The sequence below is a fragment of the Coregonus clupeaformis genome, chromosome 26, assembly GCF_020615455.1.
Source record: "Coregonus clupeaformis isolate EN_2021a chromosome 26, ASM2061545v1, whole genome shotgun sequence".
Classification (NCBI taxonomy): domain Eukaryota; kingdom Metazoa; phylum Chordata; class Actinopteri; order Salmoniformes; family Salmonidae; genus Coregonus; species Coregonus clupeaformis.
This window is the reverse complement of record NC_059217.1, coordinates 42,197,295-42,341,473: the sequence shown is the minus strand read 5'-3', so window position 1 is coordinate 42,341,473 and position 144,179 is coordinate 42,197,295. Positions and strand designations below refer to the sequence as shown.

General features: G+C 42.7%; 3 protein-coding genes and 1 pseudogene across 6 annotated transcripts in view; all 4 read left to right on the top strand.

The window, feature by feature from the left end:
- The window catches only part of LOC121540354 (RNA polymerase II elongation factor ELL), a 43,916-nt gene extending 9,724 nt beyond the window's left edge, over positions 1-34,192 (top strand). For both annotated transcript variants that reach the window (XM_041849170.2, XM_041849171.1), the window contains exons 2-12: positions 9,295-9,339; positions 14,052-14,173; positions 15,254-15,417; positions 15,899-16,149; positions 19,625-19,749; positions 28,660-28,786; positions 29,893-30,517; positions 30,915-30,981; positions 31,124-31,295; positions 31,443-31,487; positions 31,577-34,192. In XM_041849170.2, the coding sequence (XP_041705104.1) occupies positions 9,295-9,339; positions 14,052-14,173; positions 15,254-15,417; positions 15,899-16,149; positions 19,625-19,749; positions 28,660-28,786; positions 29,893-30,517; positions 30,915-30,981; positions 31,124-31,295; positions 31,443-31,487; positions 31,577-31,693 (1,860 nt within the window). In that variant the 3' untranslated portion in view covers positions 31,694-34,192. The remainder of the gene's footprint in view (positions 1-9,294; positions 9,340-14,051; positions 14,174-15,253; positions 15,418-15,898; positions 16,150-19,624; positions 19,750-28,659; positions 28,787-29,892; positions 30,518-30,914; positions 30,982-31,123; positions 31,296-31,442; positions 31,488-31,576) is intronic.
- Positions 34,193-54,667: 20,475 nt separating this feature from the next.
- Positions 54,668-97,726, top strand: LOC121540357 (histone-lysine N-methyltransferase, H3 lysine-79 specific-like). Of its 3 annotated transcripts, none has more exons than XM_041849174.2 (28): positions 54,668-54,996; positions 79,273-79,316; positions 79,434-79,508; positions 79,951-80,014; positions 80,217-80,445; positions 80,582-80,676; positions 80,770-80,832; positions 80,933-80,988; positions 81,141-81,223; positions 81,689-81,757; positions 81,857-81,963; positions 85,306-85,347; positions 85,516-85,593; positions 85,750-85,972; positions 86,107-86,220; positions 86,329-86,420; positions 86,666-86,767; positions 86,875-87,012; positions 87,201-87,326; positions 88,521-88,969; positions 89,071-89,173; positions 89,313-89,462; positions 89,584-89,626; positions 89,764-90,326; positions 90,516-90,718; positions 90,813-90,886; positions 93,019-93,705; positions 96,927-97,726. In XM_041849174.2, exons 1-28 carry the CDS (start codon positions 54,916-54,918, stop codon positions 96,932-96,934), a joined length of 4,161 nt encoding a protein of 1,386 aa, XP_041705108.1. In that variant the 5' UTR covers positions 54,668-54,915; the 3' UTR covers positions 96,935-97,726. The 3 variants fall into 3 exon arrangements, with proteins under 3 accessions (XP_041705108.1, XP_041705107.2, XP_041705106.2); XM_041849173.2 differs by lacking the exon at positions 96,927-97,726 and adding an exon at positions 96,024-96,638 and having other exon boundaries at positions 81,144-81,223; XM_041849172.2 differs by lacking the exon at positions 96,927-97,726 and adding an exon at positions 96,024-96,638.
- An 8,570-nt stretch (positions 97,727-106,296) lies between these two features.
- LOC121539832 lies at positions 106,297-111,041 on the top strand (annotated as a pseudogene).
- A 10,643-nt stretch (positions 111,042-121,684) lies between these two features.
- Positions 121,685-134,179, top strand: oaz1a (ornithine decarboxylase antizyme 1a). Its single transcript, XM_041849176.2, is given in 6 exon segments — positions 121,685-121,881; positions 130,258-130,324; positions 130,326-130,412; positions 130,520-130,695; positions 133,391-133,476; positions 133,580-134,179. Coding segments are annotated over 6 exon segments (666 nt in total). The 5' UTR covers positions 121,685-121,762; the 3' UTR covers positions 133,711-134,179.
- The last annotated feature ends 10,000 nt before the right edge of the window (positions 134,180-144,179 follow it).

Genomic DNA, 144,179 nt, shown 5'->3' with positions numbered 1-144,179 from the left:
CCTGTAGTGTGTTGATTTAGTGTTACACAGATCTTCCCAAGGATTGGAAATATGGTGCTACGTCACTGACATTTCTAAAACACATTTCCATGTGGAAACTGAGCCTCATCTGCAGTCAATCATAATTTTTGCTGTTTTAATGTGGTTTGATACATTTAGCAATTTTATATAGCCTAACTTGATTTCCATTTAAAAACATGTTTATTTCAAAGACATGTGCCAAGATTCAAAAAGTCTTTGGAGACTCCTTTGACGTGATTCAAAGCCAACACAACGATCCTCATTGATTTTTGTGAGCATTGATGTTACATTAAATGTAGTATTTATAGTAGTGCAAGTTGTCTCCCTGGAGAGGTAATGAGGGAAACACATCACTGCACTGTTGAGATTATCTATAGGCATGTTGATTTGATGCAAAATGCACAGTGAAAATTGAGGCCTGCAGTGTTTTAGGAGTAGCCCTCCTAACGACCCCGTGACATTTTAGTCCTAGGATGGTCTGGTTACCGGCAGGTCCTGTGGATGGTCTGGTTACCGGCAGGTCCTGTGGATGGTCTGGTTACCGGCAGGTCCTGTGGATGGTCTGGTTACCGGCAGGTCCTGTGGATGGTCTGGTTACCGGCAGGTCCTGTGGATAGTCTGGTTACGGCAGGTCCTGTGGATGGTCTGGTTACCGGCAGGTCCTGTGGATGGTCTGGTTACGGCAGGTCCTGTGGATGGTCTGGTTACCGGCAGGTCCTGTGGATGGTCTGGTTACCGGCAGGTCCTGTGGATGGTCTGGTTACCGGCGGGTCCTGTGGATGGTCTGGTTACCGGCAGGTCCTGTGGATGGTCTGGTTACCGGCAGGTCCTGTGGATGGTCTGGTTACCGGCAGGTCCTGTGGATGGTCTGGTTACCGGCAGGTCCTGTGGATGGTCTGGTTACCGGCAGGTCCTGTGGATGGTCTGGTTACGGCAGGTCCTGTGGATGGTCTGGTTACCGGCAGGTCCTGTGGATGGTCTGGTTACCGGCAGGTCCTGTGGATGGTCTGGTTACCGGCAGGTCCTGTGGATGGTCTGGTTACCGGCAGGTCCTGTGGATGGTCTGGTTACCGGCAGGTCCTGTGGATGGTCTGGTTACCGGCAGGTCCTGTGGATGGTCTGGTTACCGGCAGGTCCTGTGGATGGTCTGGTTACCGGCAGGTCCTGTGGATGGTCTGGTTACCGGCAGGTCCTGTGGATGGTCTGGTTACCGGCAGGTCCTGTGGATGGTCTGGTTACCGGCAGGTCCTGTGGATGGTCTGGTTACGGCCGGGTCCTGTGGATGGTCTGGTTACCGGCAGGTCCTGTGGATGGTCTGGTTACCGGCAGGTCCTGTGGATGGTCTGGTTACCGGCAGGTCCTGTGGATGGTCTGGTTACCGGCAGGTCCTGTGGATGGTCTGGTTACCGGCAGGTCCTGTGGATGGTCTGGTTACCGGCAGGTCCTGTGGATGGTCTGGTTACCGGCAGGTCCTGTGGATGGTCTGGTTACCGGCAGGTCCTGTGGATGGTCTGGTTACCGGCAGGTCCTGTGGATGGTCTGGTTACCGGCAGGTCCTGTGGATGGTCTGGTTACCGGCAGGTCCTGTGGATGGTCTGGTTACCGGCAGGTCCTGTGGATGGTCTGGTTACCGGCAGGTCCTGTGGATGGGGATTAGAACTCGCTATTCTTGTCTATTCTATTGCAGGACTGTAATCCAACTAGAATCTAGGGCTAACTTTAAAAGGGGAAGGCACCGGTGAAAACATTGTGCTGTGTCTTTGCTTTGGCACGGTCTGTATATGTAATCTGCCATATCTCTTCGCATGCAGATAACCTGAGACTGTTGATATTTTGCCAACTAGTCTGCACATCAAGAACTTCCCAGTGTCCAAACCACTCATTAAACTGCCAACAACAGGTGAATGTTGAAGGATCACCATCCCTCAATCAATAAGTATTCAACCCCTTTATGGCAAGCGTAAAAAATAAATTCAGAAGTAAAAATGTGTTCAAGTCACAAGTTTCATGGACTCACTCTGTGCAACAATAGTGTTTTTAACATGAATTTTGAATAACTACCTCATCTCTGTACACCACAGATACAATTATCTGTAAGGTCCATCATATGAGCAGTGAATTTCAAACAAAGACCAGGGAGGTTTTCCAATGCCTCGCAAAGGGCACCTATTGATAGATGGGTATAAAAAAAAACGGACATTTTAATATCCCTTTGAGCATGGTGATGTTATTTACACTTTGGATGGTGTATCAATACACCCAGTCACTACAAAGATACATGCATGCTTCCTAACTCAGTTGCCGGAGAGGAAGGAGAAAAACTCAGGGATTTCACCGAGGCCAATGGTGAATTTAACACAGTTACAAAGTTTAATGGCTGTGATAGGAAAGAACTGAGGATGGATCAACAACATTGTAGTTACTCCACAATACTAACCTAATTGACAGAGGGAAAAGAAGGAAGCCTGTACAGAATACAAATATTCTAAAACATGCATTCTGTTTGCAATAAGGCACTAAAGTAAAACTGCAAAAAATGTGGCAAAGAAATTAACTTTATGTCCTGAATACAAAGCGTTATGTTTGTGTCAAATTCAACAAGCATGGTGGTGGCTGCATCATGTTATGGGTTTGCTTGTCATCGGCAAGGACTACAAAGTTCTTTAGGATAAAAATAAACGGAATAGAGCTAAGCACAGGTAAAATCCTGTAGGAAAACCTGGTGGTCTGCTTTTCAACAGACACTGGGATACAAATTCACCTTTCAACAGGACAATAGCCTAAAACAAGGCCAAATATTCACTGGAGTTGTTTACCAAGACAACATTGAATGTTCCTGAGTGGTCTAGTTACAGTTTTGACTTAAATTGGCTTGAAAATCAATGGCAGGACTTGAAAATGGCTGTCTAGCAATGATCAACAACCAACTTGACAGAGGTTAAAACATTTTTTAAAGAATAATGTGCAATTATTGTACAGTCCAGGTGTGCAAAGCTCATAGCGACTTACCCAGAAAGACTTGCAGCTGTAATCGCTTTCAAAGGTGATTATAATATGTATTGACTCTGTGTTTTAGTACTTACAGTTGAAGTCGGAAGTTTACATGCGCTTAGGTTGGAGTCATTAAAACTCGTTTTTCAACCACTCCACACATTTCTTGTTAACAAACTATAGTTTGGGCAAGTCTGTTAGGACATCTACTTTGTGCATGACACAAGTAATTTTTTCCGCTATTGTTTACAGACAGATTATTTCACTTATAAGTCACTATCACATTTCCAGTGGGAAGTTTACATACACTAAGTTGCCTGTGCCTTTAAACAGCGTGGAAAATTCCAGAAAATGATGTCGTGGTTTAGAAGCTTCTGATAGGCTAATTGACATAATTTGAGTCGATTGGCTGTGTACCTGTGGATGTATTTCAAGGCCTACCTTCAAACTCAGTGCCTCTTTGCTTGACATCATGGGAAAATGAAAAGAAATCAGCCAAGACCTCAGAAAATAAATTCTAGACCTCCACATGTCTGGTTCATCCTTGGGAGCAATTTCCAAATGCCTGAAGGTACCACGTTCATCTGTACAAACAATAGTACGCAAGTATAAACACCATGGGACCACACAGCCGTCATACCGCTCAGGAAGGAGACTCATTCTGTCTCCTAGAGATGAACGTACTTTGGTGCGAAAAGTGCAAATCAATCCCAGAACAACAGTAAAGGACCTTGTGAAGATCCTGGAGGAAACAGGTACAAAAGTATCTATATCCACAGTAAAACAAGTCCTATATCGACATAACCTGAAAGGCCGCTCAGCAAGGAAGAAGCCACTGCTCCAGAACCGCCATAAAAAAGCCAGACTACGGTTTGCAACTGCACATGGGGACAAAGATCATACTTTTTGGAGAAATGTCCTCTGGTCTGATGAAACAGAAATAGAACTGTTTGGCCATAATGACCATCGTTATGTTTGGAGGAAAAAGGGGGTTGCTTGCAAGCCGAAGAACACCATCCCAACCGTGAAGCACGGGGGTGGCAGCATCATGCTGTGTGGGTGCTTTGTTGCAGGAGGGACTGGTCCACTTCACAAAATAGATGGCATCATGAGGAAGGAAAATTATGTGGATATATTTAAGCAACATCTCAAGACATCAGTCAGGAAGTTAAAGCTTGGTCGCAAATGGGTCTTCCAAATGGACAATGACCCCAAGCATACTTCCAAAGTTGTGGCAAAATGGCTTAAGGACAACAAAGTCAAGGTATTGGAGTTGCCATCACAAAGCCCTGACCTCAAACCTATAGAAAATGTGTGGGCAGAACTGAAAAAGCGTGTGCGAGCAAGGAGGCCTTCAAACCTGACTCAGTTACACCAGTTCTGTCAGGAGGAATGGACCAAAAGTCACCCAACGTATTGTGGGAAGCTTGTGGAAGGCTACCCAAAACGTTTGACCCAAGTTAAACAATTTAAAGGTAATGCTACCAAATACTAATTGAGTATATGTAAACTTCTGACCCACTGGGAATGTGATGAAAGAAATAAAAGCTGAAATAAATAATTCTCTCTACTATTATTCTGACATTTCACATTCTTAAAATAAAGTGGTGATCCTAACTGACCTAAGACAGGTAATTTTTACTAGGATTAAATGTCAGGAATTGTTTTAAAACTGAGTTGAAATGTATTTGGCTAAGGTGTATGTAAACTTCCGACTTCAACTGTATATAATCAATCAATTATTGTTTTATACATACATTTATTCACATTTCAGAGTATTTTGTGTAGATCCTTGAAGAATTTAAAATAGTAATGTGGAAATATTGTACAATCCAGGTGTGCAAAGCTCTTAGACTTTTCACTTTGTCATTATGTGGTATTGCGTGTAGATGGGTGAGGAAAAACATCAATTTAATCCAGTTTAAATTCAAGCTGTAACACAACAAAATGTGGAATCAGTCAAGGGGTATGAATACTTTCTGAACGCACTGTAAGTCTTCCACAACCCACTAACAATTCCCTCTAACAATTCATTATTTTATCAAAATAGTTTTACCTGCTTTTTTGCAATTACTGATCTGGCTTTCAAAGTAAGTCTATTAAAAATGCATTTATGTTTTTACAAATTTCACCAGAACCATGCATAATGCACATTCACAAATAATTGCTAACTTCTTGTAGCAGACATTATAAAAAATGTACACGTCTCATAAACAATCTGTCAAGGACAAGCCCACGTGCTAGTGAGTAGCCAGCTAATCTTTATATTTCAAGTTTAGCCAATTTGGATCTATTTGCTATCTAATAAGGCAAAACAGTTGAATTATTATGAACACACCCTTCTCCAACTGTTTGAACAGCATGTTAGCCTGTCCACCTTTTTCAGATGTTGAAATCAAGTGGCCTATCTTATTTCTCAGAATGAGAACGAGTTTATAAAACAGACTAGACAGTAAACGTTTTTTGGTTAAAATGCTGCTTGCGGGATGTGGGCGCGCGACAAACTGCGAGCATTAATTTTCCAGAATTAAATGTTCATTGATAATCCTGTTTTAGTAGTGTCTGCTCTGTGCGCAATTTGAACAGTTGAGACATATAAAAAGGGTATCGTTAGCCTTTCTAACTTCTCCTCTATTACAGTAAAATAATGTCTCAATGTGTTTGTGTCCGTATGACCAATTATTTTGGATCAAACCTGCAACGCAAATACCGAGTTGAAACCACTTGTCATCTTTGTTGTTTTGAGTGACGGGTAGGGGCTTGGTGTGTGTGTGTCTCGCCAGAATGTGTCCAAAATAAGCCCAATGTGTTTCTATGGTCTTATTTTGGACCTAAGCTTGTTGCCTGCCTTCCCGCCTTTAGGAAAACGACTCCCATTGTTAGGGCGGAGACGTGAGCATCTCGTCATTTATATACAGATCACTGGTTTAAATAGGAAGGTGCACACAGCACAGAGGGCGCGAAGGAGACGAGTTCAAAAAGACATGAGAACAAGCGGACATAAACGCTCATATAAAACATCAAACTTGATTCTTGCGATACAGGCATTTGGAATATCGCGCATAAACATACGTTTGAATGAATCTAATTAATTAGATATATCGCCCAGCCCTACCCCAACTCTCTGTTCTAGCTTTGTCTTCGTCATGCAAAGGTACGCCCCAGAGAGTAATCTTGGGCCTAGACTCGTTGAGATTTCTCTTATTTGTGTGACACCAGCTGGTGGCCGTTCTCCAGTGTTGTGAACGTCCATGGCCTGGTCAGGAGCCACACTCTGTCCTAAGGTTAGCTCTGGAACATTCTTGGCTCTAGTCCCAGAGAATAGTGACATGTCAGCAGCCCATTCAAATGAACAGGGTGAGTGTTGCACTCTGTCAGTGGATGGGGGAGCTCTGTTTTACGTTGCAGCGGTGGGGTTAACAGAACGTGCATGCTCCATTAAAGGGCAGGTCTGGCTGGCTGGTTGGTTCAGACTGAGCACAGGTCTAGGTAAAACTAGATCTCAGGAAATAGTCTCTCTAGACAGACTGGTTGCCTCCCACAATGCACCAATATTCCAGGTTACATGTCTGTAGAAGTTCCGGCGTCAGTTGGAAATGGGACGCACGTCACCAGTGACTTTACTGCTGTATCCACTTGTTGCCCTAGCTAAACATGAGCACAATTCCCGCCTGCATTTTAAGCCCTGTATACCCAAACTCATGATTTGTTGGGAGAGTTGCTGTCTGAAGAAGACCCTCCCTGGATAAAAAAAACATGTCCCCTTTCCAAATGTCCTAGAGAATCTGACATCCTCCCCATACCTAGTGCTCTGGCTCCTAGTTCTGGGTTTTAGACTAGCCAGTAAAGGCAAGAGTTGTATTTTTATGCGTTTTGATTGACGCACAACCACACAAACTTGACAGAGAAAAGAAAGGTAAATTAACGATGTAATGGAATGATGCAAAATGTAAGGAAACTAAGGATAAAGTTATAAATGTATGTTGGTGTAACTGACGGTCGACCTTATTCATTGTGTGTAAAGGTGGTGGAATTATGAGGGGAATTAAGTCAAGGTCAGAATACGGTGTATCTGTAGACACCTCCGCCACACCTTCATTTCTTTGATCTCCACCCAAAACGAATAGCGGGTGAAAAGCATGCTAATCTCATGCTTAAGTTTAAGGTCAGAATACGCGTGGAGAAAAAGGTACATAAAAAGGGAATTGTGTTCCGTTTATGTGCACTTAACTCTGGTCGGAATCAGCCCTATAATACGGATGTGGCAATGGGGGAATCTGAACACACAGATGTGTGTCAAGAAAATGAAGAAGAAATTCATAGAACTACAACCTGTATTTCACAGTGAGTAATGGGAAAGTCCACAGACCAGGGGCTACCCTGTTCAAGAAGTGCCATGTCCACAGCTACCAGTGTGAGTGAGTTCTGTGGCTCAGTGTTAGTCGTTGGATGTTCTGCAGTGCCACCATCCCCTCAATGGCAGCATCACCCTACTCTTTCCAAAGGCCCCTCTGTGCTCCAGGCAGGCTGGCCTCTTCCTGGTTCTCATGTGATCTCCAGAAGTGTCAATGAGGAAGGAAACCAGAGGGACTTCCTCTATTGCTTGTCAGAGTTGTCAGGCATATTCCCTCAGAATATAGTTCCTTTATTCAGTCCATTTATGTCTGGTGATGGGCAGGCTATCTTACTGAGGCTTGGCCATGATTAGTGGAAAACATTTTGTGCTTTGTCTCCTATCAAGCAAATCATGTTATGCTCCTGTATAGTCTCCTATCATACAACCAATGGTTTCCTCAGTAGTGGTATGTTTATGGCTAGGTCTGCTTGACTTGATAGAGTAAGCTATACGCTGACGTGCCCAGCGGTCTGCTGTGCTGCAGACCGTTGCTTCTTTAGCAGTGTAACCCATTGTGTAATAGGTTTAAAGGTTTACTTTAGGTGAAAGGGGACACTTGTTTTGAGTTCAACACCAGCGTCTGTTCTTAAACCATCTTCTTTTTCTCCCACACATTCGGACACGGTCAGGCTTGTAGATTAAATGGATGATTACACTGTGATGGCGTTCCAGAACCTCACGTGCTATGGATAGAAGTTTGTGTAGAAGTTGTTGTTTACCAAAGTTATTTTGCTCACAACTAACTTTTTTGTTAGGCTTTTGATGAGGTAATTCACATGGCTATTCACACAACTGATTTCACTTTCTCTAGTCTACCTATGTCATTATGCAAATCATATGATTGGCTGTGCTGTTGAGTACATTGTGATCAGGCAAGTCTTATGCTCATTGCTCATCTGCTTTTATGCATGTGGTTTGCAAACATCTAGGGAGTTTTGATTGATTTACTGTTTGTCCCCCATAATTTCACCATATTTATCTGAGCCTCATCTGGTGGCTGCTAACAGTGGAAAATATCAACAACAAAAAATGGCAGCACCAGGAACACCATTCTGATTGGCTGGCAGTGTACCAACTGCTGGCTGTTGCACTGAATAGCCTGAGTGATGAAAAACAAATGAGGACACCACACATTTTATTTTACTGCAGAGCAACAAGCAAGCTGCTTCTTATGTGTACAGATTATTTTGCAGGATATGCCTGTGTGTGTAATTGTGTTTGTCTGCCCATGTGCCTAATGTAGGTGAAATATGAAAACGTGGATGGCCTGCTGCTTGCTTTGCATTTAAATCCTGTCACCCTCTAGAGGCATGGTATACTGGGTTGAGCGATGTCAAGGCCACAACATTTAGAAAGAGAGAGGAGGCTAGTTGGAGCAGCACAGCGAGGCAATTCTGAAAAAAAAAAAAAAAAAACTCTAAACTGAGTGCTTCATGTGTAATACAAAAGGTTTTTACCTCATCCAGAAATGACCATTTTTAAAAGTTCCATGCTAGCAGTGGTCCGCTGTGAGTAGTACGCATATGGGAGAAAGACTACTTCCTCACCTGTTGTTGCTGTGGGAAAAGTGACGCTGCTTGACAGATTAGTCCCATCATAAAGGACAGCTGAACTAGATTATCAAGATTACTCATATGGTTTCTGTATGCTTAGACTAGTTAAAGATTCATAATGGTAATACGGTGGTAATTTGGATGTAGTTAGATTTCTCTTGTAGTGCACAGTGTTTATACTGTTTTAATGTGCCTGTCTCCTGAATGGGCTTTACTGAACAGTCCACTTTTTTGCCCACCAAGCAGGATCTATGAAGTTTGACTGACTAAATCCATTTGTTCAGTAGGATCAGTTTTCATTGTGACTGTTTATTTGTCCTCTATCTCTCTCAGGGCCTGTCTTCACAACCGCTGATCCGATTTACTGGAAACCAAGGGGTAAGTGCATTTCAAGTTTAAAAAAACCCTATTTTGTATCTATCGGAGTAAAATTATGTGATCACTGTCTGCAAATGATGAGTTTGCACCACAGAATTTTTCTATTGGTAAATAATTAACTCAGGGACTGTGTTCTGTGTGTGTATAATCAAGTACTGACTAGACTGCCTCTGTAGCTGCAGTGAGCTGTATTTGTTGTCTGCGAGTGACTGGCAGGATTAGATTTCCTGTCATATTTTGGCAGCGACATGCGTGGCTGCAATTACATCTGCGGCTATACTAGCCAGCCTAGATATTCCCCTCACAGGGTAGACAGACAGAAAGAAGTTCTCCTTTGTGAGAGACAAGGAACTCGTCTGGATACACTATCCAGACCCAGACAAGCCCCATCACATGCTCTTCTAGTATGAGCAGCATCAGCCTGTACAAATTAGCCCCGTAGAAATAAATAGATTTTCTCTAAGGCGAGCATTGTCATTCTCCGTATGAGCAGTACTGTATGCATTCCAGACATTTAGCGCTGCTGGTCCAAAATCTCTCCATCAAACAAACCCTCACTAATGTGAGTCACAGTGGAGCAGCCACATTCTAATAGTCACACAATACTGTTTGAAAAGTATTACCGTCTTGCCTCATTGTTAGTGACATTTACACTGTTTACAGTATAGATTAGATTTAATGTATTTGTTTTCATTTCAGACATCAGAACATAAACTGGAGCGGTGCCACAGATGTTGCTAACTTGTCTAATTTATATTGTTTGGATAATCAGTACTGTTTAGGCCTAGATAAGCTAAAGCTAGGTGGGGTGTCTGAACAGTACCATGTACAGAAGGTAGGTGGGTCCTAGCAATCCAGTGAGAGTCACATGCAATCCAGAGTCTAACGTGGTTACAGAGTCAAAGGTTTCAGTGTCCATTGGATTGTGCTTTAAATATCTTGAACAGTCTTTGCTCTCATTTGAAGAAATGCACGACCATGTCTTTGTCTTTAATTAACCATTGTAAATATGGTATTGGAACTGACCCTGTATATAGCTTACTTCTCGTGTTCTTATTTTTGTGTTTTTTGTTCTCCCTTATGTTATTTTTAGTACTACATTGATATTGATTTCTGTATGGTTGGGTTTAGCGCTTACCATAAAGGCACTACTTGTGCACGTGACATTCACTTGAAACCCTCAGTCTAATATTTGATAAAGCTGGAGTGTGTTGAAGCTTCTGCGTTCTTCATATGGTAGTTATATCTCCATCAGATGCCTGTCTTCCCCTCCTGACTCATATGCTTCTAGTGGGAGCGGGAGGGATCAGTAATTGCTCCCGTCAACTTGAGAGATCAGATGGTTAGAAAATATGGTGTTTTTACTGGGTGTTTGAAGTGCTGAATTATGCATGTGTTTAATGGCTGAATCATGACTGGGCGGGATGTGAACCTGTTCTATTAGTTTACTGGAATGCTAATGAGAGCGGGGGAGTGAAGGGGAAAGCTGCTAAATGATGTGTTGGCTGCTCAGTGTGACCATAGCATTTACATTCATTCATATTGGCAGAGCTTTCATTCACAGCCACTTCCAGGGTCAAGGTGGCATAATAGAACCAGCTCAAAAAAATATTCAGGGAAGGTAAACAGGCCAGGGAAGGTAAATTCCTGTGTGTGTGGACGACAGAGTGTGTGTCAGTGTTCCTCAGGCTGTGTGTCTGGCTGTATTTGGCAAGGAGGACAGGCCTGTGCCAGCGATGAATGCCCCCTGCTTTGCACGGCCTCTCCCTCAGCTGTTTCATTAATTACAGCGCTGAGGAGGACACCAGAGGAGCCGCTGTGAAGGGCCAGTCTTCTCGAGTGCCCCCGGCCTGAAAAGAGCCTTTGTTTGCAGGACTGTGCAAAATGAGAGGGGATGAGGGGAGCTGGAGGCAGAGAGAGAAGGGGATTGGAAATGGCTGTTAAAATCCATTCGCTTTTCAGATGGGAGAGGGGGTAGGGTGGGTGACCGTGTCTGTCTGGTGGAGAGGGTGCACTGGAGTGTGCTGTTCATTCGGCTTTTTGTTGAGGATGAACTACCCCTCTTTCCATGCTCCCTGTTTTTCATTTGAGTGCATGTTTTGGTAATAAAATGCATCCTTTTGGCTTGGCATTTCCTCTGAGAGAAGGCTGCTTCCAAACCGACTGTTTGATTATGGCTAGATGCTGTGTGGGTTTGAGGCTCGCTGGTTTTTATGTGGATAAATAAGTATTTTTAAGAGGGTAGTAATTCACCACCTGACTGTAATGTCTGTGTGAAGTTCCAGTGTCCATAGATAACTGCCAGTAGGCTCAGGCAGTAGCCCATTGCTGCAGCAGTACTGTTGGTTGGTTGGCCCCGGCCTGCCTGCATTGGGATCAGGGCATGTGGAGCCTCAGTCAGCCCACAGCCACAGCCAGGCCTGACTCTGTCATCCTTTACTGTATCAGACTGACTCACCCCTCCTTGGCCTTCCAGTGATTCCCACTGCCTCTTAATCATCGCAGGTTACACACACACACGCACTACCCTTGTAAATTGTGTGTGTGTGAGATCAACTTACTCTTACTGCTGAGAGGAGTGTCTGTGGTGTGCACATCTGCAGTCACCGCAGTTATCAGGAAGTGGTGAATTGATGATATTCAGCTGAACGTTTGAATGTTTTCTTCTTATAAAGTAAGATTATTGTAATATCCAGGCTGCTTCAGTTGGACATTACGAAAATGGGTCTAATCCCATTCAGAGTTTCGTATAAACACACAAGGCAATGGGTTGAAAACTCTGCACTATGAAAGGCTAGTTCTCTTCATGTGGAGTATAAAAGGCAGGTTTGTACTGGAGCTGAGGCTGAGCGTCTCACGTAACCGAGACCCCAGTGTTTATTTATAGTTGGCCACCTGCAGGCTCCACACGTGTTAGGACCTTGGGAAACCGAGCTAGGCTGCTAGCGAGAGGGAGCGAGACCGAGATAGCAGCCTTTGAGTATATCAACTGCAGGGAGCCAACAGACCAGGCCAGGGGTCAGCCTGCTCAGCCAGCCAGCCTGCCAGAACTCCCAACAACACAGCCCTCTCCCCTGGCCCTGTCTCGCTCTACCCCAGCCAGCACTCTGCCCTTCTCTCAAGCTCGGAGCTCCACTCCTGTTAGACGAGTCAGGCTTGCTCACATACCCAGCTACCAGCTACCCCATCAGGCATTGGTTTAGCATTTCCTTCCTCTCATGGGAGTCCAAGCCCAAATTCTAGCATTTGTTTTCCAATGTAGGACAGGGAGGCGTATGGCTTTAAAATCGGTCTTCATTTCTCGATCCTCTCACTGCCAGTTTAGCCTACTCACTGTTGCTCGAAGAAGATTACGGGGTGTTTTACTGAAAACTGAACTCTGAAAGCTCAACAACACCTGTCTAGGGATATTGGAATCGGGCCCCTGTGATTGAGGCCTTTGGGCCTCAGCGCTGGGCAGTAGTCTAGGCTGTAATTTCACTCATTCCCAAGTTTGCCTAGAAGCAACACCTGTAACGTGGGAGCAGTAGAGCAATTATGGCTAAGGAGGCGTGACTACTTCATAAATACCTATGGGTAACAATTAGCTACCTGTGTTACATTTACTTACATTACCAGTTAAACCAGCAGAATGTGACGGAACAGGGGGGACTTGTGGGCTAGCCTAGCTCAGTCATGCAGTCTGTCTCTTAGCCTCAAGCCTCACCCTGTTACTCATCATCCTCCCACATCGCCACCATGCAGGCCTGATAGACAACTACCTATACTGTACATTTTGTTTTTACAGTACACATACAGGTAACTGCCAAAATAAAGGAAACACTTGAGTAATTGAGGGATACAAAGTATATTGAAAGCAGGTGGTTCCACACAGGTGTGGTTCCTGAGTTAATTAAGTACTTAACATCCCATCATGCTTAGGGTGATGTATAAAAATGCCCAGTTGCCCATAGAAGAAGAGATCTCAGTGACTTTGAAATAGGGGTCTTCAAAGGAGCATAGGGGGTTTAAAGAGTGTGTGTGTCTCAGTCACCTGATCTGGAGCGGCGCCTGAGACAGCGTTTTCCACCACCATCAACAAAACACCAAATGATGGAATTTGTTGTGGAAGAATGGTGTCGCATCCCTCCAATAGAGTTTCAGACAGAGTAGAATCTATGCCAAGGCGCAATGAAGCTGTTCTCACTTGTGGTGGCCCAACGCCCTACTGACACTTTGTTGGTTTCCTTTATTTTCTGGCAGTTACATGTATGTTGCTCATTAGTTACAGGGTGGTGAGGTAGGTTTACTGTTGTAATGCTGTTGTTGGCTATACAACTTTATTCACTGTCAGAACACCTGATGGGCCTGGGGCATGCTCCGAGGGATTCAAACAACATTGTAGATTTGAGGTTTAATTTCTAGAGCTTACATGAATCCCTATTCTACTAATAGAGGCCTAGTATTCCTCACCGACATGTTAGTGTGCACAGTCCACTATATTGCTAATAAATTACAGGGTGGCGGTGAGTGGTTTTACTGTATCTGGAAGGGCACCCGAGTGACATGTTCAGCAGACAACACTGTTAGATCTGTTCTCTAAATCTGTCACATCAGCTGCTGGACGTATTGAATGGAACAGATTATGGATGACCTTTCCTATATTGATCATTTAAATGCACTCTCGGGAAGAATGTCGGCCATTGATTTATAAATTTCTCCTCCGTCCACAGAAAATCTCAATACCACGGTCGGAAAATCCGAATGAGCTGCGGACGTTTACTTTCTACTTGTCCAATGTGGGTAGAGACAACCCACAGGGCAGCTTCGACTGCATTCAGCAGTACATCACCAGGTGAGTGAGCACAGAGGCACTGTCCTCATCCTCTCTTTGACATACGACACATGCATCACTCACATACGCGCATAATAAGCATTAATGCATGCAAACACAGTTGACACTGTTTATTTCATATGAATTCTGTTTTGGAATTAAGCTACCATGATTCCACTCTGTCAGTAGGTTTGAAAAATGTATATTTGGACAGGCTAAATTTATGAGTGACTGTTTGTTTGCAAACGGAGGAGTTTGTTAACATGGTTAAGAGCTGAACTGGATTAGGAGAGTTCTGAAAGATGTTTTGGAGGAGGACTTCCTGATCACAGGCTTTGGTGCAGAGTGAGTGCCATCTGCTCTCAAGTGTGCTCTCTGTCCTATTTGCCTCCCAGTCTGATCAAAGACAAATGTTGAGCAAATTAATTGAATTGGGCCAGATGTCTGCGTATTGAGGTGGAAGAAGAGGAACTGAGTCCCGGCTCTGACTATCTCGTTTTTTAACACCCATCATGTCCTCAACCATTTCTAATGAGAGACTGGGTCGGCTGGAGTTCACTCATCGCCCTGGATCCTCATGAGCCTCTAATTCCACTATAAACCAGAGGCAGAGCCACTGAGAGCTGCCAACTCCATTTCATCCCCTGCCAAACCGTCATCAAAGTGAGGAGGAATCAAAGGCAGGGAAAACCAGGAAAGAATAGGATTTGATGCAACATTGGTTTGATAATGTGGGAATCCACAGTTGACTAGACAATCAAATGATCGTGCCCTCAAGGCAGTGGTATGTCATGAGTATTAGCACGGGAAGGTGCTTTGGGCAGCATGAGGCAAGGCTAAGGCAGAAAATTGTTACATTAAAAAAATTATACTGAATGGACTTCCTCACTAGTCTTTTTTATAGGCAATAAAAGCAATGATTAAGTGTGTTTTCGTTACATGTTCCTCAAACTGTCAGCTAATGTCATTTGGATGCAGCTACTATAAAGTTGAAGGTTTGTACTTTTTTTAGGGAAGCTAAGAGAATCTCCCAAAGCGTGGGAGTGAGTTGACCTGTTAGTCTCTGTTTCTGTGTAACCGTCTCTTCCTCTGTTGTCCCAGTGAAGGGAGCATTCAGCTGGACTGCCTGGGTGGGATCCAGGACAAGATCACTGTGTGTGCCACGGACGACTCCTACCAGAAGGCCAGGCAAAGCATGGCTCAGGCAGAGGAGGAGACCCGCAGCAGGGGTGCTATCGTCATCAAGCCTGGGGGGAGATACGTGGGTAAGGCCCTTCAACATTACTGTTTACACATTACCTTAATTCTGGTGAAAATGGCTGAGCTCACAGCGTAGGGATAATTGCATGCTCATGGTTCCCTGTGTGAGGCCCTATGGGCTGGCCGGATGGTTAGGTGCTCAGAGCTTCACACAGTTATGTCTCTGACTCAGAACCAAACCAAAGAACCAACTAACTGCCCAGTCACCACAGAAACACCATCACAGGTTCACAGGTGTCTGATTTACAAGGAAGCAGCTTGTTCAAATATTTGTACTGTGGTGACTTTAAAGACAACTGGTTCATTCATGAAGTTCACCCTGATAGGAGTGTGTTTGCTTTTCTCTGTTAGGGGGGTGTTTGCTTTTCTCTGTTGAAGAGAACTTCACACGGCCCTAGAACTCCTCATTACAACCCCAACCTCTCATGGTTATAAGTCACAAAGGCTCAACACACAACAATGTTGCTTTAAAAAAAAAATTCTCAGGTAAGAAGGTGCAGATCCGGAAACCAGCGCCTGGACTGTCTGACATCGCTCCGTCGCGGCGGACTTCGCGGCCAGTCATCATCTCCAGCAGCACGGGGAAGAAGAGCACGGCGCAGCAGAGGCCCCTGAGGGAGCGCCTCACCCACCTGCTGGCCCTCAAGCCCTACAGGAAGCCAGAGCTCATCCTACGCCTGCAGAAGGACGGCCTCTTGCCCTTCGACAAAGACTCTCTTGACAGCCTCCTGCAACAGGTTAGTCACACTCGTAGGCAGGGGCGTTTCTAGGATTTGTTTTTATGGGGTGGCCAAGGGGGGACCAAGAACCAGTCATGGGTGGCCATGGGAAATCAGCAAATTGTATCACAAATAGCGTTGAAAATTGGCTTAAACTACGATGTATTGTTAATTTGTATCTGCCCTAATTTATTCAAATAAATCCATTTGAAAATGAACAGGGAAAATATTGAAGTTAGGTACATGTTCAGTGGTAACTCCCCCTCCAAGGATCCCCCCCTGAAGCTGATATACTGCATTTCTATACAATTTAAACGTTTTAAAGCTAGAATCCGCAGTTGAAACAATAACAAAGTGGTCTCCCCGCCGTTTGGTTTGCTAAAAAGCTGATGGATGGGCCTGGAGAAATGTAACCACTCTCAAATTCATAGACAGAGCTATGGATGCAAGGACTGCCCATTCATGAAATCAAAATGATAGTTTTAACCATGTTTTGAGGCTATACAGTGTTTGTTTACATTTACGTTTATAAACATTGGGGTTAAAATAAGCTTATATTTTGTGTTCTGATTGGGTACGACAGTTGAACTAAGCTCATATTCATCAAGAGTCAAGGGGTGTATCTATAATTCATTTATACGTTTGAAAAAATCAGCCCTCGCAGAGAAGAACGCGATTGAACTTCACTCATTTTTCCACGTTAGTAAACAGTACTATCAACGTTTCCCTCTGTGGGAATTGTAATCTAATCAATTTAAAAGTATCCACTTTCAATGCAACATACCGAAACAAAACAAACTATGTAAGATGGTTTTTTCACCATGCTAAGATTATTTAATGAGAATGCCACTACATTGTAAATAAGCACAACAATTGCCTGTCTGGAATGATCTAGTCATTAACGGCGCAAAACGATGATATCGCAATATTTGGTGTAGCATATCGTAGAGGTCTCCCCAATTTTCACCCAACCCTAATGCAAGACTTCGTATGCAAAACTAACTATGCAGGAGATTTTGCAGAGCGCATCGGAGTAGGATTCTATTGCATTGACAGGCACGAGCGGTCAGGAGTAGATGCACTTGTTTTGAGATCCTTGCGAGAGCTCCATGTAGCCACGTGTGCACATTTGTTCATATTCTTTGCTAGTTAGGGAGTTATTAGCCCAGTTATAGCTCATTTATGGTCAGCAATGCAGGAGTGGAACCTTCCAACGAGCACATTTCTAGACATCTTTGAAAAGCGAGTCAGGTAAAGAGCTTTTTTATGTCTTAAAGGGGCAGTGTTGTATTTTCAGACAGGCTTGAATAAACTAAGTAGCCAATACGCGGAGGGTAGCATACATTTTTGTCTGATTCTCTGTAGTAGTGGTGATGATGATGATATGTGAATAAAGTGTTTTCTTGCATCAAACGCAATACAATATTTTCAGTCACCTCCTTGTCTGAAGGACAAGTGGATGAACAGGTTAATGTCAAACCCTGCATGTTTTTTCAAAAGTCTCTTGGAATGCAGGCCTACATTGAACACTATTAATGTAGGCTGAAGGATAGAACACCTATTTCCATGTTAAAATGTTATGGGATAGATTTTCTCAGTTTTTTATGGTAGGCCACTCTGGTAGGCCTACATTATGATCCATTTAGTCGATTATTTGGTCGATAGGCTGTTGGTCGACCGAGATTTCTTTAGTCGAGCAAGTAGCAAAAAGTAGCTTAGTATAGCAGCCTTGTATAACCACCATCAAGCTGTAGGCCTAAGAGCGCATCCTGTTTAGTCTTAATACCGTAACTTACTTACCCTATATTTCAATACTTATATAGGCTACTGTATCAATCAATCATTTATTAGTTAATTCTTGATTCATTCATGATTAGAAATGCAATCAAGCGTTTGTTTTAAAATAAAATGACAAAGCGACCATTGAATAATTAGTGAATAATAAATAGGCCTAAACCGTTCCATTTCGGAAATTGCATTCACGAATTAATGTGACTGTTTTTAGTCTTTGCTGTAATAAAGTTCTTACAAAAAAAAACTAAAAAATGTTACAACGGACTCTGGTACGCTTAGTTTTTACATTGTTCTGACCGGTCTGAAAAGTTGTATTGTAATCTAACAGCACCTGTTTGGCACACATAATATGACACAGCACTTGCTCCTCCTTTGTCTTGATCTCCATTATTTTCCACAACTAGTCAAATTTATTCCACACATCTGACTTCCCGTTTACCTCCTGAGCAACCAGTAAACATTCCCCAGTTTCGAGTTTATTTGTTACGTCCTATGCATCCGATTTGCTGTTATGTGTTCAGAGTTTGTTATAATCCATTTATTAATTGTGATTATGATATGCTATTGGCCTAGGTCAGGCCCTATTGGTCACATGCATGTGATGCATACCTGTGTCACGTAAAGAGCGCAAGGGTTGAGGGAATAGGGAATGTTTTTCCTAAACAAATGAGGGATTTCGGTAACAACTTTTCAGTCAGAAATGGCTGTAATTATGTTGCAGCTTCAGCAACACAGACAGCGCGATACACAATGTGATGTTCTGTGGTGGTTGCTGCAGCAAGGAGGAGAGAGAGTGCTAGTCAGTCACTCGCTGTCTTCTTTTTTTTTTTAACACAGCGCTGCAAGTCTGAGCCAGGCCCGGCACAATCAAGTCAATTGCGGTCGGACTCCCTCTAGTCATTTTTGTGTCTTAATTATTTCATTGAACAGTTCGCTTAAAATGTCAGACAAGCTCAGTGCATATAGTTGATTTGATTTAAACACATAGGATGTGTTTATATATGGAAAAATACACGTTTGAAAATTTAGACCAATCGATTTTTAGTCGGGGACAGCCTTAGTTAAAACTAACAGAGTGGGTACATCCTCTGTGTTCACAGTGAACACACGATTGAAGTTCCACTGAATTTTCACAACGTACAAGTTTGCGCTCAGCAGACCTGAAATTTGCTCGGTGCCGAAAATAATTAGAGAGAACATTGGTCCCAAAGCCAGCCCACTAAACTGCCAGAACAAACATGCTGTATTTTCTCTCCAATCTGAGCCAGATTGACAGCGCTCTGACCCAATGAGAATGGGGGGGGCACAAAGGGTGGCCAATCATCTTTCAGGCCGGTGCCACCCCTCTTATAACACCCATGCTCATAAGGTATAATGCCTCTCACAGCAGGTTGGGTATATTGGGTCTTGGCAGACCGAGGGTCCTTCTGAGCTCAGTGTCCTACAACAGATAAATTAGTCACAGGACCCAAGCCTCCTACAGGACCCAAGCCTCCAAGACACTTAGAGCCAGGGCTTAGCCTGTGGTTACAGGTAAGTCCTAGCCAGCACTGAAGCCCACTGCAAACAGGTCAGTCACTGCCAGTGGTGCAGGGTATTAATGGTGCATTTTTTGAGAATAGGCTTAGGAAATGCATTCTTCTAGAATACTGCATCATGGCATTAATGTAATGCACTGATTGCTGTCACTTGTCTCTAGGTGGCTAACCTAAATGGGAGAGACAACACCTTCACATTGAAGGACTCTTTGTTTAAGGACATTCAGAAGGACTGGCCAGGCTACACTGAGGGAGACCAGCAACTTCTGAAGAGGATCCTTGTTCGGTATGTGCTAGGTGGTGCTTTATTACTATATCACATCACATATTAAACCAATGCTTTTGTGTGTAGCGCCACGTCAACAACTGCCAGCGGCATAAACCAGCAATAATGGTACTCCTGAGTGGCGCAGTGGTCTAACTGTGCCACTAGAGATCCTGGTTCGAATCCAGGCTCTGTCGCAGCCGGCCGCGACCGGGAGACTCATGGGCGGCGCACAATTGGCCCAGCGTCGTCCAGGGTAGGGGAGGGAATGGCCGGCAGGGATGTAGCTCAGTTGATAGAGCATGGCGTTTGCAACGCCAGGGTTGTGGGTTCGATTCCCACGGGGGGCCAGTATAAAAAAAAAAAAAAAAGATGTATTCACTAACTGTAAGTCGCTCTGGATAAGAGCGTCTGCTAAATGACTAAAATGTAAATGTAAATAATGGAATCATCCCCACATTGGTTTCTGAAGTTTATCACCTCAGCTTTGTGTGTTGGTTTAAACAAACTTCCATAGAATTCCAAATATGCTCAGGAATAGTAGATTGTAGTCTGAAACCAGGCACTGCTCTCTCTGTGTGGATCCCTGCCCTCAGTTTTCCCTCGGCCCTGTTTTTTTGACAGGACTAGCTGTCTTTTTTTCTTGGTGGGACCCAGTGGAAAAAGCTGGTTTCTCAAGATCTGGGGCAGTAAGGAAATGCACATCCCAGCTAAATTTAGAACAGGCGCTTAGCTGGGTTTACTGAGTTGACCCAAAGTTGTTGGACTCAGTATAGCAGGGAATATTTCACACTCTCAATTATTAAATGTTTCTGTGGAAGTTATCCCAAAATAATATATTTATACCGATTTCTGGACTGGACTTTGAGCTTGGCTACCTTATGAGCTGACCACCCTCCCTCCCCTAAAGTTTAAACACCAGCCGTAGTCACGCAAGAGTAGTGCAGCAAAATGATCTGAAGGCCTGTGATGCAACACTGTTCCAGCACATGCTGATCCATGTTTGAGGTGGCACTGGTCCAAGGTCCAGGCCTGGGCTTGTTAGGCTTCAGTTGCGACTTGACCACAGCACAGCAGCCAGCCTTTCCCCTAGTCTGCTCTAACCATATCTCTCTGTCTCTCCTTCTCTCTCTCTCTCTCGGGGGTTTGGAGATTTCCCCGGTGTATCCCACTGCCCCCTACTGTCAACACTCCTCTACCAACATACACAAATAATATTCTGTTTATGTACACATTACACACCCTTTGTATACTCTTTTTATTCAGCTGCAACTTAGCATCTCACCCAAGGCTTTGTCAGAGATCTGTTTATGATGTCTGACTTGTGTTAAACCAGGTCTGTTTTATTTGCATCTGTCTGAGACTAAATGGCATTGAGATTAGGGAAATAACAGAATGTAGTGCAAGGCCACCTTAATGCGGTCATGTGCCAATATGTCACAGGTCCATTGGAACAGGGAATAGAGTTAAACTTGGAGTTGGCGCTATGCATTAAGACAACCACCTAGCACTAGTTTCATTGCAGACTTGCCAACTAAATGGGGCTCTACTTGTGAACATTAGAGAAGGTTTGTTTAAACTTTTTCTACATCTCAAAATGCGCATCAGCCAATTAAAACCGTCAAAGTAGTTGCTCGTGATCACACGCTATATGTTAGCTGTTCCCCTCAGATAACCTGGCAGACTTAGCTCTGTGCTAACCTGCACAGCTGGCAGTGATTATATCTGATTCAAATTCCATATCAGCCAATTAAACTCGTTGACGTACTTGGATGTGATCCAACACTTGTTCAAATAGCTCTCTGTGTAGTGCCTATCTCCACGTAATTGTCGCAGATTATGGCAAGGGTTTGAATATCACATTAATTTTCCCCCCCTTTAAAATGTAGAATTACATTTATTGTGTTGAGAAGAGAAGTGGAGCCAAAATATTGTAAATGAAGGTTACGAATACATTTAATGAGGATGTTCTTGTTGAACTCCCTCTTGCAGGCTGACACATTGGCTACTGGCACTGTTACATAAATAATAATCGCTGCTATAGTACATAAACATGTAGGCAACACTTACATGTACAATATTTAATATGCGTAATTATAATCATCCACTTCGTCTCATATGCGCTGTTTGAATCGAGGACCAGCAGTGAACAGTGTTTTCCTTAACAAAAATGTTTTGACGTGAGGGTAGGGTTCAAACCCACGGATAAAGGAAAGGTTCACCCATTTTGAATGTTGTTTTTGTGCATCTCTGATGTATCGATTCCCTGGGTCATTTAATGTTTTCATGTGTATCTGCGTTATTGGCGTTCAAGCAGGCACAAATCCGTCCGGATGTAGCACTGTGATGAAGTCTCTTTCACAACACTGAAAGTTGTAGATCGCGAAAACGTCTATCATGCATGTCAAATTTCAATACTGGCCGATGCCATAATTTTCGAATGAGCCATTGATCATATTTTTGCGATATTCCTACCTCTGGAAATGTGAAATGTAACGCAGGATCTAGCATGTTTTTCCTATGTGTCTGCCTCTTTATTCCAAGGTGCATTGCATGGTGCCGTTGCCAGAGATATTATAGAAAGGAGATAGGAATTCAATGAATGAAGGAACGTATAACGCCCCACCCAGCAGACTGTCGACCAATCGCGTTCACGTTGTCATTATGGAGACACCTATTTCCCAACACATTTCCATAAAACCATATTAACACTCTAGAACTGATGCACATCAAGAAATAAGTCGACAAAGCACAGGAAAACGACTTTAGGCGCTCTAGAACGCATTCAAAAATTTCGCTAAATTCAGTTCATTCTAATGTCGACTTTGCTTATGGAAAACAATATAAAGCGAAGGGTTTTACGCATCCTCAATTCTTGGGTCTCGGGTGCTGCCCGAGTAGAAATGTGCCTCTGTTGGCCATCAAGTAGCCTATTAATTTATATGCCATTGTGGGCTACCATTTGATACAATAAATATATTGAAATGACGATATCACTGGAGTCATTGCAAATCAATTTGTGCCACTTGTGTAGCCTACCTGAAGCTGGCAAAACAATTTAATAAATAGCCTATAACTTCAGTTTATTGTTGTTGTAGCCTTGTCTTATGATGCAATTATTCGTGGACATGTTTAGTTAATTAAATTGGAAGCTATCAAAGCTCTATCGCAATTGCCGATCAGTTGTTAGAACACATTAGATTGACGTAACATTAGTCAGATTAGGCTACAAGTTAAAACATTTAAATACTGGCTGTTGTTGACAAGCTTTTTCACTTCATATATATATATTATTAATATTTAATTCACAGATTTTTAAATTAAGAGCCCATTCTCAGTAGCCTATTCCAGCAGGGTATTGGGGGAAACAAGCACTTCCTACCTCAATCGCCTCGCTATTAATGTTGAATAAATGTGTCTGTTAATTTGAACTAAGCAAGCTGCTAAATCGTTCAGTTTACATCTTGCCTACATCTTGTCTAGGCTACTGTAGACTATCTGAAATTAGATGTAGGCCTATCAGGGGCTGTAGGCTACCTGCCTTTATCCAAGCAAACAATGGCAAAGTTGAATTACAATCATAAACCCAGATTTTAGTCTGTAGCCTATGCCTATTGAAATGACAAGTCAATCTTGCAAATGGGCCATTTTATAATGGTTTGTAGTCTTAACATCTGGCATGTAATAACAGCACAATTGCCAGAAAATCGCCTAGCATTAGTTTTTTTTCATGTTCATCAAGTGTTTCTTGCTCAGAGATTTCAAGATCCTCTGTCCAACTTTCATCACTCAAACTCTCTTGTCGGCTTTATCTATAGTTATGCATATGCGCAAAGGGAATTTATTTACAATTATAAATCTGGTTTGAGCCCTGAATGCTGATTGGCTGAAAGCCGTGGTATATCAGACCATATACCACAGGTATGACAAAACATTACTTTTTACTGTTCTAATTATGTTGGTAACCAGTTTATAATAGCAATAAGGCACCCCAGGGGTTTGTGGTAACGGATAACGGCTGTATCCATGCACTCTGTGTTGCGTCATGCTTAAGAACAGCCCATGGCCATGGTATATTGGCCATATACCATACCCCCTTGTGCCTTATTGCTTAAACATAGCAGTCAAACGAGTTAAAGCGACATCCATTGATGGAAAATGATCTGGCGAGTTTAATAAGGGCAAATTATTTTCTTCTGCGACATATTCAAATTCCTTTATTACTTAATGTCATAGCTCGCAGTAATTATTCTTTTGAGAAAAACTATATTTTGCTTTTCTAACGTCGTTACAAGTTACGATATTTTTTAATTGGCTTGGTAACGTTGTCAAAAAAGGGTTTATTGTATTCATATGGCAACTCCTCTCTTGCTGGGAAAAACAAATGGGCTAGTTTTCAGGCCGGTTGGGCAGGTTCTGAGTGGAAATTGTAGCAGACATAATTTTTTGCCAACCCTGCGTAGCATGGGCAACATTTCCCATCTCTTCAAAAGTATATCTGCTGTTGCGAATGTTGGACTCCACTCTGTGAGGCACATCTATCTGCAGGTTAAACATGGTGAGAGTGTGGACTTCTAAATTGATAGCTGTACAATCGCCTAAACAAATTGCACTAACTAGCTACTTTACATGCTGATATTGTCTTTGGTATTATTGTGTGTAGCTACATTTGCTAGCTAGCTACCTAACTAGCCAGCCAGCCCATAGAGAGAGCATTGCATTGTGGATTGTTTTGTAATCGACTTGAGCTGCAATAGGTTTCCACAACGATTTTCCATGTTGCTACCAACTTTATTATAATGCCAAAATGAAACATTTGTTCACCAAACATATTGTTCTTACATATTAGTGTTATTTAACCACACATTCCTTTAATGTACAGTGTTTTTGTTGGATTTTTCCTTTTAATGTGTACTGTCTTTTTAGTCAACCTCTTTGGCAGTGTGTATCACCAGGATGCGATGATGATGGTACAGTGGCTTGCAAAAGTATTCACCCCCTTGGCATTTTTCCTATTTTGTTGCCTTACAACCTAGAATTCAAATGGATTTTTGGGTGTTTGTATCATTTGATTTACACAACATGCCTACGACTTTGAAGATGCAAAATCTTTTTTTGTGTGAAACAAACAAGAGATAAGACAAAGGATAACCCCCCCCCCCCCAATACTTTGTAGAGCCACCTTTTGCAGCAATTACAGCTGCAAGTTTCTTGGGGTATGTCTCTAAGCTTGGCACATCTAGCCACTGGGACTTTTGCCCATTCTTCAAGGCAAAACCGCTCCAGATCCTTCAAGTTGGATGGGTTCCGCTGGAGTACAGCAATCTTTAAGTCATACCACAGATTCTCAATTGGATTAAGGTCTTGGCTTTGACTAGGCCATTCCAAGACATTTAAATGTTTCACCTTAAACCACTCAAGTGTTGCTTTAGCAGTATGCTTAGGGTCATTGTCCTGCTGGAAGGTGAACCTCTGTCCCAGTCTCAAATCTCTGGAAGACTGAAACAGGTTTCCCTCAAGAATTTCCCTGTATTTAGCGCCATCCATCATTCCTTCAATTCTGACCAGTTTCCCATTCCCTGGGAAAAACATCCCCACAGCATGATGCTGCCACCACCATGCTTCACTGTGGGGATGGTGTTCTTGGGGTGATGAGAGGTGTTGGGTTTGCTCCAGACATAGCGTTTTCCTTGATGGCCAAAACGCTCAATTTTAGTCTCATCTGACCAGAGTACCTTCTTCCATATGTATGGGGAGTCTCCCACGTGCCTTTTGGCGAATACCAAACATGTTTGCTTATTTTCTTCTTTAAGCAATGGCTTTTTTCTGGCCACTCTTCCGTAAAGCCTAGCTCTGTGGAGTGTACTGCTTAAAGTGGTCCTATGGACAGATACTCCAATCTCCGCTGTGGAGCTTTGCAGCTCCTTCGGGGTTATCTTTGGTCTCTTTGTTGCCTCTCTGATTAATGTTGCCTCGTCCGTGAGTTTTGGTGGGCGGCCCTCTCTTGGCAGGTTTGTTGTGGTGCCATATTATTTCCATTTTTAATAATGGATTTAATGGTACTCCGTGGGATGTTCAAAGTTTCTGATATTTTTTATAACCCAACCCTGATCTGTACTTCTCCACAACTTGGTCTTCATGGTGCCCCTTGCTTGGTGGTGCCCCTTGCTTGGTGGTGCCCCTTGCTTAGTGGTTCCCCTTGTTTAGTGGTTCCCCTTGCTAAGTGGTGCCCCTTGCTTAGTGGTGCCCCTTGCTTAGTGGTGTTGCAGACTCTGGGGTCTTTCAGAACAGGTGTGTGTGTGTATATATACACTGCTCAAAAAAATAAAGGGAACACTTAAACAACACATCCTAGATCTGAATGAATGAAATAATCTTATTAAATACTTTTATCTTTACATAGTTGAATGTGCTGACAACAAAATCACACAAAAATGTATCAACCTATGGAGGTCTGGATTTGGAGTCACCCTCAAAATTAAAGTGGAAAACCACACTACAGGCTGATCCAATTTTGATGTAATGTCCGTAAAACAAGTCAAAATGAGGCTCAGTAGTGTGTGTGTGGCCTCCACGTGCCTGTATGACCTCCCTACAACGCCTGGGCATGCTCCTGATGAGGTGGCGGATGGTCTCTTGAGGGATCTCCTCCCAGACCTGGACTAAAGCATCCGCCAACTCCTGGACAGTCTGTGGTGCAACGTGGCGTTGGTGGATGGAGCGAGACATGATGTCCCAGATGTGCTCAATTGGATTCAGGTCTGGGGAACGGCCGGGCCAGTCCATAGCATCAATGCCTTCCTCTTGCAGGAACTGCTGACACACTCCAGCCACATGAGGTCTAGCATTGTCTTGTATTAGGAGGAACCCAGGGCCAACCGCACCAGCATATGGTCTCACAAGGGATCTGAGGATCTCATCTCGGTACCTAATGGCAGTCAGGCTACCTCTGGCGAGCACATGGAGGGCTGTGCGGCCCCCAAAGAAATGCCACCCCACACCATGACTGACCCACCGCCAAACCGGTCATGCTGGAGGATGTTGCAGGCAGCAGAACGTTCTCCACCGCGTCTCCAGACTGTCACGTCTGTCACATGTGCTCAGTGTGAACCTGCTTTCATCTGTGAAGAGCACAGGGGCCAGTGGCGAATTTGCCAATCTTGGTGTTCTCTGGAAAATGCCAAACGTCCTGCACGGTGTTGGGCTGTAAGCACAACCCCCACCTGTGGACGTCGGGCCCTCATACCACCCTCATGGAGTCTGTTTCTGACCGTTTGAGCAGACACATGCACATTTGTGGCCTGCTGGAGGTCATTTTGCAGGGCTCTGGCAGTGCTCCTCCTTGCACAAAGGCGGAGGTAGCGGTCCTGCTGCTGGGTTGTTGCCCTCCTACGGCCTCCTCCACGTCTCCTGGTGTACTGGCCTGTCTCCTGGTAGCGCCTCCATGCTCTGGACACTACGCTGACAGACACAGCAAACCTTCTTGCCACAGCTCGCATTGATGTGCCATCCTGGATGAGCTGCACTACCTGAGCCACTTGTGTGGGTTGTAGACTCCGTCTCATGCTACCACTAGAGTGAAAGCACCGCCAGCATTCAAAAGTGACCAAAACATCAGCCAGGAAGCATAGGAACTGAGAAGTGGTCTGTGGTCACCACCTGCAGAACCACTTCTTTATTGGGGGTGTCTTGCTAATTGCCTATAATTTCCACCTGTTGTCTATTCCATTTGCACAACAGCATGTGAAATGTATTGTCAATCAGTGTTGCTTCCTAAGTGGACAGTTTGATTTCACAGAAGTGATTGACTTGGAGTTACATTGTGTTGTTTAAGTGTTCCCTTTATTTTTTTGAGCAGTGTATGTGTGTATATATATATATATATATATATATATATATATATATTATATATGAGATCATGTGACACTTATATTGCACACAGGTAGACTTTATTTAACTAATTATGTGACTTCTGAAGGTAATTGGTTGCACCATATCTTATTTAGGGTCTTCATAGTAAAGGGGGTGAATACATATGCACGCACCACTTTTCCGGTATTTTAATTTTTTAATTTTTTGAAGCAAGTTTTTCACTTCACCAATTTGGACTATGTTGTTTATGTCCATTACATGAAATCAAAAAAATTCAATTTAAATTACAGGTTGTAATGCAACAAAATAGGAAAAACGCCAAGGGGGATGAATACTTTTGCAAGGCACTGTACATGACAGCTATTTGAAAAGGCCGTAAGGCTCTTCTACTTTTTTTTTCTTCCGATGTGCAGTAAACTTAAATGTTGTATAGACCTTTATCTTTTTTCTGCAAAAGCACATGGATGTGTGTTAAACGGATTAGCAAAAACATGGGATTTTGTCATAGGCCTATATGTGAAAACTTGCCTTTTTAATTTTGTTTAACGTTAGTAGCTAGTAGCCTAGTTAAGAATGCATCATGCTATATTGTCACTCTACACTTTAATCTGGAGGTTTAAAATATCCTGCTGGTGGTCAATTTGACCTATTTTAAGAAATGCCATTGGTTGGTGATAAAATATAAGATCTTTAATAGGCTGATGGAGAATTTGTTACAGGAAATAATCACTGCCACCTGCTCAGGTTAGCATAGGGTTAATTAAATGTGCCAGGTTATGTAATGGGAACAGTTAACATGTAGCGTTTGATCAAGTCCAACTATGTTGATGATTTTAATTGATTGATGCGCATTTTGAGACGGAGAAAGTTTTAACTTAACATTTTTCTAATGTTCGCAAGTATGGCCCAATGTGCCTCGACCTACTTCAGCAGTAGATTTAACCCAAACTCTGGACGTTTTTCCCCAAATAATGAATGTCTGAATTTTGTGCTCTCAGCAATGTATTATTTATGTCTCTCTGTATGGTGACTCGGCTTCTGTGACCTGCTTTGTTTTAGGAAAATGAGTCAGGCCCAAAGTCAGACTCCGAGCATGACCACCACCACAGTGGCTCCGCCACCTCCAGCTGAGGTCCCACTCCCAGTGAGCCCTCCCAAAGAGCTGGCCAGCAGCTCCCCGTTGCAGGTGAGCCTCCTCTTCTTCCTCCTCTTCTTCCTCCACTTTCTTCTCCTCTTACATTTCAGTCATTTAGCAGATGCTCTTATCCAGAGCGACTTACAGTAGTGAGTGTATACATTTTCATACTTTTTTCTCATACTGGTCCCCCGTGGGAATCGAACCCACAACCCTGGCGTTGCAAGCGTCGTGCTCTACCAACTGAGCTACACGCGCCTCCGCCCCCTTATTCTTCTCCACCTCCTCCTCACAAAGCGTCCTCACAGGGCCTTCCACTGTTTGTGGGCCCATTAGGAGGAGTTGCCAAAGATGTTTATAACTAAACCAAGATGGACCACAGCTTGTCATTTCCAATGGGAACAAATTAGTCATAGTGGGCAGAACAAGCAAGGAGCATTTATACATCCAGTGAAATATCTATCTCATTGTTCTATCTGTGGAGTTACTGTAGATTTTATTATTAGCTCCTTCCCCTCTGGGTTTTCACCTCAGACACCTCATGTCCTTTCCCTTACACATTAGAAAATACACACTCCAGTCTCCCCCTCCTTCGTACACACACAAACGCGCAGTGGTGTTGAAAATAGGAAGTTTTGGAACACTAGCTGTAAACAGAAACCCACAGCGGAGCAGTTGTGTATGTGGCCAGTCTGGCTTAGTGAGAGACGTTCGAGGAGTTCTGCCAAACTAAACAGGTTAAGGAGCCGTGCAGGTCCACAGGGCTTCAAACTGGGCCTAGTGTTATTTCAGAACCAAGGACCTCCTGCTCCACTGTGATTAGGTCAGCCACTTCTAAAGTTGTTAGTGTATGCAGGGTCAATTGAAGTCTGCTAGTAATACAATACCATGCATTGTGTGGAAAGGACACAGTCATCATACACCCAGTGTAGCTGAGTTCCCTTTCACTCTGACCTTCTCTGCTTCACACCAGCACAACACATTAACTTCATTTTTGCTCATTTCCATAAGTTAATTCTCAGGATTTTTGTATATATTCTTTATCTTGATGTGTCATTAATAGAAACTATAGCTCATAGTTTTTCTCAGAATCCTTAGAGGGGAAATGAGTCCACATTCCCAGTTTTATTTTGTGCCTCAAACTCTGTTTCTGCCAGAAACGGCCGGCTGCGGATTTCATCGATCCACTGGCCAACAAAAAGCCCAGGATATCACACCTTGCCAACAAGGCAGCAGGACCAATAAATGGCAAGCTGAGTTCCTCTAATGGGAAGGAGGTGAGCGGGGCCGTGGTTGGGTCAGTGGGAGACGGTGTGACGTCCAGCTCCCAGCTCCCCCTGCTGGACATCCCCCGGCCTTTCGACCCACTCTCCGACGTCAGCAACGACTCCAGCCACAATGGCCGGGACTGTGAGGGCCAGGAGGCAGCCGTGGCCGAGAGGCTGAGCCAGCCACCCGTCTTCTCTGGGCCTGCAGCACTGTCCGTACCAAGCCTGGGCCCCTCGTCCCCCAGACACACGGGCCTCGACGGTCCCCGAGGCAAGAGCTCCTCGCCCTCCCTGCACGGCAAGAGCTCCTCGCCCTCCCTGCACGGCAAGTCCAAGAAGAAGTCCAAAAAACACAAAGACAAGGAAAAGTCCAAGGAGAGAGGAAGGGAGAGGGAAAGAGAAAAGGAGAGGAAGGTAGTCGAGGAGCGAGTTCCTGAACCAAGAAAGGCCTGTGACATCATCACCTCCTGCCCTGACAACCTGAAGAGCAGCAGTATTCCACACAGGAGCACAGGTGAGTTGTCATAGTATAGAGATCTATAGTCATTGTTTGTAGTCATCACATTGGTACTCAGTTAAATTAGGTGACCGATTGGAAAAATTGGGGACCTCTACTGCTAAGCATGATTTCAGCTCATGAATTTTAAACCAGGTAATTCATCAGACATTTTGCACAATGGAAAGACAACACATACTCATCCTTATATTTCACACATCTGATTTGTCCCAATTGAAATGAATTGATAAAATGTATGTATGAACGCTATACCTAGATTACTGCAGTCTGCGTTCTTGTGATTGGAAGCTCTGACTGATGTAAGTGATAATGAATAGTGAGTCTTCATGGATCGGCTTCAATGGAGAAAGGTTTTCAAGGCTATCTTACAAAGTCACCTTGTGCTTCCTTTCAGATCTCAATGGAATGTGCAACAACACCAGTGTTCCTTCGTCATCGACTGAGATGGCAGACTATTTATCGTAAGCGCTTCCTTCCTCTTACAAAACCACAAACATGTATAATGAAATGACTTTGTTTCCAGTAACCAATTCTGACGACATGGAAAGTGCGCAATTGAATCACTCCTCTTTCTTAGTTCTGTGTTCTTTTTCCTCTGAACAGGAAGTATACTGTGATTGGGTCTTCCGAGCAGCGTCAGACCTACAAGAATGACTTTAATACTGAGTACAGTGAGTACCGGGGCCTCCACGCTCGGATAGAGGGCATCACTCGACAGTTCACTGTGCTGGACACTGAGCTCAAGCAGCTCCAACAAGGCACAGACCAGTACAAGGTACGCCCCCTGGAGCATGCTGACTACTGTTCTGCCTAAGCACTTCAGCTGCGCTATGGTGCTGTCCTGAGTTCTTTTTGTTCTAATGTTCAGCTTCAGGATAAAAATGTTGTTAATTGTTTTGTCATTTTGACTTTTCTTTTACAGACAATCCACAATCAGATACTCCAAGAGTATCGTAAAATAAAAAAGGTAAGCTTTGCATCTGGGATCATATTTTTCTCATAAAGCTGCTCAGGTCATTTTTCAACAAATACTGATTGTTTTTCTTTCCCTCACAGACGAATCGAAACTATAGCCAAGAGAAGAACCGCTGTGAATATCTACACAACAAACTGGCACATATAAAGAAACTTATAGCAGAGTATGATCATCAGCAACTTCATAACTGGCACTAGTTTGACATTGTTTTCTCTTTCTCTCTGGAAACCAGACAGAGAAAGAGAAACTGGATTCTGCTTGCTCTAAAAGTACTTGTTAAAGATGCCATGAAGGGAGTATTCCCCTCATTGGGGCCAAAAGCACTAGTGAGGACAAAGCAGACCACATTATATTTTTTCTTTTTTTAAGACTGTGGCATGTTTGGCCAGATCTCTGTGTAGCTACACTGCATCCGGAAAAGCTTTGTGGGGTGTTTCTCATACTCTCAGTCCCACGTTAGTGCACAGAGATTTCTCAGAGTAGAAATGGAAAATCCACATTCTTTGGAGATCTCCAAACAGCCTTTCCTGGTTTGTAGACTGGGGGGTGGTGGTAACACTGAAATGGAGTCGGCAGATCTTAAGCCAAATGCAAATAGTTTGAGAGAAAAAAAAATGGATTATGTGATATCACGTTTTTTCCCATATATTGAAATGGAAGGTTCTGATGTTGAACTATTTTACTATGTTTTCTTTTTTAATTTATTTTTTTCTTTTTGGACTTACATAGGGGTAACAAGTTATGTTATAATTTTACACTCCTCAATCAGTACTACACAGCAGTGTCTCTTGTTTTTGTCTTCATCTTGAATGTCAGCCAGTATTTTATGCAAAAGCTGCCATCAAATTGTCCATCTGTTGCTGTTCATAATTTGTTTCTTTTTAAAGAGATACAACTATCCCCATCAATTAATAAAGACAACGCTATAAAATCTCCAGTCAGGCTCAGGTGCCTCTGTTTGGCTTTTCTTACATCTTGTTCAGAAGGACATCATGCAAGAGCAGCTGCAGCCTCAGATGATAGGAGCTTAATGATATAAAGGGTTAACACAAGCTGGGAAAGTATTTTTGTGGAAAACTGTAATTATAGTTTTTTCGTATAGTTAGTGATGGTACTTGGCTATGCCCATCTGCTGTGGGGCAAGGTTGTTTTCAGCTTCCCTACGCAATTGTTGAGAAGCCAGTTCACTGTCAGTAATTTGCAAGACCCACTCTCCTCCTAAATTGTATCACCTAATGCAAACAGGGAAGATGGAATAATCAGCTTCTTTGACATAATGTAGTCTGTTTAATCATAAATTGGAAGATATTGGTATACCCCACGCAGCAACATTTACTATTGTAACTTTTCTCTCTGTTCAGTGTAGTGGAATATATTGGTAGTTTAAATTCCCTTTTAATCCATGTAAACTATTTGCTCTTAAACAAGCGTTTTTTATTTCCAACCTCTAGTGTTTGTTCATCAACGTGATTGTCAAGATGAATGTTAACCCAGGACCAGCCTCACATCTTCCAAGTGGAGTGGATGACTAAATTCTTCTTCTTGTGTATCTGCCAGGCTAAAGTATTACAGCTCTTTAACGTGTCCTGAAAACACCTGAAATGATCAGAAAAGCTGTAATGTTTTGGAAACTGTTTGTCACTGAGCTCTCAATCACTTAAGTCAAGTTTGGTCTAGTCATCTAATGCATTTCTGATATTGACCATTTTATGTGAATATGAAAAATCTGCACTTTTTTTGCAAATATTACTCTTACCTGGGTTTTGTCCAAATGAGACTTTCACTTTGTCCATCAGTGCATGCTTTATGAATGTCTTACAATGACCAGTATTTGTATCTTTACTTGAAACAGCTGCCGAAGGACATGCAAAGCCCCGATTTAAACCTCAATATGGAAACTGTAAGACCAGCATTAATACCAAAACAAGATGCTCTCCCAGGAATTGACCAAATGGCATAATCCGTTTCACAGTAATTGTTGATTTATTTTGAACATGTCATTTTCAACAGTATTGCCCTATAAAATGTAATCAAGCCTTTGGTTAGGATCAGAGTGGGGCTCTTATTCACTTCAAAGGGGATCTACATGCCTCTGCTCAGATGTTTCCATGTAAGTTTACTGTATCATCACACATGAAATCCAAACACTACACATCATGGCTGACGCTCAGAGATTCATTCGTCACAATGCTGATTACTGGGGCTGACAGATTGCCTCTGGAAAGAGAATGTTGGGGTCTTGTGAATGTTTTGTGACCAGAATCCATTCTTGGCATCGCCCAGTAATGTGGAGCTCTTTAAATAAGAAGCAACTTATCACTGGTCTCATACTCTCATTGTGAGTTGTTTTATAGAGACATTCTGATATGATTACTGTATACTTTTCTCTTGCGGTCAAATCACCTTTGACTCCATTCTCTTCATCAATGAAGATGTTAAATGCATTTGCTCAGATATGGAGCTAGTTGTGTTTAAGTATGAATTGCCAGAACAGAACACCATGGTATGAATTGAATGTGCCAAATGACCTGTTGTATACGTTTTCATATGATTACAAATGCTGCTGTTTTGTTAAAGAGATGGCTTTGGAGAAGAGTCGGGATGTTGGCGCTTAAACCCAAAGCCCACTTTTTGAAACCATAAGGGACTGGTACTGAAATTGATCTTTATTTCAATAAAATTATTTAAAATCCTTATTTTGGGTCATTCTGAGCCAGTTGTTGCACATTGTTATTGTATAGAATTTCAAACCCACATACCACAGATACATTAATTAAGCGGAATTGAGTTTTGGGGACAATTTGTGAAAAATTACAAATGTTAAATACAGAGGCCAAACATCATGATTTCTCCCCCTGATCAGTCCTGACCTGAGATTTTACTGAATACACAGAAAACATAAAGGTCATGTTCTATAGCTGTTCCCATATAGCTCTAAATTACACATCATTCCTGGTACTTTAATTTCCCAATGTCATAATTTGTTTTACTGGTGAATGTAGTGCGTTTCCTGCCCCATTACTAAATATGATTTTCCCATAATAATTGTGCAGGAAGTTTATATTTAGCCTGTAGACATGAATCATTGGAGCATATTTTCTAGATAGAAAAGTCAAATGTATGTGGAATGTATGTTTTCTTTCCATTGTATCTTGTCGCACCTGTCCTTGATCAATATTATGTGCTTACTTACCATTGTAAAGAAGCAACATCATGGCATGTAGAGATGACAGCAGTACAGTAGTTAACACAGAATCCTCTAGGGGGAAGCAGTACTTCATTTATAGACTTCAGTTTGTCTCCAATACTTTTTCAACCTGGAGAAGGCTTGTATGTGCAGCATCAAGACCATTGGATTTGGAGCTAACACTGAGGTGTAGTGTGAGAGGTTACATTATCAAATCAATCTTTATTTATACAGCACATTTCAGACATGGAATGCTTCACAGGAAAAAACTAATAAAAATCTATGAAAAGAAAAACTGAAATATTTACTACACAACAAACAAGAGGATAAAAAATAAAAGAATAACACAAACTGAATGACTAAAAAGCACCCTAAGGAAAAGCAAAGCTGAAAAGGTGTGTTTTAAGATCTCTTTTAAATATCTCTACAGTTTCGGCCCCCTCAGGTTCTCTGGCAGGCCATTCCAGGGGCTGGGGGCATAGTAACTAAAGGCTGCCTCTCCATGCCTCTTGGTCCTAGGCTTTGGGATAGTTAAAAGGCCAGTGATAGAGAATCTGAGGGACCTACCATGTCTGACATGTATTGGGGTGCACAATCGTGGATTGATTTAAAAACCAATAGAAGAATCTTAAAATGTATTCTAAAACTCACAGGCAGCCAGTGCAGAGACCTTAAAACCGGTGTAATGTGTGCTCTCCGTCTGGTCTTGGTCAGTTGACCAATGGCTTTCTTGGGTAGACCAGACAGGAGAGCATTACAGAGAGAAACAGCCATACCTTGGCAATGTTCCTCAGGTGGTAAAAAGCTATTTTGGTCACGTTCCTAATGTGTGATTCGAAATTGAGTTCAGAATCTAAAATGACACCAAGGTTTTTAACCTGGTGTTTTATCTTTATTGCCCATTAATTAAAATGTGCGGCCAGATTCTCTCTCTGTGCTTTGGCTCCAACAATAAGTACCTCGGGCTTGTCTTGATTTAGCTGGAGGAAGTTGTGAGCCATCCAAGTATTTAAATCACTAATACAGTCTAATAATTTATCCGTGGAGCTAAAATCCTCTGGTGAAACAGAAATGTAATGTTGTGTATTGTCTGCATAGTAGTGAAAATCAATGCTGTGCTTTCTGATAACGCTGCCAAGGAGTAACATACAGTGGGGGAAAAAAGTATTTAGTCAGCCACCAATTGTGCAAGTTCTCCCACTTAAGAAGATGAGAGAGGCCTGTAATTTTCATCATAGGTACACGTCAACTATGACAGACAAATTGAGATTTTTTTTTCCAGAAAATCACATTGTAGGATTTTAAATGAATTTATTTGCAAATTATGGTGGAAAATAAGTATTTGGTCACCTACAAACATGCAAGATTTCTGGCTCTCACAGACCTGTAACTTCTTCTTTAAGAGGCTCCTCTGTCCGCCACTTGTTACCTGTATTAATGGCACCTGTTTGAACTTGTTATCAGTATAAAAGACACCTGTCCACAACCTCAAACAGTCACACTCCAAACTCCACTATGGCCAAGACCAAAGAGCTGTCAAAGGACACCAGAAACAAAATTGTAGACCTGCACCAGGCTGGGAAGACTGAATCTGCAATAGGTAAGCAGCTTGGTTTGAAGAAATCAACTGTGGGAGCAATGGCCCCATTCATTCTTTCCTTTACATGGATCAGTCGTCCTGGTCCCTTTGCAGAAAAACAGCCCCAAAGCATGATGTTTCCACCCCCATGTTTCACAGTAGGTATGGTGTTCTTTGGATGCAACTCAGCGCTCTTTGTCCTCCAAACAAGACGAGTTGAGTTTTTACCAAAAAGTTCTATTTTGGTTTCATCTGACCATATGACATTCTCCCAATCCTCTTCTGGATCATCCAAATGCACTCTAGCAAACTTCAGACGGGCCTGGACATGTACTGGCTTAAGCAGGGGGACACGTCTGCCACTGCAGGATTTGAGTCCCTGGCGGCGTTGTGTGTTACTGATGGTAGGCTTTGTTACTTTGGTCCCAGCTCTCTGCAGGTCATTCACTAGGTCCCCCCGTGTGGTTCTGGGATTTTTGCTCACCGTTCTTGTGATCATTTTGACCCCACGGGGTGAGATCTTGCGTGGAGCCCCAGATCGAGGGAGATTATCAGTGGTCTTGTATGTCTTCCATTTCCTAATAATTGCTCCCACAGTTGATTTCTTCAAACCAAGCTGCTTACCTATTGCAGATTCAGTCTTCCCAGCCTGGTGCAGGTCTACAATTTTGTTTCTGGTGTCCTTTGACAGCTCTTTGGTCTTGGCCATAGTGGAGTTTGGAGTGTGACTGTTTGAGGTTGTGGACAGGTGTCTTTTATACTGATAACAAGTTAAAACAGGTGCCATTAATACAGGTAACGAGTGGAGGACAGAGGAGCCTCTTAAAGTAGAAGTTACAGGTCTGTGAGAGCCAGAAGTCTTGCTTGTTTGTAGGTGACCAAATACTTATTTTCCACCATAATTTGCAAATAAATTCATTAAAAATCCTACAATGTGATTTTCTGGAGAAAAAAAATCTCAATTTGTCTGTCATAGTTGACGTGTACCTATGATGAAAATTACAGGCCTCTCTCATCTTTTTAAGTCGGAGAACTTGCACAATTGGTGGCTGACTAAATACTTTTTCCCCCCACTGTAGATGTGGAGGAAAGTTTACGGGGGTAGGATTTATCAGGCCATCAATGGTCGAGAAGAGCACTCTCAAATGATTCTGATTATTAGTGATCAAGTTAGAAAAATGACCCCGTCTGGCATTTCTAATTGCCTTGTTATATATGCTAAGATGCTCTCTCAGAATATCAATAATGGACCTGCAACTTTGACTTTCTCCACTTCCACTCTGCAATTATAACCCCTAGCCACAGAAATCTCAATTCTGTTCAATATCCATGGACGGCAAAGGCCAGGAAAACACAATCAGTAAGTACACTTATCAGAATACCATTCCATAGGTTGTATGTGCTGTGCTTTTTAATGATTCTGTTGAGCTTCACTGTATCCCACAGGATTGTTTACTGTTTTCCTGCCTGCCACACTCATGGGTGAAACTGAAATGTGGCTCCAAAAAAGGCATTGGCATGGCAGTGTGGGCAGGAGTTGGATCTGAGTGGTGACCAGGGGCAGCAATCTGACTCACTGTGTGAAAGATCTTAGAAATCCATACAGTGTACCAGTTGGCCAGGTTTAGCTGCCTCGGCCCCCGTCCGAATGTTGGCCTCAGCTCAGGGAGCTGGATGGGTGTCAGCGAGTTCAGTTTGGCAGCCTGCCATCTTCCCCTGCTCCTGGTGGACTCTAGGCCAACCCCCTCAACATACAACACCACCACACACTATTCAGCCTCTCTACAGAGCCCCTGACATGTTTACAACCACACCAGAGATTAAGGGCTCTCTTGCCTGTGTGTTCATGGGTCTGCCAGTAAGGCACAATCCTTTCATTTGTCTCAGTCCTTAGGATGGGGCTGAGATATGTTCTCTAGACAAGTAGCACAGATCAATACCCTAATTTGGGAAAGTAGGTCATGTTTAAGCGTAACTGGCCAGTTTAATGACCTCCATATTTCAAATCAAATCCCAAATCAAATTTTATTTGTCACATACACGTTTAGCAGATGTTATTGTGGGTGTTGAGAAATGGTTGTGTTTCTAGCTCTGACAGTGCAGTAATATCTAACAAGTAATATCTAACAATTTCACAACATATACCCAATACACACAAATCTAAGTAAAGCAACAGAATTAAGAATATATAAATAAATATATGGACGAGCAATGTCAGAGCGGCATAGACTAAGATACAGTAGAATAGTATAGAATACAGTATATACATATGAGATGAGTAATGCAAGATATGTAAACATTATTAAAGTGACTAGCGTTCCATTTATTAAAGTGGCCAGTGATTTATAATCTATGTATATAGGCAGCAGCCTCTAATGTGCAAGTGAAGGCTATTTAACAGTCTGATGGCCTTGAGATAGAAGCTGTTTTTCAGTCTCTCGGTCCCAGCTTTGATGCACCTGTACTGACCTCGCCTTCTGGATGATAACGGGGTGAACAGGCAGTGGCTCGGGTGGTTGTTGTCCTTGATGATCTTTTTGGCCTTCCTGTGACATCGGGTGCTGTAGCTGTCCTGGAGGGCTGGTAGTTTGCCCTCGGTTATGCGTTGGGCAGACCGCACCACCCTCTGGAGAGCCCTGCGGTTGCGGGCAGTGCAGTTGCCGTACCAGGCGGTGATACAGCCCGACAGGATGCTCTCAATTGTGCATCTGTAAAAGTTTGTGAGGGTTTTAGGTGCCAAGCCAAATTTCTTCAGCCTCCTGAGGTTGAAGAGGCGCTGTTGCGCCTTCTTCACCACACTGTCTGTGTGGGTGGAGCATTTCAGTTTTTCAGTGATGTGTATGCCGAGGAACTTGAAGCTTTCCACTTTCTCCACTGCGGTCCCGTCAATGTGGATGGGGGGGGGCTCCCTCTGCTGTTTCCTGAAGTCCACGATCATCTCCCTGTCGGCTGTCTCGTCGTTGTTGGTAATCAAGCCTACTACTCTTGTGTCGTCTGCAAACATGATGATTGAGTTGGAGGCGTGCTTGGCCATGCAGTCATGGGTGAACAGGGAGTACAGGAGGGGGCTGAGGACGCACCCTTGTGGGGTCCCAGTGTTGAGGATCAGCGAAGTGGAGGTGTTGTTTCCTACCTTCACCACCTGGGGGCGGCCCGTCAGGAAGTCCAGGACCCAGTTGCACAGTGCGGGTTTCAGACCCAGGGCCTCGAGCTTAATGATGAGCTTGGAGGGTACTATGGTGTTGAATGCTGAGCTATAGTCAATGAACAGCATTCTTACATAGGTATTCCTCTTGTCCAGATGGGATAGAGCAGTGTGCATTATGATGGCGATTGCATCGTCTGTGGATCTATTGGGGCGGTAAGCAAATTGAAGTGGGTCTAGGGTGGCAGGTAAGGTAGAGGTGATATGATCCTTGCCTCTCAAAGCCCTTCATGATGACAGAAGTATTTGTTAATCATTACACAATGGGTCAATGCATATGCACAGACTCAACAGTTGGCTTATTCAATAGAAATGCTGCTGCTAAAGGATGGTGGATCAGGCCAGTTTAAGAAAGAGATGCAGAGGGGATGCCTGATTTACCCTGACAACCGCATCCATGGCAGCATGCAACTTCCAGGACAACAGCATAGCTATCTAGCTACAGGTACCACGTTGATGTACAGCATAAGGAACCACAGAGCCAGAATTTGACAGAAAACAATGTTTTGGCTGGACAGGAAATCTAAAGGGTTGAATCTTGTATGAGATTTGTACTGTATATGTAACTGGGGTCAGTGTGCTGCTAACACAGGGTTTCCTGTCATCAAGCTTTGATTATTTGAATCAGCTGTGTACTGCTAGGGCAGAAAAACTAAACATGCACACTTTGGGGTCCCCAGGACCAAGTTTGGGAAACGCTGTGTTAACAGCTTAGCTTCCTCCACTGTCCGATTGCCCCATGCTGGGCACGAACCAGTGATCCTCTGCTTCGCAACACACGTGACCACCCTCCTTGACAACTTGTAAACCGATTGAGCCATACAAAAGGTACCTCTTGGATGGCTCCATTGGTGACATTTCAAGCTAGCTGTGGAGTGAGCGATACGTTCTTCACTTACGATGAGTGCAAGATAGTTATTCATGAGAAAAGGCTTTTTAAATTATTAGGCCTTTTTATTGGTGTCATCATACCATTGACTCCCAATTGCCATACAAACATCATCAACAAGTCATTAAGGCCTCTTGGATTACAAAATATAAATAATTTCATAAATCATTGCTGATATTTAAATTAATTTACAATGTGGACGGTCTTACAAAAGCTAAACAAACTAAATTCATTGAAATAATTTGTCTTGTAACAAAATATCCCTGATAGTTTGTGATGTCATATTCCATATCAAGGAGAACACAGCTTTGCATGTCCTATGTTGTTCTAGAATGTGTCTCAGTTGCAGGATTCGCCCCCCTGCTGTTGTGAGTGTGTGTGCGCGTTCATGCTTCAGCAGATTAGAGCGCAAACTGCAGATGCAGCTGCAGAACTGGCAGGAGTATGCCTCATAGTTTTTGTGTGTGCAGCAGTGCTGCAGATAGGTTGAATGATGGGTGAAGCTCCCTCCACAGCCCTCCTCCAGGCAGACGGTCCTGCCTCCCTTGTGGAACTGCACATGGTCCCTGAGTGACACCTCCCATTTAAAGGTGCGACCACAAATGGTGCAACCCAAGGGGTAATCTGTGGAGTGGACTTTTTGATGCTTGGTCAGGCAGCCTGCCCGCTTGAAGCCTTTACCACACTGGTCACAGGCGAAGGGAAGAACATCTTCATGCACCACCGGATGCTGGTTGACAACACCTTGCAGCTTAAAGCTTTTGCCGCCGTTCCTGCAACCACCCCCTTTTATCCATTTTGCTGGTCTCTTGTGTTTATTAAATTAAATCACAACATTCTCTTTGCAATTTTGGGTAGAAAACCAATAGCTTTTGCTCAACTGTGGTCAATCCAGTCCTCCATGAAAGCAATTCAGTTTGTCCTTCTCTTAGCAACCTAATTCTTCAACCCAACTCTCTTTGAAAAGTCAAAAAAATGTCAGCTCTCTGAGAGGGCTATCCATATGGTGCAATTCTCATATGAAGACTTTTCCTATAAGCCCAAATCTTTGATGGAGAAATGGGCTAGTGACTACAATGTTGTGAAAACCCTAATAAAATAATACAATTATAAACCATTGCATGGCAGTCGTATGTTTTCAATACAATTACCACTGCAAAACACTCTACAATGTGTGTTTGGGACTTTTCCCACTGAAGACCATAAGATTGAAACCATTAAAACTGCTGTAGCCTAATGGTTTGCTTGTTCACTAGGAACGGTCTAACCAATCCAGACCTTTTTTTGAACAGAATAAACCACACACAGAGGGGCCGTTTCCTGGACACAAATTAAGCCTAAGAGTAGGAAAAACGTAATTGCTTTCATGGAGGACTGGCTTGACTTGTGAGGATGACCATGCAATTTATTTTCATCATGAGCAAAAGCTATTGGTTTTCTACCCAAAGTTGCAAAGAAAATGTTGTGATCCATTTAAGAAACACAAGAGACCAGCAACATGGATAAAATAGTGTGGTGACAGTAGCAGGAACAGTGGGCAAAACGTGGTACTTTCACACTAATTATTATGGTAAATAATGCAAGCAATTTCAATGGCTATTTCTCTGAACAGGGGAAAAAAACGTCACCAGATTCACAGAGAATACATTTGAAAGGATGAAGAAGCAATACTCCAAGCAGCAGCTGCATACTACTTGTCAAACATAGAGAACTGATACTGTATACTGGTTGTTGGGGTGGGATTGGCGTGGGTAGTGGGGGGTCCGTGGGTGGCTTTTGATAATTTAATTGGATTCTCAATGTCTTCTTCATTGTTAGATGGAATTATAGTCCAAATCAGATGTTAGGTACTATATTTATTGAAGATTATATGAATCCTATAAATTAATATAGCTAATTTGGGTGCATTATAAATTAGCTTAATTTCTCAGCGATCAAAGTATATTTCAACAAAATAATGTTTCAGGAATGCTAATCTTATCTGTTTCTAACTACAGAAACGATTTCAGAACAATCTGAGATGGTGGCTGTCGAAATCCTCTTTCTTGTGCTTTTTGAGATGGAATGACTCCTGTCACTGTCATTGGGCATTATCATTCTCTTCCCTATATACCTTGAGGATCAAAAGGCATTGGGTCAGGGAGGGTATCTCGCTGTTGGCTCTCCCTCAATGAAATGCTGTGATATAACAATTTTAAGTCGATCAATTTTGAGTTGTTAAATCCCAATGTAGACATACTGTAGATCAGGGGTACTCAACTCTTACTGTACGAGGTCCGGAGCCTGCTGGTTTTTTGTTCTATCAGATAATTAATTGCACACACCTGGAAAGATGTGTCACGATCGTCGGATACAGAGGACCAAGGCGCAGCGTTGAAGGCGAACATACTTTTTATTTAATGATTACACAAACAAAACAACAAACGATAACGTGCCGTCCTCAGTCTAACACAAACCACACTGGAACAAGATCCCCACAAACACTGTGGGAACACAGCCTGTCTAAATATGGTTCCCAATCAGAGACAACCAGCAACAGCTGACACTCGTTGCCTCTGATTGAGAACCACTCTGGCCAACATAGAAATACATGAACTAGAAAAACGAAGAACACTCACACCCTGGCTCAACATACAAGCCTCCCCAGAGCCAGGGCGTGACAGTATGCAGTGGAATTGGCTTCGAGGTCCAGAGTTGAGTTTGAGGGCTGTAGATGCCTATACATTGAACTAAACTACCATGTAAAATGTAATACAGTGAGGCTCACAGTAAAACCATAAGCAGTAAAATTGGAGTCAGGATCAGAGCCCTGGAAACCTGCTGCCAAAACGTAGCTGGTTAGTTGTGTCGGATTAGTTAGCTACATCCAAAATACACTACATGACCAAAAGTATGTGGACACCTGCTCGTCGAACATCTCATTCCAAAATCATGGGCATTAATATGAAGTTGGTCCCCCCTTTGCTGCTATAACAGCCTCTACTCTTCTGGGAAGGCTTTCCACTAGATGTTGGAACATTGCTGCGGGGACTTGCTTTCATTCAGCCACAAGCGATTAGGCCTGGCTTGCAGTAGGCGTTCCAATTCATCCCAAAGGTGTTCGATGGGGTTTCTGTACTTGCTTTGTGATCAGGGTCATGAAAAAACAGCCCCAGACCCTTATTCCTCCTCCACCAAACTTCACAGTTGGCACTATGCATTGGAGAAGGTAGTATTCTCCTGGCATCCGCCAAACCCAGATTCGTCCATCGGACTGCCAGATGGTGAAGCGTGATTCATCACTCCAGAGAACTACTGCTCCAGAGTTCAATGGCAGCGAGCTTTACACCACTCCAGCCGATGCTTGGTATTGCGTATGGTGATCTTAGGCTTCTGTGTGGCTGCTTGGCCATGAAAATCAATTTCATGATGCTCCCAACAAACAGTTATTGTACTGATGTTACTTCCAGAGGCAGTTTGGAACGCGGTAGTGAGTGATGAAACCGAGGACAGACGATTTATACACGCATCAGCACTCGGTGGTCCCGTTCTGTGAGCTTGTGTGGCCTACCACTTTGTGGCTGAGCCGTTGTTGCTCCTAGATGCTGAAAGTCACTGAACTCTTCTGTATGGGCCATTCTACTGCCAATGTTTGTCTATGGAGATTGCATGGCTATGTGCTCGATATTATACACCCGTCAGCAACGGGTGTGGCTGAAATAGCCAAATCCACTAATTTGAAGAGGTGTCCACAAACTTTTGGTGATGTAGTGTACACTACCGGTCAAAGGTTTTAAAACACCTACTCATTCAAGTGTTTTTCTTTATTTTTACTATTTTCTACATTGTAGAAACATCAAAACTATGAAATAACACACATGGAATCATATAGTAACCAAAAAAGTGTTAAACAAATCCAAATATATTTTATATTTCAGATTCTTCAAATAGCCACCCTTTGCCTTGATGACAGCTTTGCACACTCTTGGCATTCTCTCAACCAGCTTCATGAGGTAGTCACCTGGAATACATTTCAATTAACAGGTGTGCCTTCTTAAAAGTTAATTTGTGGAATTGATTTCCTTCTTAATGTGTTTGAGCCAATCAGTTGTGTTGTGAAAAGGTAGGGACAGCCCTATTTGGCAAAAGACCAAGTCCATATTATGGCAAGAACAGCTCAAATAAGCAAAGAGAAACGACAGTCCATCATTACTTTAAGACATGAAGGTCAGTCAATCAGGAAAATGTCAAGAACTTTGAAAGTTTCTTCAAGCGCTATGATGAAACTGGCTCTCATGAGGACCGCCACAGGAATGGAAGACCCAGAGTTACCTCTGCTGCAGAGGATAAGTTCATTAGAGTTACCAGCCTCAGAAATTGCAGCCCAAATAAATGCTTCACAGAGTTCAAGTAACAGACACATCTCAACATCAACTGTTCAGAGGAGACTTTGTGAATCAGGCCTTCATGGTCGAATTGCTGCAAAGAAACCACTACTAAAGGACACCAATAATAAGAAGAGACTTGCTTTGGCCAAGAAACACAAGCAATGGACATTAGACCGGTGGAAATTTGTCCTTTGGTCTGGAGTCCAAATTTGAGATTTTTGGGTCCAACCGCTGTGTCTTTGTGAGACGCGGTGTGGGTGAACGGATGATCTCTGCATGTGTATTTCCCACCGTAAAGCATGGCAGAGGAGGTGTTATGGTGTGGGGGTGCTTTGCTGGTGACACTGTCTGCGATTTATTTAGAATTCAAGGCACACTTAACCAGCATGGCTACCACAGCATTCTGCAGCGATATGCCATTCCATCTGGTTTGGGCTTAGTGGGTCTATCATTTGTTTTTCAACAGGACAATAACCCAACACACCTCCAGGCTGTGTAAGGGCTATTTTACCAAGAAGGAGAGTGATGGAGTGCTGCATCAGATGTCCTGGCCTCCACAATCCCCCGACCTCAACCAAATTGAGATGGTTTGGGATGAGTCGGACCGCAGAGTGAAGGAAAAGCAGCCAACAAGTGCTCAGCATATGTGGGAACTCCTTCAAGACAATTGGAAAAGCATTCCAGTTGAAGCTGGTTGAGAGAATGCCAAGAGTGTGCAAAGCTGTCATCAAGGCAAAGGTTGGCTACTTTGAAGAATCTCAAATATAAAATATATTTAGATTTGTTTAACACTTTTTTGGTTACTACATGATTCCATATGTGTTATTTCATAGTTTTGATGTCTTCACTATTATTCTACAATGTAGAAAATAGTAAAAATAAAGAAAAACTCTTGAATGAGTAGGTGTTCTAAAACTTTTGACCGGTAGTGTATATCTAACCTAGCTAAAGCGCTAGCTCTACTCATCTTAGTGCAGACAAAATGTTTTTTTTACAGTTCTACACACTTATATTAACATTACTGTCATCTCTTTCGCAAAGTGTTATCCTCGGTTTTAGGAATGGCATACACCAACCGGACACCCGGCCAGAACTCTTGAATGACCCAATATGTCATGGTTAGTTGTTGTCTTAACTTTAACGGCATCTCTCCCAACTCTACCTGCAGAGCTGCCACCGGGGAGGTCCCAACTGCTCCACCACATATTCATAGAGCTTGTGCCTGCCCCAGGAGCATCTTTTCAGGAGCATCTATCTTTTCACGGTCACCATTTTGGTAGATTTTAAGCAAGTTGTGCCTTCTTTCCTGATTGGTGCAGCCGGGTCTTATTAATTAGGAAAGATAGTGTAAAATAATTTGCAACAGAAAAGGGAAAAAAGCATTTCTTATTGGGCTAGTACCTTCCCATTTCTGACCATTTTTGTCCTTTCATGCCTACTGAACACCACTCTGGTTGAGTACTGCAAATTGGCATCTGTGTAGCAGCCCGGGGTGAGAAAGAATTGGAGGAGACCCAGGTGAGAGTTCTACTGCCTCCGCCCAAGGCCTGGGCTGTTGCGGGTGGTAGAACTCCTGCCTCATCGACTACGGCAGTGGTTTTCAAAGTTCTCTTTGGGGACCCCCAGTTTCACAATTAGGTTGTAGCCCTGAACTACACTAAACAAAAATATAAACGCAACATGCAACAATTTCAAATATTTTACTGAGTTACAGTTCATATAAGGAAATCAGTCAATTCAAATAAATTCATTCAGCCCTAATCTAAGGATTTCACATGACTGGGAATACAGATGCATTTGTTGGTCACAGATACCTTTTTTTTTTAAGTAGGGGCGTGGATCAGAAAACTAGTCAGTATCTGGAGTGACCACCATTTGGCTCATGCAGCGTGAAACATCTCCTTTGTATAGAGTTGATCAGGTTGGTGATTGTGGCCTGTGGAATGTTGTCCCACTGGATATTGGTGGCAACTTGAACACGCTGTTGTACACGTCGATCCAGACTCTAGAGCATCCCAAACATGCTCAATGGGTGATATGGCTCATAAGTACGCAGGCCATGGAAGAACTGGGACATTTTCAGTTTCCAGGAATTGTGTACAGATCCTTATGACATGGGGCCATGCATTATCATGATGCCGCCGGATGAATGGGCCTCAGGATCTCGTCACGGTAACTGTGTATTCAAATTGCCATCGATAAAATGCAATTGTGTTTCTTGTCCTTAGCTTATGCCTGCCCATACCATAACTTTCATCATGTTCACAACGTTGATATCTGCAAACCACTCACCCACACGACGCCATACACATTGTCTGCCATCTGCCCGGTATAGTTGAAACCGGAATTCATCCACACACCTCCAGCGTGCCAGTGGCCATCGAAGGCAAGCATTTGCCCACTGAAGTCGGTTACTACGCCGAACTGCAGACAGGTCAAGACCCTGGTGACCGTTTCTGACAGTTTGTGCAGACATTCTTCGGCTGTGCAAACCCACAGTTTCATCAGCTGTCCGGTGGCTGGTCTCAGACGATCCCGCAGGTGAAGAAGCCGGATGTGGTGGTCCTGGGCTGGCGTGGTTGCATATGGTCTGCGGTTGTGAGGCCGGTTGGTCATACTGCCAAATTTTCTAAAACGACTTTGGAGGCGGCTTATGGTACAGAAATTAACATTCAATTATCTGGCAACAGCTCTGGTGGACATTCCTGCAGTCAGAATGCCAATTGCACGCTCCCTCAACAATTGGGTGACAAAACTGCACATTTTAGAGTGGCCTTTTATTGTCCCCAGCACAAGGTGTACCTGTGTAATGATCATGCTGTTTAATCTGCTTCTTGAAATCAAATCAAATCAAATTTGATTAGTCACATGCGCCGAATACAACAGGTGTAGACCTTACAGTGAAATGCTTACTTACAAGCCCTTAAACAACAATGCAGTTTTAAGAAAAATAAGTGTGAAGTAAAAAATAGATAAGTAAAAATAATAAATACAAATAGAAAAATAAAAAATTATTAAAGACCAGCAGTAAAATAACAGTAGCGAGGCTATATAAAGGGGGTACCGGTAGAGAGTCAATGTAAGGGGGCACAGGTTAGTCGAGGTAATTGAGGTAATATGTACATGTGGGTAGAGGTAAAGTGACTATGCATAGATAATAAACAAAGAGTAGCAGCAGAGTAAAAAGAGGGGGTGGGGGACAATGCAAATAGTCCAGGTAGCCACTTGATTAGCTGAGTCTTATGGCTTGGGGGTAGAAGCTGTTAAGAAGCCTTTTGGAGTTAGACTTTGCGCTCCGGTACCGCTTGCCATGCGGTAGCAGAGAGAACAGTCTATGACTAGGGTGGCTGGAGTCTTTGGCAATTTTTGGGGCCTTCCTCTGACACCGCCTGGTATAGAGGTCCTGGATGGCAGGAAGCTTGGCCTCAGTGATGTACTGGGCCGTACGCACTACCCTCTGTAGTGCCTTGCAGTCGGAGGCCGAGCAGTTGCCATACCAGGCGGTAATGCAACCAGTCAGGATGCTCTCGATGGTGCAGCTGTATAACTTTTTGAGGATCTGAGGACCCATGCCAAACCTTTTCAATCTCCTGAGGGGTAATAGGCTTTGTCATGCCCTCTTCACGACTGTCTTGGAGTGTTTGGACCACGATAGTTTGTTGGTGATGTGGCCACCAAGGAACTTGAAGCTCTCAACCTGCTCCACTTCAGCCCTGTTGATGAGAATGGGGGCGTGCTCGGTCCTCCTTTTCCTGTAGTCTACAATCATCTCCTTTGTCTTGATCACGTTGAGGGAGAGGTTGTTGTCCTGGCACCACACGGCCAGGTCTCTGACCTCCTCCCTATAGGCTGTCTCATCGTTGTCGGTGATCAGGCCTACCACTGTTGTGTCGTCGGCAAACTTAATGATGGTGTTGGAGTCGTGCTTGGCCATGCAGTCATGGGTGAACAGGGAGTACAGGAGGGGACTGATCACGCACCCCTGAGGGGCCCCCATGTTGAGGATCAGCGTGGCAGATGTGTTGTTACCTTCCCTTAACACTTGGGGGCGGCCCGTCAGGAAGTCCAGGATCCAGTTGCAGAGGGAGGTGTTTAGTCCCAGGGTCCTTAGCTTAGTGATGAGCTTTGAGGGCACTATGGTGTTGAACGCTGAGCTGTAGTCAATGAATAGCATTCTCACATAGATGTTCCTTTTGTCCAGTGGGAAAGGGCAGTGTGGAGTGTAATAGAGATTGCATCATCTGTGGATCTGTTGAGGCGGTATGCAAATTTGGTTTCTGGGATATTGGTGTTGATGTGAGCCATGACCAGCCTTTCAAAGCACTTCATGGCTACAGACGTGAGTGCTACGGGTCGGTAGTCATTTAGGCAGGTTACCTTAGTGTTCTTGGGCACAGTGACTATGGTGGTCTGCTTGAAATGTTTGTATTTGTATTTATTATGGATCCCCATTAGCTGTTGCCAAGGCAGCAGCTTCTCTTCCTGGGGTCCAGCAAAATTAAGGCAGTTCATACAATCTTAAAAACATTACAATACATTCACAGATTTCACAACACACCATGTGCCCTCAGGCCCTTACTCCACCACTAACACATATCTACAGTACAAAATCCATGTGTACGTGTGTGTATAGTGCGTGTGTGTGTACAGTGGCTTGCGAAAGTATTCACCCCCCTTGGCATTTTTCCTATTTTGTTGCCTCACAACCTGGATTTTTGGGGGGTTTGTATCATTTGATTTACACAACATGCCTACCACCTTGAAGATGCAAAATATATTTTATTGTGAAACAAACAAGAAATAAGACCAAAAAAACAGAAAACTTGAGCATGCATAACTATTCACTCCCCCCAAAGTCAATACTTTGTAGAGCCACCTTTTGCAGCAATTACAGCTGCAAGTCTCTTGGGGTATAAGCTTGGCACATCTAGCCACTGGGATTATTGCCCATTCTTCAAGGCAAAACTGCTCCAGCTCCTTCAAGTTGGATGGGTTCTGCTGGTGTACAGCAATCTTTAAGTCATACATTTTACCACAGATTCTCAATAGGATTGAGGTCTGGGCTTTGACTAAGCCATTCCAAGACATTTAAATGTTTCCCCTTAAACCACTCAAGTGTTGTTTTAGTAGTATGCTTAGGGTCATTGTCCTGCTGGAAGGTGAACCTCCGTCCCAGTCTCAAATTTCTGGAAGACTGAAACAGGTTTCCCTCAAGAATTTCCCTGTATTTAGCGCCATCCATCATTCCTTCAATTCTGACCTGTTTCCCAGTCCCTGCCAATGAAAAACATCCCCACAGCATTATTTTTCAATTCCTCATCAATCCACAGGGATTTAACAGTTTTTACAGTCATGTTCTTAATGGGTGCATGCTTATTAGTAACTGGAATAAGCAATTTCATAAATGTGTCAAGTGCAGTGTCTGTTTGCTCCTCATTACACACCACGGATTCAACAACATAGGAATCACTACAAAACGTATTGTATGACCTCTTATACACAATATTAGGCCCAGCCTTTGGAACTTTGGTTTTCCTAGATATGGCTACTATATTGTGATCACTACATCCAATGGATTTGGATACTGCTTTCAAACAAATCTCTGCAGCATTAGTAAAGATATGATCAATACATGTTGGTGATTTCATTCCTGTACTGTTTGTACAGTGGGGAAAGTATTTAGTCAGCCACCAATTGTGCAAGTTCTCCCACTTAAAAAGATGAGAGAGGCCTGTAATTTTCATCATAGGTACACGTCAACTATGACAGACAAATTGAGAAAAAATAATCTAGAAAATCACATTGTAGGATTTTTAATGAATTTATTTGCAAATTATGGTGGAAAATAAGTATTTGGTCACCTACAAACAAGCAAGATTTCTGGCTCTCACAGACCTGTAACTTCTTCTTTAAGAGGCTCCTCTGTCCTCCACTCGTTACCTGTATTAATGGCACCTGTTTTAACTTGTTATCAGTATAAAAGACACCTGTCCACAACCTCAAACAGTCACACTCCAAACTCCACTATGGCCAAGACCAAAGAGCTGTCAAAGGACACCAGAAACAAAATTGTAGACCTGCACCAGGCTGGGAAGACTGAATCTGCAATAGGTAAGCAGCTTGGTTTGAAGAAATCAACTGTGGGAGCAATTATTAGGAAATGGAAGACATACAAGACCACTGATAATCTCCCTCGATCTGGGGCTCCACGCAAGATCTCACCCCGTGGGGTCAAAATGATCACAAGAACGGTGAGCAAAAATCCCAGAACCACACGGGGGGACCTAGTGAATGACCTGCAGAGAGCTGGGACCAAAGTAACAAAGCCTACCATCAGTAACACACTACGCCGCCAGGGACTCAAATCCTGCAGTGCCAGACGTGTCCCCCCTGCTTAAGCCAGTACATGTCCAGGCCTGTCTGAAGTTTGCTAGAGTGCATTTGGATGATCCAGAAGAGGATTGGGAGAATGTCATATGGTCAGATGAAACCAAAATATAACTTTTTGGTAAAAACTCAACTCGATCGTGTTTGGAGGACAAAGAATGCTGAGTTGCATCCAAAGAACACCATACCTACTGTGAAGCATGGGGGTGGAAACATCATGCTTTGGGGCTGTTTTTCTGCAAAGGGACCAGGACGACTGATCCGTGTAAAGGAAAGAATGAATGGGGCCATGTATCGTGAGATTTTGAGTGAAAACCTCCTTCCATCAGCAAGGGCATTGAAGATGAAACGTGGCTGGGTCTTTCAGCATGACAATGATCCCAAACACACTGCCCGGGCAACGAAGGAGTGGCTTCGTAAGAAGCATTTCAAGGTCCTGGAGTGGCCTAGCCAGTCTCCAGATCTCAACCCCATAGAAAATCTTTGGAGGGAGTTGAAAGTCCGTGTTGCCCAGCGACAGCCCCAAAACATCACTGCTCTAGAGGAGATCTGCATGGAGGAATGGGCCAAAATACCAGCAACAGTGTGTGAAAACCTTGTGAAGACTTACAGAAAACGTTTGACCTGTGTCATTGCCAACAAAGGGTATATAACAAAGTATTGAGAAACTTTTGTTATTGACCAAATACTTATTTTCCACCATAATTTGCAAATAAATTCATTAAAAATCCTACAATGTGATTTTCTGGAAAAAAAATTCTCATTTTGTCTGTCATAGTTGACGTGTACCTATGATGAAAATTACAGGCCTCTCTCATCTTTTTAAGTGGGAGAACTTGCACAATTGGTGGCTGACTAAATACTTTTTTTCCCCACTGTAACTACCCTGGTAGGTTGACTGATAACCTGAACCAGGTTGCAGGCTCTGGTTACAGTTTGAAGCTTTCTCTTGAGTGGGCAGCCTGATGAAAGCCAGTCAATATTTAAATCACCCAGAAAGTATACCTCTCTATTGATATCACATACATTATCAATCATTTCACACGTTATCCAGATACTGACTGTTAGCACTTGGTGGTCTATAGCAGCTTCCCACCAGAATGGGTTTTAGATGAACCTGTAACCATATTACTTCAACAGTATTTAACATGAGATCCTCTCTAATCTTCACAGGAATGTGGTTTTGAATATAAACAGCAACATCTCCACCATTGGCATTTCTATATTTTCTGTAAATGTTATAAACTTGTATTGCTACCACTGTATCATCAAATGTATTATCTAGGTGCTAACAGTATAAATATAGTTCTTAGGCACATGATAACTGCATACAATAGCTGTAGGATCAGCAGAGGCATTCAGGGCAGTTAGAGGGACATACATTAGGTTACTTATATTGTGTCTACCGACGCCCCTGGTGTAATGTACATTTGCTGAAGCATTATGACAACTCTGCGTCACAATGGTAGGGATTAGCTGAGCTGGGGTCATTGATAAGTAATTGTCTCAACGCAGCCTTATAATGCTGTGAAAGGATCCAGGAACCCAAATTATTTGGGTGGATCCCCTCCTCCTTATAAAACGTGTTTTGTTTCCAAATGATATCGAAATTGTCAACAAAAGTTACACCCATTGAGCTGCAATAATCACGTAGCCAGTTGTGAAGAGCAAGAATCCTGCTAAAGCGTTCAATGCAGTTGCCGCATTGGAACTCTGAGTGATCCGGTTTGTCCCGATACAAAGCGTAATAAATACAGCGCTGGAACCGTTCATTTAGTTATCCAGACAAAGGGGGCTCCATTGCAAAACTCATCTGGTACCAACTTCGTTAGCTTGATGGCTAGCAGCTTAGCATCTCTGTCTGGTAAGCTCGTGTCACTGGGCAGCTCGCGGCTGTGCTTCCTTTTGTAGTCCGTAATAGTTTGCAAGCCCTGCCACATCCGACGAGCGTCGGAGCCGGTGTAGTACGATTCAATCCTGTATTGACGCTTTGCCTGTTTGGGATTTCTTATAAGTGTTAGAGTCCCGCTCCTTGAAAGCAGCAGCTCTACCCTTTAGCTCAGTGCGGATGTTGCAGTACCATGGTTAGCCTTAAACTTCCCTGGCTTCAATGACAGAGGGTAGTTGTTCTCCCCTGCTTGAGTTCACGGACCCAGGGTTCGACAGTTTTGCTTCGGTACTGCAGTTTAACACAGAGAAGTCAGATTTGAACATTCCTAATAAGACACATTAGTCATCACCTTTGTGCTCAAAACATCCATTGAATTATTCAAATCATTGTTGCTGAGGCCGATTTATTTGTTCTATCATTCACAGCCGAAGATTAACATTTTATATTCATAAAATGTCTGCCATGTTTTTGGATGACGTGACGACGTAGTCGCTGTTAGTGCGCATGAGACGTTGGTCCATATAAACCGGATGCAACCCTGATATAGCCGGTCCATGAATCGGGGAACGCGAGTAGATTACCTTGAAAACAATGGTCTGACATCTTGGACACATTCTCCAGTTCTCCTTATACCTCAGTTAGTCAGTGCAAGGGGGCAGCACTGAACTAGCCTGCAAAGCCACTTCCTGGAGTAGCTCAAACGTTGCATGTTATGGGTGCATTCCTCTGCCCACTCATTGCTGACGCATGCCAGCTCTTACAACGCCTGGAAAGGCATTTGAAGTATCAGCTGCTGCACCTGATTAGGCAACAATCACCCCATTAAAGGTGTAAACATTTTACCAATCTGTTAGTTGATGACGTGGCATGCAACCATTGGTTGATGTATGCAACGTCTGAGCAGGGGACGCAACCTTTGTCTCCATGAGAAGCGGTCTTAATGGTTATGTCTAGCTGGAATATTGCTTTTGTCAAATTGACAGCAAAATAAGATTTTTGTGTGTGGGTATTTTAGCTAATCCTAACCCTTTTCCTATCCTAATTATCCTAACCTGCTGCATAAGTGATCCTAAACCTGATACGAAAAGTCAATTTTGACAAAAGCTGTATCCCTTCTAGACAAAACCCATCTTAACGGACTTAATTTGGCATCAATGCGCTATTGAGTCTTCACATAGGAATTAATTGTCACGTGATCAATGGCTTTGTCCATTCATATTCTATAGTCATTGGTGGCACCCCATTGCGAAAAAAAAAGTGTGTCCCTTGATGAACACACTTGACAGAAGATCCATCACCACTACACCGCTGAACGTAAATTGAGGAAAGCAAAACGACCTCGGTCTGTCCCCTCTGCTCCATCCAAAACATTGCTTTCATTGTTCACTGTCATCACACACAGTGAGTAGTCGAGTAAAATGGTATCTCCCGCCAGTTGTCCGTTATTGGTCCCGGGAAATTCTAATTCAAACTGTCTTATACAGAGGAGAATGGCTGGTTGTTTTCGTCATGCTCATCATTCGAAATGTAAGAATCCAGTTGTACACACCCGGTAACCGTTTATACTTCCTATGCTCTGACTGCCGCCCCCCCCCCCCATAAGACATTAAAACCAGGTCCCCCCTCCCTGACGTTTCTGTCCCTTTGGTAGTGACCGATTTTCACGCCGGGCAAGATGGCGGCTGTACTGCCGAGGTGTAGCAGCCGCTCGGCATGAAGTCATTTTTTAATACATTGATTTAAATCAAACGGAAATATTTGAACACCGGACTACAGGGAGCGTGTACTACTTCCCACTCCATTCATCGACATTAATTTTCCTCTGTTGTGTTAAGGATTATTTTTCTGACAAAATGATAATTGTAGTAGCTCGCTAAACTAGCTAACGTTAGCAAACACCGGAGAAAGTGTATAATGGGAGAAAAGCTAGAACTCAAGCTGAAATCGCCAGTTGGAGCCGAAGCTGCTGGCTACCCGTGGCCATTACCAGTATACGTGAGTATTTAATCATACCAACCAAGTTGCCAGCTATGACTTTGCCAACCAAGTGAGGTTTAGATGTAGCTATTCATCCCTGTAATAATGTAGCCAACTAGCTGTAGTTAGCTAGCTACTAGCTCATGTGTTAGCTAAGGTTAAGTTACATACAGGCCAGACAGACGGTCCACCACAGAGCTAGCCAGAAGCTGAAAGAAGTGGATAACATTATATCCACCAATTCTCAGTGGAGTGGATAGCCAACAATGTGGCTACTGACTGTGAGTGGAACACCTTACTAGTAGCTAGGTAACTAACGTTAACGCATAAAGTACACACAAATCGTTAGATGGCAAACATTACACATGAGAAGCGTTGCACACTTAGCTATCTAACTACAGTAGCTAGTTATAGGTCTCGGTTCCTCATTTTCACAAGTCTAGCAGAAGCTCTCCACCATTTGGTTTCGGTTGGGTCAGTAAGTTAACTTAGCTAGGTACTGTAGCTAACTAGTTACGGTTCAACCACAGAATGGGTTAGTTATACATCTTTGGTTCAACTCCGCTAGCTAGCATTAACGGTTTTCTTTGACTCATTATAATTCTCGTGAGTAATGTTAAGCATTTATTTAGCTAGAACGCTAGCTCGCTAACTTTTCCTGTTATGCACCTACCCATGTTTTTATGCTAACTAGCTAGCAAGCCGTCTTTTGAAGTGCGAGTCATAGGAGAGCGATGTTTTAACACCCCTGTCATTTGCAATACGTATACTTCGACTCATGCATGCAAGAAATCTTGCCAGAACTTTAAACAATGTATCAAATATGGGACAATATGTTTTGCTAAATATTATGCAGAAAATTTACAACCACAGCAGCTGGACTCCAAATGTCTCTCAGCCTGGTGGTCACTGCCTTGTTGACGTCTACTGTTACTGTTATTGCACAGAAAGATTGTTGCATACTCGAGTCTGACTGAATCTAGGGGATAGCTAGCAGCTGGGATTACACCTAAAATCCTGCACTCATGAGGCAATCCTGCACTCATGCCAATAGGGTACAATCTGAAGGTATAATTTGCATTAGCATAGCACAAACACTACACAATTTCCCACAACTCTAGTCCCTTTTATGGTTATATAAGTTGCTTTAACACCAGGTCCAAGAAAACAAATAAATGGGGCTTCAGGGAAGTACCATCCCATGTGACTCCCACATGGTATGACCAGTTATCCATCCCACTTCTAAAACCAGTCCCGCAAATTCAGAGGATTACATTATCATTACATTTACGTCAATTAGCAGACGCTCTTATCCAGCGCGATTTACAAATTGGTTCATTCACTTTATGATAGCCAGTGGGACAACCACTTTACAATTTTTAAATTAATTTTTTGAGTATATTTATGAATTTCATTTGTTTTTATATATCTATATATTTTTCTTCTTAAATTTTTTTTTTTCTTCTTATTTTTAATTTATGTATTGTTATTTTTTCATTGTTTTTTTCTTATTATTTGAGTTGAATGTGTTCAGCATGCCTTGAACATATGCTTTAGCTGAATTTCATGCTAAAGTTTACCAGATTATTGTATAAAGGGGAATGGAAGCAGATGAAATGATTGTGGTTTTTCTGGTGGCTTCAATTGTGTTTCAGCTCTATTACTCATTTATAGTAAATTGCGGTGAGACGGTACTTGGAAAAAAACTACCTGAAAGTGTATTTCTCAGAATGGCTGAGTGTTGTCTGTGGTGCCTCTAGTGTTCTGTGTCACACTGGGTAATGTCCCTTAAGGTCAGAGTTCAGGAACTAGGCAGTGCTGCTGTTGATGCAATCCTCCACAATTGGTAATGGCTGACTTCACTCCATTACACCAGAGACTGATAGCAGGACTGTTACATGACTGGCCTCCTCTCAGAAAAAGGCAACACAAACAAATCAATAACATTTTATGTCACATGCTTCATAAATAGGTGTAGACTAACAGTGAAATGCTTACTTACGGGCCCTTCCCAACAAAGCAGAGAGAATAAAGAAAATAACACCAGGAATAAATACACAATGCGTAACAGTTTGGTGGTGGAGGAGCTGCCTCACCAAACTGTTATTCTGTGTTATACCATGGCATTGTTGAATACTCATTTCTGATTGGCTTGAAAGGCATTATAGAGCATGCGTTATTTAAGTGAAAATGCCTGAGATGCTGGTGTTTGGAGGATATATTGGCATGGGTGTTGTTAGGCCTGAGACTGCTTTGAGAGCATTATCACTTTTATACAGCGGTTTACCAACATTCAAATAATGAATGACATATTTTAATTGAATTTATTCATACTATTTCATCCTTCCACGATATATAGTCCCGACACAAATCTAGGGTTGCTACTTAAGCTGGCTGGTCATTCATTCTATCGGTTCGGTTGCCAGAGATGCGACCCAGTCGTTAAGTATTTTTGTTCTAAATCTATGGACGTGACCCAGTCGTTCGTTCTAAATGTTCGGTTGCCATGATGATCTATAACTATCATTCATTCTACTTGAAAGCAAGTTTAAGAAGTGGTAAACCTATGTGCGCTATTTCTATGCTTCCCGCTCTTAAGTTTTGTTTTTGTGTCTTTGAAGTTTGGTTTTGTACACCAGCTTCAAAAAGCTCAAGCAACAATATTTTTGGTGTGGAAAATATATTTCACAGCGATTTAGATGGTACAATGATTCTCTGCACTATACTAGCTTATTTTGTCTCACAAACTGAAATGAGGCAAACTATTAGAGTTTTAGCAACCAGGAAATGGCGGTGCAAATTCTGCATAGTGGAACTTTAAGGTGTTTTCTATTTTATTTATTTTTTGGGGGGGGGATACATCCATAATGCATGAGCTAATGTGCGATTTCGCCTGGCATAGAACATGTGCTCTCTCTCCAGGCCACTGTTCAGAAGAGAGCCAACTACACAACTAACACAATAACTTCAAATTGAAGCTGGAATGACAGCAAACTAGCTACATTTCGTGTGTTTCTATTTACATTTCTTTGTATATATCCATAAAAATGATGCCAGCTGATTCATGATTTCGCCTGGCTGAGGAAAGCTGCCAGCCTGTCTGTTTCGTCCTAACTCCTGACACGTTTATTACCATAGGACAGATGGAGATCGAATTTCAATATTGAAACAATGTTGCAGATGTCTGTTGCAGATGTCCGAGAGACAGACAGCAAGGTTATTTCAAATCTCCGCTGTTGAAAACCAAATGTTGTTGAAAACTAACTTCTCGTCGAACATCTCATTCTGAAATCATGGGCACTGATTTCAGCACTGCTCCTGCCCACCAAAGATACTGTACATCATACATATTCCAATACTTCTGACCAAATTGCTCCACTCACCCACAGAAGGAACGTGCACTGTTCTGTTGTTCACTGCACAACATAACAGTAAAATATGCTGCCTGCCTGTCTCCCCACGCTGAAGCTGCTACCATTCACATGCTTTAACACGCTTTCTCTCATTCTCACACAGTCACCATCTGCGGATTTAAATCTGTAACTGCTTCCATATGAAGAACACCTCTTGTGCCACAGAGCCCTTTGTTGAATTGTTTGCTTGGCGCTTTAACTAAAGCCAGAATGCTTTCGCACATTACATTATTTAAATCAACGTTGCCTTGCCTAGTTTGTGTTGTCAAACTTGTGGTGTTCCTATCTTCCTCAAGTATTTCTACCTGTGTGTTAAAGTGAAACTTTAACAAGCCATTCATTAATGAATTGGGCAAACATGTGACCTGTGGTGTTATCAGGGAAGATCAAGCATACAGGCATGTTAAGGCAGTTCTGCCTAAAGAATTAGACTGTGACGGACGGATTGATGGAATCAGTTATTTTTCTCTGTAGTAATGATATCACTGCTGCACCTGGTTAGTTATTTGTTCATTGGTCGTGAGTAATACGCAGTGGAGCGGTATTATGCCCCTATTCCCCGGCAGTGCGTCATGGTGAGATAACGAAACAGAATGAAAGGGCGGTGGAGGGAGGGAGGTAGTGAGTGGTTGAGTCAGTTCCGTCGTCGTGCCCACAACAGGGGGCTGAGAGGGGAAGAGAGAGCGGAGGGTTGGCTGTTAGAGCTCCTCTCTCACGCGTCATACGCACTCTTTCTCTCAGCCAGCGTTTATTTTTAGCAGCAGCGCTGGTGTTGCTGTGTGTGCGCGCGGCAGGAACTCCCCCCTCGCCGCCTCCACACACACTGAACAGGCTGATTGTATGTGTATACTGCTGTCTGTCTGGAACCAGCACATTAACCCTACACACAATTGTAGCACAGTAAGCTCATTGGAGCACTCCTCATTTTTGCTGCATGTACAGTCACTGAGTGGCGCAGTGGTCTAAGGCACTGCATCGCAGTGCTAGCTGTGCCACTAGAGATCCTGGTTCGAATCCAGGCTCTGTCGTAGCCGGCCGCGACCGGGAGACCCATGGGGCGGCGCACAATTGGCCCAGCGTTGTCCAGGGTAGGGGAGGGAATGGCCGGCAGGGATGTAGCTCAGTTGGTAGAGCATGGCATTTGCAACGCTAGGGTTGTGGGTTCGATTCCAGTATAAAAAAATTAAAATGTATGCACTCACTAACTGTAAGTCGCTCTGGATAAGAGCGTCTGCTAAATGACTAAAATGTAAATGTACAGTGCCTTCAGAAAGTATTCATACCCCTTCACTTACTCCAGATTTTGTTGTTACGGCCTGAATTCAAAATGGATTAAATCGATTTTTTTCTCTCACCCATCTTCATACAATACCCCATAATGACAAAGTGAAAACATGTTTTTAGAAGTATTGAAGTGTGTAAATGAGATTTCTGTAAGTATTCACACCCCTGAGTCAATATTTGGCAGCGATTACAGCTGTGAGTCTTTCTGGGTTAGTCTCTTAAGAGCTTTTCACACCTGGATTGTGCAACATTAGCCAATTTCTTTCATTCCCCCCCCCCCCCAAACAATTCTTCATGCTCTGTCAAATTGGTTGTGTGTCATTGCAAGACAACCATTTTCAGGTCTTGCCATAGATTTTGAAGTCAAAACTGGAACTCGGCAACATTCACTGTCTTTTTGGTAAGCAACTCCTGCGTAGATTTGGTGTTTTAGGTTATTTTCCAGCGTAAAGGTGAATTCATCTCCCAGTGTCTGGTGGAAAGCAGACTGAACTGGGGGGGGGGGACACACTCCCTACTCCCTACCAATGACAAGCATAAACGTAACATGATGCCGCCATCACCATACTTGAAAATATGAAGTGGTACTCAATGATTTGTTGTTGGATTTGCCCATGCATGTTTTAAAATATTTTTTTATTCTGTACAGGCTTCCTTTTCACTCTGTCAGCTAGGTTATTGTGGCGTAACTACAATGTTGTTGATCCATCTTCAGTTTTCTCCTATCACAGCCATTAAACTCTAACTGTTTTAAAGTCACTATTGGCCTTATGGTGAAATCCCTGAGCGGTTTCCTTCCTCTCCGGCAACTGAGTTAGGAAAGACACCTGTATCTTTGGAGTGACTGGGTGTATTGATACACCATCCAAAGTGTAATTAATAACTTCACCATGCTCAACGGGATATTCAATATCTGCTTTCTGTATTTTTACCAATCTACCAATAGGTGCCCTTCTTTGCAAGGCATTGGAAAACCTCCCTGATCTTGGTGGTTGAATCTGTTTGAAATTCACTGCTCAACTCAGGGACCTTACAGATAATTGTATGTGTGGGGTACAGAGATAAGGTAGTCATTCAAAAATCATGTTAAACACTATTATTGTACAAAAGCTGAACATGTGCACATCCAGGTACATTCTGCAGGTGCTGGAGTTGTAGGCAAACTCTGCACACTGCTGCTCATAATCCCAGGTGATTTTATTTTAAACAACGTTTTGACCCTTAGGTCTTCATCACATTTTACATTTACATTTTAGTCATTTAGCAGACGCTCTTATCCAGAGCGACTTACAGGAGCAATTAGGGTTAAGTGCCTTGCTCAATGGCACATTTACGTCATTTAGCAGACACTCTTATCCAGAGCGACTTACAAATTGGTGCATTCACCCTATAGCCAGTGGGATAACCACTTTCCTATTTTTTTTTTTTTTGTGGGGTAGAAGGATTACTTTATCCTATCCCAGGTATTCCTTAAAGAGGTGGGGTTTCAAATGTCTCCGGAAGGTGGTGAGTGACTCCGCTGTCCTGGCGTCGTGAGGGAGCTTGTTCCACCATTGGGGTGCCAGAGCAGCGAACAGTTTTGACTGGGCTGAGCGGGAACTATTCTTCCGCAGAGGAAGGGGAGCCAGCAGGCCAGAGGTGGATGAACGCAATGCCCTCGTTTGGGTGTAGGGACTGATCAGAGCCTGAAGGTACGGAGGTGCCGTTCCCCTCACTGCTCCATAGGCAAGCACCATGGTCTTGTAACGGATGCGAGCTTCAACTGTTAGTGTGCGGAGGAGGGGGGTGACGTGAGAGAACTTGGGAAGGTTGAACACCAGACGGGCTGCGGCATTCTGGATGAGTTGTAGGGGTTTAATGGCACAGGCAGGGAGCCCAGCCAACAGCGAGTTGCAGTAATCCAGACGGGAGATGACAAGTGCCTGGATTAGGACCTGTGCCGCTTCCTGTGTAAGGCAGGGTCGTACTCTCCGAATGTTGTAGAGCATGAACCTGCAGGATCAGGTCACCGCCTTGATGTTAGCGGAGAACGACAGGGTGTTGTCCAGGGTCACGCCAAGGCTCTTCGCACTCTGGGAGGAGGACACAACGGAGTTGTCAACCGTGATGGCGAGATCATGGAACGGGCAGTCCTTCCCCGGGAGGAAGAGCAGCTCCGTCTTGCCAGGGTTCAGCTTGAGGTGGTGATCCGTCATCCATACTGATATGTCTGCCAGACATGCAGATATGCGATTCGCCGCCTGGTTATCAGAAGGGGGAAAGGAGAAGATTAGTTGTGTATTGTCAGCGTAGCAATGATAGGAGAGGCCATGTGAGGATATGACAGAGCCAAGTGACTTGGTGTATAGGGAGAAAAGCATCCATATCCCAGATGGAGGTGTAAGGTCCTATATATAGGGGCAGTACTCAGTGACATAACTTCCTGAAACAGGAGGTAAGAAATATGTAACATGGGTTCACAATATTAATATTCAATGTATCAAAATATATTGTCATACACAATGTGATCAATATTTATTTATATATACACAGACACACTTTGGAAAGTGTTCAGACCCCTTGACCTTTTTCCACATTTTGTTACGTTACAGCCTTATTCTAAAATGGATGAAATAAAATAAAAACCCTCATCAATCTACACACAATACCCCATAATGACAAATCGAAAACAGGTTTTTAGAATTTATTGAACATGTATATAAAAAATATAAAAAATAATAATAATAACTTTTTCCAAAAAAAATTAGGGGGTAGATCAGCTTTAATATTGCAACTTAATCATTGTAATTGTCTGCATCTCTTCCAATCCCCCATGTTTTTTTTTCTCGCAAATATATATATACACACACACACACAGTGGCTTGCGAAAGTATTTACCCCCCTTGACATTTTTCCTATTTTGTTGCCTTACAACCTGGAATTAAAATGGATTTTTTGGGGGTATCATTTGATTTACACAATTTGCCTACCACTTTGAAGATGCAAAGTATTTTTTTATTGTGAAACAAACAAGAAATAAGACCGCTGCAAGTCTCTTGGGGTATGTCTCTATAAGCTTGGCACATCTAGCCACTGGGATTTTTGCCCATTCTTCAAGGCAAAACTGCTCCAGCTCCTTCAAGTTGGATTGGTTCCGCTGGTGAACAGCAATCTTTAAGTCATACCACAGATTCTCAATTGGATTGAGGTCTGGGCTTTGACTAGGCCATTCCAAGACATTTAAATGTTTCACCTTTTTAAACCACTCAAGTGTTGCTTTAGCAGTATGCTTAGGGTCATTGTCCTGCTGGAAGGTAAACCTCCGTCCCAGTCTCCTCTCTGGAAGACTGAAACAGGTTTCCCTCAAGATTTTCCCTATATTTATTTATAACATTCCTTCAATTCTGACCAGTTTCCCAGTCCCTACCGATGAAAAACATCCCATGGTGTTCTCTGTGTGATGAGAGGTGTTGGGTTTGCGCCAGACATAGCGTTTTCCTTGTTGGCCAAAAAGCTCAATTTTAGTCTCATCTGACCAGAGTACCTTCTTCATATGTTTATGGAGTCTCCCACATGCCTTTTGGCGAACACCAAACATGTTCTTTAAGCAATGGCTTTTTTCTGGCCACTTACGTAAAGTGGGCGGCCCTCTCTTGGCAGGTTTGTTGTGGTGCCATATTCGTTCCATTTTTTAAATAATGGATTTAATGGTGCTCCGTGGGATGTTCAAAGTTTCTGATATTTTTTTATAACCCAACCCTGATCTGTACTTCTCCACAACTTTGTCCCTGACCTGTTTGGAGAGTTCCTTGGTCTTCATGGTGCCGCTTGCTTGGTGGTGCCCCTTGCTTAGTGGTGTTGCAGACTCTGGGGCCTTTCAGAACAGGTGTGTGTGTATATATGTATGTGTATATATGTATGTGTGTGTGTGTGTGTGTGTGTGTGTGTGTATATATATATATATATATATACATACATACATACATACATACATACATACATACATACATACATACATACATACATACAGTGGGGCAAAAAAGTATTTAGTCAGCCACCAATTGTGCAAGTTCTCCCACTTAAAAAGATGAGAGAGGCCTGTAATTTTCATCATAGGTACACGTCAACTATGACAGACAAATTGAGAAAAAAAAATCCAGAAAATCCCATTGTAGGATTTTTAATGAATTTATTTGCAAATTATGGTGGAAAATAAGTATTTGGTCACCTACAAACAAGCAAGATTTCTTGCTCTCACAGACCTGTAACTTCTTCTTTAAGAGGCTCCTCTGTCCTCCACTCGTTACCTGTATTAATGGCACCTGTTTGAACTTGTTATCAGTATAAAAGACACCTGTCCACAACTTCAAACAGTCACACTCCAAACTTCACAATGGCCAAGACCAAAGAGCTGTCAAAGGACACCAAAAACAAAATTGTAGACCTGCACCAGGCTGGGAAGACTGAATCTGCAACAGGTAAGCAGCTTGGTTTGAAGAAATCAACTGTGGGAGCAATTATTAGGAAATGGAAGACATACAAGACCACTGATAATCTCCCTCGATCTGGGGCTCCATGCAAGATCTCACCCGTGGAGTCAAAATGATCACAAGAACGGTGAGCAAAAATCCCAGAACCACACGGGGGACCTAGTGAATGACCTGCTGAGAGCTGGGACCAAAGTAACAAAGCCAACCATCAGTAACACACTACGCCGCCAGGGACTCAAATCGTGCAGTGCGAGACGTGTCCCCCTGCTTAAGCCAGTACATGTCCAGGCCCGTCTGAAGTGCATTTGGATGATCCAGAAGAGGATTGGGAGAATGTCATATGGTCAGATGAAACCAAAATATAACTTTTTTGGTAAAAACTCAACTCGTCGTGTTTGGAGGACAAAGAATGCTGAGTTGCATCCAAAGAACACCATACCTACTGTGAAGCATGGGGTTGGAAACATCATGCTTTGGGGCTGTTTTTCTGCAAAGGGACCAGGACGACTGATCCGTGTAAAGGAAAGAATGAATGGGGCCATGTATCGTGAGATTTTGAGTGAAACCCTCCTTCCATCAGCAAGGGCATTGAAGATGAAACGTGGCTGGGTCTTTCAGCATGACAATGATCCCAAACACACCGCCCGGGCAATGAAGGAGTGGCTTCGTAAGAAGCATTTCAAGGTCCTGGAGTGGCCTAGCCAGTCTCCAGATCTCAACCCCATAGAAAATATTTGGAGGGGAGTTGAAAGTCTGTGTTGCCCAGCGACAGCCCCAAAACATCACTGCTCTAGAGGAGATCTGCATGGAGGAATGGGCCAAAATACCAGCAACAGTGTGTGAAAACCTTGTGAAGACTTACAGAAAACGTTTGACCTGTGTCATTGCCAACAAAGGGTATATAACAAAGTATTGAGAAACTTTTGTTATTGACCAAATACTTATTTTCCACCATCATATGCCAATAAATTCATTAAAAATCCTACAATGTGATTTTCTGGATTTTTTTTCTAATTTTGTCTGTCATAGTTGACGTGTACCTATGATGAAAATTACAGGCCTCTCTCATCTTTTTAAGTGGGAGAACTTGCACAATTGGTGGCTGACTAAATACTTTTTTTCCCCACTGTACATACATACATACATACATACATACATACATACATACATACATACATACATACATACATACATACATACATACATACATACATACATACATACATACATACATACAGTGGGGAGAACAAGTATTTGATACACTGCTGATTTTGCAGGTTTTCCTACTTACAAAGCATGTAGAGGTCTGTAATTTTTATCATAGGTACACTTCAACTGTGAGAGACGGAATCTAAAACAAAAATCCAGAAAATCACATTGTATGATTTTTAAGTAATTCATTTGCATTTTATTGCATGACATAAGTATTTGATCACCTACCAACCAGTAAGAATTCCGGCTCTCACAGACCTGTTAGTTTTTCTTTAAGAAGCCCTCCTGTTCTCCACTTATTACCTGTATTAACTGCACCTGTTTGAACTCGTTACCTGTATAAAAGACACCTGTCCACACACTCAATCAAACAGACTCCATCCTCTCCACAATGGCCAAGACCAGAGAGCTGTGTAAGGACATCAGGGATAAAATTGTAGACCTGCACAAGGCTGGGATGGGCTACAGGACAATAGGCAAGCAGCTTGGTGAGAAGGCAACAACTGTTGGCGCAATTATTAGAAAATGGAAGAAGTTCAAGATGACGGTCAATCACCCTCGGTCTGGAGCTCCATGCAAGATCTCACCTCGTGGGGCATCAATGATCATGAGGAAGGTGAGGGATCAGCCCAGAACTACACGGCAGGACCTGGTCAATGACCTGAAGAGCGCTGGGACCACAGTCTCAAAGAAAACCATTAGTAACACACTACGCCGTCATGGATTAAAATCCTGCAGCGCACGCAAGGTCCCCCTGCTCAAGCCAGCGCATGTCCAGGCCCGTCTGAAGTTTGCCAATGACCATCTGGATGATCCAGAGGAGGAATGGGAGAAGGTCAGGTGGTCTGATGAGACAAAAATAGAGCTTTTTGGTCTAAACTCCACACGCCGTGTTTGGAGGAAGAAGACGAATGAGTACAACCCCAAGAACACCATCCCAACCGTGAAGCATGGAGGTGGAAACATCATTATTTGGGGATGCTTTTCTGCGAAGGGGACAGGACGACTGCACCGTATTGAGGGGAGGATGGATGGGGCCATGTATCGCGAGATCTTGGCCAACAACCTCCTTCCCTCAGTAAGAGAATTGAAGATGGGTCGTGGCTGGGTCTTCCAGTATGACAACGACCCGAAACACACAGCCAGGGCAACTAAGGAGTGGCTCCGTAAGAAGCATCTCAAGGTCCTGGAGTGGCCTAGCCAGTCTCCAGACCTGAACCCAATAGAAACTCTTTGGAGGGAGCTGAAAGTCCTTATTGCCCAGCGACAGCTCCGAAACCTGAAGGATCTGAAGAAGGTCTGTATGGAGGAGTGGGCCAAAATCCCTGCTGCAGTGTGTGCAAACCTGGTCAAGACCTACAGGAAACGTATGATCTCTGTAATTGCAAACAAAGGTTTCTGTACCAAATATTAAGTTCTGCTTTTCTGATGTATCAAATACTTATGTCATGCAATAAAATGCAAATGTAATTACTTTAAAATCATACAATGTGATTTTCTGGATTTTTGTTTTAGATTCCGTCTCTCACAGTTGATGTGTACCTATGATAAAAATTACAGACCTCTATATGCTTTGTAAGTAGGAAACACTGCCAATTTTGCAGGTTATCAAATACTTGTTCTCCCCACTGTATATACTGAGTTCATGTGACGGATCATGTGACACTTAGATTGCACACAGGTGGTCTTTATTTAACTAATTATGTGACTTCTGAAGGTAATTGGTTGCACCAGATCTTATTTAGGGGCTTCGTAGCAAAGGGAGTGAATACATATGCATGCAACACTTTTCCATTATAAATTTTTTCGAATTTTGAAACAAGTAATTTTTTTCCATTTCACTTCACCAATTTTGACTATTTTGTGTATGTCCATTACATGAAATCCAAATCCATTTAAATTACAAGTTGTAATGCAACAAAACAGGAAAAACGCCAAGGGGGATGAATACTTTTGCAAGGCACTGTGTATGTGTGTGTGTGTGTGTGTGTGTGTGTGTGTGTGTATATATATATACATATACACACACACACACACACACACTACCACCGTTCAAAAGTTTGGGGTCACTTAGAAAAGTCCTTGTTTTCAAAAGATAACATCAAATTAATCAGAAATACAGTGTAGACATTGTTAATGTTGTAAATGGCTATTGTAGCTGGAAACGGCAGATTTTTATGAAATATCTACATGGGCATACAGAGGCCCAATATCCGCAACCTGTGTTCTAATGGCACGTTGTGTTTGCTAATCCAAATTTATCATTTTAAAAGACTAATTGATCACTAGAAAACCCTTTTGCAATTATGTTAGCACAGCTGAAAACTGTTGTGCTGATTTAAAGAAGCAATAAAACTGGCCTTATTGAGACTAGTTAAGTATCTGGAGCATCAGCAATTGTGGGTTCGATTTACAGGCTCAAAATGGCCAGAAACAAATAACTTTCTTCTGAAACTCGTCAGTCTATTCTTGTTCTGAGAAATTAAGGCTATTCCATGCGAGAAATTGCCAAGCAACTGAAGATCTCGTACAACGCTGTGTACTACTCCCTTCACAGAACAGCGCAAACTGACTCTTACCAGAACAGAAAGAGGAGTGGGAGGCCCCGGTGCACAACTGAGCAAGAGGACAAATACATTAGTGTCTAGTTTGAGAAACAGATGCCTCACGGTTCCTCAACTGGCAGCTTCATTAAATACTACCCCCAAAACACCAATATCAACAAGAGGCGACTCGGGGATGCTGACCTTCTAGGCAGAGTTGCAAAGAAAAAGTCCAGTGTCTGTGTTCTTTTGCCCATCTTAATCTTTTATTTTTATTGGCCAGTCTGAGATATGGCTTTTTCTTTGCAACTCTGCCTAGGTCAGCATCCTGGAGTCGCCTCTTCACTGTTGATGTTGATATTGGTGTTTTGCTGGTAGTATTTAATGAAGCTGCCAGAATCAGCCGTTTCCAGCTACAAATGCCATTTACAACATTAACAATGTCTACACTGTATTTCTGATCATTTTATGTTATTTTAATGGACAAAACAATAGATTTTCTTTCTAATACAAGGACATTTCTAAGTGACCCCAAAAATGTTGAACGGTAGTGTACGTGTACACACACACACACACACACACACACAAATACAGTGAGGGAAAAAAGTATTTGATCTCCTGCTGATTTTGTACGTTTGCCCACTGACAAAGACATGATCAGTCTATAATTTTAATGGTAGGTTTATTTGAACAGTGAGAGACAGAATAACAACAAAAAAATCCAGAAGAATGCATGTCAAGAATGTTATAAATTGATTTTCATTTTAATGAGGGAAATAAGTCTTTGACCACCTATCAATCGGAAAGATTTCTGGCTCCCAGGTGTCTTTTATACAGGTAACGAGCTGAGATTAGGAGCACACTCTTAAAGGGAGTGCTCCTAATCTCAGTTTGTTACCTGTATAAAAGACACCTGTCCACAGAAGCAATCAATCAATCAGATTCCAAACTCTCCACCATGGCCAAGACCAAAGAGCTCTCCAAGGATGTCAGGGACAAGATTGTAGACCTACACAAGGCTGGAATGGGCTACAAGACCATCGCCAAGCAGCTTGGTGAGAAGGTGACAACAGTTGGTGCGATTATTCGCAAATGGAAGAAACACAAAAGAACTGCCAATCTCCCTCGCCCTGGGGCTCCATGCAAGATCTCACCTCGTGGAGTTGCAAGGATCATGAGAACGGTGAGGAATCAGCCCAGAACTACACGGGAGGATCTTGTCAATGATCTCAAGGCAACTGCGACCATAGTCACCAAGAAAACAATTGGTAACACACCACGCCGTGAAGGACTGAAATCCTGCAGCGCCCGCAAGGTCCCCCTGCTCAAGAAAGCACATATACAGGCCCGTCTGAAGTTTGCCAATGAACATCTGAATGATTCAGAGGAGAACTGGCTGAAAGTGTTGTGGTCAGATGAGACCAAAATGGAGCTCTTTGGCATCAACTCAACTCGCCGTGTTTGGAGGAGGAATGCTGCCTATGACCCCAAGAACACCATCCCCACCGTCAAACATGGAGCTGGAAACATTATGCTTTGGGGGTGTTTTTCTGCTAAGGGGACAGGACAACTTCACCGCATCAAAGGGACGATGGACGGGGCCATGTACCGTCAAATCTTGGGTGAGAACCTCCTTCCCTCAGCCAGGGCATTGAAAATGGGTCGTGGATGGGTATTCCAGCATGACAGTGACCCAGAACACACAGCCAAGGCAACAGGAGTTGCTCAAGAAGAAGCACATTAAGGTCCTGGAGTGGCCTAGCCAGTCTCCAGACCTTAATCCCATAGAAAATCTGTGGAGGGAGCTGAAGGATCGAGTTGCCAAACGTCAGGCTCAACCTTAATGACTTGGAGAAGATCTGCAAAGAGGAGTGGGACAAAATCCCTCCTGAGATGTGTGCAAACCTGGTGGCCAACTACAAGAAACATCTGACCTCTGTGATTGCCAACAACGGTTTTGCCACCAAATACTAAGTCATGTTTTGCAGAGGGGTCAAATACTTATTTCCCTCATTAAAATGCAAATCAATTTATAACATTTTTGACATGCATTTTTCTGGATTTTTGTTGTTGTTATTCTCTCTCACTGTTCAAATAAACCTACCATTAAAATTATAGACTGATCATGTCAACGTACAAAATCAGCAAGGGATCAAATACTTTTTTCCCTCACTGTACATGCATATCCTTAAAAAAAAATATATATTTCCCTTTTACTTTCCAACCCTTCCACCCCTCCCCTAATTGGAGTAAACTAGTGAACAACCACGCTTAAGCCTCTACTTCCAGCTTATACATACTATATACCTTTTTACCGACAGTCCATTTTACAATAATTCTTTTTTGTTTGTTTTTACTCCTGAACTTCCTCTACCCTCAACCTATCCCATCATTTTCATGATGTCCATCCGGTTTGCTTCTATATATGCCGTATCTTTCTAACTGTGCTCTTTCACAAAAGCTCTCAACCTGTAACCGATATACTTATTATGAACTAATGTAAAGTATACTGTGTCATCTTGTTGTTGTTAGTAGTTATTAGTCCCATCCTTCAGCTCCGTTCAGCACCTCCCATCTATCTCTTAACACCATCCGTATTGGATTTCTGTTTGCCATATATTTTTCAACTGTACTGATGTTTCACAAAAGTTCTGAACCCTTCTATTCTCATTGTTTCTACAGATTGTTTATTTTAATTCTTGCTAAAAGTATTATTATATTATTGGTCGATTGACTGACTTTTCAGATCACCCAGTAGTGTTATCTGCAGGGTTAGCTCCAGGTAAATATTGCAATCCTTCAGCCTGTCCTGGACCTGTGACCAAAAACAAGCTACAAATGGACAGTACCAAAACAAATGATCTAATGATTGTCTCTTCGCAGCAAAATCTGCAGAGTTGGGAAGATGGTATCCCCCATATAAATAACATTATATTGGTAGCAAGAATTTTGAGTAATTTTAAATTGAAAAATGCTAAGTTTTGAATCTGGCGTCGTTTTGCGTATCAGTTCATAAACACTATGCCATGGAATTGGTACGTCAAAAATCTCTTCCCAACTATTTTGAAATCTATATGGGACGGCTGTCAATCCTTTGGTCCTTAAATGAAACTGGTATACTTTTTTATTCATCACAATTTTCTTTAACCAATTATGGTCTTTTAATTCAGGGCCGACAGACAAGTTCCTTACTTTTTTTCCCCCTTCCACTTTCCTCTTCCATTTTTGTGGTAATTCTGCAATTATTTGGTTGTAATTTTGGGTAGAGCAGACATTTCTATATGTTTTTGTTAGCTGCATGCGCGACAACTCCACCAGTCCTCCCTATGATTTCATTTAAGATTATACCTTTTTTTTTAATGTTTTTTTTAATCAATTAGTATATTTGAGTTTAACCACAATATTTGATGCATTATTTGTTCTGTCGTTTCTGGAGGATTCAATTGAAATTGCAACCAACTTTCTATGGCTTGTTTTAGAAATAGTGATATTTGGGAGATGATTTCCTTTTCAAATAACTGAAAGGTAGAGGTTGTAATCTGAATAAAGGGAAAAAGGCCATTCTTGAACATGGGTTGAGACAATCTTACTAATTTGCTAGAGAACCAGTTCGGATTTAAGTATAACTTTTGTATGACTGAAGCTTTTAGTGATAGGTCTAATGCTTTCATATTTAATCATTTCTGTCCTCCGAATTCATATTCATTAGATAAATAGGCCTGTTTTAATTTAGTCTGGCTTGCCATTCCAAATAAAATGGAATATTATTTTCTCATATAATTTAAAAACTGTTCGCTAGGTGTAGGAAAGACCATAAGCAAATAGGTAAACTGGGATAATACTAAAGAGTTAAATCAGGGTGATTTTTTTCCCCCCACAAATTGACAGGTATTTACATTTCCATGGTAGCAAGATCTTATCTATTTTTGCTAACTTTCTATAAAAATGTATTGTAGTGAGATCATTTATTTCATTTGGGAGATGTATTCCGAGTATATCCACATCACCATCAGACCATTTTATTGGTAAACTACATGGTAATGTAAAAATTGTATTTTTTAGTGACCCAATACGTAATCTAGTACATTTATCATAATTTGGTTGTAATCCAGAGAGGTTATAAAATGTATGTAGATCATCTGAGGCTGTGGAGGGATTCAAGTTGTGGATTTAAAAGAAAACAACATGAATCATCAGCGTACAATGACTCCTTTGTTTTTTTAAGCCCTGGATTTCTAATCCCTTAATATTATTGTTGGATCTGATTTTTAATAACTAACATTTCGATGGCCATAATAAATAGATATGCCGATAGTGGACAACCTTGTTATACTCCTCTTGACAGTTTAAAACTTTCGGAGAAATAGCCATTTGACTATTTTACACCTGCAGTTACTATACATGATTTTTAACCCATTTTATAAGAGATTTTCCAAAATGGAAATGCTCCAGGCATTTATATATAAACTCCAGTCGTACTTTATCAAATTCCTTTTCAAAGTCAGCTGTGAATAGCAGGCCTGTTTTCCCAGATTTTTCATAGTGTTCTATTGTTTCCTAAACTTGCCTTATATTATCTCCAATGTATCATCCATGTAAAAAAAACCTGTGTGATTAGAATGAATAATGTCCGACAATACCTTTTTTAATTCTATGCGCTATACATTTTGCTAGAATTTTTGCATCACAACACTGAAGTGTAAGGGGCTTCCAATTTCTTAAATGGACTGGATCTTTATATTTCCCACTCCTGTTTCAGTAATAATGAAATCAGACCTTGAGTGTCTGATAATCTACCATTTACATAGGAGTGGTTAAAACATGCTAATAATGGTCCACTGAGTATATCAAAAAAGGTTTGGTATACCTCGACTGGTATGCCATCCAACCCTGGAGTTTTCCCGGACTTAGTCTTTAATTACATCCAGAAATTCCTCCTCTCTAATTTCACCTTCACATTAGTTTTTCTGTATGGCTGTTAATTTTACATTATACCTTATTTACATAACTATTCAGATCCTTTGCTATGAGACTCAAAATTGAGCTCCGGTGCATCCTTTTTCCATTGATGATCCGTAAGATGTTTCTACAACTTGATTGGAGTCCACCTGTGGTAAAGACATGATTTGGAACGGCACACACTTGTCTATATAAGGTTCCACAGTTGACAGTGCATGTCAGAGCTAAAATCAAGCCATGAGGTCGAAGGAATTGTCTGTAGAGCTCAGAGACAGGATTGTGTCGAGGCACAGATATATAAGGAAGGGTACCAAGAAATAATTGGCAGCATTTAAGGTCCCGAAGAACACCGTGGCCTCCATCATTCTTAAATGGAAGTTTGGAATCAACAATACTCTTCCTAGAGCTGGCCGCCCGGCCAAACTGAGCAATCTGGGTAGAAGGGCCTTGGTCAGGGAGGTGACCAAGAACCCTATGGTCAATCTGACAGAGCTCCAGAGTTCCTCTGTGGAGATGGTAAAACCTTACAGAAGGACAACCATCTCTGCATCATTCCACCAATCAGGCCTTTATGGTGGAGTTGCCAGACGGAAGCCGCCACTCATTAAAAGGCACATGACAGCCCGCTTGGAGTTTGCCAAAAGGCACCTAAAGGACTCTGACCATGAGAAACAAGATTCTCTGGTCTGATGAAACCAAGATTGAACTCTTTGGCCTGAGTGCCAAGCTTCACATCTGGACGAAACCTGGCACCATCCTTATGGTGAAATATGGTGGTGTTAGCATCATGCTGTGGCAATGTTTTTCAGCGGCAGGGACTGGGAGACTAGTCAGGATCGAAGGAAAGATGAACGGAGCAAAGTACAGAGATCCTTGATGAAATCCTGCTCCAGAGTGGTCAGGACCTCAGACTGGGGCGACGGTTCACTTTCCAACAGGACAATGACCCTAAGCACACAGCCAAGACAACGCAGGAGTGGCTTTGGGACAAGTCTCTGTTCTTGAGTGGCCCAGCCAGAGCCTGGACTTGAACCTGATCGAACATCTCTGGAAAGACCTGAAAATAGCTGCGCAGCGACGCTCCCCATCCAACCTGACAGAGCTTGAGAGGATCTGCAGAGAAGAATGGGAGAAACTCCTCAAATACAGGCGTGCCAAGCAGACTCCGAGGCTGTAATCGCTGCCAAAGGTGCTTTAACAAAGTACTGAGTAAAGGGTTTGAATACTTATGTAAATCTGATATTTCATTATTTTTATATACATTTGCTAAAATGTCTAAACCTGTTTTTGCTTTGTAATTATGGGGTGTTGTGTGTAGATGGGGGGGGACAATTTAATCAATTTTAGGATAAGGCTGTAATGTAACAATGTGGAAAAAGTGAAGGGGTCTGAATACACAATATTCAATTAGGATAAAAAAACACAATTGTCATTTTTAAACTATAAAAAACGGTTTCAAGTCGAACTCCTCGTTAATGCCAAGAGGAGACAGTGTGTTGAGCCTGTGTATCCAGAAATATTCCCTTTGTATAAGTTTTTTCTCAATGTCCCCTCCCCTGCGTGACATCTTGACCATTTCTATTCCAATGTATCTCAGAGCACTAATAGGATGTCCAGCTTGTACAAAATGAACAGCAACCAGATTTTGTCTCGCCTGTCTGCGGTGCTCACTGAACCGGGTCTTAAGGCTTCTACAGGTTTTTCCTATGTAAGACTGACAACAAGGACATTTCAACATGTAAACATCATTGGTGGACATACTGGTAATCAGGCCTTTGATCTTAAATCTTTGTCCTGTGCAGGGGTGAGTAAATGAGTCACATTTGTACATGAAGTTGCATTGAGCACATTGTACACATTTGTAATTACCCTCAGAACCTTGTCCAAGAAAGTTTCAATTTTCTCTGGTGGATAATCAGAATTGTCTCATGTTTTTTTTTTTTTTTTTTTTTAAGAGCAAACGTGGGGGATATTTAAAGATAGGTTTCAATTGTGGGTCAGTATCAATAATGTACCAGTGCTTCCTGACAATGTCCTTATGCCTTCCCCAATGGTGAGTATTGGGTGAAGCATGAAGGGGCATGTTCTGCTTTTTCTTTAACTTTTGGTTGAAGGCTTTCCAACTGTTAGTCTTTCAAAACGATAATTGACCTGTTTTACCCAATTTTGTCTTTATACCCCCTTTCTTTAAACCTTTGTGTGAGGTCTGTTTCTGGTAAGACGCATCAGAGCTGCATATTCTTCTAATGTGGCTGAATTGACTTTATAGGGAGACTTGTAATAAGTGGACGTGGATGACAGCTGTCACTTCTAAGGAGGGTGTTCATGTCCGTAGGTTTCCTATAGAGATCTGTAGAGAGGGAGGTTTTGTACTTAATTACCATCACATCAAGAAAACTGATTTGTAATCGGTCATAGTTAATGGTGAAACGAAGGTGCTCACTCATAGTGTTTAGATAGGCATGGAATTCCAAGAGTTCTTCCTGGGTCCCTGTACAGATCACGAAAATGTCATCCAAATATCTTTGAATGAGGAGAATATTGGAGAGAGGGGGGTTATGATCTGGATTCAGCACCACCTCTCTTTCAAACATTCCTAGATATAGGTTTGCGTAATTAGGAGCCATAGTGCTCCCCATCGCTGTCCCTTTGGTCTGGAAGAAAAAGTATCCTCTGAAGAGAAAATAGTTGAGGTTAGTACCAGTTCAGCCAAGTCCACAATACAATTGGTGCTGGGAAGAGCATTAGGGGGACATTCATTGATGGGGGATGTTAGTATATAGACTGGTAACATCAACTTCTTCAAAGGGAATCTTTCTGGATCCACAGGCTCAACACTGTCTCCTCTTGGCCTTAACGAGGAGTTCGACTTGAAGTTTATAGTTTCAAAATGTCCAAATGATTATCCTAATTGAATATTGTGTGTTTATATTACTGTAAATATTGAACACATTCCTTGTGTATGATCATATATTTTGATACATTGAATGTTAATATTGTGAACCCATGTTATTGATTTTTTTACCTCCTGTTTCAGGAAGTGATGTCACTGAGTCCTGCCCCTATATATAGGACCTTCCACCCCCACCTGGGATATGGCTGCCTGATGAAGACCTAAGGGTCGAAACGTTGTTTGAAATAAAATCACCTGGGAGCGTGAGCAGCAATGTGTGTTTTTTTTCCTTTCTGTTAAACACTATTATTGCACACAGGGAGGCCATGCAACTTATTATGTGAATTTCTACTCCTGAATGTATTTAGGCTTGCCATAACAAAGGGGTTGAACACTTGACTCAAGACATTTCAGCTTCTCATTTTTAATAATTTGTAAAAATATCAAACAAAATTCCGCTTTGATATTATGGGGTATTGTGTGTAGGCAAGTGGTGGCAAATCCCATTTTAATCCATTTAAAATTCAGGCTGTAACACAAAGAATGTGGAATAAGTCAAGGGGTGTGAATACACTTTATCAGAAGGCACTGTATTCATTGGTTGTGTTATTACTAGGCTATTCATAGCTGCATTTGCTCCTTTTGTGAAATGATTTGCTTCCCTTGTGGCTAAATATATTTTATTTCATGGCATGCCCTCTGTGGTGCTGTAATCTCAGACCTGGTGTTATTGTAAGTGATTCCATGGCGGGAGTTGTGGAGGTATTGAGCAGGAAGAGCGGCGCCCTGTAACTGTAGCCTGCTTTTGTGCCAGAGCCAGTCCAGCTGAGAGCAGCTAGGCCTGGCTTTCTACCTCCTTCCTTCCCTCTGAGGCCCTCCCAGGAGGTCCCGCGTTGGAGCGGGAAGCAGAAAGTAGGTCACTGGGTCAGTTTAGGCTGCTGGCAGCCAGTCTGACTGAAATCCTGCAGTTCCTCCCATGCTGCAACGTCAGTAGGGACCGCAGTGCCCTGACAAAACCCAGCTAACCGAAGTGGCCAAGCTTTATATGCACACAGTCTCCCAGACCACAGCCATTTTAGACAATGTCTGCTTGATAACAGTGATACACTCACAGTGGTCTCCTGAATTGTTATGCTGGCAGTCATAGTGAGTGAGTCACACTAACTACTGTGGTTTGCTCTGTGTGGATTAAGTCATTGAGTGCTGCTGGATTTATATGATCCAGTTGTCTGAACTCGTGTTGGTAGCTGTTCGCATATCTGTGTACATTGTTTGTGTGTCCTGTATTTGGATTTTGACTACTGACTGCCTACCGCCTTAATGACGAACTACTGACTACCTACTGACTGCCTCATGACTGCTGACTAGGGCTGTTATGGTGACCGTATTACCTCCACACCGGCAGTCACAGGTCATGAAGGCAGTCAAATTCCACATGACCGTTTGGTCACGGTAATTAGGATTCTCCAAGCTCTGTTGCTGCTGATGGTCATTAGTATCCTACCAAACTTGCTAACTGCCTGGTACTCGGCACTCGATTGTCCCTCTAATCACTGACATCAAGCAAATGTAATCGAAAATCTAATCAAACTCTTTGAGAGCCCATGGCCTCATGTTGCACAACATTTCTATAGGCTATGCAATTGCGTGATAAAACAGAGTGATGGCCTCTTAAAAAGAGGATCCCATCAGCTTTCTATAGGCTAGGCCTACTATATTTATTTCTCAACTTTCCTAATATTAAACAAATTCCTTCTCTTTACAACCGGAGTACAGCCTACCTGGCTGGCATGAAAATTAACCACAGGAAAAGTGTCCTCCATTCGCTATTTAAGTGCATAGATGACATGTATTTTTGCCCCTGTTTCCAGACAGGTGCATGATAATGGTACATTCTAGATCAAAACAAATTTCACACACAGATTATTTAGTATATGTAAAGACAAGATTTAAATCAAGAATAGTCTGATGGGTGACTATCAGCCTGTCACTTGTGAATGATTAATTATCACTTGTGAATGATGCCCAGCTTAAGGCAAGAAACATGCCTTTTTAAAATCATAGTCACACACCTCATGTAGCCTAGCCCATAGGCCTATATGTTTTGATAAGGTTTGTGTGAAGGTGAAGGCTATATTACATGGACTTATTAAAGTGTAGCTGTTCCAAAAGTCTACATCAGTGGCATGTAGGCTATGTGTGGAAGCCAGGAGATGCTAAATCTAAATTAATGGTCAATTACCGTGAGACCGGCAGTTATTTGCTTGACAATCACCGGCTACTTACTGCTTAAGGACTGCCTAGTGACTACTGACTGCCTAATGACTAACTACCGACTAATGACTGCTGACTGCCTAACTTCTTACTGCCTAGTGACTATTGCCTACCTAATGACTGCTGACTGCCTAACTTCTTACTGCCTAATGACTATTGCCTACCTAATGACTGCTGACTGCCTAACTTCTTACTGCCTAGTGACTATTGCCTACCTAATGACTGCTGACTGCCTAACTTCTTACTGCCTAGTGACTATTGCCTACCTAATGACTGCTGACTGCCTAACTTCTTACTGCCTAGTGACTATTGCCTACCTAATGACTGCTGACTGCCTAACTTCTTACTGCCTAGTGACTATTGCCTACCTAATGACTCATGACTGCCTAACTTCTTACTGCCTAGTGACTATTGCCTACCTAATGACTCATGACTGCCTAACTTCTTACTGCCTAGTGACTATTGCCTACCTAAAGACTCATGACTGCCTAACTTCTTACTGCCTAGTGACTATTGCCTACCTAATGACTCATGACTATTTCCTGTCTGACTGACTACTGCCAGTCTATAATGTACTGTAGTAAATCTGTCGTCCTCTTATTGGCTGTCCCAATTTTTTTTTTTGCATAAACGCATCGTTCTGGGCATTATAGACCCCTTTCTGTGTTTGCAAACATTGACGCACAAGTGCAATATGCGCAAGTTGGTGGCAGTACAAGGTGGAGTTCTTATAGAATGCAAGCAAAAAAAGCCTCTATTTACATGTTGCTTATGAGTGCATTTCACACTTATTGGTTTTTAAGGCTCGTAGGAATGTCCTGCTTAATACAATGTTTGTGTTATCATCGCAAATCAACTGCATTATACTTTTAAAAACACTTCAACCAGTAAAATGGCTCTTTGGCTAGCTTTTGCTACAGCCTATATCAATGAGCGTTAGCATTCTAGCTAATAACTGCTGCATCCAAAACCAGTTATTTTGCAAAGATCACAACCAAATATGATCTTAGCGACTGTTCAAGCAAGATTCATAACATCGTTGTTAAGCGTATGAGAACCAAAAGTAATTTTGTTTAGAAGTACCGGTAATACAAACGTAAATCAAGGCTATGTTGAATGGGCGCAGATGGCAATGGCTTTCTTACTGCGCTCATCTGTGCGTGACATCAGTGTGTTGTGTACTGGAAAAGGGTCTATACAAACCCACGATATCTCTTCTTAACTTTTTGTTTACTTTCTGTCTCCAGGATAAACACCATGATGCTGCTCATGAGATCATTGAGACCATTCGGTAAGTAACTACCACCTTTCTCCTATCTCAAAAGCATGGTGCAGTGAGTGACTGCACTTCTTGACTGAGTTAGGCTAGGTCTATGTAAACTCACCCTGTATTAATCATTGTTCTCAGGTGGGTGTGTGAGGAGATCCCAGACCTTAAGCTGGCGATGGAAAACTATGTCCTCATCGACTACGACACCAAGAGGTGAGCTGAGGGTCAGACGATGAAGAACAAGGACTGTGATGCTGCTCTTAAGCACAGTCTACCAGAGCACCCATAGTCACAGTCAAATACCATAGTAACATCCAGAGTATGAACAGAATGGACCTCCACTCCACTTTTTTACATGTAAATGATTCTTCTTCCCAGGGGGGTAATAAAGACATTAATGACAGCGGTGCTCATTTAGGAATATTTTGGTTTGATGTGGCAGCAGCCCAAGAGAGAGGTGAGTCTCATAGAGTGGAGGCAAACTGATATGCAATTAGCATTCCTGTATCCACGGTGCTGACCAAACTGTCAAACATCAGTACAAATATGCAAGTCATGGGCTGTTAGCTTCCTTGTCCATGTGTCTTGTCATAAGATGTTGATAAAGACATCCCCACCCATGTTATTTCTTTATTTCTGTGTGTTGTTGTTACAGCTTCGAGAGTATGCAGAGACTTTGTGACAAATACAACAGAGCCATCGACAGCATCCACCAGCTGGTGAGTTGGAATGTCTCTACAGTTTAGTCGAAAGCTTATCTCTGAACAAATTATGTTAAAACGCTGAAATGTTACATTTAATGATCTTTCTTGTAGACGTTTTGTCACCGTAGGGAAAACCTAGCTCACTTAAGCCCAGCGATATGTTTATAACCTAGCTGTGTAATGTAGTCCTAAACCCCCTGTCCTGTGTGTGTCACAGTGGAAAGGCACCACCCCGCCCCTGAAGCTGAACAAGCGGCCGTCCAACGGGCTGCTCAGGCATATCCTGCAACAGGTGTACAACCACTCGGTCACGGACCCAGAGAAGCTCAACAACTATGAGCCCTTCTCCCCCGAGGTGTACGGCGAAACCTCCTTCGACCTGGTGGCCCAGATTATCAACGAGATGGAGATGATGGAGGACGACACCTTCGTAGACCTCGGCAGCGGTCAGTGTTTGTTTACCTCTTAATGAGATAATCAGTCTTAATGTGACTCTCTGTTTGTGGCTGTGTGTTTCTGTGGGATGTGTCTAAATTAGCAGCCTGGTGCTATATTTGACACCCTAATCATCTGTAATTGCAGGAGTGGGACAAGTGGTGCTGCAGGTTGCCGCAGCAACAAACTGTAAACACTACTTTGGTGTGGAGAAGGCAGACATTCCAGCCACTTATGCGGAGGTAAGTTCCCAACGTCCCACACCAAGCTTGATGGTTTTGGTAATCTATTCCAAATGGTTGTCATTAAAGTAATGTGTGTGCTTTTTCTTTCAGTCCATGGACAAAGAATTTAAGAGGTGGATGAAGTGGTATGGGAAGAAACACGGGGAGTACTCGGTAAGATTCTTGTATGAGTTGATCTGACAGACGTGTCATTCAGAAACACACACGGTTTCGGATCGCAGACGTGCAACTTATGTTCCTGTTTATTTTAAAGCTGGAGAGGGGTGATTTCCTGTCTGAAGTGTGGAAGGAGAGGATAGCCAACACAAGGTACAGTACCTCTATATAGACTGGAGGCTTCCACTCCCACTGAGATGTCACTGTATTTACACACGTCCAAACACGAGGGAAACGTCTGCACAGCTTCAACTCTAAATCCTTTTCTCCTCTTCCCCTTTTTCTCCTCTTCCCCGTTTGTCTAGTAGTGTTATTTTTGTGAACAACTTTGCCTTTGGTCCAGAGGTTGATCACCAGCTGAAGGAGCGGTTTGCTAACATGAAGGAAGGTATGTAGTAAATGGCCCTTTAGTTACCCTGTCAAGCCCACCCTGCCATAATAATATAATATGCCATTTAGCAGACGCTTTTATCCAAAGCGACTTACAGTCATATTGTTGTTACAGCAAACTAAGAACCTTGGATCATTTCAATAGGTTATTGATTCAGCTGCTTTCATTAGTGATAACAAGAGAGAGGGTAACATACAGGTAGCTAATGGCAGCTGTGTCAACACCACACACTTGACCTCTGAACCCTCAGTCATTTGACCTCTCTTCCACATGGCCCTTGTGTTTTAGAAGCTAGACATGAAAGCATGATCTATGCTGCCATTGATTATTTATTGCAGCCACGCACACAGATCAATCTGGGACTCATTATAGATAAGTGTTTGTGTTTAGTTTTAATCTGTCAATCTCAAATAGCCTTTTGTGAAGTGCCTTCATGGGAAGTTCATGTTTTTTCTCTTTTAGGTGGAAAAATTGTATCATCAAAACCTTTTGCACCTCTAAATTTTAGAATCAACAGTCGAAACTTGAGTGGTAAGTTTTCATCATGTGCATATCATTCTTATGGATCTCAAAGATTCTAGTGTGTATTTTCATGAACTAAATGGATTCTGCTCTTGTTCTCCTTTTCAGACATTGGCACAATAATGAGAGTCGTCGAGTTGTCTCCGTTGAGGGGTTCAGTGTCCTGGACGGGGAAGCCAGTTTCCTACTACCTGCATACGATAGACCGCACCATAGTGAGTCAGGCTTTCCTCTCTTATACTCTTAACCCCAATGTCCCAATACACTCACAATGTTGCAATGGCAGTTGCTCCACAGGGCTCTACAGTGCGACCATTTTACTCAATATTTTGCTGTACAACCTGTAATTTTTATTTGGGAGCACCAGTGCGCCTAGAGAAAATTAGGATTCTAGCTTTATTACCTCAAATATTTTTCATTGTGCTCCTACATGTCATTGTGCTCCTACATGTCTTTGTGCGCCTACATGTTCCAACTTAGGCGCACATGTGCTCCTTGTAAAAAAATAAAATAGTAGAGCCCTGTTCCATTTATAGTAGTGCAACTTTGAATTGAATGAATGGCTCACGCTTCAGAGCTATCCATCAGTTAATCTGTCCTCATTTCATATGGGTATCAAATACTAGTGCGTACGGTAGCAGTACTCAGAACATGTTTAGTCAGACATATCCCTGCAGGAAACAACTGCAACTGCTGGTATAGCCCTGCAGTGGACAGAGGAGAGGTGGTACTGAGACAGGTGATGGAGCAACCAACATTACTACTAGCCTACATGTTGTACCATGAGTGTTTTTCAAATTGTTTAGAAACATTAAAAACTTGCTTACTTCTTTTGCACACAGTTAGCCTAACTGCAAGCAGAAAATCTAAACTTTTCTGCCTGTCGGTCGTGGCGGGCATATTGTGCCTTTAGAACCTAGAACAGGGCTCTCCAACCTTGTTCTGGAGAGCTACCGTCCTGTAGGTTTTCTCTCCAACCCTAATCTAGCGCACCTGATTCTAATAATTATACTGAACAAAAATATAAACACAATATGTAAAGTGTTGGTCCCATGTTTCATGAACTGATATAACATTTCCCAGAATTTTTCCATACGCACAAATAGCTTATTTCTCTACAATTGTGTGCACAAATTTGTTTACATCCCTGTTAGTGAACATTTCTCCTTTGCCAAGATAATCCATCCACCTGACAGGTGTGGCATATCAAGAAGTTGATTAAACAGCATGATCATTACACAGGACCACCTTGTGCTGGGGACAATAAAAGGCCACTCTAAAATGTGCAGTTTTGTCACACAACACAATGCCACAGATGTCTCAAGTTTTGAGGCAGCGTGCAATTGGCATGCTGACTGCTGGAATGTCCACCAGAGCTGTTGCCAGATAATTTAATGTTAATGTCTCTACCATAAGCCGCATCCAACGTTGTTTTATAGAATTTGACAGTACGTCCAACCGGCCTCACAACCGCAGACCATGTGTAACCACGCCAGCCCAGGACCTTCACATCTGGATTCTTCACCTGCGGGATCGTCTTACATGCTGACTAGACCGGGTGCGCGCATGTTGATTTTGTCCATCCACACCAGATGCGATTAGGACACGCAGGTTGAAATATCAAAACAAACTCTGAACCAACTATATTAATTTGTGGACAGGTCGAAACGCATTAAACGTTTATGGCAATTTAGCAACATCAAGATAGCTAGATATCTAATTTGTCCTGGGATATAAACATTGGGTTGTTATTTTACCTGAAATGCACAAGGTCCTCTATTCCGACAATTAATCCACAGATAAAATAGTAAACAGTTATTTTCTAGTAGTCTCTCCTCCAGTCTTCTTCTGTTGACATTATATGGCGGTTGGCAACCAACTTTTTTTTTTTTCTTCTTTTTTTTTTTTCACCTTTATTTAACCAGGTAAACCAGTTGAGAACAAGTTCTCATTTACAACTGCGACCTGGCCAAGATAAAGCAAAGCATTACTATTTGTGCATTACCACCACCGACTGGAGTGTCGACCTCCAGTTCATCATTCAATCACCCACGTGCGTATATGCTTGGAAAAACCAATTAGGAGATGGGAGAGGTGGGACTTGCAGCGTGTCAAGCGTCAAAAATAGAACCAAGTTCAATTTTAGTGCCTGGCTACGCAGACGCTCGTTGACACATGCGAGCAGTTTGGATGAAATTATGTGTGTATATTTATTTTGCAACGGTCATGCACGTAACGCGAGCGGTGTGGTCAGCATGTTAGACCAGCCACCCGGACAGCTGATGAAACTGAAGAGTATTTTTGTCTGTAATAAAGCCCTTTTTGTGGGGGAAAAACTCATTCTTGTTGGCTATGCCTGGCTCCCCAATGGGTGGGCCTATTCCCACCCAAGGCTGCGCCCCTGCCCAGTCATGTGAAATCCATAGATTAGTGCCTAATGAATTTATTTCAATTGACTGATTTTCTTATATGAACTGTAACTCAGTAAAACCATTGCATGTTGCGTTTTATTTTTGTTCAGTATAACTGGTTGATAAGATGAATCCGGTTAGTTAGAACTTGGGTTGGAGCGAAAACCTACAGGACTGTAGCTCTCCAGGAACAGGGTTGGAGAACCCTGACCTAGAATTGTATCCTTTTTGTTTGGTTATGTTTCGTCTTGATACTGTTCTATACCGGTCTATAACAGTCTGTTTGTACCATCTCAGTGCAAGTGAAACAACTGGCTAAGTCTTTAATCCTTAAGTCTATTGACGCATCTGTCAGTTTTAAGCTAGAGATATCTGTTTTTTTGCATGGGCTGCGTCTCAATCCACCATCTGCATATGTCGGCCTTCCACATCTGCGGTGGAAGGTGGCCGAGCTACAGCGGTGTTTGTCAGACCATGAGACATCCCGAAAATCGGTCTTCTCACAAACGTCTGTAGCGTCCGAACGGTTTGGCCTACAAACTAATATGACCACTCTATGGGAAGATGAGACTCTTTTGCTCTACGATCCCCACAAGTGTCACAGGACTCGTCTGAAGGTAACCCATACAAACGAATCGAAGTATGGAGGTAGTTTTGTGCCAACAAAAATAAGGGGTTAAATGTGTCCAAAAAAACATATTTCCTGAGCTTTCTTATATCCTAGCTATAGGACAGACACTTCAAAACCTTATTCCTTATTATTTATTTTGCCTTGTCTTTTTTGCCATTTATGAATGAGTTATTCATTGCATTTCTATGGGCTATAGTAGTAAAGACCTAATTTAAATATTTGATCTAATTTCAACAACAACAAAAAATACCTAGGGGCCCAAAAATTAAAAATCAAATAGCTAAATTATCCAACGGCTTAGACTTTTAGAGGTTAATGTATCCATTCACTAAAGGCAGTGGAAACGGTGAGGTCATCGCTGCATTGTTTCTGTAGCTCCTCACTAACTGTCATGCACGTGTTGGAGGGCTTATGGACAGTGTCAAACAAGGTGACTGCACTTAGGGGAGAGTGTGATCTATATCTATGCCTCTGTGTCCTTGTGCAATACTTGATACCTTCTTTTTCCTTTTCAGCTTGAAAACTATTTTCATAGTCTCAAAAATCCTAAACTCAGGGTAAGCTAAAAATGTTTTGTTCCTTTTGTCACTATTTTATATTGCCCACAGAGTGAGTAATGACAATCTTGGTCACCTCCAGCTTGACCATGCAGTTGCACCCAGTTTATGTGCCCTGCTGAACGATTCACATGGTAAACAACACTGAGCTGTTCCTATGTGTTTTAGGAGGAGCAAGAAGCAGCTAGGCGTCGACAAGAAAAGAATAGTAAAGACAGTAAAAGCACCACCACCACCCCAACCAAGGCAAGTCCCTTTGTCTGAGTGACTTAGTTATCCTTATGTCGTCTTTTCACGCCTCTGCTCAGTTCTTGCACTTTTCCCTATGATATGAGATCACTTCTAGCAGCTCTAGGTCTGATTTTCTCTCTGACGCTGGTCCCTTCCCTGTCTGTGTCTCAGGATTCCTGCGGAGAGGTTGAGCGACCGGGGCTGTTGGCAGTTGTGAAGGCGCAACCCAAACCGCGGCGCGCCAAACTCCTCAACAAGGGCCGCAAGCTGAGTGCTCGGAAGCGCGGGCGTCCCAAGAAGGCTGCCGTGGCTGCAGCTGAGCGAAAGAGCAAGAAGAGCCAGAGTGCCCTGGATCTGCTGCACGCCAAGACCCTCTCTGCAGCACCCCCTCAGGGTGAGCCACCTGCTGACATACACACAGTTTTACTCAGGGCTGTGTCCAAATACCCTTGTGCATTTGTATTTATTCAGCTATGGACTCATTGTGTCCCATGTTTGTTTAGCTGACTTTCTGTGTTGTTTCTACAGATGCCTACAGGTCACCTCAAAGTCCCTTCTACCAGCTACCTCCCAAAGTTCAGCACTATGCGTCTGGCCAACTGCTGCTGGGCCCCAGTCCTCCTGGCCTACAACAGCTTCTAGGTGAGCACCGCTACCCTGACCCCACTCGTAGTTATCACATCCACCAGTCTGTCTGTCAGTCAGAGCCAGCAGTCCTGATAAGCCGTCTGTCTGTCTCTCCTGCCACAGACAATATTAAAGTCCAGTACCTCCAGTTCATGGCCTACATGAAGACACCTCAGTACCGCAACAACCTGCAGCAAGTCCTGGAGCAGGAGAAGGTAAATAGAATGTCCAAATCACTCACTCCATCTTGTGAACGCTGACAATCACTCTAATGGTATTGCCACCTTTTTGAACAGTAATAGATGATTCACTCCCTCAGGCTCACACTGCAACTCTCAGCCCTCTCTTTATCAGTCATGTTGGATGAGACTAACCTTCTAGGGATGTTGCCTCTGATTTAGCCTCAAACTTTCACTCTTATGTTCCTCCTTCCGTCTCCCTCTCTCCTCCACCTCTCCAGCTCAAACATAGAGAGCTTTCTGGGCAGGCGGAGCAGCTGCAGACTGTGTGTCAGACCCACAAAGAGAAGATCAAAGGGCTCTTCCACACCAAACTGGATGAGGTAGGCAGACAGTGGTGAATGTCTAATGAAACGAGATGACATTGAGAAGCAAATAGTGGGTGAGTACTTGATCCCTGAAAGTCTTACCCTGTGTCTGTTCCTCTCAGCTGGGAGTGAAGGCCCTCACCATGGAGGACCTGCTGGAGGCCCAGAAGGAGATCTCGGCCCACAACCGTCAGCTGAAGGAGCAGACCAAGCAGCTGGAGGGAGACATGGCCGAGCTGAGGGATCACAGCCTGCTCCTGGTGAAAGAGTCCTCTTTACATTCACTTTTTTGTCATTTAGCAAACGCTCTTATCCAAAGCGACTTAAACTGTACTCCTGGCTGCCATCTCTCTGGCCGCTTTCACATTGGATTTCATCTGCATGCTTGGCACTGTCGGACAGATAGACCAGAGGTATGTAACTAACTGTAAGTGTCTGTTTGTCTCAGTTGAAGTCTCGGTGTGAGGAGCTAAAGCTGGACTGGAGCTCTCTGTGTCTTGAGAGCCTGCTGAAGGAGAAGCAGGCCCTGCGTAGACAGATCTCAGAGAAACAGCGCCACTGCCTCGAGCTGCAGGTACACCTCTCACCTGTACCCAGGGCTCTAAAGTGCGCATATGCTATTTTATTATGTGTCCTGTAATTTTAATTTGGGAGCACGCGTGCACCTAGGAAAAAAATCCCCCAGATAATAATTGTTGGTAAGATTAGGCTTTGCTGTACTGTTGTTGCCAAGTGTCTTAAAGGGAAAAAAAGAGCACAGATTCGTTTGCGTTGTGCTTGCACCAATACTAGGCTACATAGAAAACGGATTGTTTCTAGCCCAAACAGTTCAAAAGATTAATTTGTTTAGGTATATCATAAGACATGAACAGAATGCATCAGTGATTTGTATTTCCTGCAACTTTCTGTAGAGGCAACGCACGGGAATGCACGTCTGTGTGTGCGGTTCACAAGTATTTCTACCACTTTGTGTTGCGATGTAGATGGAAAGGCTTTCTCAACCTTCTCAATTAAATGTTAAGTACAATGTAGCTTATGCCTACCTGGCAGCAAGACATCATGATTATTTGCGTCAATGTGTTTTGCAAACTTGCACACAATGGCTACAGAAACAGTGCTAACCAAACAACAGTATATTGCTATAGATGCATGGTGAATTAAAGGGTAACTACACTAAAAAATACAAATGTCTTTGATTTTTCCCAGACCTCAAAAGTGGTCTGCTTATGTGGTTTTAAGCATTGTTGTGGACATGGAACATCCCATTTTGTTTTTCTATTAAAAAAGTGAGATCTTTGAGAGCGAAAACCTGAAAAGACGTACATACCCTACTATGTAGAAACCTAATATTCAACAATTGACTTTGCAATTTCAATAACAGGTATTTGTATCAACAATGTTTTTTTTCTTTTTATAAACAAATGTATTTACAGGATGACCTTTTAGTTTCTAGGGTACAATGTGCTTCAGAAGTAGCTCACATTCATATAGGCCCAATATAGGCTATATCTCAATCGATTTAAATAAGTTTGTTGTGCTCCTAACTTTTTAAGTTGGGAGCACCAGTACTACCAACGAAACGTGTTTAATTTATAGCCCTGCCTGAATCCCCTCCTCTCTCCTCCCCCTGCCTGTCTCTACTGACATACTCAGAAATAATAGAAGGAATCAGTCAACTGTTATTTTGAAGCAGTGTGTGACATGTTCTCATAAAGCTGTGTTCCTCTCCTTACCTTATGCAATGGCTCCCCCTGGTGTTGGTTCTCAGATCAGCATCGTGGAACTGGAGAAGAGTCAGAGGCAACAGGAGCTGCTCCAGCTCAAGTCCTACAGTCCCTGTGAGGGCTCCCCCTACCGTAAGGGCCTCCCCGGCCTGGAGGCCCTCCCTCGCCCTCCCCTGGACCACCACACCCCCAAACTCAGCCTGGCCGTCGCCGGCCTCAACGGTCTCAGCCCCGAGCTGTCCATCAACGGCATCGCCTCGCCCTGCTTCCACAGGTTTGGTGGGGGGACCAAGGGAGAGCTCCTCTCCCGCTACCTGCCCATCTCGCCCGACCACGAGATCGTGCCCCCCACACCGGACGCCCGGCACAGGCAGCTGGGTCACCCCCTCCCCGACTACACCCGCTACTCCCCGGCCAAGATCGCCCTGCGCAGACACCTGAACCAGGACTCTAGTATGGCACATTTCAGAGGGCTGGGCTTCACTGGTCTCAGGTTAGTTACAGTCAGATTTAAAATCTACAACCACTCTGCTAATAGAGGTTTGTAACATGTTTGTAGAGTACTGTATTTCTTAGACAGTTCTGCTCCTGCAGGGATATGGGTGCCGTCATCACTCCATTAGGCGCTAAACTGAGCTGCCTGTCTCCCAACTCATCAGACAGTCCGCAGAACAACACACCCAGGAGTGCTGAGAGGGTAACTGTCTGTCCACTCTGTCCACACACTGTCTGACTCACAGTCCATCCCCTGACCTGACACACAGTCTACCCTGCTGACTCAAACTGTTCCTCCCTAACTCATCCTCTGTATTTGTCTTTCTGTGTGTGATATCCAGGTGGGTAAGGAGAAGAGTCCAGCGGGGGGCCAGGGTGACACTATCACCAGCCTGCCCATCAGTATCCCCCTCAGCACGGTGCACCCCAGCAAGCTCCCTGTTAGCATCCCCCTGGCCAGTGTGGTGCTGCCCAGCCGAGCTGAGAGACTGGTGGGTACATATAGCTTTGGCTTAGAGACTTGTAGAGCTAGGTGTTGATTTTGGATTGGGTAGTAAGGTCACTTGTGCTGTAATTAACCACTGTTAACTCAAACACTCTCTGTTTTTGAAGAGGAGCACACCGAGTCCTGTGTCCCAGACGGGCCAGACCAACGGTAAGCAGCCCCAAATACACTCTAGTACCTCAACCACATCCATTGAAACCTGCATGTGTTGACAGACATCTCCTGACTGACCAGCATATATATATATCTCTTTCTCTGTCTCTCTGTGTGTGTCTGTCCTTCCTCAGGGTACTCCTCTAGCGCAGGGCTGATGAACGGAGGCTCTCACTCTGAGGACCAGGACAGTGCTGCCCCCTCCCCTCCCCCTCATGGTGCCCCAACACAAGGCCACAGCCCCCCTCTCAGCACCGGGGGGGTCCTCCAGTACGCTGACGGCCCCCCCAGAATCCTCCCTGAGGACTGGGCCGAGAGGCAGGGTGAGTCTGACTCTGAGCCCCAGGACAGCGAGTCAAGACGCCGCATGTTCTTCTCTTCCTCCTCTTCCTCGTCTTCCTCCTCCTCAGGGGGCGCAGCCACTCGCCTCCACCTCGGCGTGGCCAGGCAGGGCAAGCATCACCACGGCAACCACGGGAGTCACGGCAACCACACCATCAATAACCACCACCACTCGCCGGGCTCCCAGCACACACACTCCCACGGCCATGGATCTCAGGAGGGGCGCAAGCGTGGGAGGAGAAAGCGCAGCTCCACGGGGGCTCAACCTGCCAGCGGCTCCCCAAAGAGGAGGTCCTTTCCTGGGCTCAGCTCTACCTGCCAGCCCTCAGGATCCCCACTCAACATCAACTCCATGGTGAGTCAAGCCACATTCAAGTTGCTTCCCTGTCCTTCAAAACGTGGTCCATGGCTAAGTTGGTTGCAGCTTGGTACTTGCTACAAGAGTTGTATGTTTGATTCCCTAATATCTACTGTGTACATGTTTTAACAAGAGTTGAATGTTTGTTGTTGATTTTATATATGTTTTCTGTGTTTGTTGTGTCAGGTGAACAACATTAACCAGCCTCTGGAGATTGCTGCCATCTCTTCCCCGGAGCAGTCTGGCCGTAGCCCTTGTGTTCCAGACATGGACCAGCCCCCCGTACTGAAGAGAGAACGCCCTCTGGAGATGAACGGCTCAGGACACTACTGCTCCGCACCCAGCTCCGACGACGACTCTGGCTACCCTGCTGACAGCTCCAGCTCAAGGTATAGTTAACGGTGAAGCAAAAAAGCCATGTGGCTGCATTTCTACAGAAGAGTACATTTTAAGTTCTATTTTCTTTCATTTGTCTTGTTTTAGAATTGAAAGGAAGATTGCCACTATTTCCTTGGAGAGTAGAGATGGAGCAGGCAGACCAGGGAACAGCGAGCGGGGTAAGGAACGTCCAAATGTGACCGCTGAAGCCTGCATAATAAACATGATATCATAGAGCTGGCCGATATGGACAGAGTCATATGGTGATAAATCTAACTATTTTGCTCGATAACAATAAATACAACGATACAAATATTTTTTACTTTACAGGGCTCTTTTTCAGTCCCAAGTAAGACAACTGAGGTGGTAGCCTATGATTAAAAAAGTAAGGTATTTCATCTCACATATCCAGGGAATGCGTGATTAAATAGGATCCAGAATGATCTGTATTATAATTTTGGGGGGCTCTTCAGAGAATTTGCTGACGTCTTTGTGCATATTGGCCTATAGGCTATATTATTCACCACCTGAGGAAGTGGGACTCAAAACACTTGACTCAAAACACAAGCTAGATTGCTAACTCTAAATATGATATTGTTGCTATATAGCCATGTAGGCTAATTGATTAATCTATCAGTAAATGTAGGCTGATGATTTACAACCGCTTTCCAGCGCTAGGCCTAGGCTACTTGTACAATGTTGGTCCCATGTTTCCTGAGCTGAAATAAAAGATCCCAGAAATGTTCCATATGCACAAAAAGCTTATTTCTCTCAGTTTGTGCACTCATTTGTTTACATCCCTGTTAGTGAGCATTTCTCCTTTGCCAAGATAATCCATCCACCTGACAGGTGTGGCATATCAAGAAGTTGATTAAACAGCATGATCATTACACCTAAAATGTGCAGTTTTGTCACAGAACCCAATGCCACAGATGTCTCTAGTTGAGGGAGAGTGCAATTGGCATGCTGACTGCAGGAATGACCACCAGAGCTGTTGCCAGAGAATTTGTTTAATTTCTCTATCATAAGCAGCCTCCAACGTCATTTTAGAGAATTTGGCAGCACGTCCAACCGGCCTCACAACCGCAGGCCACGTGTAACCACGCCAGCACAGGACCTCCACATCCGGCTCCTTCACCTGCGAGATCGTCTGAGACCAGCCACCTGGACAGTTGATAAAACTGGGTTTGCACAATTTCTGCACAATCTGTCAGAAACCGTCTCCGGGAAGCTCATCCTCGTGCTCCTCATTGTGAACAGAGTGCCCCATGGTGGCAGTGGGGTTATGGCGTGGGAAGGCATAAGCTACGGACAACGAACACAATTGCATTTTATCGATGGCAATTTGAATGCACAGAGATACCGTGATGAGATCCTGAGGCCCATTGTTGTGCCATTCATCCGCCACCATCACCTCATGTTTCAGCTTGATAATGCACGACCCCATGTCGCAAGGATCTGTACACAATTCCTGGAAGCTGAAAATGTCCCAGTTCTTCCATGGCCTGCATACTCACCAGACATGTCACCCATTGAGCATGTTTGGGATGCTCTGGATTGACGCGTACAATAGCATGTTCCAGTTCCCGCCAATATCCAGCAACTTCGCACAGCCATTGAAGAGGAGTGGGACAACATTCCACAGGCCACAATCAACAGCCTGGTCAACTCTATGCGAAGGAGATGTCGTGCTGCATGAGGCAAATGGTGGTCACAGCAGATACTGACTGGTTTTCTGATCCACGCCCCTACTTTTTTTTTTTTAAGGTATCTGTGACCAACCGATGCATATCTGTATTCCCAGTCATGTGAAATCCATAGATTAGTGCCTGGTTTTAATTTATTTCAATTGACTGATTGTCTTATGACCTGTAACTCAGTAAAATCTTTGAAATTGTTGCATGTTACGTTTGTTTTTCAGTGTAGAACAACAGTATTTTTCCCGCAATTGCATTTTTAGCAACAGTCATATCCTTGTGCTTCTCAAAATGCATCTCTCCGTGCTCACAGTGGGGAGAGGACGTGCGAGTGGCTCGCTCACACAGCAGGCGATAGAGAAACGGGGACAGGCAGATACTTTCATAGCAGGAATTAACATAATGCATAGGCCATTACTGTTGACCAAATAATGATTTTAGAACAATCTACAGGAACGTTGTGTAGCAAAATTACCGATATACACAAAATGTTTCGGGAAAGAGGAAGGCAGTGTTGGTAATTTTCTGTTTATCGTTCCAGCTCTATGATGTCACTGTCCGCCATCTACTTTGCTTTGTCCTTTTTCTCAAGACTTTCTCTATTGGCTCAACAGGAAGGAAATCTGGGGGCAGCAGCGGGAACAGCACCGGCAGTGAAGTCTCCTCTTCATCATCTTCCTCATCGTCCAACAGCAAGTGGAAGTCTACCTTCTCCCCCATCTCAGACACCAAGCAGCCCCCAGCTGAGCTGAGGCAGGGGGGCTCCCCCTTCGGCATGGGGAGAGAGCCAACGGGCCTGGGCACCGACTCAGACTCTGATCACAAACCGCAGCAGAGGAGGGGGGGCGAGGGGGGTGGGGATGAGTCCTCAGGGTCTCAGTACATTCCCCCTAACCCCTTCCTCAGCCAGGAGGCTGGTGGCCGGCCAGGGGCAGGGCCCCAGGGAGGAAGCAGCTCTGAGAGGCAGGCTATGCCCAAACAGAAGCCCAGGGGGGAGTGGGAGCTGAAGACATCCAGCAGCTTAGGCAACAGCCAGAACCTCTTCATCTCTGCGGCTGCCAGCGGGGGTATCATGAGCGGGAAGGTGGGGGGATGCCCAGTAGCTGTGTCCTCAGCCTCAGGGGCCTCTGTGGGACAGTATGTGGGGGCCCAATTCCCCCTCGGGGGGGCCTCTGTCCTTCAGTCCCTGTTCGGGGCCCAGACGCCCGGCACCTCGGTAAGCGGGGCCTCTCGCCTGGTCAACGGACACTCTTCCCTGGGGAGCTTCTCCAGTGCTGGGTTGGCAGGCGGAGCAGCTGGAGGTGAGGCCCACTGACACACACACTAACCAGTCTCCTTCCCTTCAGCAGCACCGTTAGCTATGGGTTGGGGTAGAGGATTTAGTATTTATTAGGATTCCCATTAGCTGTTGCTGACGCAGGAGCTTCTCTTCCTGTGAGCTCAGTCCTCAGATAGGCTTGCTGTGTTAGACAGAGGTACAGAGGGATTCAATGGGAGAAGCCCACTGTTGGACACAGGTAAGTGTGGGAGCCCTGTGCTGCTGCCTGTCTCAATGCCCTTGCTGCTTTGCTTTGCCATGGACTCGCTGTACAGAAGCTGAGTTGGACACCCTTGGGAAATGCCTAATACTTAAATGAGAGAGCAGATCCTTAAGATGACATGAACTTGGTTCATGCAGTCATGGGCATGGGAAATGCCCTTTACAATAATAAAGATATACTGAAACTGATAATACTCTGTTCTCTGTGTAAGATATACAATACCAGTCAGAAGTTTGGACACACCTACTCATTCAAGGGTTGTAGAATAATAGTGACGACATCAAAACTATGAAAAAACACATATGGAATCATGTAGTAACCAAAAAAGTGTTAAACAAATCAAAATATATTTGAGAATCTTCAAAGTAGCCACCCTTTGCCTTGATGACAGCTTTGTACACTCTTGGCATTCTCTCAACTAGCTTCATGAGGTAGTCACCTGGAATGCATTTCAATTAACAGGTGTGCCTTCTTAAAAGTTAATTTGTGAAATGTCTTTCCTTAATGCGTTTGAGCCAATTAGTTGTGTTGTGACAAGGTAGGGGGGGGAATACAGAAGATAGCCCTATTTGGTAAAATACCAAGTTCATATTATGGCAATAACAGCTCAAATAAGCAAAGAGAAACGACAGTCCATCATTACTTTAAGACATGAAGGTCAGTCAATACGGAACATTTCAAGAACTTTGAAAGTTTCTTCAAGTGCAGTCGCAGAAAACGTGAAGCGCTATGATGAAACTGGCTCTCATGAGGACCGCCACAGGAATGGAAGACCCAGAGTTACCTCTGCTGCAGAGGATAAGTTCATTAGAGTTACCAGCCTCAGAAATTGCAGCCCAAATAAATGCTTCACAGAGTTCAAGTAACAAACACATCTCAACATCAACTGTTTAGAGGAGACTGCGTGAATCAGACCTTAATGGTCGAATTGCTACAAAGAAACCATTACTAAAGGACACCAATAAGAAGAAGAGACTTGCTTGGGCCAATAAACACGAGCAATGGATATTAGAACTGTGGAAATCTGGCCTTTGGTCTGATGAGTCCAAATGTGAGATTTTTGGTTCCAACTGCCATGTCTTTGTGAGATGCAGAGTAGGTGAACGGATGATCTCCGCATGTGTGGTTCATACCGTGAAGTGTGGGGGTGCTTTGCTGGTGACACTGATTTATTTAGAATTCAAGGCACACTTAATCAGCATGGCTACCACAGCGTTCTGCAGCGATACGCCATCCCATCTGGTTTGTGGTTAGTGGGACACTCATTTGTTTTTCAATAGGACAATGACCCAAAACACACCTCCAGGCTGTGTAAGGGCTATTTGACCAAGAAGGAGAGTGATGGAGTGCTGCATCAGATGACCTGGCCTCCACATTCACCCGACCTCAACCAAATTGAGATGGTTTGGGATGAGTTGGACCGCAGAGTGAAGGAAAAGAAGCCAACAAGTGCTCAGCAGTTGTGGGAACACCTTCAAGACTGTTGGAAAAGCATTCCTCATGAAGCTGGTTGAGAGAATGCCAAGAGTGTGCAAAGCTGTCAAGGCAAAGGGTGGCTACTTTGAAGAATCTCAAATCTATTTTGATGTGTTTAACACTTTTTTGGTTACTACATGATTCCATATGTTATTTCATAGTTTTGATGTCTTCACTATTATTCTACAATGTAGAAAATAGTAAAAATAAAGAAAAACCCTTGAATGAGTAGGCGTGACCAAACTTTTGACTGGTACTGAAGATCTCTAAAGCTTTGACAATTGAGTCAAAGAAACCTAATCAACATGGTCATTTTCTATGGGTGTTGGTGTCACTGATGCTGGTCTTGTGTGTAATTTAGAGACATTTCACTATGACTTCTCACATTGCTGTTTTATTAGAACACAATACATTTAAAGCAGAGGAATGGCCTTTGAGCTAAACTGTAATATATCTGAGTTGATGTGTCATAGTGAAATGTCTGTCTGCTTTCTGTGTGCTTGTCTGAATGACTCGCTTGGCGCTATGCAAATCCTGGCTCAGCCCCTCTGTGTCTCTCTCTGTCCTCCCCCCATCTCTGTCTCTTGCTGTTTAATCCGCAGGTATTTTTCACCACGTGGTGCCCTCAGTGTCCTCCCATCAGTTTGGGGTTGCGCTGCCAGCCTCAGGAGGCCTCAGCTCTCTGCTCTGTCTCTCCTCCTCCCAGCAGCACCAGCACATTGCCCCCCACTCATGCTCCTCCTTCCTGGCCTCCGTGTCCTCCTCTCTCCCGCTGCCCCTCTCCCAGGCCCAGCACAGCCACAGCCGCACCCAGACAGTACTGCACACTCCTCCACCCCCCATGCGCTCCCTTCCCCCTCCCCCACCTCTACTCAACGTCTCCTATTCTTCCTCTGAGCCCACTCCCTTGTCTCGCTCTGAGGCCTTCCTCTCCTCCCGACTGGTCCCCTCTTCCCTCCAGCACCAGAGAGCACAGTCCTCCTCCATCTCTCTCTCTGGCTCCTCTGCTGCTGCTTCTGCCTCCCTTTCTTCTTCTTCCTCCTCCTCGTCTTCTTCCTCTCGTAACTTCACAGTACACTACCCCCCTCACCTGCCACCTCCACCCCCGGCCAGTATATCAGGAGGTGGTGGCATCATGTGGAGGACTTTGGGCTTGCCTGCTTCCTACACGTCGTCCTCTCAGCACCCCGGCTCCCGGCCTAGATAGGGCGCGGGTTGGGGGGTAGGTCAGTCAGAGGGACAAGGAGGAGAGACCTGGTTGTCCCTGTGCTCCCCAAGCTGCTATTCAGTTCCAACAAGGTAAGTTAGACTCCTACTGTAGGTTTGTGAATAGATCATTAGGAAACCTTCAAATCCATACACGTTTGATGCAGAACTTTATTATTATATATATTTTTTCATCCATTCTTCATGAGCCGTCTGTCTGCCATGTCCTACCCTGTTTTTATGTGTGCTATTGGTCACCAATTGGTTTTCTGACCCTGGCTCTTTCTTCTCCCTGGCAGGTAACTGAAGAATATCTACCTCAACCCAATGTAACCTATGCAAATGGCCAGGTGTGGACCAAGGTACTCTACTCTTTCACTGGTGCTCCTCAGCCTGTTATATTGCCACTGTACTGGGACTCAAAACACACAGTGCTGAGAACACATACACACTCACGTTGACACACACACTCACAGCAGAGTTGAGCAGTCACGGGGGTGTTTGTATCGTGGGTTGAGGCTGACCGTCATCCATGGGTTGTGTTCATCCCATCATGAATTAATTGGTATGCTGCCTGCTCTGAACATTAACGTTATAGAGACACAGGACATGCACTGTTTCCATGGCAGTAAGTTGTACAGGTACATCACTGTCACCATGTAACCTGGTGCTACTAAGTATTAAATATAGATAATTATATGGAGTTTTAAGACTCAATTCAGACATTTGCAGACTGAAGAAAGCACAGTTAGCAGTGTAGTTGTATAGGTTGTATTACTAAAGGCAGACTGTGTATATGGTGGGAGACTCCTGTGGTACCATCATCCCAGTATCATATTTGTTCTGTCATTATCTGACCACCAGGGTGCTATCTTAGACCTCATCCCCCACACACACACAGGCTGCGTTTACACAGGCAGACCAATTCTGACTTTTGACCTATCCGATCAGCTCTGAAAAAGATCTGATGTGATTGGTCAAAAGACCAAATAGTGTAAAAAAAATATCATAATTGGTCTACCTGTGTAAACGCATATATGTATGTATGTATGTATGTACATAAACTCAGCAAAAAAAGAAACGTCCTCTCACTGTCAACTGCGTTTATTTTCAGCAAACTTAACATGTGTAAATATTTGTATGAACATAAGATTCAACAACTGAGACATAAACTGAACAAGTTCCACAGACATGTGACTAACAGAAATGGAATAATGTGTCCCTGAACAAAGGGGGGGGGTCAAAATCAAAAGTAACAGTCAGTATCTGGTGTGGCCACCAGCTGCATTAAGTACTTCAGTGCATCTCCTCCTCATGGACTGCACCAGATTTGCCAGTTCTTGCTGTGAGATGTTACCCCACTCTTCTACCAAGGCACCTGCAAGTTCCTGGACATTTCTGGGGGAATGGCCCTCACCCTCCGATCCAACAGGTCCCAGACACGCTCAATGGGATTGAGATCCGGGCTCTTCGCTGGCCATGGCAGAACACTGACATTCCTGTCTTGCAGGAAATCAGGCACAGAACGAGCAGTATGGCTGGTGGCATTGTCATGCTGGAGGGTCATGTCAGGATGAGCCTGCAGGAAGGATACCACATGAGGGAGGAGGATGTCTTCCCTGTAACGCACAGCGTTGAGATTCCCTGCAATGACAACAAGCTCAGTCCGATGATGCTGTGACACACCGCCCCAGACCATGACGGACCCTCCACCTCCAAATCGATCCCACTCGAGTACAGGCCTCGGTGTCCTTTGACGATAAACGCGAATCCGACCATCACCCCTGGTGAGACAAAACCGCGACTCATCAGTGAAGAGCACTTTTTGCCAGTCCTGTCTGGTCCATCGACAGTGGGTTTGTGCCCATAGGCGACGTTGTTGCCGGTGATGTCTGGTGAGGACCTGCCTTACAACAGGCCTACAAGCCCTCAGTCCAGCCTCTCTCAGCCTATTGTGGACAGTCTGAGCACTGATGGAGGGATTGTGTGTTCCTGGTGTAACTCGGGCAGTTGTTGTTGCCATCCTGTACCTGTCCCGCAGGTGTGATGTTCAGATATACTGATCCTGTGCAGGTGAACGACCGTTCCACAGGTGCATGTTCATTAATCATTTATGGTTCATTGAACAAGCATGGGAAACAGTGTTTAAACCCTTTACAATGAAGATCTGTGAAGTTATTTGGATTTTTACAAATTATCTTTGAAAGACAGGGTCCTGAAAAGGGGACATTTCTTTTTTTGCTGAGTTTATATACAGTTGAAATCGGAAGTTTACATACACTCCACATATTTCTTGTTAGCAAACTATAGTTTTGGCAAGTCGGTTAGGACATCTACTTTGTGCATGACACAAGTAATTTTTCCAACAATTGTTTACAGACAGATTATTTCACTTACAATTCACTGTATCACAATTCCAGTGTGTCAGAAGTTTACATACACTAAGTTGACTGTGCCTTTTTAAACCGCTTGGAAAATTCCAGAAAATGATGTCATGGCTTTAGAAGCTTCTGATAGGCTAATTTACATAATTTGAGTCAATTGGAGGTGTACCTGTGGATGTATTTCAAGGCCTACCTTCAAACTCAGTGTCTCTTTGCTTGACATCATGGGAAAATCAAAATAAATCAGCCAAGACCTCAGAGAAGAAATTGTAGACCTCCACAAGTCTGGTTCTTCCTTGGGAGCAATTTCCAAACGCTACCATGTTCATCTGTACAAACAATAGTACGCAAGTATGAACACCATGGGACCACGCAGCCGTCATACCGCTCAGGAAGGAGACGCATTCTGTCTCCTAGAGATGAATGTACTTTGGTGCGAAAAGTGCAAATCAATCCCAGAACAACAGCAAAGGACTTTGTGAAGATGCTGGAGGAGTATCTATATCCACAGTAAAACAAGTCCTAATTCGACATAACCTGAAAGGCCGCTCAGCAAGGAAGAAGCCACTGCTCCAAAACTGCCATAAAAAAGCTAGACTACGGTTTGCAACTGCACATGGGGACAAAGATCATACTTTTTGGAGGAATGTCATCTGGTCTGACGAAACAGAAATAGAATTGTTTGGCCATAATGACCATTGTTATGTTTGGAGGAAAAAGGGGGTTGCTTGCAAGCCGAAGAACACCATCCCAACCGTGAAGCGTGGGGGTGCTTTGCTGCAGGAGGGACTGGTGCACTTCACAAAATAGATGGCATCATGAGGAAGGGAAATTAGGTGGATATATTGAAGCAACATGTCAAGACATCAGTCAGGAAGTTAAAGCTTGGTTGCAAATGGGTCTTCCAAATGAACAATGACCCCAAGCATACTTCCAAAGTTGTCAAAATGGCTTAAGGACAATAAAGTCAAAGTATTGGAGTGGCCATCACAAAGCCCTGACCTCAATCCTATAGAAAATGTGTGGGCAGAACTGAAAAAGCGTGTGTGAGCAAGGAGGCCAACAAACCTGACTCAGTTACACCAGCTCTGTCAGGAGGAATGGGCCAAAATTCACCCAACTTATTGTGGGAAGCTTGTGGAAGGCTACCCGAAACGTTTGACCCAAGTTAAACAATTTGAAAGGCAACGCTACCAAATACTAATTGAGTGTATGAAAACTTCTGACCCACTGGGAATGTGATGAAAGAAATAAAAGCTTATATAAATCATTCTCTCTACTATTATTCTGACATTTCACATTCTTAAAATAAAGTGGTGGTCCTAACTGACCTAAGACAGGGAATTTTTACCAGGATTAAATGTCAGGAATTGTGAAAAAGTGAATTTAAATATATTTGGCTAAGGTGTATGTAATCTTCCGACTTCAACTGTACATATATATATACACACACACACACACACAGTCTAGACCAGTGTAACCTGGCTCTGTACAGGACTAGGGACCATGCGGCTGTGCCTCTCTGCATCTCAATCGCTCTGCTAGCTAACCTTTAACCCTGATCATTTCTTCAGTTAATTAAATATGATTTGACCAGGTGCAGGGACAGCACTATAGTCAGCTCAGAGTAAAAAAAGTTATTGGTGTGATCATGATCCGTGTCAAGTCAAAGGATCATTTATGTGAAAAACGACACACAGTGTCTGGAAATGTAATAGTATGCCTTGAGGGTGTTTTCTCATTCACTTGAATGCTGTGTCAACATGTATGGAAGTGAACAGCAGAAAGACTTGAGGATGTATTGGGGAAATAGGATTCAATTACTGAGACAGTCAGTTCATAATCACTACTTAAAAAGCCAGCTAGGGAGTAGGGACCCGCAATGCAATGTGCATTCTTCACAAGTAGGAATCTCAACTACTCTATAACTTAAGCTTCTTTGTTTAGTTTTTATATCCCTGCTGAAACACTGATACGATGAAAAATGCAGGTGTAATTTTGGGACTCAATGTTGTTGGTGTTGTATTCAGGCAAGTCTCTGGAATCGAATCTCACGGAGTTCACAGGGGATGGGTAAAAAAATGCTGTCTGTACTTGTCGCCTTTTATCCACTAAAGGCTGTAGTGGTACTTTCTGCAGCTTGTCCAACCTGCACACACTGATATACAAACATCCTCACTCACACACTGGGAAATGCATGAATAACAACAAACTACTGGGCAATTTTCACATCTCTTGATTTATTTCATTTTTGTAAACCAATATTGTACTGTGAATGGGAGACATTCTCTGACTGTATAATTGTGTATAATTTAGATTATTATATTTATGCTGTCAAGTTTCTCCATTTTGTAAAGTTTTTTGTTTTTTGTTTATTTTGTTCTCCTGAAACGTGTAACAGTGTAGAATGCCTTAGGTATACGGGTGTACTTAACGCAGTCTGAAAACAATGGTGCTACAATCTGTAACTCTGGACTGTGCCTCATTTTATTTATACAATATTAAGAACATCAATAACTGTCGATACTTGGTGCTTCTTGTGCTCAAGGACATTTTAAATGCCATTTTCTGGCATGCTTTCTCGTATTTAAAGTGTAGTTACCCGATTTTTGAATTGTTGTACTAGTGTACAGCTGTAGACACTGCACGATTTGGCTCAGAGTTAAGAAAACAGGTAATGCTCTCATTAGATGCGTTTTCACACAGTATTTTTGGCATACTGCGAAACACCCTTTTGCTTTCAGAAACTTGACACTTGTTCAGGACTATTTGTAAATGCGTGTGACACTGTTTTTTTTGTACAGATAAGTTTGTGTTAAAAAGGGTGTGTTGGTGAATAAGAAACGCCTAGATTGATTTGGGGTATTATATTTGTTCTGATTTTATTTTTTGGGTGCTGACGTATGTGACCCACTTCTATAGCCTGTCAAACAGGTTGGGCCTGCACCGAAGGGAGACACCGGTGCAGAGTTGTTAAGCCAGGGCTTTAATAGAGTGAGTGAAACACCATGACTATTCAGTGTCAATGAGGGCATGCCAGTCACATGGCACCGTCTCCTCTGAGATATATATATATTCCTAGAGAGAAACTCAACGCTTGTACTATTATGTGCTTAACACATGCAGACAGAGATTTGTGCTGAAACTAGACTGTCTTGATTTGTTCTGCATTGTGTCAGATTTACTTCATGCCTTTTAAAGAGAAACTTATACTGGTGCTCTTTCAACTGTACAAACCGATTTCAGAAAATGTTCTGGGTGCATCCAAAAACCAAATGTCATCTCATTTCTACCGATTGTCCTGGGATATGTCTTAAAACCGCCTCCTTCCAATAGCGTGAGCATATTACATCTGTAATTACAAGTTAATTGTTCGAATATAACTGGTAGTAGAATAACAACTAGTAGGTATTACGTGAGTTTGCAACAATCAGACTTCCTTTTGATCTGATTGCCAAATGGCAGTCTTTACTAATTGAGGAGGTGACGTGAAGCAGCAGGACATTCATTTCTTTATTTTGTTTGTTTCATCTGTACCCTCAAATAAAAATGCCTCATCAAAGCGTTAGTCACAATGCAGTCTGCTAGACAAGTGCTTTGTAACCAGGAATGTGTGTATCGACCCTTCTGTTCAAGTGAAGTGAGGACAATGATTTGTTCATGTCGGACATGAACAGCGACGCGAATTCCATTGTTAACAGCACTGACATGCCTTTTGTAATTGTTGATGTTTTCATTTTTTTTCTTGGTGTTTGATATAATAGCAGTTGGTATCAATGATGCTTTTATTATGACAAGATTCAGATCAAGTTTTAATACTCTTAAACAGGCAGTGTGGTGCTCTCCTAGACTTAAAATGAGGAAAATGCAGCTATTGATTAATACACTTCCTGTTGTGCTAGAGGAGGGGAAAGGTTTAATAAACTTCAACACAGGCTCTCTTGTTGACTTTTTGATCTGAAAATATACTTCCTAGTTGGCTGGAGTGGCAATGTGTGTGGGAGTGAGAATAATATTGGGTAGTGAATATTGTTACTTCAGGTTTCAACAGGCTATTACAACACACCCTACTTTTTAATATGTCCAATGAAGAACTAAGCCTATGATCTCTCTGGCAAATATGGATGAATTATATTGAATACTGTAGTGCAGTATACTGCTCTATAAATTTTCTCAATGCATAACTTTACAGTTAAGACTGTTTCACATACCAAGACTGAATCCTGCAAAGTATCTCACCCAGGAACTTATCAGATATCTTAAAATGCTATAACACTTAAATAATGTATATGTCCAACTTATCTTTAAACTGGGGCTTATGTTTCTCCCTTTCTCAGGACCAGGGACCGCATTTATATTTTGATGTAACTTGAAAATTTGTTTTGGTGCTTTGAGTTGACAAACTGCCTTAGATATACGTTTGCCCACTGACAAAGAAATGATCAGTCTAATTTTAATGGTAGGTTTATTTGAACAGTGAGAGACAGAATAACAACAAATAAATCCAGAAAAACGCATGTCAAAAATGTTAGAAATTTATTTGCATTTTAATGAGGGAAATAAGTATTTGACCCCTCTGCAAAACATGACTTAGTACTTGGTGGCAAAACCCTTGTTGGCAATCACAGAGGTCAGAAGTTTCTTGTAGTTGGCCACCAGGTTTGCACACATCTCAGGAGGGATTTTGTCCCACTCCTCTTTGCAGATCTTCTCCAAGTCATTAAGGTTTTGAGGCTGACGTTTGGCAACTCGAACCTTCAGCTCCCTCCACAGATTTTCTATGGGATTAAGGTCTGGATACTGGCTAGGCCACTCCAGGACCTTAATGTGCTTCTTCTTGAGCCACTCTTTTGTTGCCTTGGCCGTGTGTTTTGGGTCATTGTCGTGCTGGAATACCCATCCACGACCCATTTTCAATGCACTGGCTGAGGGAAGGAGGTTCTCACCCAATATTTGACGGTACATGGCCCCGTCCATCGTCCCTTTGATGCGGTGAAGTTGTCCTGTCCCCTTAGCAGAAAAACACCCCCAAAGCATAATGTTTCCACCTCCATGTTTGACAGTGGGGATGGTGTTCTTGGGGTCATAGGCAGCATTCCTCCTCCTCCAAACACGGCGAGTTGAGTTGATGCCAAAGAGCTCCATTTTGGTCTCATCTGACCACAACACTTTCACCCAGTTCTCCTCTGAATCATTCAGATGTTCATTGGCAAACTTCAGACGGGCATGTATATGTGCTTTCTTGAACAGGGGGACCTTGTGGGCGCTGCAGGATTTCAGTCCTTCACGGCGTAGTGTGTTACCAATTGTTTTCTTGGTGACTGGTCCCAGCTGCCTTGAGATCATTGACAAGATCCTCCCGTGTAGTTCTGGGCTGATTCCTCACCGTTCTCATGATCATTGCAACTCCACGAGGTGAGATCTTTCATGGAGCCCCAGGCCGAGGGAGATTGACAGGTCTTTTGTGTTTCTTCCATTTATAATCGCACCAACTGTTGTCACCTTCTCACCAAGCTGCTTGGCGATGGTCTTGTAGCCCATTCCAGCCTTGTGTAGGTCTACAATCTTGTCCCTGACATCCTTGGAGAGCTCTTTGGTCTTGGCCATGGTGGAGAGTTTGGAATCTGATTGATTGCTTCTGTGGACAAGTGTCTTTTTATACAGGTAACAAGCTGAGATTAGGAGCACTCCCTTTAAGACCTGGGAGCCAGAAATCTTTCTGATTGAGAGGGGGTCATACTTATTTCCCTCATTGAAATGAAAATCAATTGATAACATTTTTGACGTGTTTTTCTGGATTTTTCTGTTATTCTGTCTCTCACTGTTCAAATAAACCTACCATTAAAATTATAGACTGATCATTTCTTTGTCAGTGGGCAAACGTACAAAATCAGCAGGGGATCAAATACTTTTTTCCCTCACTGTATGTTTGTCTCCTCAATGTCTCACTGTCACACACATCCAGCCACGCCAGCAAAAGACTGCAGCTTTATTTGACTAGTCTGAAGATGTCGTGGAAAAGCCTCATCTTCCTACTCTCTCCCAAATGTCTCATTCTCGCTCTTTCTCGAAATGAAATGTCCTTTGACCTTTGTTCGGTGTTGTGATCCTTACATAGGTTGAACGCTGTGTAGTTGAAGGAATTAATTTAACTCTCTCAGTAAAGCCAGGGCAGGTTTGAGGTGCAATAACGGCAAACCTACTTTCCAAAACACTCTGGGTTGTCATAGAAACTCTTGGTGTTGGTGCTTTTATCTTAAAGATGATTGGCAAATTGACATTTTGTTTTTGTTTTGCTTTTTACGATAATTATTAATAAAATGTTTTCTTATAATGTGTTTCATTTACATCTCTTCTAATTGGTGATATTATGCATATTAAAAAGGTGCTTTTCTTTATGCATTTATTCAAGTTTATTTAGGCTTTAGGGTGCATGATATTTCAGTTATTAGTTTTCAGTGAAGGAGTCAGACAATGGTGCTATGTAGGGGTAATAAGTTCATAATTTTTCTACTACCATTAGAGGAGTACGTTCTGTACAAAGCTATGCTTATCGTTTTGCCCAAAAATGGTGTTTTGAGAAATGTATCCTCAGTTCTGTCTGTAGTGGGGAATGCACATTTCAGTAAAAAATGTCCACTACTGGGGAAATAATGGACTTTTTAAATATTTATAGTAGGCCTAGTAAAGAAAAGCAACATTCAATGTTCTAGGAATACTCTGAAATACACATTGTTAAAGTGTTTTGCAGTATTACGTGTGTGTTTTCAAGCCATTAAATTATAATTATTGTAATTGTTTTGTTAATCCCTGCAGGAATTTTTAAATTAACCTTGGCATTATCACTTGGCACGGTTGACCACCAAGCAGGACAGACTCAACTCAATGACCTTGGTTGTCTGCAAAACAAGGCTGCAGCTGTGGGTTTTGTCCATGAGACCCGTCTCAAACCCAGAGGTCTCAACAGCATTATCTCATGGTCTGTCCATCAGAGATCCTTTAATTGGTCGGACGTAAAGAGAGCTCTTTTTTAGCAGACACACTTATCTATCTGGCATGTAGCACATCCATACTCCACCCCACTGTCCTTAGAATAACTGCTGAGAGGACTTTTGAAAGCAAATGTGTCTTTAATAAATCGTCAAATTGCAATCACATCTTTAAAAGCAGCCACTTGTGATGCAATTCAATGATGAATAATAATATGCCATTTAGCAGACGCTTTTATCCAAAGCGACTTACAGTCATGTGCGCATACATTTTTACTTATGGGTGGTCCCGGGGATCGAACCCACTACCCTGGCGTTACAAGCGCCATGCTCTACCAATTGAGCTACAGAGGACCACATGAACATTCCAATATCTGTTTGTGCATTGGAAGAAAAAACATTGTGTAGAAGAATTGTAAGAAATGGCAGGAGACCGAAACGATAGGATAGTGTTGATCGAGTAGGCCAGTCGTTGCCTATGAAAGGCCTTTCTAGAAATGGGATTACGTGCATGTTTTTCTGTCTCCTTTAAGTGTCCTCCATTTTCTTTTTTGAGGTGTTTGTCAGTCCTCAGTCTATCCTCACTCACAGGCAAGGCAGGTGTCTATCTGCAACACACACAACCCTCCATAGTCGGTCTTGTGCTTCCTTTCCTTAGCCTTCTCAGCCCACCATAGTATTCACAGCATTGGGCGGCATGTAGCCTAGCGGTTAGTGTTGGGCCAGTAACCGAAAGATTGCTTGTTTGAATACCCGAGCTGACAAGGTGAAAAATCTGTCAGTGTGCCCTTGAGCAAGGAACTTAACCCTAATTTGCCCGAGGGGGGCCATACTACTATGTCTGACCCTGTAAAACAACCCATTTCACTGCACCTATCCAGGTGTCTGACAATAAGACATATTATTTTAGCGTACACTGTTCCTCCACATCTTACAACATGTTGAGGAAACGATGTTTCCCATATCTTTCAATGGACACATCACATAATATTGAGAGGCAGTGTACTACACAAAACCCTTCTCACTTGCTTACCTGAACCAAACAAGTGTTAGATCCAGACATGACGGGCTGCCATGAGGCTGTGGTGTGTATTCTGCCTGATACTGGTGCTGCCCAGTGTGGACACTCCTCGTCACCTACCTGGGGATGCTCCATGTTTTAGAAGGACACCGGCTCATGTAGAGGTTATTGAGGAAATGCTTTCAGCACTTCGTGGAGTTTGGGTCCAGGAAAGCGAGCTGAGAAAGGAGGATTTGACTTGGTTTTGGAGTTTGCTCACACTGATGGTGCTCCAATCTCAGTCTTAGCCACACTAGCTGAAGAAGCCAACAAAGAGAAACATGGCCTATATGATTGGCACCCAACCAAAGGTAAAATGTGTCTCTTTCCAAATATCAGCTTTGAATATATGGCACAGATATGGATCTGATTCTGAATGAAATAGGATGTTATGTCTTGTCTACCCTCCGCCTTCCCTCTCCAAGATCAAGTCCATACTGCTCCTTGCCTTTCGAAACCCCAGAACAGGAGCCTTCAGCGCCATCACTTTCACCAGTCAGTCTGCAGCCTTACAAACAGGTTAGAACTCATTACTTACTCATTTACAACATTCCTGAACTTCTTGTCTTTCACATTTTAGAAGTCTTTCTTGTCTTACCATAGACCATTAAAAGACTGATGTACTGCTGTTGGTATCGGACTCCCACCTTACCCCATTTCAGACGGTATTTATTTCAGAGGGAACACAGTTCCTAATCCTAACAGGAAAGCCATCAGAGGGCAAAAGTCACCTGAAATGGCGAATCAATGTTGACACAAAAACACCAGATACAGGTAAGAAGAACATCTCATCTTGTACAGCTTATAGTGTTCAAGTTACATGCTGATGGAAGGAAAGTATATTATAAAGCTTATTTACCCTTCTCATGGCAAAAGCTGTCTGAACTACAAGGTATCCTGATTGGTGAAGGAATAAGAAGTGATGTCAGTGTCATACCCCTGGTGCTTTTCTCAATGGATAGAGGAATTAATGAAAGGGCAGTTGGCTTTGGCTTTTTTCAAATGCAGCATCTACAGTTGAAGTCGGAGGTTTACATACACCTTAGCCAAATACATTTAAACTCAGTTTTTCACAATTCCTGACATTTAATCCTAGTAAAAATTCCCTGTCTTAGGTCAGTTAGGACCACCACTTTATTTTAAATATGTGAAATGTCAAACATTTCAGGTAGCCTTCCACAAGCTTCCCACAATAACTTGGGTGAATTTTGGCCCATTCCTCCTGACAGAGCTGGTGTAACTGAGTCTCCAAACATAACGATGGTCATTATGGCCAAACAGTTTAATTTTTGTTTCATCAGACCAGAGGACATTTCCCCAAAAAGTACGATCTTTGTCCCCATGTGCAGTTGCAAACCGTAGTATGGCTTTTTTATGGCGGTTTTGGAGAAGTGGCTTCTTCCTTGCTGAGCGGCCTTTCAGGTTATGTCGATATAGGACTCATTTTACTGTGGATATAGATTATTTTGTACCCGTTTCCTCCAGCATCTTCACAAGGTCCTTTGCTGTTGTTCTGAGATTGATTTGCACTTTTCGCACCAAAGTACGTTCATCTCTAGAAGACAGAACGCGTCTCCTTCCTGAGTGGTATGACGGCTGCGTGGTCCCATGATGTTTATACTTACGTACTATTGTTTGTACAGATGAACGTGGTACCTTCAGACATTTGGAAATTGCTCCCAAGGATGAACCAGATTTGTAGAGGTCTACAATGTTGTTGTTTTTCTGAGGTCTTGGCTGATTTCTTTTGATTTTCCCATGATGTCAAGCAAAGAGGCACTGAGTTTGAAGGTAGGCCTTGAAATACATCCACAGGTACACCTCTAATTGACTCGAATTATGTCAATTAGAATATCAGAAGCTTCTAAAGCCATGACATCATTTTCTGGAATTTTCCAAGCTGTTTAAAGGCACAGTCAACTTAGTGTATGTAAACTTCTGACCCACTGGAATTGTGATACAGTGAAATAATCTGTCTGTAAACAATTGTTGGAAAAATTACTTGTGTCATGCACAAAGTAGATGTCCTAACCGACTTGCCAAAACTATAGTTTGTTAACAAGAAATTTGTGGAGTGGTTGAAAAATGAGTTTTAATGACTCCAACCTAAGTGTATGTAAACTTTCGACTTCAACTGTAGCTATTATTGTTATTTTTCTTTAAATGATTGAAGTCATAGAGATTCTTAAATTAGTGTAATTGTCTTTCTCAGAGTGACACAAGCAAAGTCCCTCCCCTGCTCCCTCCAGGACCTATGCTTTTCTGTGTGAGCTGCAGGAGTTCCTCAGTGACGTTCTGCCACCACAGACGCAGTCACAACTACGGGCTACTCCGGTCCCGCTGTACACTCTGCATTCTCTCCCCACCCTGTCCCTTGGGGTGTCGTCCAGTGAGACCGTCCCGGCCGGGCTGCTCAACTCCTCAGCTCTCACCCTGTTCTCCTTCCCCACACTGGGCTCTGCTCCAGGGGCACACAGGGAGCTGGCCCTGCAGCCTGCCCTGCTGGAGGTGCTCAGGCAGAGACTGGAGGAGGTTGTGGTCCAGATGAGGATGAAGGAGGTGGGCAGAGTAGGGATGGACAGGCTGAGGAGGCTCCGGGGAACTGTCCTTCCCAAAGAGGGTGAGGAACCACCAGCGGGTGAGCAGGCCTCAATGTAAATTCATAATGCATGTCTGTGCATTGATTTAATTATCAAGTCATTTAAAACCTTTTTCTTTCACTACTGAGCCCTGCTTCTGCTGAAGGCCCTGCAGACTGTGGTGGGAGCCTGGGAGATGGAGAGGGGGCAGTAGGCCAAGAGGGCCCAGGGAAGGGACACCAGTGTTGGCTGCACAGCCTCACTGTCCCTGGAGAAATACCTGCTGGCTCCTCCTGAGGTCACCATCTACAACTACCAGGGAGTCTGCTGCTTTCCCCTGACCAACGGTAACAACCATCCCCTCCTTCTGAACAACCAGGTCCAGAGGGGCCCTGGAGCGCTCACCCTTCTGTGTGCCTATGGACAATGAGGACCTCAAGGTGGTGGAGTTGGATCAGGATGGAACCAAGATCTCCATCAAACCCAACATGGTGACCAAGGAGTGTGGTTGCCGCTGATTCCTCCATGTGGTCCAATGACTGTAATAATGGCAAGGACCAGGCCAACTGCATGGGTGGACCATTACTCAGAAAAAGTCAATAATTTTGTTTATTGTAAATGCATCATCATCATCACCACATCTAATTATCCACCTATGCTCAATCATGTTCTGCCAAATATTAGCTGATTTTACATTTTAATACACTTTTTGTTACTCATCAATGTCAATCGCAAAGTCAATGGCACAGTGCACATATTGGTTCTTTCAAATACCGTTTGATCATTATCAATTTGCATCCAATGAAAAGGCATATTAAAGGCTAAAAGAATATATCATCGAATATGAGATGGGAACCAGCAAATGTTATTCATTTGAATTGATTTCTGTATACCCTCTAAATATGAAAAACATTTATGCAAACAGATTATGCATGATCAGATTAGACTTCATATAAGACTGTGTATGGTGCATTTAAGATCATTGTGATGTATGTATGACTTTTTGACTGCATTGTTGGGAAAGGGCTCGTAAGTAAGCGTTTTGCAGTAGTCCACCTGTTGTATTTGGGGCATGTGACAAATAAAATTGTTTTTGTATGATAATTGTTCTGTAAATTGGTTCTTTCTAAAGTAGTAAATTGCAATATATCCTTTATTTTTTATATAAACACTGGGCAAACTGACATTATTTGATTATTCTTTCAGAAAATGTCAGCCTATTTTGTTGTATTAGCCTCTTTAGCATTATGGAGAATGGTATCTCGCTATCATTCCTTTAACAGCCCTTTGTCAGACACATCTCTATTTCTGATCCTCAAGACTCCCCCTCTTCTCTTTGGTTTTCCTTTTCTTCCATCGTCTGATCCCCAACTCAGCAAGCTGTCCCACAGAGTGGCTGCAGGCTGGAGGGAGAGAAGAGGAACACCCAGGGGCACAACATAAGGTTCTAAAGCAGAGCGCTTAATTATTTGTTATTCAGTGTGTTCGTTATGAGAAGGACATATATAGAAAATACACTGAGTATACAAAACATTAGGAACACCTGCTCTTTCCACGACATTTACATGTACATTTTAGCAGATGCTCTTATCCAGAGCGACTTAGTTAGTGAGTGAATACATTATTTTAAAGAAAAATCATACTGGCCCCCCGTGGGAATCGAACCCACAACCCTGGCGTTGCAAGCGCCATGCTCTACCAACTGAGCTACACAGGGTCCTACTTACATACTAACTTTAGGCGTCAGTTGTCAGAGCAGCTTACCGATCACTGCACCTGTACACAGCCCATCCAACTACCTCATCCCCATATTGTTACTTATTTTTCTAATTTGCACCCCAGTATCTCTATTTGCACATCATCTTTTGCACATCTATCATTCCAGTGTTAATACACAATTGTAACTATTTTGCACTATGGCCTATTTATTGCCTTACCTCCAAAATGTACTACATTCGCACACACTGTATATATATTTTCTGTTGTATTTTTGACTATGTTTTGTTTACCCCATATGTAACTCTGTGTTGTTTTTATCGCACTGCTTTGCTTTATCTAGGCCAGGTCGCAGTTGTAAATGAGAACTTGTTATCAACTGGCTTACCTGGTTAAATAAAGGTGAAATAAAAATAGACTGACCAGGTGAATCCATGTCAAAGCTATGATCCCTTATTGATGTCGAATGTTAAATCCACATCAATCAGTGTATATGAAGGAGAGGAGACCGGTTAAATAATACTTTTTAAGCCTTGAGACAATTGAGACATGGATTGTGTGTGCAATTCAGAGGGTGAATCGGCAAGACAAAATATTTAAGTGCCTTTGAACGGGGTATGGTAGTAGGTGCCAGGCTCACCGGTTTGAGTGTGTCAAGAACCGCAACGTTGCTGGGTTTTTCACGCTCAACAGTTTCCTGTGGTATCGGGGGTTGGTATACTCAGTGTAAACTATAAGTCCCAGTACCTGAGCTGTGCCATCTGGCTGTAGATCGGTGCCTCCAAGTAACATCTGAGTAAGATCATTCTCCTCTAGAAATACTTCCAGAGCATCTAAACCACAAGAGATAATGCATGAGCTAGTCTGTGTGCGCATTGAGATAGATACAGTGGGGAGAACAAGTATTTGATACACTGCCGATTTTGCAGGTTTTCCTACTTACAAAGCATGTAGAGGTCTGTAATTTTTATCATAGGTACACTTCAACTGTGAGAGACGGAATCTAAAACAAAAATCCAGAAAATCACATTTTGATTTTTAAGTAATTAATTTGCATTTTATTGTATGACATAAGTATTTGATCACCTACCAACCGGTAAGAATTCCGGCTCTCACAGACCTGTTAGTTTTTCTTTAAGAAGCCCTCCTGTTCTCCACTCATTACCTGTATTAACTGCACCTGTTTGAACTCGTTACCTGTATAAAATACACCTGTCCACACACTCAATCAAACAGACTCCATCCTCTCCACAATGGCCAAGACCAGAGAGCTGTGTATGGACATCAGGGATAAAATTGTAGACCTGCACAAGGCTGGGATGGGCTACAGGACAATAGGCAAGCAGCTTGGTGAGAAGGCAACAACTGTTGGCGCAATTATTAGAAAATGGAAGAAGTTCAAGATGACGGTCAATCACCCTCGGTCTGTGGCTCCATGCAAGATCTCACCTCATTTTACATTTACATTTGAGTCATTTAGCAGACGCTCTTATCCAGAGCGACTTACAGTTAGTGAATACATATTTGTTTTATACTGGCCCCCCGTGGGAATCGAACCCACAACCCTGGCGTTGCAAATGCCATGTTCTATCAACTGAGCTACATCCCTGCCGGCCATTCCCTTCCCTACCCTGGACGACGCTGGGCCAATTGTGCGCCGCCCATGAGTCTCCCGGTCGCGGCCGGCTGCGACAGAGCCTGGATTCGAACCAGGATCTCTAGTGGCACAGTTAGCACTGCGATGCAGTGCCTTAGACCACAGTCTCAAAGAAAACCATTAGTAACACACTACGCCGTCATGGATTAAAATCCTGCAGCGCACGCAAGGTCCCCCTGCTCAAGCCAGCGCATGTCCAGGCCCGTCTGAAGTTTGCCAATGACCATCTGGATGATCCAGAGGAGGAATGGGAGAAGGTCATGTGGTCTGATGAGACAAAAATAGAGCTTTTTGGTCTAAACTCCACTCGCCGTGTTTGGAGGAAGAAGAAGGATGAGTACAACCCCAAGAACACCATCCCAAGAGCATTGAAGATGGGTCGTGGCTGGGTCTTCCAGCATGACAACGACCCGAAACACACAGCCAGGGCAACTAAGGAGTGGCTTCAACTCACAGTTGAAGTGTACCTATGACAAAAATTACAGACCTCTACATGCTTTGTAAGTAGGAAAACCTGCAAAATCGGCAGTGTATCAAATACTTGTTCTCCCCACTGTAGATATATATTTTTTATCATATGTTTCAACACTCACCATGTACTTCATTCACCCCTGAGCTCACAAGCACAATGATGATCGCCAACACTATGCAACGGTTTAGAGTAATGCCTTTCCATGGGTTCTCAACCTCACTCAAACTTTGGATGGACAAAATACTTTCATATGACACTAGAAGTAGACAGAGTAGTAGGTCAACATGGGACAAAATATACTATTACTGAATATGGAAATGTAATGAATAAGGATTGTATTACTGCTAAGACTCTCAGATGATAATGTTCTGGATCTGTTGCGTCCTGTAAATTCAGGTAATATTTGGGTTTTGTTAATGCAAGATATTTGAAAGGTAAACTTATTAAACATCCCAGTGAAGGTTCAGACTAAATCTTTCATTTTCAGTGTTAACTCAACTGAACGTTTGCTCTAAAACCACATAGGCAATGAGGTTTGAGCACATACATGGATTGAGGTTACAGTGCCTTCCAAAAGTATTCATACCCCTTGACTTATTCCACATTTTGTGTTACAGCCTGAATTCAAAGTGGATTAAATCGTTTTTCTCACCATCTACACACAATACCCCTAAATGACAAAGTGAAAACATGTTTTTTGAAATGTTTGCATATTTAGCATAAATGAAATAACTAATTTACCCCTGAGTCAATACATGTTAGAATCACCTTTGGCAGCGATTAGAGCTGTGAGTCTTTCTGGGTAAGTCTCTAAGAGCTTTGCACACCTGGATTGTACAATATTTGTATGTTATCCTTTTTAAAAATTCTTCAAGCTCTGTCAAGTTGGTCGTTGATCATGGCTAGACTGGCATTTTCAAGTCTTGCCATAGATTTTCAAGCCGATTTAAGTCAAAACTGTAACGAGGCCACTCAGGAACATTCAATGTCATCTTGGTAAGCAACTCATGTATATTTGGCCTTGTGTTTTAGGTTATTGTCTTGCTGAAAGGTGAATTTGTCTCCCAGTGTCTGTTGGAAAGCAGACTGAACCTGGTTTTCCTCTAAGATTTTGCCTGTGCTTAGCTTTATTCAGTTTCTTTTTATCCTAAAAAACTCCCTAGTCCTTGCCAATGACAAGCATATCCATAACATGATGCGGTCATCACCATGCTTGAAAATATGAAGAGTGGTACTCAGTGATGTGTTGGATTTGCCCCATAACGATTTGTATTCAGGACATAAAGTTAATTTCTTTGTCACATTTTTGCAGTTTTACTTTAGTGCCTTATTGCAAACAGGATGCATGTTTTGGAATATTTGTATTCTGTATAGGCTTCCTTCTTTTCACTCTGTCAATTAGGTTAGTATTGTAGAGTGACTACAATGTTGTTGAGCCATCTTCAGTTTTCTCCTATCACAAGCCATTAAACTCTAACTGTTTTAAAGTCACCATGAAATCCCTGAGCGGTTTCCTTCCTCTCCGGCAACTGAGGAAGGACATTTGTATCTTTGTAGTAGTGGAGGATGCTGAGGAGAGGACAGCTCATAGTAATGGCTGGAACGGAGCAAATGGAATGGCATCAAACCATGTGTTTGATACCATTCCACTATCCCGAGCCAGCCATTACCATGAGCCCGTCCTCCCCAATTAAGGTGCCACCAACCTCCTGTGCTTTGTAGTGACTGGGTGTATTGATACACCATCCAAAGTGTAATTAATTACTTCACCATGCGCAAAGGGATATTTAATGTCTGCTTTTCACCTATCTACCAATAGGTGCCCTTCTTTGCGAAGCATTGGAAAACCTCCCTGGTTGAATCTGTGTTCGAAATTCAGTGCTCGACTGAGGGACCTTACAGATAATTGTATGTGTGGGGTACAGAGATGAGGTAGTAATTCAAAAATCATGTTAAACACCATGTAACTTATGTGACTTGTTAAACACATTGTTAACTTCTGAACTTATTTAGGCTTGCCATTACAAAGGGGTTGAATCCTCAGACTCATTTCAGCCTTTACATTTTTAATTAATTTAATTCCATAATTCCACTTTGCCATTATAGGGTATTGAGTGTAGGCCAGTGACACAAAATCGCAATTTAATATGTTTTACATTCAGGCTGTATCACAACAAAATGTGGAAAAAGTCAAGGGGTGTGAATACTTTTTGAAAGCACCATGTTGATGCAGAGGACATGATCAGTTCCAAATCGCAATAAAGCATAGACCAATAAAACATTTCTTAAATAGAAATCAGTCTGAACGAACAGAGGAAAAGTAAATATACAGATAATCCTTGTCAAATTATTCCCAAACTAGAGTCTAATGCAAACCTTTAAAAACACATGACAGAATGAGTCTTACCTGGGTTGACCTTTTTCTCCTATGGAAGGAGAGGTTTGTGGATATTGATTTCAGTTCACTGGTAAGTGTCCTATAGCCTGCCCTGCTTTAGATGCCTTGATCCCTGACAGGCAGGCACAGCTGAGAGCTTTAAAAAAAAATACAAATATAGCACTGGAGAGATTTACAGTGCCGTCGGAAAGTATTCAGACCCGTTCACTTTTTCCACATTTTGTTACGTTAGAGTCTCATTCTAAAATTGATTAAATCTACACACAATACTCCATTATGACAAAGCAAAAACAGGTTTAGAAATGTTAGCAAATTTTTAAAAAATAAAACAAACGGAAATATCACATTTACATAAGTATTCAGACCCTTTACTCAGTACTTTGTTGAAGCACCTTTGGCAGCGATTACAGCCTTGAGTCTTCTTGGGTATGACGCTGCAAGCTTGGCACACCTGTATTTGGGGAGTTTCTCCCATTCTTCTCTGTAGATCTGTAAGTCACTTTGGATAAAAGCGTCTGCTAAATGGCATATTAAAATTAAATTAAAATATATTAGATCCTTTCAAGCTCTGTCAGGTTGGATGGGGAGCGTCGCTGCACAGCTATTTTCAGGTCTCTCCAGAGATGTTAGATCGGGTTCAAGTCCAGGCTCTGGACTGTAGAGATTTTTTTTCTATTGATAATGTCAAATTAACAGCCACACAGAAAGACTCATGTGAAGGTGAAATTACAGAGGAGGAACTTCTGGATGCAATTAAAGACTTTAAGTCCGGGAAAACTCCAGGGTTGGATGGCATACCAGTCGAGGTATACCAAACCTTTTTTTTGATATACTAAGAGGACCGTTAAGAGCATGTTTTAACCACTCCTATGTAAATGGTAGATTATCTGACACTCAAGAAGAAGGTCTGATCTCATTATTACTGAAACAGGATACAAGTGGAAAATATAAAGATCCAGTCCATTTACAAAATTGGAGGCCCCTTACACTTCAGTGTTGTGATGCAAAAATCCTAGCAAAATGTATAGCGCATAGAATTAAAAAGGTATTGTCGGATATTATTCATTCTAATCAGACAGGTTTTTTACATGGAAGATACATTGGAGATAATATAAGGCAAGTATTGGAAACAATAGAACACTATGGAAAATATGGGAAACCAGGCCTGCTATTCATAGCAGACTTCGAAAAGGCATTTGCTAAAGTTCGACTGGGGTTTATATATAAATGCCTGGAGCATTTCAATTTTGGAGAATCTCTTATAAAATGGGTCAAAATCATGTATAGTAACCCTAGGTGTAAAATAGTAAATAATGGCTATTTCTCAGAAAGTTTTAAACTGTCAAGAGGAGTGAAACAAGGTTGTCCACTATCGGCATATCTATTTATTATGGCCATCGAGATGTTGGCTATTAAAATCAGATCCAACAATAATATCAGGGGATTAGAAAAACAGGGCTTAAAAACAAAGGTGTCATTGTACGCAGATGATTCATGTTTTCTTTTAGATCCACAACTAGAATCCCTCCACAGCCTCATAGAGGATCTAGATACATTTTCTAACCTCTCTGGATTAAAACCAAATTATGACAAATGTACTATATTACGTATTGGATCACTAAAAATACAATTTTTACATTACCATGTAGTTTACCAATAAAATGGTCTGATGGTGATGTGGATATACTCGGAATACATATCCCAAAGGAAATAAATGATCTCACTTCAATACATTTTAATAGAAAGTTAGCAAAAATAGATAAGATCTTACTACCATGGAAAGGAAAATACCTGTCAATTTGTGGAAAAATCACCCTGATTAACTCTTTAGTATTATCCCAGTTTACCTATTTGCTTATGGTCTTGCCTACGCCTAGCAAACAGTTTTTTAAATTATATGAGAAAAAAATATTCAATTTTATTTGAACGGCAAGCCAGACAAAATTAAAAGAGCATATTTATATAATGAATATGAATTCGGAGGACAGAAATTATTAAATATTAAAGCATTAGACCTATCACTAAAATCTTCAGTCATCCAAAAGTTATACTTAAATCCGAACTGGTTCTCAAGCAAATTAGTAAGATTGTCTCACCCACTGTTCAAGAAAGGCCTTTTTCCCTTTATTCAGATTACAACCTCTCACTTTCAGTTATTTGAAAAGGAAATAATCTCCCAAATGTCACTATTTCTAAAACAAGCCATAGAAAGTTGGTTGCAATTTCAATTTAATCCTCCAGAAACGACAGAACAAATAATGCAACAAATATTGTGGTTAAATTCAAATATACTAATTGACAAAAAACCTTTTATTTTTTGACAGAATGTTTAAAAAAGGTATAATCTTCGTAAATGATATCATCGGTAGGACTGGTGGAGTTATGTCGCACATGCAGCTAACAAAAACATATGGAAATGTCTGCTCTACCCAAAATTACAACCAAATAATTGCAGCCTTACCGCAAAAAGTGGAAGAGGAAAGTTGAAGGGGGAGAAAGTAAGGAACTTGTCTGTCGGCCTTGCATTAAAGAACATAATTGGTTAAGGAAAACTGTGATAAATAAAAAAGTATATCAGTTTCACTTAAGGACCAAAGGATTGACAGCCGTCCCATATAGATTGCAAAATAGTTGGGAAGAGATCTTTGACGTACCGATCCCATGGCATAGTGTTTATGAACTGACACGCAAAACGACACCGGATTCAAAAAATTAGAATCTTTCAATTTAAATTATTATATAAAATTCTTGCTACCAATAGAATGTTATTTATATGGGGGATACAATCTTCCCAGCTCTGCAGATTTTGCTGTGAAGAGATAGAATCATTAGATCATTTGTTTTGGTTCTGTCCATTTGTAGCTTGTTTTTGGACACAGGTCCAGGAATGGCTAAAGGATTGCAATATTTACCTGGAACTAACCTTGCAGATAGCATTACTGGGTGATCTGAAAAGTCATAGTCAATCAATCCAATAATATAATAACACTTTTAGCAAAAATGTTTATTATTAATTCACAATCTGTAGAAGCAATGAGAATAGAAAGGTTCAGAACTTTTGTAAAACATCACAGTACGGTTGAAATATATATGGCAAATAGAAATCCTATATGGATGGTGTTAAGAGATAGATGGGAGGTATTGAATAGAGTTGAAGGATGGGACTAATAACAAAGATAGCTAATAATGTAAGTATACTGTGTCCATAATAAGTATATAGGTTGTATGTTGGGAGCTTTTGGGAAAGAGCACAGTTAGAAAGATATGGCATTTAGAAGCAAACCAGATGGACATCATGAAAATGATCGGAGAGGTTGAGAGTAGAAGAAGTTCAGGAGCAAAAAATAAATAAAATATATATATATAATAGAATTATTGTAAAATTAACTCTGTCCATAAGGTGTAGATAGTAAGTATAGACCGGAAGTAGAGGCCTGGGCATTGTTGTTCACTAATTTACTCCAAGTAGGGAAAGGATGGTGGGGTTGAAAAGTAATAAAGGGGAATATATATATATATATATATAAAAATAAATATAAAAATAAATAAATGGGGGATTGGAAGTGATGCAGACAATTACATTGATAGAAGATACAATCTATCTGCAATATTAAGCTGATCCATTCCCCCCCAAAAATTAAAAAAAAATTATATATATATATATATATATATATATATATATATATATTTAAAAAAAAAAAAAAAAAGTCCAGGCTCTGGCTGGGAAACTCAAGGACATTCAGAGACTTGTCCCGAAGCCACTCCTGCATTGTCTTGGCTGTGTGCTTAGGGTCTTTGTCCTGTTGGAAGGTGAATCTTCGCCTCAGTCGGAGGTCCTGAGTAGGTTTTCATCAAGGATCACTGTACTTTGCTGCGTTCATCTTTCCCTCGATCCTGACTAGTCTCCCAGTCCCTGCCGCTGAAAAACATCCCCACAGCATGATGCTACCACCACCATGCTTCACCGTAGGGATGGCGCCAGGTTTCCATCAGATGTGTCGCTTGGTATTCAGGCCAGAAAGTTCAATCTTGGTTTAATCAGACCAGAGAATCTTGTTTGTCATGGTCTGAGAGTCCTTTAGGTGCCTTTTGGCAAACTCCAAGTGGGCTGTCATGTGCCTTTTACTGAGGAGTGGCTTCCGTCTGGCCACTACCATGAAGGCCTGATTGGTGGAGTGCTGCAGAGATGGTTGTCCTTCTGGAAGGTTCTCCCATCTCCACAGAGGAACTCTGGAGCTCTGTCAGAGTAAACATCGGGTTCCCTGACCAAGGCCCTTCTCCCCCGGTTGCTCAGTTTGGCTGGGCGGCCAGCTCTAGGAAGAGTCTTGGTGGTTCCAAACTTCTTCCATTTAAGAATGATGGAGGCCACTGTGTTGTTGGGGACCTTCAATGCTGCAGAAACGTTTTGGTACCGTTCCCCAGATCTGTGCCTCGACACAATCCTGTCTCTGAACTCGAACAAGTCCTTCGACCTCATGGCTTGGTTTTTGCTCTGACGTGCACTGTCAACTGTGGGACCTTTTATAGACAGGTGTGTGCGCCTTTCCAAATCATGTCCAATCAATTGAATTTACCACAGGTGGACTCCAATCAAGTTGTAGAAACATCTCAAGGATCATCAATGGAAACAGGATGCACCTGAGCTCAATATTGAGTCTCATAGCAAAGGATCTGAATAATTATGTTAATAAGGTATTTACATATTATTATTTTTGTATACATTTGCAAAAATGTCTATAAACCTGTTTTCACTTTTTCATTATGGAATATTGTGTGTAGATTGATGAGGAATATTTTTTATTTAATCAATTTTAAACAAAATGTGGAAAAAGTGAAGGGGTCTGAATACATTCCCGACTGCACTGTATACTGTTGATTGCTGCTACAAACAATCAGCTATACAACAACAAAGTGTTCTGAAACCACCCATAGCCACAATCCAAAACATTATCATCATCCACAATGATAATCACTAGTACAATCTATATCAAATCAAATTGTATTGGTCACATACATACACATATCTAGCAGATGTTATTGCGGGTGTAGCGAAATGCTTGTGTTCCTAGCTCCAACAGTGCAGTAATAACTAACAATACACACAAATGTAAAAGTAAACGAATGGAATTAAGAAATATATAAATATTAGGACAAGCAATGTCAGAGTCCAGATGTGTGTGTGTGTGAACGATATGGGATGTATAGACATTATGGACAATATGTGGATAGAATATATAGTAAATATCTGAAGAATACGTGGATAGAATAGTATATGTACAGCAATAGTTGAATAGGATGGCCTTGACTAGAATACAGTATGTAAACATTATTAAAGTGACTAGTGTTCCATTATCAAAGTGACCATTGTTCGATGTTTATGTACATAGGGCAGCAGCCTCTAAGGTGCAGGGATGTGTAACTGGGTGGTAGCCGGCTAGTGACAGTGACTAAGTTCAGGGCAGTGTACTGAGTAGAGGCTGGCTAGTGATGGCTATTTAACAGTCTGATGACCTTGAGATAGAAGCTGTTTTTCAGTCTCTTGGTCCCAGCTTTGATGCACCTGTACTGACCTTGCCTTCTGGGTGATACAGTAGCTATACCGTTTATTATCAAAAACTTGACTACAGCATGTGACCTACTGGAGTAGGACAGTTTGTTTAATTCATAGAGATCCTATTAAAATATTGTAATTCATAATTCTATGGTTTAATTCCTAAATTTAATTCATCAAACGTCATGGTTTTAGGACACTCCCTTTCCTTTGTGACTGCTGACTCGAGGAGCCCTCCCCTTGTGCTCTGGCAGCCTGAGCCTGCGAGAAAAATCATTTGGTGAGGAGAGAAGCAAAAGGGATCTGCAGACTTGGACGCTGTTGGCCTTATGGTTAAATCCAACCTTCAGACGATATTAAATAGCCACTGTTTTGTCAGAGAAAAAGAGAAAACCACATCTACAATGCCAGTTAACGAACTGCCCAGTAATAACCCCGAAAGTGAAAGGTAAGTTGAGATAGCAATTCAGAAGGACTATGATTACTCATTGAGTCAGTAGCCACAGAGGCCTAGCTAACTGTACTCAGCTAGCATAACTTGCGACTTGTTTACTGTTTTTACAGTGGATATTATGTAAGAAGTCAGTAGAACAATATTGTGCGGAACTGCCTTTCGTTATTTCCCTCAAAGTTGACAATATTTAGCTGTAGTCGAAGTCTGTATAATTTTGGTTATTAAAGTTGGTTGCGGTTTATTTCGAACAACAATTTGTCATTTAGCATTCTGCTGATGTTGTTGGCTAACGCGTTAACGTTAGGTAACTAACGTTAGATAGTTAGCTTACCAGCTAACGCTAGCTAGCCAGCTCGTTCTTTAACTAGATACATTTGGCTTTGTCAATGCACAGTTTAACGCTTGTTGCTTCATTTGCGATGAATTAAGAAACAAACTAGCTACGGCAACATGTTTCACAATAATGTTGGGATAAATGGACTGACACAATTTATTACGTCGAATGTTCTGGAAGACGTTAGTCGACGTTAGTGGCTATGTAGTGGCAGTGCGTTTTAAGCAACAGGCACACAGCTAGTTAGCTAACTACTACTAGCCATTGCGGCAAATATTTAGCTTGCAACGCTTCAACACCTGCAGGTATTAATATCATATCTGAGCACTCACATATGTTTGGCCAATCAAAACCCTTGACGACTTGACTGACTGTTATCCTGCTTAAAGACTAGGTCGAAAATATACTTTCGACCTAGCTAGGTTAAAGAATAACATGAGTGACAGCTAGTTAACTTACCTATTGGCTCAGTTCCGTCAGTACCTATGCCTAAAAACCCAAGTACAGGATGTGCAGTCCCTAAAAGTAGGTTATTTACCTGTCGATGCTCATTCTTATGTTTTGACATAACCCTATCAGAATTTACATCCCTTCTCATCTGTGGGAATTAAAATTAGTGTAGACCAATAAAGCCTAGACAACATTTAAAGAACTTGCCCTAACACAAGTAGGCTGACCATGGAGTCTCTTCCATTGATTATTGTCAATAGTTGCAAATCATCTTGATTAGCCTAGACAGTCTGCTGAGTCTCACTGAGTACAACTACTGTTGACTTGTGTAGTATGGTTATAATATTCTATCAGAATGGACACAGCACTATTTGCACGTTCTGGTCAAGTCTGTGCCCAATGGGTGTGAAATGCTGTTATGGTCTGTTGTGTGGGTGGGGCATTGAGCTGTTGTCTGTTACTAGAGGAAGAGGCCTCTTGAAACTTAGTCCCCAGCCCCACCATTTAAGTGCTTTGAGTACAGGTTGCGAGGTGTCCATAACTGCCCCAAAATCATTCCCCTATGGCCAAATATCTAGTCTATTTTTCTGCCAGGCAGTATTTTTCCACATCAGATTCATTCAACTGGTAAAGGCTGGGACTCATCTCCCACCTGACTAAGCCAGCTGTCACAAGTTAAGGCGCTTCATGAATGGTGTGTATAGGAATATTGTGAATGGCGTAGAATAGCAGTGCAGTTGAATCTGTGGGAACAACTTGCAGGTGGAATGCAACGGCCAGGGATTTTACATAAGGATGCTAGTTGGATATTATTTGCAATAATCTGGTCGGGCGGTTTCCAAAGTAACCTCATTCACTAGAACCACTTATATTGACTGGAATCACTTATACCTTAGAAATGATAAGTGAGGAGCCTATGACGTCATCTTGACGATGGTTGAGGTATATCACTGTTACTCTGATTTTGAGGTCCAAGGTTGACAATGGGTTCTTACTTTGCTTTCGCATGTCTGCTCCACATATAACGCTGGAGTGGCATTTGCGTAAGAGAGAGTCTGTGAACAGTAACACCACCACTAATGGGTTTTGTTCCCGTTTGGAGCTCGGAGAATATACCTACTCTCAGCTCTGCTAGCGCAACCCCCACAGAAAAGCTTATTCTGAACTAGATCACACTGTTGTGGCTTAGGCAAAATGGCTGATCAGTGCAGTCGGTAATCTGGCACATGCCTCAGTGACGTAAGAGGTTGGCATTTTTGTCGCTAGTGCAGACTTGAATTAGGCTAAAAACCTTTTTTTGCCACCCTAATTTTTAGCCCGGGTAGCTGAAATTGTTCAGTATTTTTCCAGTGACATGGTTTCCCGAAAATGATGCCGACAGCGGTCTTTCCCCCATAGGCTAATCCCATTGTGACAGTTCACTCTGATTAATCAGTGATATGTCAACAGGGAATCAGTCACCATGGTAGCCATCTCTGACAACCAAGCTGAGTGAAGGCAGTCATTTTGTTTAATGAGTCATCACCAGAGACTGAAACTAACTTTTTGGTCCACCAGCCACTGTGGCAGGTAAATACAAAAATCTACCAGCAACTGCTTTTTTTTACCAGCCATATTTTTTGTTCTATAATTACCACAAAAAAACCAAAAACAAATGGATGAGCATGCTTTGTAATGTTTCTAAAACAATACATGTATTACTAGTAAGAAGTGATATGGTACAGTGCCTTCAGAAAGTATTCACACCCCTTGACTTTATCCACATTTTGTAGTGTTCCAGCCTGAATTTTAAATTGATTAAATTGAGATGTTGTGTCACTGGCCTACACACAATACCCCATAATGTCAAAGTGGAATCATGTTTTTAGAAATGTACACTGAACAAACATATGAACGCAACATGTAAAGTATTGGTCCCATGTTTCATGAGCTGAAATAAAAGATCCCAGAAATGTTCCATACGCACAAAAAGCTTATTTCTCTCAGTTTGTGCACACATTTGTTTACATCCCTGTTAGTGAGCATTTCTCCTTTGCCAAGATAATCCATCCACCTGACAAGTGTGGCATATCAAGAAGCTGATTAAACAGCATGATCATTACACAGGTGCATCTTGTGCTGGAGACAATAAAAGGCCACTCTAAAATGTGCGGTTTTGTCACACAACACAATGCTACAGATGTCTGAAGTTTTGAGGGAGCGTGTAATTGGCATGCTGAAATGCAGGAATGTCCACCAGAGCTGTTGCCAGATAATTTAATGTTAATTTCTCTACCATATGCTGCCTCCAACGTCGTTTTAGAGAATTTGACAGTACGTCCAACTGGCCTCACAACCACAGACCACATGCAACCACGCCAGCCCAGGACCGCCACATACGGTTTCTTCACCTGCGGGATCGTCTGGGACCAGCCACCCAGACAGCTGATGAAACTGTAGGTTTGCACAACCGAAGAATTTCTGCACAAACTGTCAGAAACAGTGAGGATGACAGCTTGTCATCCTCACCAGGGTCTTGACCTGACTGCAGTTCGGCGTCGTAACCGACTTTAGAGGGCAAATGCTCACCTTCGATGGCCATTGGCACGCTGGAGAAGTGTGCTCTTCACGGATGGATCCCGGTTTCAACTGTACTGGGCAGATGGCAGACGTATGGCGTCGTGAGGGCAAGTGGTTTGCTGCTGTCAACATTGTGAACAGAGTGCCCCATGGTGGCGGTGGGGTTATGGTACGGGCAGGCATAACCACGGACAATGAATACAATCGCATTTTATCGATGGCAATTTGAATGCACAAAGATACCATGACGAGATCCTGAGGCCCATTGTCTTGCCATTCATCCGCCATCACCTCCTGTTTCAGCATGATAATGCACAGCCCCCATGTCGCAAGGATCTGTACACAATTCCCGGAAGCTGAAACTGTCCCAGTTCTTCCATGGCCTGCATACTCACCAGACATGTCACCCATTGAGCATGTATGGATGCTCTGGATCGACGTGTACGACAGCGTGTTCCAGTTCCCGCCAATATTCAGCAACTTCACACAGCCATTGAAGAGGAGTGGGACAACATTCCACAGGCCACAATCAACAGCCTGTTCAACTCTATACGAAGGAGGTGTCACACTGCATGAGGTAAATGGTGGCCACACCAGATACTGACTGGTTTTCTGATCCACACCCTTATCTTTTTTTTAAGGTATCTGTGACCAACAGATGTACAGTGGGGAGAACAAGTATTTGATACACTGCCGATTTTGCAGGTTTTCCTACTTACAAAGCATGTAGAGGTCTGTAATTGTTATCATAGGTACACTTCAACTGTGAGAGACGGAATCTAAAACAAAAATCCAGAAAATCACATTGTATGATTTTTAAGTAATTAATTTGCATTTTATTGCATGACATAAGTATTTGATACATCAGAAAAGCAGAACTTAATATTTGGTACAGAAACCTTTGTTTGCAATTACAGAGATCATACGTTTCCTGTAGGTCTTGACCAGGTTTGCACACACTGCAGCAGGGATTTTGGCCCACTCCTCCATACAGACCTTCTCCAGATCCTTCAGGTTTCGGGGCTGTCGCTGGGCAATACGGACGTTCAGCTCCCTCCAAATATTTTCTATTGGGTTCAGGTCTGGACTGGCTAGGCCACTCCAGGACCTTGAGATGCTTCTTACGGAGCCACTCCCTCCTTGCCCTGGCTGTGTGTTTCGGGTCGTTGTCATGCTGGAAGACCCAGCCACGACCCATCTTCAATGCTCTTACGGAGGGAAGGAGGTTGTTGGCCAAGATCTCGCGATACATGGCCCCATTCATCCTCCCCATCAATACGGTGCAGTTGTCCTGTCCCCTTTGCAGAAAAGCATCCCCAAAGGATGATGTTTCCACCTCCATGCTTCACGGTTGGGATGGTGTTCTTGGGGTTGTACTCATCCTTCTTCTTCCTCCAAACACGGCGAGTGGCGTTTAGACCAAAAAGCTATATTTCTGTCTCATCAGACCACATGACCTTCTCCCATTCCTCCTCTGGATCATCCAGATGGTCATTGGCAAACTTCAGACGGGCCTGGACATGCGCTGGCTTGAGCAGGGGGACCTTGCGTGCACTGCAGGATTTTAATCCATGACGGCGTAGTGTGTTACTAATGGTTTTCTTTGAGACTGTGGTCCCAGCTCTCTTCAGGTCATTGACCAGGTCCTGCCGTGTAGTTCTGGGCTGATCCCTCACCTTCCTCATGATCATTGATGCCCCACGAGGTGAGATCTTGCATGGAGCCCCAGACCGAGGGTGATTGACCGTCATCTTGAACTTCTTCCATTTTCTAATAATTGCGCCAACAGTTGTTGCCTTCTCACCAAGCTGCTTGCCTATTGTCCTGTAGCCCATCCCAACAATTTTATCCCTGATGTCCTTACACAGCTCTCTGGTCTTGGCCATTGTGGAGAGGATGGAGTCTGTTTGATTGAGTGTGTGGACAGGTGTCTTTTATACAGGTAACGAGTTCAAACAGGTGCAGTTAATACAGGTAATGAGTGGAGAACAGGAGGGCTTCTTAAAGAAAAACTAACAGGTCTGTGAGAGCTGGAATTCTTACTGGTTGGTAGGTGATCAAATACTTATGTCATGCAATAAAATGCAAATGAATTACTTAAAAATCATACAATGTGATTTTCTGGATTTTTGTTTTAGATTCCATCTCTCACAGTTGAAGTGTACCTATGATAAGAATTACAGACCTCTACATGCTTTGTAAGTAGGAAAACCTGCAAAATCGGCAGGGTATCAAATACTTGTTCTCCCCACTGTATATCTGTATTCCCAGTCATGTGCAATCCATAGATTAGGGCTTAATGAATTTATTTAAATTGACTGATTTCCTTTTGTGAACTAACTTAGTAAGATCTTTGAAATTGTTACATGTTGCATTTATATTTTTGTTTAGTGTAATTAAAATGAAAAGCTGAAATGTCTTGAGTGAATAAGTATTCAACTCCTTTGTTATGGCAAACCTAAATAAATTCAGGAGTAATTCAGTAAAATGTGCTTAACCTCCCCAGAGTTGATTGACACACCTGTTGATGTATTTTTTGACTGTCTTTTTTTGCCATTTATGAATGTTATTCAATGCCTTTCAATGGGCTTTAGTAGTAAAGGCCAAAATCAATATTTTATCAAATAATTTTAATATATATATTTTTGATACCTAAAGGGGTCCTGAAATCCCAAATCAAATCGCTAAATGATTGTATGACCATCTTAAAACAATTCCATATTTCAGCTTAGCACCCTTCTCCCCCAACGTCTTAGACTATTGGTAGATAAAAAATAATAATAATTACAAGACATTTAATATCCTTTTGAGTGTAGTTATTAATTACACTTTGGATGGTGTATCAATACACCCAGTCACTACTAAGATACTCAGTTGCTGGATAGAAAGGAAACTGTTCATGGATTTCAACATTACATTTACATTTTAGTCATTTAGCAGACGCTCTTATCCAGAGCGACTTACAGTTAGTGAGTGCATACATAATTTTTTTATTTTTCATACTGGCCCCCCGTGGGAATCAAACCCACAACCCTGGCATTGCAAACGCCATGCTCTACCAACTGAGCTACATCCCTGCCGGCCATTCCCTCCCCTACCCTGGACGACGCTGGGCCAATTGTGCGCCGCCCCATGGGTCTCCAGGTCGCGGCCGGCTATGACAGACTGGATTCGAACCAGGATCTCTAGTGGCACAGCTAGCACTGCGATGCAGTGCCTTAGACCACTGCGCCACTCGGGAGACATGAGGCCAATGGTGACTTTAAAACAGAGTTTAATGGCTGTGATAGGAGACCTGAGGATGGATCAACAACATTGTACTTACTCCACAATACTAACCTAAATGACAGATGGAAAAAAGCATCCGGTTTGCAATGGCCTCGTTACAGTTTTGTAACCTCGTTACAGTTTTGTAACGAGGTTACAAAAGTGGCCTCGTTACAGTTTTGTAACTTAAATTGGCTTGAAAATATATGGCAATGGCTGTCTAGCAATGATCAACAACAAACTTGACAGAGCTTGAATAATTTTATAAAAAATTATGTACAAATATTGTACAATCCAGGTGTGCAAAGCTCTTAGAGACTTGCCCAGAAAAACTCAGCTGTAATCGCTGCCGAAAGTGATTCTAACATGTATTGAGTCCGGTAGGGCTGGGTGGTATACCTTATTTTACGATATACCGGTATTGATGCACTGACCGGTTTGGGTTTTTACTTTACCTTACCTTATATAATGGTATTTGGATTTTTGGTTTGTTAAATTTGATACGCCGTGTGTAACGTCCATTTTTATAGTTTACTCCGCTACTTGAGTCATCTCTCTCTCTCCATGCTGCTTTCCATACAGACCTAGCTCCGCCGCCTGTCACTCAAGGAGCGCATTTGTGGTTCCTCGACCACTAGACACTTGTGTTCAGTCTGCATGGTCAATGCATCACAGGCAGCAAAGTTGATGACAATGATGCTGTTTTCACTTTGCTTCTTAATATAAATCCACTAGCGTTATATAATTACACTATTAGTTTGTTTATTACATCTGCAAACGGCTAGTTTGTCTTAGCGAATGCTAATCGATAGTTAGCCAGCTGACTAGCTAGCTAATAAATGTACTGAGTCAGAGCAAACGTAAATAGCTATACAGCCTGATTATACCAGTGATGGTGTAGACCTAAATCAGCATGTTTGTGCAACAGTATCTTCTAAATCAAAGAGGAATAAGCAAAGCATGAATATGTTAGCTACATGAAGTAGCTAAGAGAAAATTCAATGTAGCCAAAGATTATAGGTTACCCTAGTCAATACTTTGATTCTTACCCTGTCACAATAACTATCTCCCTGGCATTTTCATTCGTTGTCATGTCGAACGTCACTGTATTCAAAGTGCCCACTAATATATTCTAACTATAGAATTAGAATAATCATTCTATTTCCATGATTCCAACAGTTCACCCAAGTGTTTTGCTCTAAATCGCAGTTCAAATCGCAATTGCTACATTTGGTTAAAAATAAGGCCTAGATTGTTTGCCCATATCATGCAGCCCTACGTGGCAGTGTTGAAATGATTTCAAATGAGTGCAAGAAATGCAGAAGTTGATAAATGCAATACATTATTTTTGGTTGAAGATTTTACTTAGAATGTATGTGTTGCCACCCTAGGGTCACTCACTACTCATAAAGCAAATGTAGAATTGTTATTATTCAAAAACATAAAATACCGCCATACCGTCCAATTTCTTTTAAACACAGTGATAGGGGTGTGAATAGGATATTTCTTTATTTCATTGTCAATCAATTTGGAAACATTTCTAAAAACATGTTTTCACTTTGTCATTATGGGGTATTGTGTGTAGATGGGTGAGAGAGAGAAAATAATCAATTTTGAATTCAGGCTGTCAAACAACAAAGTGTGGAAAAAGTCAAAGGGGTATGAATACTTTCTGAAGGCACTGCTCAAGGCACTGCTCAATGTAAAAATTATATGAATCCTTTAGTAATAATTGTGCCGTTCTTCTGTGTGTTCTCCAGCACCTCCAGTCCGAGGTGGTGTTCCCGCTGTTGCAGTAACCCCTGTCCGGGGCCTCTGTGGTGTTCCTGATGCCCCTCGCCCACCCCTGAAGATCCCAGGTGGGCGAGGAAATGACCAGCGGGATCGCAATCTTTCAGCTAAGCTATTCTACTCTGTGAGTCCACTTTCCTATATCTCTCCTTCACATCCTCTGGCGTTAGGATACCTCCCTGTGTCAAACCTCTCTTCGTACCCGCTAATTTCTCTATTTTTTTCTTGCAGGATGCTCGGTTGCTGGTTCTTGAGGAGCCTCCCCCCACCAACGGCAGAGTCCGTTTCCTACTTTTTGAGCCCCGTCGCTCAGTGGGCAAGCACTGTGTCTGGAGGGGGGCACTGAAAGGGAGGAACATCTATATCGAGATCCCCCCTGGAGCCCTGCCTGAGGGCAGCAAAGACAGGTCAGTGATCCAATGCAAATACAACCTCTCCTTTGTCCTCTGGTTTCCTACTCCATTCTCCTTTTCAGCTCATTTATCACCTGATTTACTTAAAGGGAAAATCCACCCAAAACCACTCATTCCTTTATTTTACAGTGTTAAATAACACTAATATGTGAGAACAATATTTTTTGTGAACAGATATTTCATTTTGGCATTATAATAAGGTTGATAGCAACATGGTAAATCGTTGTGGGAATCTGTTGCAGCTCATGTCGACTTCAAAATCTACAATGCAATGCTTTCTCTATGGGCTGGCTAGCTAGGTAGCTAGCTAGCTAGCAAATGCACCTACATACAATAATACCAAAGACAATATCAGCATGTAAAGTAGCTAGTTAGTTGTAAAATCGCCTAAACAAACTGCACTATCAATTTAGGAGTCTACAATCTCACCGCGTTCAACCTGCAGATCGATGCGCCTCAGAGTGGAGTCTGACATTCACAACGGCAGATATACTTTTGAGGAGATGGGAAACGTTGCCCATGCTACGTCAATGGGCCGTGCGGTGCATTCTGGGCGATTCTGGGACAAGGAGCGCTCTCCTTCAAGGAGTGAATGGGAGTCTTTTGGGCGCAAGCTCTAAAACCCAACATTAGCACAAATTTTGTCAACAAGAAGTACAACATTAAAAATCTTTTCAGAGATGTGTGAATTTACTTGCTATCTGTGACGTCATATGGCTTTGGAATCGTAACGTTACGTACTTTCGAGCGAAATTGGCACGTTTCTTGACATATACACTGACTTTGAGAAGGGATTGTGTGACGCTTAGCAACTGCTTGATTCAGTATGACGACAACGTGAACGCGATTGGTCGACAGTCTGCTGGGTGGGGCGTTATACGTTCCTTCATTCATTGGATTCCTATCTCCTTTCTATAATATATCTGGCAACGGCACCATGCAGTGCACCCTGGACTAAAGAGGCAGACACATAGGAAAATTTGCTAGACCCTCCGTTAAATTACAAATGTCCCGAGGTAGGAATATCGCAAAAATATGATCAATGGCTCATTCGAGAGAAGACATCCTCCCGAGTTATTACATCGGCCAGTATTGAAGTCTGTCATATATGATAGACATTTTCGCGATCTTAAAGTCGTATTCCTATTAACTTCCAGTGTAATGAGAGCGACTTTATCACAATACTAAGTCATACCGGCCAAATTTCTGCCTGCTTGAACTCCAGTAACTCGGATACACATGATATGACCGAGGGAATCGATAGAACATCACTCAGAGATGCACAAAAACAATACAACATTCAAAATGGGTGACCCTTTCCTTTAACAAAAGGCACATCTCAATAGCTGGTCCAGGTATCCTCATGAAATGGCACAAGTGGGCGGGGTGGGCCTTTCCTCTTTTGTTCTCTATTGTTCCTCAAGCAAGGGTGGAGGCCAATGACACCACTAATCCCCATGAGACCAACTCCTTGAATGCCCTACTCTTTTTTGCAGTTGTCTAAAACCTTATTTTGTTCAAAATATATTTTGTTACCCCTTAGTGTGTGTTTTACTGTATTTATTTATACTTGGGATAATGCTTTTCAACAGTAAAACGTTTTTTTTAAATCGCTGGATGATGTCTTTAACCTCTTAAGGAGCCGGACCCCTTTTTTTCAATTTTCACCTAAAATGACATACCCAAATCTAACTGCCTGTAGCTCAGGACCTGAAGCAAGGATATGCATTTTCTTCATACCATTTGAAAGGAAACACTTTTAAGTTTGTGGAAATGTGAAATTAATGTAGGAGAATATAACACATTAGATCTGGTAAAAGATAATACAAACCAAAAAACATGCAAAAATTATTTTTGCCATCTTTGAAATGCAAGAGAAAGGCCACAATATAATATTGCAATTTAGATTTTGGCCATTTGATGGTGCAGTGTGTGTGCAAAGTTTGAGATTGATCCAGTGAAGCGTTGCAATACTGGACTATTTTGTATCAAGTCTGCTCAAATGTATCGAATTGGTCAATTGATACATTTTCAAGTACATAACTATAGAGAACATACAAAAATGATATGGTAATACAAAATGTAAGTTTACACATTCCCAGGAATGTCATACATGATGGATCATTAGCTTATACACTAACTTTCACACATCTAGATGGCCGGGCGGGGTATGTGTGGCGCCAGAGACGGCAAGGGTTCAAACTGTAGAACCTAGTTCCTACATTTGAATATAAACATTTATTTTATCAAACAAAACTATGCTACATTTTATCTCGGGGACCTTCAGGATGACAAATCAGAGCAAAGATTACTGAATGTAAGTACATTATTTACCTTCAGAGGTGAATGTATCAAACCAGTTGCCGTGATACGTTTTTTGTTGTTGTGCACTCTCCTCAAACAATAGCATGATATTTTTTCACTGTAATAGCTACTGTGAATTGGACAGTGCAGTTGGATTAACAAGAATTTAAGCTTTCTGCCCATATAAGACATGTCTATGTCCTGGAAAGTTTGCTGTTACCTACAACAGTCATGTTAATCACATTAGCGCACGTTAGCTCAACCGTCCCGTATACGGGACACCGATCCCGTAGAGGTTAAGACTGTTTTTGTTTTCTTTAAACCAGATGGACTCTGTTTATATTGCACTGCCTTAATAGCTCATTGATTTACTTCCCTTCTCCAGTTTCGCTCTCCTGCTGGAGTTTGCGGAAGAGAAGCTGCAGGTTGACCATGTCTTCATCTGCTTCCACAAGAACCGAGACGACAGAGGTAAGTCCCTGTGTGTGTGTGTCCAGTCAACCCCTCTTTTTATACTTTATTATTTTGTTATGAGTCTTCTCACACTACCCTTTCTCTCGCTCTCTCTCTCCAGCATCTCTGCTGCGTACCTTCAGCTTCCTGGGCTTTGAGATTGTGAGACCAGGTCATCCCCTCGTCCCTACCCGCCCCGACGCTTTCTTCATGGCTTACAGCATCGAACGAGACTCCTCTGACGACGAATAACCGATCACACACAAGTTTGCTTTTATGTACCCTTCCCCATCCCACTCTATCACTTAGGGAAAATACATATTATCAAAACTCAGTAAGTTGAGGTTTCCTGTGAAATTTTCTGTTTATTACCTTTGATGTGCTGTATTACAATGACATTTGCACTAGTGTGTAATGTTAAACCAGGAATGTACACATCTGGAAAATGTTTCCTCACCACTGTAATCATTTCCATGTGTAGTGCTGATTTCCCCCTCCCCCATCCACCACAATGATAATCTCTAGGATGTAATATTTATGGTAATTTCCATGCAGCATACTCATGTAATTAGTTATGTTTTTTGGGCTATTTCAAGTTGATTTTCATGTTTAGTAAAAAAAAATGTGTGCATGAATTTCGATTTCTAGTTTTGATTCACTTGACTGAAATCTGCATGTTGTAACAAGTGCGCGAATAAAAGTGCTCACCTTAACAAGTGGATTTTGATTTCTAGTTATATGTTGTAGAAATTAGGTACAGGGCAGTGAAATATGTGAAGATTTGTACAAGAAGTACAATTTGTGGATATGTAGACCAGAGGGATATACCAGAGTTGTAAAAGCATAATCTGTTAAAATCGATAGACATCAGTCTGTCGGTGTTGAATTTCACCTAGTGCACTGTAAGTTGATATTTAAAAATCATTACTGTGTTCTAATGGAGCTCCTTGGATCCATGAAAGGTTAATGGTAGTGCATATACACTGAGTGTAGAAAACATTAGGAACACCTTCTCTTTCCATGACGTAGACTGACCAAGTGAATCCATGTGAAAGCTACGACCCCTTATTGATGTCACTTGTTAAATTCACTTCAATCAGTGTAGATGAAGGGGTGGGGACGGATTAAAGAAGGATTTGTGTGTCAAGAATTGCAACGCTGCTGGATTTTTCCTGTTTCCCGTGTGTATCAAGAATGATCCACCACCCAAAGCACATCCAGCCAACTTGACAACTGTGGGAAGCATTGGAGTCAAAATGGGCCAGCATCCCTGTGGAATGCTTTCGACACATTGTAGAGTCCATGCCCCGATGAATTGAGGCTGTTCTGAGGGCAAAAGGTGGTGCAACTCAATATTAGGAAGGTGTACATTTGATTAGCTTTCATTTGGGCTTTTTGATATAGAGTTGATATAAAATGTGGTTAATATCCTTGGAAAACCCTTTAATGGAGGAAAAAAGCGAACCTTTTTTGCATTCCAGATGTTCTAGATACATTCTGACTACATGAACGTTTAAAATCATCCACATTACACATTAGATTAGAGGATCAATAATTCAAGCAGTGGACTTCAATTAACATATTTGAAATAGACATGAGTATTGTTGTGAGTAATGACAACTTCCAGTCCACTGTGTTCTGGAGTCTTAGTCGTGCCGTGGTCCTCATCACAGTCTTGGAGTCATTGAAGGAGAGGTACTGCAGACACAGGAAGCGTTCCCAGTCCAGACTGGGCTGGTCCTGAATCAATCAGCCCTATCTCTGCCAACTTCAGCAACAGAAGTGCCTGCTTGACTGACAGCCAGTTGTGCAGAGTGAAAGGCCCAGTGGGATTTAGCCTGAAGAGCTTAGTACATGGACCGCAGAGCCTGCAGGACCCCCACTACGTCTGCTATCTGTAGCCCATTACACCTATCCTGAAGCCAGGAGGCGAGCTGGAGAAGCCATGGTAGATATGGGGAGTTCTAGGTGGCGTCATCTGAACTCTGTGTCTGCTGAGAGGTAGCGTTGTCAGGGAGGTGCAGGCAGTACTCTAGCAATGCTCAGAGCTGAGACTGTATGGATGTAGCAGCATGAACAGGCTGAGAGAGAGTAAGGTAATGGGTCAACACCACTTGAGAGGCTCCCCAGTTTCTCCATAGGGTCTGAATCCTCCCTTCGCCTTCTTTTTTTCATACTCTAAGAACTCTTCACTTTCTCCTGCTTTATCTGCCATGGTGCCGGCATTGATTGTCCTTTTTCATCATTTGCCTTTCCTGCTGTTGAAAGCTCTGCAGGATCCTTCCCTCTTGTATAAAGTCTTCCAAAGTAGCCTGTGGTTGGTAAGTCTCTCTCAATAGTCACTGTGTATCCCATGTGCAATAGTGAAACAACTGTAGACCGGGCCACCGCTGTCCTCAGGCTCTGCTTGATTTTTGTCTGCCTCAATCTGGTGATTCTGTCACTGATCAGACTGTGAGGAGTCTGAAGTGATTGTGGTTTTGATTCCAGGTTCTTTCTCCAATGCTGAGCATGATAGGAAAGATACAATGACCTGCTGAATGTTGACATGGGGCGGCACTGAGGTAGGATGAGATGAGGGGGAAACTTCACTGTTTACCTGGGAGAAAATTAGAACATCCAAAAAACGTTCCTTTCGTAAACAAGTCACATTCAAAGTTGGTTGGCTCCTCTATTGTACAGTCTTACAAAACAGCTCTTTCTAACCCATGGATGTTTGCTGTTGTCTTTGCAGTCTGTTGGGTTGCTCAACACCTGTTTGCAGTTCAGATGACGTGTGTGTCACGGGGGTTTGAACATGTGAGTTAGGGGTTACCAAACTTGCCATATAAGGGTGCAGATCATGACTGTGGCTTGAGGTAGAACATATAAATACCCCTTTTTTATTATTATCTTCTGTTTTTGATTGTGGCTGTTTGCATTTGGTTTGCTGTGTTTGCATTCAGCTTGACTTTTGCACTGTGTGTATGACTCAAGTATGAATACTGCGTAGGCTATATATTATGAGTATAAGCTATATATTATGAGTATAGCATCATCCCTGGAAACGTTGGGCTATGCAGGCTGTGGTACAGTGAACCTGCTATCTGCATGGGCTGGTCGTTTTCACACAACAGGAAATCTTGGGGCTGAAATGCACCAACTCCTTCACTGGACTCTCTCATCAGGAGAACCCCAGCCTCCAGGTGCGGTGCCATACTTCTCAGGAACAGTAGGTATTGATGCTGAATGCCTTGAGAAATATTCCCCTGGTTGTAGAACTGCTGAAGAAATAGTGAACCTGTTCGTCAGGTGTATCGAAGTTCAGTTGAGATAGGGGCTGCAAGTGGAGAGGGCTCTTCTGGACTGGTCTTTCTTTGTCTCTCTCTACATGGGGCTGAGTGTCTGTGATGGGGGTAGAGAGTATTGTCATAGTTTTGGTGACGGCAGGGTAGCAGGCACTGGGGAGATAGGACACAGATAGACCCCTGGTAGGGATAGGGTGCGAGCCAGCATCTTCTTGGGCACTGGTGGTGGGGTGGTGCTATTTCAGGAAAATCTCTCTTGATGACGGTAAGAGGGTTCTGAGAGTTAGTGGTAAGTACAGAACATGTCATTGTCAGAACAGACATTTTCCAGAGAAGTCATTGCCTAGTTTCATACTTTGACTCTCTATGATTATTGAGAACTTCTTCAGAATAAGGAAGAGAAAATACAGAAGAAGAGTTACACTTAAGAAATAAGGCCTGAGGAGATGTGGTATATTGGCCATATAGCACAAACCCTCGAGGTGCCTTATTGCTATTATAAACAGGTTACCAATGATATTAGAACAGTAAACAAGTAGTTTTGCGTCATATGAGACAATATACCACGGCTTTCAGACAATCAGCATTCAGGGCTCGAACTACCCGGTTTTTAATGAAAGAGATAAACGGTTGTAGGCTATGTAGATTAAACAGTTGACAGGAGCTTCTGTATTTAGTTGAGATCGTGACAATGTTATGGTTACAGCGGGCCTCTATCAGCATAGGTCTGGTTTCAGGTGTCACTTCCTTCCATTCATTTTACATGAGAAAAGGGAATCGGGGTCAGACAAGAATGGAAAATGAGAGGCTAAAATACAACTGCTATTCATTTCTTAACTTCAGGTTGGAAAAAGTAAATGTCTAAAGAATTTATATTCTTATCCATTTCATCATTTAAATCAACTGAATAATATAATACTACAGTGACTGATAAAGTAAGATGGTTGTTGTACTCACCATAGCGCTTGCGTATGGGTCACTGGGGTGCATGGCAGTCAGTGGCTGCAGAGAACACATCTGTGCAGGTTGAACCCTGGTGCTGATGGGGTCCCAATGGCCTAGAGACACTCCCATCCAGCTCCAGGTCCACACTGAAACCTCGCGAGTAGAGACTCCTAAACATATCCACACAAACACCCACACATCCACACACCCACATGCATACACACATTACACACACAACTGTAATTCACAATCAGTAATTTATCTGCTATCCTTTGTCCTGCTGACTTCAAATAAGTGCCTACAGTACAGAAGCTGTATAGCGCTCTATGCAGTGTCTTGACAGTCTCTCTGAACCTTCAAATGCTTCAAATATGTGAGTTTTAAAGCACCGTGTTTTAAAGCACAGTGTTGCTGGGTTTTCGTCTTACCTGCACTGTTTGATAGGCAATACTCTGGGTCCACTCACTCACTCACTCACTCAGTCACTCACACTCTCTCTCTCTCACTCACTCTCTCTACCGGAAAAGTAGTGTCTGTGTGAGGGCATATCAGTACATATGCAGTAACCTCAACTTCAAAATAAGGAAGAACACCAAAAAGAAACCCCCAACCACACACACTCTTTTTTTTCTCACTCTCCTTTTTAGTTAGATCCATCACACACTTGGTCTCTGCCTCCATTGTACTTTGCCTTTTTCTTCTTCAATGTGCAATCCCCCAATTACTTTGGGATGCATCTGTTTTGTCAAGCACGTGTGAATGCATGTTGTACACTGTACCCCCATAAAGATAATTAGTGTCTTTGTTTTATAAACAATTTAGCATAACGAAGTGTCTGAGCTGTGTTGTTTTGTCAACTCTACAACTGTTTTATTGTAATTACCCTGATGTTCATTGTGTGTGCTCATTATCATGAGGCACAATGTTTATGATTGAGTGAATCCCTGCTTAGGTCTATGGTAGAGGCTCATACGCACAAGGGCACTGTACGTGGTCATGCAGCCATTTCCATTTATCAGCTTTGTCATCATTGTGATCACTCTAATTGATGTTCCTAGTAATGATGCAACATTTTGTGGGTGCTATAGACCTATTCATATTTCAGTACAGTCCATCTAGGGTTGTAGAGGGTCTTTGGCTTATCATGGAGAACATCATTGAAGGTATCTGGCTTGATTAACAATCACCCTACTTGGACATTCAGTCCTTGGGAGATGGGAGGTTGGACCTGTTGTTGTTGAAGTGCACAGAAGGATTAGAATTCATACAGGTATAACAATAGCACACTGTAGGCCTATTGCTTAGCATGAATAGGTTTAAACAAGCTTGTAAATTCAACTTTCTTAATTTGCAGTAGGCATTATTCTGAAAATGAATATCTTGTTCCATTATCTTATTTAAATATATTAGGCCAAGTGCTCTTCAGACAAGGGGGTTTGTGTGATTTTTTTTTAGAATTAGAGGGTTTCATCTTTGGTCTTTATTCCACAGTGAGGCACTCTCCCTCTTAATGATCATCTAGATCTGAGAGAGAGAGATAATGAGTATCAGTAGAAGGCTGAAGAGTAGACATCATTAGGCGCTACTGTCCTTTCCCTTAAGAGCCCCTCATATAATGAGAGACAAAGAGAACAGGGTCTATCTCACAGCAGACGTTGCGTCAGCACACATTGAACAACATGCACTTCAGCTTTACAGACTGTTGGACATGTGGCCCATACAATCTCTCACCTGGAACAGATTGAGTTGCTGAAATACATAATCCTTTATGATATGTAACTTTAAATGGTAATCTGAAGAGTGTAGTAAACCATTGAATATATACAGCTATTCTATGTGATGTTAATGATAGTGCATGGTAGATTGGGATCTCTGTTAAAATTCAGTTGGGAAGATTAAGGCTTCAAGGCCCAGTGCAGTGAAAAAATAGATTTTCCTGTGTTTTATATATATTTCCACACTATGTGGTTGGAATAATACTGTGAAATTGTGAAAATTATGACAATGCCCTTTAAGTGTAAGAGCTGTTTGAAAAGACCGCTTGAAATGTCAGCCTGTTTTGGTGGGATGTTTTTGCTTGCCTGGTGACATCACCAGGCGGTTTAGACCAATAAGAAAGAGAGTTCCAATCCTCTCTGCCAATAACAGCTAGTTCCAGTTTTCCCCTCCCCACTCAGACCACTCACAGACAGTCCTAGCAAAATTATTGCTTGAGAAATTGAGCTTTGTTTCTTTTTGACCATTTTAATTGAAAACAATCACAGTAAGGTACTTAATTGTTACCCAGAAATTATTTGATATTGAGATGAATACGGCTGCATGGGACCTTTAAAACATACAGATATAAGGCTAGCCATAGTGGGGATCTATATACTGTAGGTCTGAAGGGGCTGACACTGCTGCTGACACTGGTGCTGACAAAGGTGGTTAGGGATTGGAATCCATTAGTATAAAGACATGAATGCACATCCACAACCATGATGATATAATCCATGGGATAGCCTACACCATCTCAGTTATATTTATTTTGAGGGACAATATTATTCATAAAAATGTTTACTTTCATTATCAATCCAACAAGTGTGTCTTGGAAATTGGAAATCTTTTTAAAAATGTATATAGATTGATGCATGTAGCCATAGCTAGTATACTAGCTAGTCATCTGGATTTCATGAAATATTGACTTGTCTTTAGAGGAGACTGTTTATGAAAGGCTTCTTCATGGCATTTAAACAAAATGATTAATTCAGGATCAGCTTTCATATGAATGCAATGTTTTATTGTTGGATTTGACCGAACACCAATACAATGCATCACATTAATTAATATGTGAGGAACTGAAAATGTGCAAATACTGTCTATACTGTTTATATCGCAAATGGGTCCTTAGCAAAACATGCTGAAGTAGAGCATGCATATTCAAGATACATCTGTAAGCTGTAGAAATGTATTGTTGGTTATTTCCTGTAATGTAAAGGGTATCCTACTATCCTTATTACTTATTTTCTGATTGAACAATCACTTGATCTCCTGAGTGGTGAAGTGTTTGCGTAGAACTCCCCACAGCCGACATTTAGGTTTAACTCCTGTGGCATGTTTCTGTGAGGATGAGACTGGGGAGATGGTTTGCTCTATCTCCTCCTTTGGTGCTGCTTCAGTCTGTGAGATACTATATTCTCTGGAGAGGTGTTGTACGGTAGACGACCGTCTGGAGGCATTGGTTTTGATGTGAATGGCCTGTGTCCTGTGGTGGACGCTGTCCTCATCCTTGTGTAGCCGCCGGAGCCCAGCTTGGAAGAGCAGAGCCTCCTCGTTGGCCATCTGAGGGCTCTGACTCAGGGTGACAAAGCCGTATGGGGTGGTGACCTTGGCAAGGTGAGGCAGAGACAGGGCAGCTCTGGTGGTTGGGTCGGGACAGTGCTCAGGCTCCAGGTAGGGGCTGGGGTACGAACTCTCCCTGTGGAGGGGAGACCGCCTTTGGATGAAGGGGTCTGAGATGGTCCGGTGGGCTTTTCTCTCAGTTGAAGACACAAAGCTCGAGGATGAAGCTGATAAAGAGAGTGAAGAGGCTGAAAGAGATAAAAAGCCGGTGTCCACTTCAGGGCTCCCAAAACCTTCCTCTGCCTCCTCTCCATCATCCCCTTGGGAATGGTGAAGACTGGGAATGGTAAACTGTGGAATGCTGCCAGGCGTCAGAATATTGCTGAAGATGTTGTCCTTACTTGAGTGGCAGTCTGATCCGAAGGAACTCCCGAGAGAGCGCGCGCTGGAGGTGGCCCACAAAAGCGCACGCATCCCCGCACAACTGTGCCTGTGCGACGTGGGGAAATCACACATTTCTGCGGCATTGAAGGGTTTTGCGCTACTGCCAATAGTTCCATTGCTGATGGTGCGCGTCACTGTACTATTTTTGTTCATTGTGGCTGTTGTGTGTGTGTGTGTCTCTCCCGTTCAGCAGTGCGCGTCTTGGGTAGGCTAGACTGGTCTGGAGAGAAACCAGCGGGGCTTTATGCCCGTGACTTCCCCCTCACCCCCTCCTGATCTCCCACTTTGGAGTACCGTGTGTGCGTAAATGTGACGGTGTCTGTCTAGTAGCGGAAGCTCTAACCAAGTGTGGTTATTTCTGTTCAGAGGGATGGACCTAATTAACAAAATAAAATAAATATCTTCACTGTTTAATAAGAACAAAACAAAACAAGAATTTCCCTTGTAAAGAGGTAGCTGTTGGCATTATTGCAAATGTTGTGCTTTTTTGTTCCGTTTATTCTATTTTTTTTATATAGCCTACTCACTTTCAATCATATATTATAGGCCTACAGTCAGTGGTGGAAAAAGTACCCAATTGTCATACTTAAAAAAGTAAAGACCTTAATAGAAAATGCCTCAAGTAATAGTGAAAGTCACCCAGTAAAATACTACTTGAGTAAAAGTCTAAACGTATTTAGTTTTAAATATACTTAAGTATCAAAAGTAAATGTAATTGCCAAAATATTCTTAAGTATCAACAGTAAAAGTATAACTCATTTCACATTCCTTATATTATGCAAACCAGAGGGCACGATTAAATATATATATTTTTTTGCGGATAGCCAGGGGCACACTCCAACACTCAGACATAATTTACAAACTAAGCATTTGTGTTTAGGGAGTCCGCCAGATCTGTCACAAATACAGCCGAGGCTGCCCCTCCTCCTTGCTCGGGCAGGCTTCGGCGTTCGTCGTCACCGGAGTACTAGCTGCCACCGATCGATGTTTCTGTGTTACACTAGTCTAGTCTTTATTATTCACACCTGTTACCCATTATGCTTATTTGTTTCCCTATAATTACCTCTGTTTTCCCTCCTGGGTTTGTGCGTGATTGTCCGTTGTTTTAGGGTTTGTTATGGTTTACTTTTGTTTTAGTAAATCCATTCATTTCTCAGTTCTGTGTCCTGCGCCTGATTCCGTTTCACCACCACCCAGACGTTGACAAGATCAGAGGTAGTAGGGATGTTCTCTTGATAAGTGTGTGAATTAGACAATTTTTCTGTCCTGCTAAGCATTTGAAATGTAACGAGTACTTTTGGGTGTCAGGGAAAATGTATGGAGTAAAAAGTACATTATTTCCTTTTGGAGAGTAAAAGTAGTCAAACATAGCTAGCTGTGCCACTAGAGATCCTGGTTCGAATCCAGGCTCTGTCGTAGCTGGCCGCGACCGGGAGACCCATGGGGCGGCGCACAATTGGCCCAGCGTCGTCCAGGGTAGGGGAGGGAATGGCCGGCAGGGATGTAGCTCAGTTGGTAGAGCATGGCGTTTGCAACGCCAGGGTTGTGGGTTTGATTCCCATGAAAAAAATAATAATGTATGCACTAACTGTAAGTCGCTCTGGCTAAGAGCGTCTGCTAAAATGTAAAATATGAATAGTAGTAAGTAAAGCAGGGGTGCAACTTATTTTTTATATAAACACTCCAAACAGCCTACCTGACCGCTCGGAGGTGTCCGCATGGTCCTAAAGCACAGCATTGCCTATTTTTGTATCACATTCCAATGATAAAACTGGGGGGGACAAAAATGCAATTTCTGAATGTGGGGGGACATGTCCCCCTGTCCCCCAGTGAACGTTGTGACCCTGAAGTAAAGTACCAAAAAACTACTTAAGTAGTACTTTAACCTTTATTGCAGGGTTCTTCAATTCCGGTCCCGGAGGGCCGAAACACCTCTGTTTTTCATCCTCTCCTTCTAATCAGGGGCTAATTCAGCCTGGGACACCAGGTGAGTGCAATTAACTACCAGGTAGAAATAAAAAACGGAAGTGTTTCGGCCCTCCAGGACCAGAATTGAAGAACCCTGCTCTATGGGATTGGTGTCCCGTATACGGGACGGTTGAGCTAACATGCGCTAATGTGATTAGCATGACTGTTGTAAGTAACAGCAAACTTTCCAGGACATAGACATGTCTTATATGGGCACAAGAATAGACTGACGAGTTTCAGAAGAAAGTTATTTGTTTCTGGCCATTTTGAGCCTGTAATCGAACCCACAATTGCTGATGCTCCAGATACTTAACGAGTCTCAAGAAGGCCAGTTTTATTGCTTCTTTAATCAGCACAACAGTTTTCAGCTGTGCTAACATAATTGCAAGGGTTTTCTAATGATCAATTAGCCTTTTAAAATGATAAACTTGGATTAGCAAACACAACGTGCCATTGGAACACAGGACTGATGGTTTCTGATAATGGGCCTCTGTATGCCTATGTAGATATTCCATAAAAAATCTGCTGTTTCCAGCTACAATAGCCATTTACAACATTAACAATGTCTACACTGTATTTCTGATCAATTTTATGTTATTTTAATGGACAAAAAAATTGCTTTTCTTTCGAAAACAAGGACATTTCTAAGTGACCCCAAACTCTTGAACGGTAGTGTACATTCAGTAATCTTGCTCTGATTTGTCATCCTAAGGGTCCCAGAGATAAAATGTAGCATAGTTTTGTTTGATAAAATCC

Coding starts and splice junctions, on each gene's coding strand:
- LOC121540357 (XM_041849172.2), top strand. CDS start 54,916: ATGGGAGAAAAGCTAGAACTCAAGCTGAAATCGCCAGTTGGAGCCGAA. Junction 80,989..81,140: donor GAGAGGATAGCCAACACAAG/GTACAGTACCTC, acceptor CCGTTTGTCTAG/TAGTGTTATTTTTGTGAACA. Junction 86,768..86,874: donor TCCACACCAAACTGGATGAG/GTAGGCAGACAG, acceptor TGTTCCTCTCAG/CTGGGAGTGAAGGCCCTCAC.